This window comes from Molothrus ater, chromosome Z (assembly GCF_012460135.2).
Source record: "Molothrus ater isolate BHLD 08-10-18 breed brown headed cowbird chromosome Z, BPBGC_Mater_1.1, whole genome shotgun sequence".
In the NCBI taxonomy this organism is placed as follows: domain Eukaryota; kingdom Metazoa; phylum Chordata; class Aves; order Passeriformes; family Icteridae; genus Molothrus; species Molothrus ater.
In genome coordinates, this window is record NC_050511.2 from 30,876,104 (window position 1) to 31,020,282 (window position 144,179).

At 37.7% G+C, this 144,179-nt stretch overlaps 1 protein-coding gene across 18 annotated transcripts; it reads right to left on the reverse strand.

Moving 5' to 3' along the window:
* Positions 1 to 9,238: 9,238 nt before the first annotated feature.
* MPDZ (multiple PDZ domain crumbs cell polarity complex component) lies at positions 9,239 to 103,795 on the reverse strand. 18 transcript variants are annotated; one of them, XM_036402906.2, is made up of 51 exons: positions 103,599 to 103,794; positions 97,358 to 97,390; positions 95,555 to 95,625; positions 94,931 to 95,097; positions 86,470 to 86,691; positions 85,344 to 85,483; positions 83,333 to 83,546; positions 81,092 to 81,220; positions 79,638 to 79,841; positions 76,857 to 76,971; positions 74,463 to 74,551; positions 72,620 to 72,815; positions 71,216 to 71,314; positions 69,233 to 69,312; positions 68,388 to 68,534; positions 66,999 to 67,166; positions 65,850 to 66,035; positions 62,897 to 63,106; positions 60,352 to 60,468; positions 57,675 to 57,833; positions 54,592 to 54,879; positions 53,557 to 53,680; positions 50,351 to 50,549; positions 47,442 to 47,483; positions 42,771 to 42,875; positions 41,887 to 41,979; positions 41,219 to 41,396; positions 38,990 to 39,100; positions 38,382 to 38,465; positions 35,746 to 35,847; positions 34,477 to 34,548; positions 31,649 to 31,811; positions 30,900 to 31,096; positions 26,000 to 26,091; positions 25,645 to 25,735; positions 25,223 to 25,303; positions 24,587 to 24,679; positions 24,421 to 24,495; positions 22,898 to 23,075; positions 22,080 to 22,225; positions 21,688 to 21,771; positions 21,388 to 21,581; positions 20,985 to 21,132; positions 17,608 to 17,694; positions 16,143 to 16,239; positions 15,689 to 15,732; positions 14,519 to 14,641; positions 13,625 to 13,729; positions 13,394 to 13,506; positions 12,254 to 12,377; positions 9,239 to 11,490 (listed from the first exon to the last, which is right to left on the reverse strand). In XM_036402906.2, exons 3-51 carry the CDS (start codon positions 95,568 to 95,570, stop codon positions 11,344 to 11,346), a joined length of 6,438 nt encoding a protein of 2,145 aa, XP_036258799.1. In that variant the 5' UTR covers positions 95,571 to 95,625; positions 97,358 to 97,390; positions 103,599 to 103,794; the 3' UTR covers positions 9,239 to 11,343. The 18 variants fall into 18 exon arrangements, with proteins under 18 accessions (XP_036258799.1, XP_036258800.1, XP_036258801.1 ...); XM_036402907.1 differs by lacking the exon at positions 97,358 to 97,390 and having other exon boundaries at positions 15,689 to 15,729; positions 103,599 to 103,795; XM_036402908.1 differs by lacking the exon at positions 97,358 to 97,390 and having other exon boundaries at positions 71,225 to 71,314.
* Positions 103,796 to 144,179: the final 40,384 nt, after the last annotated feature.

Below are 144,179 nucleotides of genomic sequence, written 5' to 3' on the forward strand. Positions count from 1 at the left end.
GTTTGTAAGACATGCAGAAGATGGTCTGCTGTTTAATGAAAACCAAATGGAGATGGTTTAGCAGATGTCATAGAGCATGATTTTCCCAAGCTACTTGTTATCAGCAGAAACACCTAGGCAGGAATGTTCTCACCCTTTCTTGAGCTGGGCCTTTTAATCAGATGTAATGTAAGCACTAGACCAGGGTCTACAGAGCACCAGAAAGGCAAAGCCTGCCTGCACCTCTCCTGAGACAGGATAGCATAGTGATATGTGGCTCCTAAAGTTTTCAGTCAGATACCTTTGCTAATGCTTGCTTTTGTGATTGTCAGCAACCACACACAGCACTGCTTATGTCTTGCACACACCATCTCTCTTGCCATCCCACACGTTCACTCTGCTTTTTTGGGAACCACATGTGTTGACACAAATTCTGTCTTTTCCAGCTTCCAAATCCCCCTGCCAAGCACATTTTTTTAAAATTAAATAATGCTTGGTGGTGTATACAAGCAAACAATTACCCACACAAATTTGGTGCAAGCAAGTGTAAGACCACAGCAACAGAGCAGAGGAAGTTTGGTTTAATCATTAAAATGTGTCAAGTGCAGGTTCAGCAATTGTTTTTGTTCAACAAACCATGCTATTTTATTGTGTGGTTAGCTTTTCTGGGCTATGGATTGAGCCTAAATCAAGCTTTAATAAAACACCCAGCTTCTGTGACAAAATGGAGGACCATCTCAGTATCACTACTCTCCCCCCTGCTCTGACCTTTTCTCACAGATGAAGGCTGAATGACCTACCATTTTGAGACTTCAGTGCATTGCAGACACAGATAACACTGTATTAAGGACCAAATACAGTTATCAAGGAGGTTTTGTGTCTTCCCAAATACAGCAGCAAATAGGTTAAGGAAATTAAGTTTGGCCCTCCAGCTCTTGAGGTTGTTTTGTATTCTGTCACTTCAGATGCTTCTGCATGTACCATTCTCACCTGGTCCTACTACTTCACCCAGCAGCTGGCCATTGCAATCCGCTTGATTAACTTTTAGCTACAGCAGTGTTCCTGGGATTTTGATTATGACTTAATTCCCATGCAAAAAGTAAAACAAGGAAAAATTTACCCATGGTTATTTGAGAAGCAGTCCTGCATCTAAATGAAGTCATACCCAATGCTGATGAAAGAGCACTTGAAACCAAAGGGTAACCAAATGCCTCAGGCCATTTCATCATCTGAGCTACACAGGAGTAAATATGAAAGACCTCTGATGTAGATTAATAGGCATCACAGGTATGTAAATGATATCTCAATTTGGCATGCTATAACTTACTTGCTCTTAGATCTTAAAATACCCTAAAGTGTAACTTTATAACACAAGAAAACTGTTCTTAATTCCCTACAAATACTCCATGTAATTTTAAAATTAAGTTAATTGGAAATGAAACCTTTTATAAAGAAAATAAATACTTTAAACTATATATTAAAGATCAGAGATTACTTGGGAAAAAAAATCTTGCTTCAGGTTTCACTACAGATTAGAAATACTATCAGAAAAAAACCCCAAAAAACTAAAACATCAGTTTCTGTTCTCATTTTTCCTACTCTGCACTAATGCCAGCCTACAGCTCCCAGGCATCATAGTCTGGTTTACAAAGCATGTGTGCCTTCACTTACTAGTTCCTAGTGGTAACTCCAGTTCCTTCAAAAAGAATGGCAAACAAGGCTCCAAACTTTCAAAAATAACTGGCTAGAATTGTATGTTGGCAATTCAACTTATTTTTACAGCCTCTAATATGCTGAATGCAGGTTGTCTTATGCTCAAGTGTTTCATCCCTTTGTCTTTACTAGGGAAATCTTCCCCACTCTGGCCACACACAAGCTTATGGGCACAGCCTTGACAGGCCTCTAAACTCACATGAAAAAGATTCTCAGTGTTTTGACAGCAGGTTTCCAAAACAAGGACTCTCCCCCCTAAAAGAGTTATTGAATTACACAACTCATAATCTGCAAGGCACTGTCCCCACAACCCACATGGGAAAAAAAAACCAAACTGCAATAAGCAGGATGCTGCAGATAGGTTTCTGAGATTGTACTCTACCATACCTAGAAGTTGCTTATACACATATGCACAGATGGATTCACACTGAGATTTTACACGTCTCTTGGCCTTCTCACTGTCTGGCTGTAAGTTAATGGGTGTGAGAACAATGCCAGTATGTGCCACTTTAAGAACAGCCTTTTATGTAACCCAGATTAAAATTTAACTGGCCTGTTTCACTATTCAGTATGTGCAGCCTTTTCAATGGGATCTGATAAAGATCAGTTTTGCTGGAACTTGTTTTCATAGCACTTAAAAAAACAGCTTCCCTGCCACTGGCACTTGGAGCAAAACAAGCTGCTTTTGAGAATGAAGTAACAAGCTTAGTATGGTTTTACATGTGCTATAAGGCCAAAAAGGGGTTGGAAGGATTTTTAGTACAGTGTCAGTTGCCAGTCTTGCTTTAGTTGCACTGTCACACTAGTTCACCTCCTAGTCCTGTAGGCTTTACTGGCCTGGCAACTGCAAATAGCTGTCAACTACTAAAGGATGCCCGAAGCAGCCTGAAAGTGTGACTGAAAACCTTACTCAGCTCCATCCTCGCGTAATGGACTCTTATCACTAAGGAAGTTCAGCTCTCCAAGCTGAAGTTGAGGAACTGGCGTGGGAGGAAACAGGAGAGCTGCAAAATCTTCATTTAAATTGTGGAGAAACAGATGATCAACCTTCAGTTCCGTTAAATTTCTTATCTTGTTTAAACATGTGCCTCTCACATACTGTCAAGAAAAGGTGAATTTATAGAAACTGGTAGGTAATGATATTCTGGGTGTGCTGCAAGTGCAAGCAAGCCTCAAAGACAGCCCATGCATCTCCTGATAACAGGCTGTCATTTCTGCAAGAAACAGTTCACTGGCTGAATGAGTTCACATATGCATCAGCCCAGTCCACTGGGAACTCGTGTGAGCCCCTATCAATGACAGCCAAGACTGAGGTGTTTGAAGTCCCCATACCTAAGATGAAGCATACCTATAGCAAACAAGCCCCAATACAGTTGCACAGTTTGATATCAGTCTGTTTAATGTACTTCAGAAACAATCCACAAGCGCTAGATGCCCTGAGCTGATTATGAATCTCTCCTTCAAGACAAGCATTTAGGCCACATTACTCTAGGAGTTCAAGACCATCAAACTTCAGATTTTAGATCCTTGTGAAAAACTCTTAAGACATTATCAAGGGAGGATTTGGCATTCGGTATAAAACCTCTGTTAATAAATAACAGAAGAATTTGTGATTACTTTGAAGTTACTTTGAAACTGAATTGAGGAATGCAGTTTTCAGAGGAGACACAAAGTTCTTACCTCGAACAGCACCTACAGCACCATGCATACCTGTGGATATTCCTCAAGACTGCCACAAAAAACTTTATGAATGTGCAAAACAAAATTACCTGCGTGCATTAAGTACATGGTTTGCAAAGAGGACTGCAAAACCTATGAAACTGCACTGTAGATGCAGGCAGAAACCCATGTATTTCTCCGAAAACCTTTATGCCTTTCCTAACCCAAGTTCATACGGGACTTCTTGAAAGGTTATCAGTAAGGAAGTCAAAGCAGTACCTTTATAACTTTCATAGCAGAGATTAAAAAGATCAGTCCCTGCATTCTCATAGAGGTCATCAGTAAAGATTTCTTCAAGATCCTAAACTATACTTGAAAAACTAAAAATGATGAATTATTTTGCAAGGGACAAACTTAGAGACAGTGACAGACTTTTTATTCTCTCTACAAATAAACTGAGGATTTTTTTGAGCCATGTTTTTGGAAAGCATATTATCCCTATGGATATTTTTAGAGGTGTTTTTATTTTAAAGCATTCATTTTGTGATGCCCAGTGTTAAAACATTTTGGATTTAATGCATATTTTGTTGAAGCTTGTGGTTTTCAATAAAGTTCAAAAGCATTAAAACCAGGGTCAGAATAGGGCAACAGTTCAAGCAACTACTATGTGGTTTTCTGCTTGGAAATATATCAGTGTAGACATTTTAAATACATCAGAAGGTAAAATAACATTCTCCTGACTGAATAATTTCCATTAGGCTGCTGATATGAGCTGAACACCAACAACAAGCTCCAGTGGTTTTTTGTTTTGGAGTGCTTGTGTTCGTTTAAATCTCTGCAACCCATGCAGTTTGAGATTTACCTTGATTCTCTAGTGCTATCTAGTGGCTATTATTGAAAATTATTAATGTGTATAAATGTAGCAAAATACAAGTCAGCTTTTATCAACCAATCTAGGTCCTCCTTACGGGGCTAGTCTGACTTCAAAGTACACCTATGGGGCTGTGCAGTAGAGCCAAATAGCCTCTCCCACAAAGCTTCAGCACCTGGAGCTCCCAGGCTAAGTGCACAAGCTGAAACCAGCCACTGACTGCATGAACACTTTGCTTATTGGTTTTGTAATACAAGAGGAACACTCATGGAGCCATCTCCATGCCTATTTGTCCTTAAATAAGTGAGCACTTCCCCTCTCCTGCTACCCCTTAATTTAACTTACCCCTCTCCTGTTAAGTCACTTTTGAATTGGATGTTTGTACTATGGCAGTTGCAGCCCTCTTTCAAAACAGAGAGACTACACAGGCTGCCAGATGTCAGTAAATACCTTTGTCTCCTTGCTGCTGGCTGCCCAGCATTTCTGTTTGGTTCACCTCCTCCTTGACATTTAGAATGAAACCAACACAATTCAGGTTGCCACTTCTGGCTCGATCAGAGATTTGTTAGCTTGGCCAACAGATTCAAGGTTTACACTCAAGTGAAAGTCCATAATATATGTACATTGAGTTCAAGCTATCAGTAAAGTAAAACTGAGTATAATTCCTGTATATAAAAGGAACAATCCTATGAATGTGAGGTCTTCAACATGGGCCTAAACAGAGGGCTTCTATGAGTGAGGAACTGTGAAGTGTATTCATACTTCATGAGGTGATTTTTGCCCCAGAAACACAGCATCCATATCCCAGACCCAAACATTTCTCAGCTTCAAATAGGACTTGATTGTCCTGAAAGCAGAACCTGGAATGTGTTCCATTGTTAAATTTACCAGACTAACAGAAAGATGTACATTCACATTAGAAAAAGGTTCACTGGGAATCACAAAGAAAAAACAGATAATGCCTCTGCTGCAGTTTCTTTCTGACATTAAAATAGATATTTATTCTCTTTCTAAAAATCCTTTGAGAACATATATATATTAAATAGGATTAGAGTACCAATTTAAATTTCTTCTGTAAGAAAAAAACCCTAACATATCTGGCAGGAAATATCTGCAGGCCAATAGTTAGCACTTACACAGTACTATTCCCAGATATACACATGCACACACGTGCATGAGCACACACAGAGCCTTTGACATCCTCCCCTCACACATAATTTCCTCCCCCCCGCCACCCCAGCCCAATGCACACACTTCAATGGGAATGGGAGCAGGAGAAGTGCAGACAAGAATGGTTTGGCTGCTGGCATAATAGCATGCTTTGAAGAGACTCTGACTTAAGAGTGGAAAGTAGAGAACATCTTGCAGCAAACAAACTGTTAATGAGCTATTTCTACTAAATGTTAATATTCCATAAATCTGCACTCAAAGCAAAGGTCCAATTGTATTCTTTTTCTTCCTGCTCTAGCAACTACAATAGAAAAAAAGCTTTTTTTCAGAGGGAGACTGTATACATAGAATTCTGATGGTCAGCTTCAATTTGAAACAAACAAAAGCCCAATTGTTCCTAGGAAGATAAGGCACAGATTAAAGAGAGCATGCTCAGTCACAGTAGGAAAAGCAGCTCAGACCAGGCGGTTCCTACCTTGTCTTAAGCAATTCTCCTTCCTGCCCAGATTTGTCCTTATTGCAAAGGTTCTGTTAATTTTGCAAAAAGGCAATCACTGCTGTCATTCAGTGTTGTGAAAGAGGCTGTAAAAGTCTCATCATGAGATTGTGTCCATAAACATTTTTGTGAAATAATCAACATGCATACTTAGAACAATCTCTAGGTCTACATTAACAATAAATTCAAGTGCAGTACTTTTCCTTATGTATTTGCTTAAAAAGGGTACGAAGTAAATATATTATGAGGTAAATATGAATACTAGCATTTTTATGCTTCTTCTGGTGTTGGTGACAGTAACAAAGGTTAATGCTTTTCCCATATGACAATCTTTTACTATCACCTATCTTCAGTGGTCTGTCACAAACAGGAATTCCAGTGAACATCTGCTGTCTTAACAGTTATGACTGTATTGAGGGCTATCTATCTATCTATCTATCTATCTATCTATCTATCTATCTATCTATCTATCTATCTATCTATAGCTCTTTCTCTCTCCCTCTCTCTCTCATTTGCAATACTGGTCTTTCTGCTTCCAACAGACATATTCACATTTAACAACAAGTAATGAATACATTTTTTTTTAGTCAAAACAAACTGCATATGTTTTTGACAGTTTTTGATAAATATTCCCCTAAAAAGAGAGTACAGCTTATTACCTATTAACTACCCAAGGTGCTGCTCCCAATGCTTTTGTAAAATCCCCAACAATGTGAAACCTTGAACTGTTGGACACAGTGGCTTTGGCATCCCTGTGATGACAAGGCATTTCGAAGTTACAGCCTGAAAAGACCTTTCATGTGCCTCAGTCTAAGTGCTTGTGTGAGGTGCCCAAAGAAGAAACTTCTTTATCTCTAACTGGTGTACAGTAGTGGCAATCCGATAATGCATCATTTAAATGTACCCCATGCCCTCAGTTCTGAGTCCCGGCATCATTCTGTGGCTGTGGACAGTGAGGAGCATGAAGAAAACGCTATGACAACACACCAAACTGACACTCTGTTGTTGAACAGTGCTGCACAGAACTCAAAAAGTCAACCGACATCACACAGAAATACTCGAGAAGAGCCTCACTCTCTTTTAGGTATAACATCTACCTTGGTCAGTCAAAGCATAGTTTTAATTAAACTGAATTCACTTAATGAAGTGCAATCATAACTAATAAAATACCAAACGCTGAAATACCAGAAAATACTAACAACTGTTAACAAATTCAAAGCCTCCCCTCTTAAATAAAAAGCTTTCTCTTGTCTGCCTATGGACAAACCGGACATCTAATTGCAAGCACTTAAAAACCCACATAGTACTGGCAATCACAAAAACAACTTACCTGTTTTTATATGTGATTCCAACACTCCTTTGATGTAATAAAAAAATATTTATTAGGTAATTTATGCATTTAAGCCACCTATATGAAGATCAAAAACAATGGACTGAACAGAAAGTAGTCTGAAGTGAAATAGTAAGTGAAAACCTGCTTGGCTCACTTTCACAAACCAACTTGCTGCTGTAACTAAAGAAAAAAATCTTCGGCTGCAAACTAATAATTTAGTTTGGAAAACTGTTGTTTTCAGCTCAGGCATATGCAGCTTTTAGAATTAATATCTTACCAGAATTTAATCTCCTTTCTACTGAGACATGAGAAGAAGTATCTACATTTTTTCCACCCATTTCAAACAATCATTTTCACAGAGAGCAGAAAGCTTAGGAAGATTTTATGTCAGGAGAATAAGAACACAGGAACCTCAATCTACTTGGGCATCATTTTCTACTAGGTGTATTCTTCTCAAGTGTTTGAATTGGATCTTCTTACCTGTCATGGTTGCCACTTCCATGAATACAGGTGGCCAAACTTCCCAAGTAAATGCATTACCCTGCAACACCAGCTATGGACTAAAACACATTATATTAAAGATCTACATGTCTGTTGAGAAGCATGCATGATGACCAGTTACAAAAGAAAAATCCACACTGCAGGTATTGAATATCTTCCTGTATTCAAAACAGGAAAATACTGTTTATTATTAAAAATATTTACCATTTTAATAAAATTTGTAAAGAATGTGAAAACTTTATTCTAAGTAGCTTCAGTTGGAGCTTAAAAGAGAAGTGCCCTCTTCACAGGAATATTTTAGATGCTTCAAACTATTTGTTTTTAAAAAGCAAGAAAAAGTGTGTGTAGAAATCTAACAAATGCCCCTTTCCAGTGTCACTCCCATTCTGAGGTAAGGCTTTCTTTGCAAATCGCTATTAAATGACCTAAGTACTTCCACATTACTTGCAAGTCTCTGTCACCAAAACAAAACATCCTGACGCTTAACAACAAGGATGACACTCTCTTCTTCTTCTAGGTCTATAGAATATACAGTGTCTTTTTTTTTTCCTTATAAAAAATGACTGAATAGACTGAAGGAAAGGGGATCAGCTATTAAATTCCAACCCTTCTCTCAGCTGAGAATTAACAATACTACTGCTACCATAAAGCTAACCCAGAAATAAAATCTAACAGAAGAATGAACAGAAAAGCAGCCATGCCAACAATACCTGGTCACTGTCAAGAAATGAAATATGTGCATTCCTATGAATCAGCTGTCCTTTGTTCAGACTCATGCTTTCAAAAAGTGACAGTCCCTTTCATTAATACCACTCTAAAATTAAAGAGCTTTTCATTAATACCATTCTGATTACCCCTCAGCAATACATAGTTGAGAGTTTAAAAAAAGGGCTGGATATCTGCCCAGACAATGGGATGGGGCCTTTAAGGTGCCAGACCCTTCCAAACCTGTAACATGGTAACATGGAAAAAATGTAACCAAAACCATAAAACTTGGCAGAACTGGCCCACAGTATCTAGCACCTTAGAGGACTAACTCCTGTGACTGGAAAGTTGCATTGAATATGAAATGATAAAGAAAACCAAACATCCTAAGCCTGAAAAGTCTATTACTACATGGTCCGATGCATGGCAGCCACTAAGCAGTTGTTATGCAACAATTTCATGGCAAGGGGCCTGGGGGAGAGCCCGTTCTCTGAGCCCCAATCTCCATGGCCCACTATTTTTGTCCCTCATGGCACATCCCATGCCTGAAGGAATGGTTTTTTTAACAATGATTAACGGTCTGTTACAAAAAAACAAGACAGCTTCACAGTTTCATGAATTTGCTAAGAGTTTGCAAGTGAAGATAACTTCTTTAAAAAAACAAATCAATTTTTAGAAGATGCTTTAAGGTTTACATCAAGAGTAATGCCTTTTTTCAACTATTAAATTGATTTGAATTAATCTTTTGCAACAGAATGAATAATAAAAACATGCTACTGTAAAGCAACTAGTAACAAAGCCAGAACTTCACTTCATCGTGACAGTTTGAAATTTATTAATTTAAATCCCCCATTGTGACACAAGAGCAGTAACAAAATAGCTGTACACTACTTCTGTTACAAATATAGATACTATTTAAAGTGACTTTACATACTCTAACGTAGGCATTTCTCACTCTATGCAAGGAATAAGTACAAAAGCAATTCAATAACAGCAGCATCCAGCAATGGCACCATCTAGTTTATTGCATCTTAGCCTACCACAATGTAACTTCTAGAATAGTTAAAAAGACAAAGAGCGGGTTTTTTTTGTTAATTCACTTACACATAGCTATCAATTTGTTAACACTATTTGACAGACACTCCTAATACTGCTTTTGTGACCCACTAAAATGAATGCTATTCTTTTGTATTATCCCCTAATAATGGCCTGACCATTGCCTGCATTTTCAGTTCATATTTCTCGTAAGTGATAGTTGAAATAATGGCCTTCTTGCTAAAATTCCATTTTTGTTAATTAACACAAAGCATCCTCCTGCTAAATAGCATACTAGTTTGACTGGTATCTTCCTCTCTCAAAAGACTCAGCTAAATTTTTCTGCAGGAAAATAAATCATGGGAGAAGCATGCTTTATCTGCCAGATTCCTAAGAGCATGGCAGGCAAGGGCAGGCAGGTTACAATCAGCTAAGTGTTTCATTGAGTGCAGTTTTTAGATAAAGTTTAAGTAATGAGAAAGTGATGCATTTATTGACCATGCTGCTGATCAAAGAAAGCTCCACAGTTGCACTGTACTTACTAGATGCTTTTATCTGTGCCTCTAAAATTAATATCCCCAAAATAATAGTTGTAGCTGTCAAAGCTCCTCTTCTGCTTATTACTGATGCAAACCCTCACTACTGTCTTACAACTCACCTCCACTGTGAGGCATTTTCAGGTCTTTACCCAACCTCAACCCATCACTCCTGGCTGTATGCCTCCTCAGTTCAAGGAGGACTCTACCTTTGCTGCTAGTGATAATGGCAGCAACACCATTAATGTCAACTCCTTCCACACTGGCAATATCCAGACATCTGCTGGCAGCTAAGCAGAGCTGCTCTGAGAGGTTTGTTCAAGGCTCTGAAGCAAACAGCTTGCAGAAATGTCTGCACTGACCCTGTACGTGGTGTTGCATGTTGGAAGAGGACAACCTTTGCTTACAGACAAAAAACTTCATATTAGAAAATTTGTTTTCACCCATAAGGACTATAAAATATTCCTACTTTAAAAATATAGTTCTTCTAATACTGCAGTTGCTGGGCATTCTCAATCACCAGGAAGTTTCCACTAGTAATGGATTTTTCAGCCCTGAGCACAAGTCCCACAAACAAAACAAAGAAACAAAAAACAAAACCATCACCACCACCACCAACACACCCCCCTGACACCAAATTAATGAAACCCTCAAACCTAAGCCAAGTGAAACACAGTGTTCTTTTTTTTTTTTTTTCAGATACACCACGACTTAGAAAAATTTAAACACACAAAAAGGCAAGCAAAAAAATCCACCCAGGTCACCAAACTAGTTTCTCCTATTGAGCATTGTGAAATAATATGGTCATTGGACAGTCTGGGTTAAAAGGAACCTCAAAAATTGTCTAGTTCCAAAGAACCATCTAGTCTATTAACCATCTGTCTCCAGATTACATACTTTTCCCCTTATCTCCCAAATCTCTGATTTAGTAATATTTTCTTTCTTCAATAACCTTGTTCCTGTTTTCTGGCTACTGGTACACCTGCAACCTCCATGCTGACTTGGTGAATTTATCATTTTTCCAACATTATTCAAATATACAGCCTCTGCTTTTCAACTTTCTTGTGTGGTTATTAATGGCAGCATTTTTTTCGTGGTGAATTACTAATAGGAAAAATATCCATGTGTTTCCATTGTGAACATAATTTCATTCCAGTGGTTTGACAGGAAGAGAAGTACTTCTAATGTATACAAAAATATGGTTAAATGTTATTTTTCTTCAGCATTGTAACACAGTCCTGTGAAGCTGAAAGAGTAAGAAGACTACTCAAACATTTCCATTCTCTTTACTATGTGGAAAGTAAACAATATTGTCTCATTGACCCTAGCCTGTCAGGCAGCCAGTTCATGACAACACAGTCAAAGTGACTGTTCCTTTTGTTCTTTTCAGAATAGCAACTGCTTCCTCATGGGTCACCCCTTCTAAACTCTGCCCATTCACAGCAATGATTTGATCCCCCCTCTTGAGGCGTCCATCTTCTGCTGCTGCACCCTGGAATGATAAAACAAGTAACTGCAGACTCACACATTTCTTTTTCTCCCTGACACACAGTCCTGAAAACAGTCCGCCAATATTTTTCATTTTCAGGGATACAGACAGAACCAATTGCTGAGAAGACTGACAATTTTGCAATACTCCCTGCCCAGTCTAAGTTCCACATCTAAAAATTGGAACTACATGATTGTTTGGTTCCCTCAACCCTGTTTTTCCAGCTAGTGTAAGATTTAAACCCTAGTATTATAAAAGTAACATTTTCAAGACCTGCAGAACTTTTCACCAAGTGCAGGTGAAAAAGACAGCTTTATAGTTTGATATACCTTAAAAATTTAGCATTCATGATTCCAATTTTCTCTGACTCTCTGTTGTTTCCTAGAGCCATCCAAATTATCAAATCCAGGTCAGCATCTGAACTTCTATGAACATCCAGTCTGAGTTCAATAAAACACTTTCGTCTACCACCTGAAGTAAACACACTCTAAATATAAGGCAAGGGAGCTTTTCTTCCTAAGTATTACACAATTCAAGTCTTGACAGGTGGACAAGACTCTGCTGATAGGGCTGAATCATGTCTATTTGGAAAATCTCAATCTTTTGAAGACTACAGCCATCAAATGCTGCAAGCACATTTTCATCAGCCTTTGCACTAAAGAGGGAAAGCTGTGAGAAACTGTAACAATCTTTTGACTGCAAACCCAGGCCAAAATTTAGAACAATAACTGCAGTGAATGGATTGATTGGACAAATTTCCACCTACCTTTGCAAACACTGTCTTCACATAAATGGGTAAGTCTCCATGGGGACTGCCATAGCCACCCACAATACTGAAGCCAAGGCCATCTGGTCCTCTGTCCAGAGTAATGGTCTTGTACTGAGGAGGTCTAAGAAAAGGGAAAAGAGTATTTTGTCTGAACTTCAGATTTAACACATGTAATATTCAACAAAAAACATTACTCCTTTTAAGCTAACCAATATATTTTTCTTTCCACTATAACTACAAATACTTTTGTTATAAAGAATGGGCTATTGCAGTTAATGTAAAACTCTGTAAACTACCTAATGCCCATATTATTATAAGAAAGTAGCTATTTCAAATACACAGCTCAGGGCATAGTTATGGCTGCTATGTGCCACCAATAGTGCTTACTAGTGAACTAGAGTTATTACCAGTATCTCCAGATTCCCTAACATCTACTTTAAAAAGCCTGTAAAGCCTAAAATAAGCTCAAATACTTTACGCTATTAAGGTTGAATTGCTTCTCTCCTAATAGACGACTGTGTATTTGTATATATGTGTTTATTATATAGATCATTTATAGGTGTATTTCCCCACATATATTTTGATAGTAAGAAATTTTGGAATTCTACTTTTCAAAGTAGGTACGTGTGGCTAAAGAATACTTCTCTTTCCCCTTTCCTAAAAGAAAAAAATGCCTCAGATTTATGATAGAGTTTGACATAAAACTTGTTTACATAATGCACCTTGCAGAATACCAGAAGCAGTATACCTTGTATACCAGAAACATCTGACACTCCTGATTGCCCAGCACTAGAGAGCACAATACAGAAACACAGATACAACAGTGGAAAGAGAATTTCTGGGCATATCAATTAATCCTAGCTACCCAGCCTCAGTGAAACAATAGAGGCTGTAGAAGAAATCAGATCACATCAGATCACAAGTCTACAGAGAGTCAAAAAATTTGCAGCACAGCAAATTGCATAATGAAAAACACAGAAGAGGACCTATGGCCCACAGGTCTTAGGTATACCAAATATGTTAATCATGATTAAGCCAAAAATGCCACCCACTATTAGGTAGAATTTGTAAGGTTTATAGGTTGATTATTATCTAAAGTAACAGGCTACAGAGGCTGTACATTCTATAGTTACTGACCCTAAATCATCCTGAAAAATGCCAGTTGAAGTTAGTCCTGAAAACGAAAGACTGGGAGTAGGTGGATCCTGCTGCTGACCAGTTATGACACTCACTTCTCCTCCAGCTACAACCTAGGAATAGAGGTTGGAAATCAGTGGCATAAGAATGCTGACACTAAAATAGTTCAATGTAGCAGCTGGCAAAACAGTACTCAGAAAATATTCAAAATGTCACTGAGGATTTTTTTACCTGCAACTCAATAGTGCCTGAAGCATTTTTTAAGATATTAACAGCTTGGGAATGAGTCATGCCCTCAGTAGATGTTCCACAGATGCTAACAATCCTGTCCCCAACCTACAGAAGAAAATGTAGAAAATCTAACTTAGTTACATAGATTTGTCACTTTCAACAACAGCAGAGCTACGAATGGCCCAGTATGAAGGCAGGTAATTCAACATTAGAATTAGCAAATTACACTGGTTTAGTGTAATCAGGGTAAAAGGTACTGATGCTTTACAGAACTGATCCTAAAACTCTAGAAATACATGTTAAAAAACAGAGACGCATTTTGCATGTCACCTAAAGACAGGCAGACTGATGTACCAAATTATCATCAGAGATTTTGTCTGACTTCATCTTGAAATAACATTTTCTAAGAAACTTGAGCCAAATTCAACCACTTTTGATGCAGATTGGATACAGCATGCATTTAAATACAGCTTAAAAATCTCTCACTCTAACTCAGAGCCTAAAATGTACTCTTTCTATCCTAAGTATAGGAAACACAAGAGATAAAGCAAACTGCACACCTACATTTGCAGGAACGATCACTACACTCAGCAATGGCACTTGTTTATAGAATGCATCCTTCTGTACCACTTTCTATGCTTTTAATTTTCACAAGCTGACTAACTCTAAGATCCAAGACTGCTTTAGGACCTCCTTTCTTAAGTTAGCACATGTCAGCAATTACATTTTCCCATGCTACCAATCCGAGTTCCTTTTCCATCAATCCAAACAGCAAGAATTCTTTCCACAGCCAGAAGCACTTATGACTGTATCACTGAACTGCTAGTTTACTGCCTGTCTAGAGTAATCACATTACCCATGCAATCTTTACAGCCTTCTTAATAATTAACTTACTCTTAATTTCTGAGTCTGAGCTGCAACTCCATTCGGGTGCATCATGGCAATAAATATAGGAACATCTCCAAGAGGACTTCCTACACCTCCAGCAATGCTCACGCCTAGTGAATCTGTAGGGTTCTGTTACAGTAGTGAAAAAAAGATTAGATTTTTCTGGAAAGAAAAACACAGAATGGCAGGCTTACCTCAGAAGATGGCTAAACTCCCTATTTTATGAAGACTAGAATTCCTGTGTCAAACCAGTTTTTAAGCTTACACACTTTGCATTACCTCAAGAAAGCAGAGAGACCAGAATTGATGTTTCTCTCAGTGGTAGGAGGAAATTTGCTGATTTAGTTGTGTTTTTTATCGTAACCAAACAAAATAATTACAGAATTCAGCACCTGACTCTTAATGTCAGCACAGAGGTCTGAGCAAGGAAAACCAATGAGATGGGATTGCTGTCCTTAGTACTGTCTATATGTATATCCTGTTATGAATCTCCTGAAGACTAGAATTAATCTTTATGCTCCCCCTAGTGCCCAAATGTTGAAGGGCGAAACCAGCTGTGAAACCCTGTACCACACCCAAATACTTCATGGGAAAAATTGCTATTGCAAACTGCTATTTGCAGATTCTACTATTAAAAGAATGACTGAATACAATCCGTGTAATCAAGTGAACTAGATGCCAAGCAAAAACATATAAATATTTTGGAAAATTAGATGCAGTTTGTGACTAAGCACACATGCATAATGAAGGTGACTGAAGTTCACACTTGAAAACCTGGCAGCTGTCATGCAAGAGCCTACTAATTAAAAATATGTGTGAAGAAAAATATCAAATATCAAAAAACAGCCTTCCAACTTTGGTACAATTCCTCTGACTTTACCACAACAGAATCTGCATTTAACTCAATCTGGTAACAATAAAACTAGGTCCCAGTATCTCTTCCTTCTTTTACTTTCAACACAACTCACAAAACATGATACCATAAGTCACACTACTTTACATAAAAATATAGGCAGTGCAGATTGTACAGTCCGAAACTGAAAAGACAGACAAATTAATGTCCTGTTCCTTTCCTAAAACAATGAATAGGCCTAGACTTACTTCATTCTGTAAAGACACCTACTGAAAACATCTACAACCTATTCCTGATATATGCCACTGCAAGCTACAACTTACCTTTTTTATTTCAACTGTTCTTAGTCCCTGTATTTCAGAAGCTGCTGTCAAATGAATTAAGATAGATTAAAAAAAAGTTAAACAAGCATTCCTAGAGAACTTTTTCAATAAAGTCATCCAAATCACTATGATGATTCTACCTTTTTGCTTGTTTGTTATATACATTTTAATCCGATTTTGATAGTGACCATCATTGCAATAATTGGATTGAAATACTTCTAGAGTAGGTGAAAGAATCAATCATTTTCTCCATTTAAATAATTTTTGGAATAAGACTGCTAAGCTCAAATGGAATAGAAAAAAACCATTATTTTCTAGCAATACTATGATCAGAAATAACTTTGTTCTAAATTTAAGCATCACATCACATAGTTATAGCATTTTAACAGAAAGATCTCAGCTACCAGTTCACATATATAAAATACTGAAAGCACCAAAAAAGTCTACAACTTACTGGTATGCCTCTTTAGGCCACTTTCAAAGACCTCAGGTGCACCAGACCCAGACACTGGGAAACTGAATGATGAGAGACTTCCACTTCCTTCACTGACCTACACACAATGTTAGAGTGGGATTAGAGATGAGATTCACTGACCCAGGTACTAAAAGTAAAACTCTAACTCACTGTATTAATTTTATTTTCTGCAGTATTTTATTTTTTCTGTGCCCAGTTAAAACTGAGTCAGAGAACAACACAAATTTTTTGGTCACTGTAGATAGCTCTTTTTTGAAGCATCATCAGACCAAGAGAGATTGTACTTCTACAACCCCATGCAAATCTTTGAAAAGCTTCTTCTGAGGGCCAACAAGGTCCTGGTATTTGCACCTTCTATCACCTTATAGAGATCTTCTACTGCAAGTTAGCTACAAGTACCACAGTAAGGACAGAATATAAAAGACAGATATCAGTACGTCCTCATGAGGGCTTTCAAATGTTCAGCTACTGCACCAGCTGCAACCAAGATCAGGCTCTCCACTCCACTTGACCTGCACAATTTCCAGGATGATTTTCACTACACTTGAAGGGCAAGTAAAGGAACAACATGGTTCCTAGTAAGAATAGTCCACTGACTGTGACACACTTTTCAAAACATTCAACATTGTGAACTTCATCTTAGAATAAGATCAGCCAGAGTCTGCATGTTTTCATACTACTTAACAATACTAATTCTGAAGATAGTCTAAAATGTCAGTCCTATCTAAACTGCTCACTTGAATTTTAATTATGTCTTAAAACTATTTATATTTAATACTTGATAATTTTCATCCCCAGTTCACAATCAAGGGAAGTTATTAAGGTAATTTGTGAGCTTTCAGAATCATAGCTCCTACTGGATAGAATCACAGTGCAAGCTGTTATGCCATGGAAGATGCTTTCAAATACAGAAATTGATTTGAGATTGTAACAATTCACCATCAGACCAACAATAAAATAAGTAAGAGAAGTCTGATGGAAAGAGCACATGTTTCCTGCTTCTGGCAGGCAAGATTACAGTAAGGACATGCAAGGAATGGAGAAATACTCCACTGCAGCAATACTGAAGCAATACTCCACTGCATGCCAACTACTCAGACAGGTTTAAAGTTGATTCTAACTTCTTCTGGTATTGATTAGAACTGGAGTTCTCTATGCTTCCAAGCTGGAGTCTGGAGCAAAGTCATTTCTGGATTATATTTTTGGCTGGATCTTGTCTATAACAGATACAATTTGCTAAACTGAACATAAAATGGCTACGGAAGAGCTGCAAAATTTTTCCATCTCGGATCAGGCATGTAAAAAATAACTGTCATCATAAAACCGATCTTTCTATTTAACATTATTCTTTATTTTATTCTTTATTTTTTCATTATTTATTATCTTTATTCTTTCTTTATTTAACATTATTTCTCCTAAATTAACCAGTTTTATAGTTACATACCTGGCTGCTCTGGGATGTTCTCCTTTCAGAGTGAAATGGCCCAGCTTTTATTCTTCCAACCTCTAGTCTTACTGTACCTAAGGAACACTAAAGAAACAGTTACTTGTAACATATCTCTCCTCTCTACAAGAGTAAAAACTACAATATTTAAGTGACTTTCTAGAAAGTGGAGGAAGAAAAAAAACCACATGGACAGATGGAAAAAAACCCCCATGGACTAGCAATCCTGAAATGAGCGCTTTGCAGATAGAGTTCATGGCAGGACCAGTGACACACACAAAGCACAACAAGGTACTCAATACTAAGGGTACTTTTTTAATACTGGATTAATCAGTATTACAATGCAGACATGAAAATCACACAAGAGGAATAATTCTATAGCATTGCACTTAATAAGGAATAGCTTCTGAACTGAAATGTCAACATATCATTTTTACAATAGAAAGTAAAACCATTGCAACACATCAAAGTCTTAATCATTATTTATCTCTAATATGACTGAGAACATGGTAATTGAACTGGAAGTTACTCATCTCTCTCTAACTTTTGAAATTATTTGTTACTCTGGATAGACACCAATGTAACAAAGAAATTTTGGGCAGAAAATTTCCTAAACATCTATCATTTAAGTGAATTTTCTGCATCTGACTCCCAGCAATAAGCTGGGTGATATGGATTGACTATACATTGGAAAGTCCTTTCACTAGCCTTTAAGATTTTAACTACTCTATTGAGTATTCACGCATCTACATAAAATGCATGTCTCAGAAGAAAATTCATCCTACAATTAAATATTTCAAAATAAAAACATTATTTTGAAAAAACAGAAAAGTTATTACCACAAGGGTAAGAAAATTAGACTTTCAACATAATACAAGTAGTGTCAAGAGAAGACGTCGATCTGCAATGTATTAATACAGAAATTTCAGTTTTGCTGTTATTTTGATTTTTTTCTTTCACTGGCAAGTTGTAAGAGGAAACTTCTGCATTCAAATAATTTAATAATACATGAGGTTGCCTGTATTTGCCATGTTTTAACTTTATTATCCTAAAAGAGATTCATGCATTTGTCAGAAAAATCCATAGTACTAGGCCAATATATCAAAACCAACCAGACATATCCATTCAAACAAAGCTTCAATACCTCATATCCTGTTGCTATTCTCTTAGGAATGACACTAAAAAAATTTATTACTAAATTGCTTTTTATTTTATAAATAATGTTGATTTCTCAATGTCCTGGAAAAGACTTGATCAAAGCTCAGGCAAAACCATTCTTCTCTGCTTGTATGAATTTAGTCACATTAAACCATACAGACAACTCTTATTCAAAGTGGAAAATGGAGGAAATATGTATCTAAAATTACCACATCCTCACGAATACACAAACTCACAAATGAGATTTTAGAATTGTGTAAAAGTAGGAGGTAATACTTTCCAATGGGACTCCTGAATAAATCAATTTGCATTTAGTTTTACTACGCCTTTCTCCCTCTTCCTAAATCCTCCCATTTGATAGATCCAGTAAGTTTAGTGAGGGGAAAAGCTGATAGTTTTTTTATATACTTTAGGGGATACTTCAAAAGAAACACTGCAAGAGAGACAGAATTCTCAGACTGATGACACATTCTATTTGTATCATTGTACTTAAAATACACAGGAATTTTCCAAAGATTATGAAATAATTTTCTAGCAAAATACATTTTAGGTAGTTCACAACAATTCACTCTAGATCCTGCTCTCACGAATGAGAACCTAATGGACACCTGAATAGGAAATAGTGACTACATGGGAGTGACCATGTTTTATTCCACTTACACTACGTAAACAAAACAATTATTAACAATAATATGCCTAAGGTATTTTAAAAGCCCATTCCTCAGGGCTATGACAATTAACTACAAGTACTACTACTGAGCAATGATGAAGTACTTAAAACTTGAATATATGAATGGTAAGTGGAATCAGTTAGATACTTCAAAATGCTTGTCAAAATGAAAAAAATTTCCCACATGTAAAGGCATTTTTATTCAGAGGAGAGGTACAGCATGTGAAGAAGAAATGCTGTGTTCTTAAATACAAAACTATCATGTAAGAAGGGAAAAGCACTATAACCAAATAAGAGTATACTAACAAGTTCAGTGTCACAACATAGATCCTGTTCCGGCATTCTCACTAATGGGCGCAGACTGAAAATACAGAAGTCCTCATATCTCCCTTTCTGACCACTGCTCTCCCCTAGGACCCCTGCTCCCCAATAAATCCAAAATCTCAAGGACCTGCTCAAGATCTGAAAAAATATACCTTTGAATCTGAGTGTTAAGAAGCATGACCATGTGCCTATGTATGCAAGAGACAGCTACAACTAACATCTGTTAATTTTTTTCCAGTGAAACAGTTTTCCATTGAAAATGCTGACTCAGTGGAATCCTTACCATGCAGCATGTCTCAAAACTCTGGACTGACAAACAGACAAGGTGGTTAACCAGCTGGATTTCTTGGCAGACTACAGGAAATATTGTGTATCTGACTTCATTCTGATTTGCAAATAGGGGAAGGACATCAGAAAAAAAAATTATCAAGAATAGGTTGTCTCCAAGAGCTGCAGGTAGTTACCTCAGCAAACTCTGAGAAAGCAGTTTCTTATACTGAATACTTGAATACTGAAAAATGCATTGTACAATTTAATGGATGTAAGGTGGTACAAAACATACCAATAAAAAAAAAAGATTAATGTCTCCTAGTAGACCAGATTACTCAGAGCCCCATCCAACCTGGCCTTGTACACTTCCAGGGTCAGGGCATCCACACTCCTCTGGACATTCTATTCCAGTGCCTCACCATCCTCATTTCATCTCCCTCCTCATTTCTTTCATTAAAGAATTTATGCCTAACAACTAATTAAACTTACTCTTCTGGTTTAAAACCATATCCTCTTGTCCTGTCACTACAGGGCCTTGTAAATAAACTATGAAAGTAGTCATTTCTAGCGCAACTACTCTGCTGAATTCTCCATCATTCGAAGTCAGTTCTGCATATCTTTCTGAAAATGCAAAACAGTTAACCAGCTATCAGTGTGTTCGACAGAATACAGTGCTAAGTTTTCAGCTGTTCTAGGTAATGATATTCTATAAAGGTCATCTATCAGCCCCACGTTCATTAATATATGGCTTTCTGCACCACCACTACTCTCAGTTTTATCAGGCAAAGTTTCAAAATCTGAGTGCTCTAGATTTCAGGAAACTTAAAGCTGGATCCCCAAGTCATCTCACTGACATCTCAGTAACAGTCTCATCTCAGTCTGAATAAAGTTAAAGCTTTCAAAAAACCTGGATCTCAGTTTTTCACTATTATCCACCTTCTCTTTTCCCCAATACCTTTAGCAAAGCTGCAACAGCCTCCTGGTTAGCATTTCGGACATCTTCTCCATTCACTGTCAATATCTGGTCTCCTTGCATCAATCTCCCATCTGTATCTGCTATTCCTCCTTTGACGATGTCTGACACAAACACACCTGTGTCATTTCTGCAAATACACACATGAATTTTACATTAAAGTACTGTTTGATGGCAATGTTTATGGATTTCTATTGGGAACGCAGATAAACATTGTCTCATTTTTCTGTTGAATAACACTGGCTTAGTCCCTCCAGGGAAGACTGGTTAGCTTAAGCACAAAAATAAGATGTATGGCCTTCAAGCCCACAGGATCTGAGCACCAAACCACAAAGAAACATGATAAGCAAGTTCCAGACACTGAATCTCCAGGTACATTACATACCTTTTCCCAACAATACTCAGCCCAAGGCCTTTACCAGGCTTCTTCTGGAGCTCTATGTTCAGCACATCATACATGTCTTCCTCCTTGTACTGGGCTTCATCTCTGTACACAGTCAGGCGAACTTTTTGGGGTGTCTGACGGAGGACATTAATGGCCTCATCATGTGTGGCATTCCTGAGGTCAATTCCATTCACCTGCAATGAAAGTGTACAATGGCAAATTGTGCAGCATCTTCCAGCAGACAAATACAAAAGGCTTAGCCAGCAATGAAAACAAAAACAACCAAAGAAATCACCATGCCTCTAGTATCTGATCACCAGCCCACAGTCGTCCATCTTTAGATGCTGCTCCTTCTTCATATACCTCATGGATAATGATTGCTCCCTGACAACAAAAACAACATCAAAATTTCATGTTGAAAGAAAAGCCACCATTTTGAACCAAAAGTAACTGAAAATTGCTACTATAATTCATCAGTGAAAAGTCAGATGGAATGAAAGTCAGATGCATGATGAAAAATTACCAAAATATTTACGAAGCTCATTTTTACTTTTAATTTTAGAAAGGGTTTTTTTCTTGTTTTTGTTTCTTTTGTGTCTATACTTTAAAACAAATGACAAAAAATCTCTTCTATCAGACTTTATTTTCATTACTGTTATTTCACATGACTGACACATATTTTTCCAACGAACCAGCAAAGTGTCCGCTCCTCCAACAATGCTCAGCCCAAGACCAGTCCTTCCTTTGGAGATATCAATGGTTGTTTCACATCCAGGAATGATGGGACAAGTAGCTGGGTCAGAGATTAACATGGCTGGAGTTGAAGACCTGCTTGTGTCTAAAACAACAATGAAACATCCTGGTTACAGTAACAGTGTATAGCAGTGTATACAGTGACAGCTGTATAGCAGTAACTGAACATCTGATCCACAGAGTATGATGGTCCCAATTCTCCCTCCTCCTCAGAGAAATACTATCCTGTAGTTTTATTTGCCATGCCTCCTGTAGCTTTTATGCCATCAAGTACCTGGATTATAGTCCTGACAGCCAAAGCAGACATTCTACACAACATACTCTATTTAGGATAGAACTTAGGTTAAAAATCTATATGATGTGTGCATTACTTGAATTATTATTAACTTTGAAGTGTCTTGCTTAACCAATGACTATGATCCATCAGAAACATCTTGACACTCCACTCTGAAGGAGAAGAGCCAAATGTGGCTAGTCATAAATGGCAAGACATTCTCAACCATCCTTTTTTTCCACAAAAATTGACATGACATTTCTCTCTCACCTAAAGGAATGCCTTTCACTTAGTTCTAGACAACCACAGCAGAGGCACCTGCTGCATATCTGCTGCTGTAATCTGGAAATACTAGAAAATGCAGAAGACAACTCAGTGCACACAAAAGGGGAAAACTTACAAGCTGGGTCTCTGTTTTTATGTTACAACCCCAGTTGTAATACAGACACACATAGGAATACAGACACACAAGGAAAACAATACTTTTGACTGCTTCTGGTTCCGGTGAGCTGGAAGTTGGGACAGCTGCTGGTGGTTGCATATTCCTCTTCTCTGCTGGGACAGTGCTGGGAAGGGCTGGTGCTGTAGTCAGGTTATCTGTCTCTGTTGGGTTGATTGTAAGCCTCACCACAGATCTGGATGTCTTCAGGAGACTAATAAACTGAATTATAAAGAGAAAAGCCTATGAAAACTGTAACTGGATCGTTCAAAAATAAAGTAGAGTAACAGCTCTGCAAACTGGAGCTACTTGTCACAATCTTGCAGGTTTTCTCATAATGAACAAACACAAATATTGATGTTTTTTCTAAGAAAATTTTTTCCATGAAACTCTGCCAAACTATAGTAGATGACAATATGGCAGTCTTTCAATGGTTTCTCTAGACAAAATACTATATTGTATAGCAATTATTGGAGAAACAGAAGTATTGCCTTTTAATGCTGGGTGGAGCCCAATTCTGATCTCACAGAAGTCAATGCCAAAATATCTAGTGAACCAAAGAAATGTGCAACTGTCATTCTGGAAGAAAAGCCTGAAAATACTACCTGAACTATGGAAAGGAGAGATAGACACCAAGGTGTAATGCAAAATCTAGTTCAAAGAGATACTGAAGACCCTCCAAAATCAATTGCCATCTTACAGAACAGACACCAAATCCTCTTGAGACTTTACATTTCAGTAGAGATAGTTTCAGAAATTACTTACTCAATCTCTGTTCTTACAAAGCTTATCTACCCCTACCTCCTTACAGGCAACTTCACTATTTCTTACTTATTTACTGCCTCAGAGATAGCAGCACATCAAAGAATAAGATTGATGCTCTGCTAATTGCCCTTTAACAAACAGAAAGTAATCTACTCATGCCTAAAGAATCACTTTTCTTGGTAGCAAGGTAGGTGCTAGAAAAACAGCCTCCTTGATTTACTACAGAACCCAAATTGAGTTTGCAGAGCTAGAAGCTAGAAATAAATCTTGTTATTTAGGAATGGAGGTATTTTTCTCCAAAGGTTTGAAATACTAGGCTTGGAATATAATGAGACTGTTACTACAGACAGTTCCCATGGATAAGCACAGTTTATGACTTGATTTACCACTGAAACAACTCACTCATGCTAATTTACACTTATTAGTTTTACTGGTTCTAACACCTTTAAAGTGGACTAGCTATGCAGAGTCATTACTGAGCAATAGTTCATGGCTTTTATCACACTATTAAGTCTCTCAATCATCAGGTCTGAACCACAGGGAAAATAAAACCACATTTGAAGCAGAGATAGGAGGATTCATGGAGTGCATTAATGTAAAATAACAGTTGAGCTATAAATTTATTAGGCTTTAGCTTATTTCGCAGTAGTTTTCTTTTCCAGACAGTGCCTGCAGATCTTTGATTTTTTTAGTCAGGTTTGAAAATTAAGTATAGTCATGAGAACTTCACTAGTTTAAGACACGATCACCTCCTACATTAAGAAGTGTGCTTTCTGTAACATTCCTGACACTTCAGAAGCACCTTTTCTACAGGATATCCCACAACAATTTCATCATCAACTGCCAGAATCACATCTCCAACTTTGATACGTCCATCCTGGAAAAACATAAAATAAAAAATATAAACTATGGGTGCTACTCCAAAAAACATTCTTCATTCCCTTATTAGATTTTAAATGTTCTCACACCTTTGCAGCCGCACCATGATCTGTTAAGCTTTTAATAACTACTCCATTAGTTGTGTCTTCTTCACTAATGGCAATTCCAAAGCCTCCTTGATCCTGGGGCAAACAGAAAATGCAAATGGTTAAAATACTGTGACATCAAAATGTTAGAATACAATCACTAAAGACTAGTGAAGCTTGCTGATATATCAAGTCTGAGGTTTCACAATGCACCAATATTTTTGTTTTATACTATTTCTGGAATAGATTCTGCCAAACAAACAGTATACTGACTACCAAGATAAATCTGAAACACTTTTAAATTCAAATCCCTTCCTTTGAAATCTACAAGGTAAATTGTTATTCACTTTTTACTTTGAACAATTAGGGCATTGATTTCACCTGAGGAACCATCAGTAGCGATGGTTATAAGAAGTTGGGCAAATAGAACAAGAGAATACTTCTTCCAGAGACACAAAGCAATTAGCAAATCAAAAACAGTCTTTCTGTGAGGAAAACTTTGAGATCCATTCCCAAACAGGAAGAGTAGATCTCTAGAAATCTCTTTTCCAACTTCTAGTAACTGAGGGTCTGTCTGCTGTAAGAGGGACAGCATTACAAAACTGAATGGCTATTGACTGATGTAAATTCAGTACACACCTTAGGAAGTTCCACATACTGAATGTTTTTACATGAACTTAAGTCAGAAAATGCACTCGGATTTGCAACACTGATGTCAATCTAAGAGAAAAATAAAATGCAACTGTAAGTGACTATATCCAACATTTTGCACCAAAACAAAGTAGTGCGCAAATATTTAAAGCAAGTCTGCTCATTTTCTAGTTTCGCCTAAGCTTCTAAAACTTGATGGGAATATTAGACTTACTTCATAGTATAGAAGAATATAAAACGAAACAAAATTGATGACAGCTGTACTAAATTTAACAACTTTATGAAAATCTCACTTGTTTTTCTATGAGTTTCCTTTTCTTTTACTGTATTTACTAAGCAGACAGGATCCTCCTCTATCCAGAACAATGTTAGTATTTTGGTCAAATAAGGAAAACAAATATTTACTTTACCTCTTCATGTTGAAGTGTTCCTGAAGTACACTGTGAAGCCTCTACTGACTTTGCAGGGCAAACAGCCATCTGATTTACTGCATCCTTGTTTCTGCAATATATTCAGTTAAAGGATGTAATAAGAAGGCAATAGTACCGCCCCATATTTCTTAGGACAAGTTTAAGTCTGGTTCTTAATTTCTGGCACTCACAATACAAATATCAAAACAGAAAACTACAAGATATATTTAACAAGTAGTAAGATTGTCTTCAAAAGTACATCTATGTTACCAAAATTAAAAATAACAAACGCTATGGGAAACTTGAGCACATTAAAAATTAAACCTTTCCAGCCAAATCTTAAATCAGAACTTACCTGATAAAGATTACTTTAACTTTAGATGGTGCGCATTTGATTATTGAAGAAGCGTTCTGATGAGTCCTTCCATAAAGGATTTGGCCATTTATCTAGATAAGGAAAAGCAGTAATTATTTATCAAAATATTTTAATTCCTTATACTTAAACTAATTTTTTAGCCTTAAAACAATCCATATCACTGACTAAACAGAAACTGTATAAAAATAAGTGTTATGTTATGTCTTAATTTCACTCCCTTTTTTCAGTAAAAATATTCTCCATGGTTTTACTTCAGACTAACACTTTCACAGTGCTAAAAATGTCATTCTCTGAGTTATATTGGGTTGACTTGGCACATAATCTATTTTCACTTGCCATTGATCACTTCATGACTGATGAGGTGATTAAGCAGGGCCATGGGAAATTCTAACCATAACAAATAAATGAATTGCTTACATCCTGCAATGAGATTGCTATTCTTTATTGAATCTCAGGCACCTCAAATCCCTGAGCCAGGCACTTTTTACATAGAAGTCTGAACACTGGTACATTTAGCAGAGTTTTAAACTAGATTTGATGAGGAAGAGAGAAGGGGATGTACTAAGGAGGCTTCTTCTCAGAAGGTGAAGAGGTTGACAATCCAGCTTAAGTGCTTCTACGCCAGTATGGGCAGCATGGGTAACAAGCAAGAGGAACTGAAACCAGTTCCTCGATTGCACCAGAATCATGCGATTCAAAGTCTATAACCTAGCTATACTCATAGAAACCTGGTGGGATGAATCACACAACTGGAACATTTCAATCAAGGGCTACAACCTTCTCAGAAGAAAGAGGCTGGCAAGAACGGGCAGCTCAGGAGCTTGTGGGTAAAAATTAAGGACAGCATCAGTGAGGGACACTTTGTGGCTGGGGTCTACCACAGGGTGCCTGATATCTGCAAGTCTGTTGACTTCTTACTTGAGATACAGAAATCATCATGCTTGCATGCTTTCATCCTGATGGGGGATTTCAACTACCTGCATGTCTGCTGGGAAAGTGGTACAGCTGACTGCAAGCAATCCAGAAGACTCCTGGAGTGCACTGAGGACAACTTCCTGGTCCTGGTATTGGACAAACCAACCAGAGAGGCAGTGTTACTGGACCTGGTGCTCACCAGTGCAGATAAGCTTGTTGGTAAGATTGAGATGGAGGCAGCCTTGGCTATAGTGACCATGCCCTGCTCAAATTACTGATCTCAAGGAACATGGGCTTGGAAAAAAGGCAGACTCAGAACTGACCCTTATCTTAAGAATAAGGGACTTCCATCTGTTAAAAGAATTAGTGGATGAGATTCCCTCAGAAACTGTCCTTAGGGACAGAGGACCTCACCAGCACTAGGTGCTTTTTCAGGATTCTCCATCCCCGTGTGTAAGAAATCAACTTAGGCAAGCTGGAAACCAACATGGCTGAACAAGGACCTGCTCCTCAAATTGAGGAGTAAGAAAGAAATGCATAGCCAGTGGAACTAGGGACAGATGATCTGGGAAGAGTACATAGATATGGTTTGGATGGGTGTAGAGATGGGTTTAGGAATATTAAGGCACAGAAGAAAGAGGCTTTGGCAAGGGATGAGAAGAGAAATCAGAAAGGGTTCTATAAGTAGAAGTCAGAAAAGAAAGACCAAGGAGAGTGTACCTCCCTAACAATTAAGAATGGACAGTTGATGACAATGGATATGGAGAAGGGTGAGGAACTCCTAAAGTTCTTCACCTCAGTCTTCAATGACAGTCTGGCTTCTCACATCTCTCAAGTTACTGAACCTCTAGGTGGAGGTTGGGAGAAGCAAAGTCTCTCCCACTGTAAGCAAAAAGCAAGTTTGAGACCACTTGATGAAACTGAATAGGCACAAGTCAATGGGGTATGATGATCTGCAATCCAAGTTCCTGAGGGAACTGGCTGATGGAGTTGCCAAGGCACTCTCCATCCTACTTAAGAAGTCAGAGAGGTCAGGTAAAGTCGCCAGTGACTAGAAAAAAGAAAATATCACTCATTTCTTGAAAGTGGAGAAAGGAACCTCCAGGAAACCACAGACCATTGAGCCCCATCTCTGTACCTGGAAACATCCTGAAGCAGATCCTCATGGAAGCAATGTTAACGCACATAGAAGACAAGAAGATGATCTCAGCCAGCACAGCCAGCAACACCTACTAAATCCTCTAGAAGGCCTTTGACAAAGGTCCACACAATGTCCCTATCTTCAAACTAGATAGAGATATTTGAAGGGTGGACTGTTTGGTGGATAATGAACTGGCTGGATGGAGGCAGCCATAGAGCTGTGATCAATGGCTGTGTGTCCAGGTGGAGGCTTGTGACAAGTCAGGGCTCTGTCCTGGGACGGGCTCTTTAATATCTTTATCAATGAAACAGATGAAGAGATCAAGTACACCCTCATCAGATTTGCAGATGACATGAAGATGAATGGTGTAGCTGACACAACATAAAGATGGGGTGCCATCTGGAGAGACCTAGACACACTTGTCAAATGGACCTGCGGGAATCTCATGAGGTGCAACAAGTCCAATTACAAGGTCCTGCCCCTGGGTTGGGACAATCTAAGATAAGAGTACGGACTGGGAAGGCTAATGTCATCCTGGGCTGCATCCAAAGAGTTGTGACTAGAAGGTCAAGGAAGCTGTACTCTGCCCACGTGAGACCCTACCTCAAGTACTGCATCTGGTTATGGAGTTCTTAGCACAAGAAAGATGTGAATCTGTCAGCGCAGTTCCACAGGAGGGCCAGGAATATGATCAGAGGGCTGGAGCACCTGTCCTGTCAAGATAGGCTGAGAGAGTTGAGGTTGTTTAGCCTGGAGAAGAGAAAACTCTGGAGATACATTACTGCAGCCTTTCAGAACTTAAAAGGAGCTTACAAAAAAGAGGAAGAGTAACTTTTTATGCGGGGTGATAGGGTTATGACAAAGGTTTTAATGGTTTGGTTTTGGCAATGGTTTTAAACTGAAAGAAGGAAGTTTTAGATTAGATGGCAGGGAAAAACTCTACCCAGACAATAGTGAGGTCCTGGAACAGGTTGCCCAGAGAAGCTGTGGATGCTCCACCCCTGGAAGTGTTCAAGGCCAGACTGAATGGGACTAGAGCAACTTGATCTCATGGTTGGCAACCCAGGCCATTGAGGAAGACTTGCAAGTAGACGACCCTTAAGGTCCCTTCCAACCCTAGCCATTCTATACTCCACACTTATCTGAAGATGTGACCTGGCAATCTTTTTTCCATTTGGTAGAGCAGACTAGTCACTGTAACACCTTGAAATGCCTACAATTCAGACAGGAGAGGAGCTATTAGTGTGAATTTGCAGACTAAGCCCATTATTTGTTTGCATTTTATTAGTTGCATTTTTTCTTGAAAAAATGAAAAAAAACTTCTCAGTGCTGAAGTGAACTGAAGAAAAGAGAAACGACTGAAAAAGGACAGTCTGGACCTACACAAAGGGAAAGCAATAAAATGCACATAGGTAGGACTAACAGAAGCAAAGACACAGCAAAGCAACAGATGCAAGACACTGTACTGAGGGATGAGCATAACACCAACCACCTCCTGTGCAGGGTGTGTGCATCAGGCATGGTTGCAGGGATTCCAAGCTCTGTCCTTTACACCGGAATTCACAATCCAAATGCAGCACTCCTTCCAGTGTTTGCCACAGCCTTATGAAAAATACATGGTCAGGCTGCCAAGTGGGGGGATGGGACATGGCCCTCAATGTTGGCCCAGACATCTCCTCTCAGAAGAGGTTGAGGCAATTTCTTAGCAGTAGTCTGCAAGTTTATAGTGTGGACAGTAACCAAGAAATCACAAGATGATAGCTTCAGACAGACATGTACCAACATGTTTTCAGAATATTCCACCTCTTCCACTTCGGGATTTTAAAAACGGATGCTTAAAGTGAACTGTCTCACAATACTGGAATCTGCAACAAAGTTCCTTCCATTAGTCTTGGTCCACAGTGCCAAAAACCCCTTAATTTTTTTTCCTAGTCTGCAAATTCCAGCCAATGTAATTTACTTTCTCAATGTCTCCCTCAAGTTTTATTTGGATTCACCATTCCCACTCTGTACCACTTTGCCAGTACATCCCCAATACTTCCACATAGAGCTTTGAAGTTACACAAAGTAATTCTGTGAGGGTAATGTTACCTACTGCTATCAGAAAGAATGGGAAAAGCTCTAGTAGAGAATACATCTCCAAGTACCATCAACTGGGCTGTGGGAATATAGAAACATAAATTATGCTCACACATGTACTTGGAATGTTAGTTGCATGTTTAGTGGTTGAGTCACACCACTCCACTAGAAAACAGCACCCAAACATATAATGAGTTAGAAGTCTATAATAAAAATAGATCCGTTCCTGTTTCCCCAATTTAATTTCCACATTCTGTGTTACGCAGTATAAAAATATTCTGCTATTATCACACTTCTAGTAAACAGGGAAGTAATTAGAAAGTCTAGAATACTGCACAGATGGATGGATTGGAGGACTTCGATATTTTTCATGCCTGCAATTCACTGCCATTCCACACATCTCAGTAACTCAGAAACAGCTGTTGTCCCATATTTCTATTCAACACACCTTCATTCATAATTGCAGAATCTTCTGAGTTGAAAGGGACCCACAAGGATCATTGAGTCCCACTCTTAAGTGAATGCTGCATACAGGGATCTAACCCATAACTTGGTGTAATTATAACCAGGAAAAAATCCACTACACCTATTTGGCATAGATCAAAAGGAAAATCTTATAGCATAGTGATATGAACTTGGATAAACTTGGGATTTCAAAGTCTACTGAAAAACATACACAATTTAGCAAGAATCTGGTATTGAAGTCAGTACATTTGGGCTTCAGTATAAATTGCAAAAACTCACCTCTAGCAACTCATCTGCAATCTGCAACCTCCCATCTTTTCCAGCTGCTCCATTTGGATCAATTCCCACTATAAAGACACTCATCCTGGATCGGTCTTTGTTACCAGCAAGACTAATTCCCAGACCTGTCTTTCCTTTTTCCAGCTCAATCATGTGTAGCTCCCCTGGTAGTTTTCCATAGCGCTGCATGATCTTTTCTAAATGTAAAAGTAAAGGTAGCAGAGGTTGGATTTACATTAGAAAGTTTCACAAGTCACCTAGAGTCAAGATCAGTGTGCAGTATCTGACAGAAGAAGCCCAAAATGGATGATTAAATTTTCAGTGTAAACCACACCCTCTTTTAAACTAAGCCTTAGGTGATTTATAATAATATTTCTAGCTTCTTGTTTTCCTTATACCTTCAGAAAATATTATAAATTTTCTTTAAAAAAAATTCATACACAAAAGAAGCAATCTTCTCTCCAGTAACACTTTCAGGTAATAGATACTATCATATTGATCACTGCCAACAGTTACCTGGAGTATACTGAAATTCTTCAAGTTGTCCTACATTGAACTGGAAGCATGGACAAAATCTTTTTTTTTTACTATCTGCATCTGACCAAGCACAACTAAAATAGCAACCTTAGCACCCAAACCATGATGCACATGAGAAAGAAACAGTTCAAACTGGATGCCTCCACACCTATGTCTTTTACAGTGCTATTTTAATACTAAGCATTTCAAATATTATCACAGGAAAAACTTACTCCAGCTGTAACCGTACTCATCCTCCTTCTCCACATCTTCTGGGACTCTGATAGAAGATGACTGTGCAACATCAGAGCTCATTCCTGAAAATGGTGAAGGAGGGGGCAGAGGCAAGTTACAAAGCGAAGTCTTTTCTGGCTCCATATCAGACTGACCAAATGCCTGGGGAGAATAAGAAAAATGAAGTGACTAAGAAGATGCAGGCTCTCTGTAGGGCAAACTAGTACACAAAAATGTCAAAATGGCAATGACTATAGCTTCAAAGTTTCAATACCAAGCAGCTGAAACTCTAAATTAATAACAGCACACAGAAAGGCAGAGAGATCAAAGACAGAAACAAACACCAGGCAAGGTAAGAAAAAAACATCACTCCAAAATGTATCTGGAAGCAAACAACTCACAGTAAAAGCCCAATTCAGTAAAGTTTTATGTGCCACTTTATGTTTCAGAAAAAGCCTCTAACAAAGACTCAAGTGCTTTTGTTTTAATGCCAGATTTGTGAAAGATTTATAACCAATTTTAAGAGTCATCACATATAATTCCCTCCAATCATATGCTTAGGAAGCCAAATATGAGGAAAGAGAAAGCAAAAAAAACCAAACTGGGAATTTTCAAAAATACCTACAGGGGAAAAAAAAAGCAATTGGCATATTAACTGAAAGGAGAGTTAAAAACCAAAATTAAACAGAAGAAATCCATAGTGACTGGATCTTTTCAGTCTCATTTACTAGTTTCTTACCAGCTGCACAGAGAAGATCAAATAAATGAGGATACAGGTTAAATCACAAGAGACAGATACTTGATGTGTTCTATTCATATTCACACAAAGTTAAGAGGTATAAACGCACTACTACTGCAATATAATGGTTAAATGCCCAAATCCACAGCCTTGAAAGCTTTCATTCCAGACAGCTTCCTTGAGGAATATGGAGTCTGATAAGGAATTTTGCTACGTGAAATTTGTATCATTTTTCCTTGCTTGAAGTAAACATGCAAGCAAGAAACCTCTCACTGAATATCATCATTCTTTACTTATGTACGCCCAAGAGACCTTGATACTTGGCAGATTGGCTACTGAAGTAAACAAAATTTTAAATAAAAACCAAGTTTTTACAACACTCAAGTTTTCAGGTGTGTTGCCCTCACTTCATAACCCTATTCTCATCATTTCAGTTCTCACTACTTTCATCATAAAATTTGAACACAGTACCTCCGATCATGCCTTTAGGTGCCAAAATCACTTAGGTAATAATCTCTTCATTCACAGGCAACAGTGAAATGAATAACAACATACACCTTGGAAAAATTCATCAGTTTTCAAACTGAAGGTGTTGAGAAACCTGGGAAGTTACCAGTTTAGTTCATTTTGAAATTTAAGAAAGGTCCCATGTCTAAACAAAAATTACTTATCTTCACTATTAACTCCAAAGATAAAGATATTGAAAATGCCCTATTTCAGTTCTCTCATTCTGCTTCTGCTCGAGGAAGAGGAAAGAAGCTCCTTTCATTTAGGAACTTCTTAGAGGAACTTAACTAAGAAGTCACTAAACCTCAAAAGTGTGGGAAGTGACACCAAAGCAAATTATTTATCTAAGAAAATGTCATCCACCTAAGATGATACCTAACATTCCTAAGCTGAAGCAACAAAATTCTAGCACAGACATTGTCACCTACCAAAATCAGAGAACAGTAGAAACACTGCCTAGTAACATTAAACGTTATTTTTCACAATCAAAAATTCATGTGTGCACAAAAAGAAAAGTTGGTAATACCTCCACATTGAGAAAGGGCAAAAGGGAGAGACGTTCTAGAAAAACTCTTTTTTCAGAGGTCTTCTCAGAGTTTTACTAAAGCTAAATAATATCCTGGAAAAATGAGGAAATATGGCATCATGGTGAGTTGACCCTGTCTGAAGGCTAGGTGCCCACCAAAGGTGCTCTATCATTTCCTTCTTCGGCTGGACAAAGGAGAAAAAATATCACAAAAGTCACCCCCATAGCCTCCCCTACTACCATTATCTTGCAACACAAATCCAGTACAAGTGTGAGATCAAACCAGATCAGCGAACTTTAGTTTTCATGTTTTAAAACCAAAATTAATATATTACTTTAGAGGTACTGTTTGTAAATGACAGTGTCCAAGAACAGCAAAACTTAATGAAACCAAAAAAAGGAACAATATATTGGTGTAAAGGATCTCTGGAAGATTTGCAAGGTGTGGATGTTGGGCTACATCCTGACAGATTAGCACTTATTAACTGCTGCCACCATAATAGGACTGACAAAAAAAAGCATCTTTTTGTACCATTGTGAATGTATAACAACATAACGTAATCTGAACATTTTTGAGGTTTAGGAAAATGCTGAAATGAAAGTAAAAGCAAGTGTCCTTTGTAGGAGGGTAAAAACTGTGCTACAATGCCATTTGGGGGGAGTGGAACATGTCCTGCCTGCAGAACTGAGCCTGACACATTTGAACAGCCAGAAGCAGAAGCCAGTTCCCACAGTTTACACACACATAAGACTTTTGCTCCCTGAATCGGGCAACACACAGAAACCTAAAAGGCTTTAACTCATGAAATACTTTCAGTGTGCCACACCACAGTATTTCATTTAAAATGCAAAGCATCCAACAGTTGCTGAACCCATTTAGCTACCAGGGTCACTCTGGTCACAGCCAAGCAAATACTGAAAATTGCAGCAAGTCTCGAACTTGAAAAGTTGAAGGAACAGGCAGAAAAGAAGCAGTACTCCAGAAGTTATCACGGTCCATGTACAAATGTACAGCACACATACAGTAGGACCAACTGACGGGAATTAAGACAAACCTTGAATGGTGTGGGAGCAAAAGGGTTAGTTGGGGAACAACGGAAGGTAACCCTAATTGGATTCGATACCTCCTACAGTAACAGAAAACAGCAATCCACATGTTATAGCATCTTTGGCAATACACAGTAATATTAACCAATATCTCATTTTCAATTACAGATTCATTTTGCTAACTTCAACAACTTTATTAACTTGATTTATAAACGGACAAAAGTATTTGAGGGGTTACTAAGGACCCTGATTCATCAAAGTTTCTCACTATACACGAACCTGAGTTCAGAAAAGGAGAGATGACAAAAGGCCATTCTTACATAAACGCTAAGAAAGGAATTATGCATAAACTACAGGATCATCAGGTTTTCTCTTAAAATGCATGCAATGTTTTTTCAGAAATACTTTTAAAAAAATAGAAAACATAAGTCATCATTTATGTCACATGTCTACTCCCTTTCCTCAGAACTGTAACAAACACAAAAAGAGATTTCAAAACACACATGCAATTACACACCACATATCATAAGTGTTTGTTGCACATTCAATATTTTCAACAACATGGGAAAATAGACAAAGGGCACAATCAGTTGCAAGATGTAAAACCAGCTATAAATTATTTTATTAAATCAAAAATGCATGCATATTAGGATGAAGTATTTTTATTAGAGATTAGCGCTGTTTCTATTGTGAATAACATGCAGTAAGTATGCACTAGCCACAAAAAAAAAGAGTCTAACTTTTTTTTTATTTCCAAAGACTTCAGCATCCTAATCATGGTGCATGAAAAGAATTTTCAAGAAGCAGAGGGAAAATATTTCCATGAAGCATCATAAAAAAAAAAGCTGCAAGTTTGGGGTTTTTTTAATGCAAAAATAAAAGAAAAATATCAAAGCTGGAATGTCAGAACCACAAAAAACCAAAAAGAAGTACATAGCAGCAAAAGACCTTACACTGATGAGAGAGTTACACTTAGGTATTTTAAAATATACATCAGGGACTGATCTTATAATTGAAAACCTATTCCTTTGGTAGCTCTGAATAGATCAGCTTTAGTGGTTATGATTAATGGAGCTGGCATTTTTTAACTTCTCCATAACTTTTCTATGTATATGCATGTCTCTGTCTTTAAATTCACTACATAGAGTTCTCAAGTTCATCAGCACAGCACATAACTCGAACTAGTATAAAAGAATTTAAATGCAGAGAGACACCAATGGGAAAAAAGCACACATAGGATGTTTGGTGAGTGAAAAGATAGTGTGTCATCATCCAACCTTAGCAGTGTTGAACTGAGAAGAATCAGCAAATGGGTTAGTGCTGCTGAAGACAGCTGGCCTACTGAAAACACTGTTCTGCAGAAAAGGCAGGGAAGGGTTCTAAAAGGAAAGCATAATAGAAACTAAGCAAAAAAAAGTTTTAAACGTACCCTTTTTAATCATGAACCAAAACATATTCATTTTGTTGTCTGGGCTAACTGAACAAGGTCCAAGTTCTGCACGTGCCACAGATACGTGAAATTGGGCAAAAGTGTATTTGCCCTGCGTTTCTGATGCTCTGTCAGCAGAGAGGAAAAGCACCAATCCTCACACCTGTTCTAGACCACGAAGTACATCAAGTGCAGAATTACACTGCATTTATGTGCTGTTGCTGTGATATTTGAAAAATTTTTTCCAAACATATGGGACACTCTTAGACATTAATTAATTGTGGATTTCTGGGTTAGGATGAACACAAATATCTGTAATAATGCAATAGCTTTAGTCTTATTTTGAAAACCACAGATTCTCATAATTTGATTTAACTTCTGTGGTAATACATTCACTGTTTATTTTGTAAAAAGTGAGGGCATAATAATATTAGGCATCACTAAGCAGATTTCATATCTAATAATACATTTCACAGAACACTTTGTATATGCATATATGCATGTGTAACTGCCTGAATTTATAGTTTCTTGAAACAAAATACTCTGGTCTTCCCCTGAAGCAAGGTACTCTCTCATTACCATTTACCAGAAAAAAAGTTTACACATTTAGACCAGATAAAAGGATATAATTTGACCATTTATATTCCTTAAGCAGTATTTGTACTGTATTCTATTTTGAGATCAGAATCTGCTTAATAAGGAGGAAACAGCTTTTACTTCAAATAGTATGTTGGAAATATACTGTGTATACTTAGAAGTAATTTCTACACTGGTTGTATCCATCTGGCAATTACCTGTAAGTCTAAGGGCTGTAAATTTAACACTGCTGGAAAATAGTATGGACAGAAATGTGAAAACCTTCCAGGATCATTCGTACCAAGAGTAATTTAATCAAAAGTTACAGTGCTATTTAAAAAATTTCTTAAAGCATTTGTTTTTTTAAAAGCTCCTGAAAATAGTAAACACATCTCTAAACATTTATTTTCAAATACCATGTTGCAAAAAAGTAATTCTATTTGGTAAGACAGCAAATGTCTTGGCTCTACTGTATCTTCAGCAGTGACAAAGTAATGCCATGAATGACAAAGGTTTCTTCACTGTCAAGTCATTCAAAGTCAACAGGCTGTTTCCCTAGGGTACAATATTTTCTGTATTTGTGATTCCCATTTGATTTTTAATATTATGAAGAAAGGTTTATGAAAAGTAAATTGTTACTGTAATCACCCTATTACACTTTAAAATTTACATGTTCTCTGCATAGAAATTTAAAATATATCTTGTTGAAGTTTTAGGCAATTAAAATAAGTATCACAAACACTTCATAAATCAACAGTACAATCCTAGTAAAACAACAAAAGTTCAGCTACAGTCATTCAAAATCGTGCCTTTTTCATTATGTCATGATGTCCTAAAATACTAACCCTAATACTAATCCATGCAACAGTATTGTATTAATATGAACTGACTATTATGACAAAATATGGGGCATTTGAATTTGCCTGAACAGTTCAGTAGCATACTTTTTGTGCAGTCTAGGACAAGAGGAGTAAATGCTAAATAAAGGGAGTTCTCTCTTTATCTTTTAAAATTCAAAACACAGCCTAAAGTAACAGGATTTTTTCTTTCTGTTATTTCCTTTTTTCAACTAACTTCCATTCAGAATTTTATCCATGTGTCCAAGATGCTAAGTAATCAGAAACTAGCTAGCATTTCATACAGTATAATGCTGTAACACTACTATGGGACCATAATCACAGTGATATATTGTTTCTTACTCAGAAATACACGGAGGGGTATAGGTATGAAACACAGACTTGATGGGTAACTCCTCATTAACAAAACTACCACTGTCTTTTCACAGGCCACTTGCATTATTTAGGCTGTTCTGGAGTACACACAGGCTCTCTCTTAACTGCTAAACCTTGCATGAAACAAAACAGAAGAAATGGACTCATTAGCTACATGTCACTTACAACCAACTGCCTGGTTAAATACATAGTGGTACCATAATAATTATAGCTCATGTGTGCAGGTAGCTAGCTATGGGGGTGACTGGACACAAATGAAAGCAGGAAATTCGTATTATGTAGTAGGATCTTGATCTTATTAAGTACAAATGCAAGCTTCAAAAGATGAAAATAAAAACATAATGCCATTTATGACGATCACAACATAATGTATGAGTACAGGAAGAGCATTTGCAATGTTTCTGCTTACAGAGAAACAAGAGTTTGTTAGTACAGTCAAGAAATAACCAAAAAGCTTAATTTGAAAATAGAGAATAAAGAACTACAATCAAAAATAACAAAGGAGCATTCTCTAAATAAAAGTAGTGATATAGTAATGGCATCATTTCCATCCCAAATTGGCATAAACATTCAGTAGCAGCAATTCTGTTCACATGACAGCAAATACAAAAGCATTACTTTAGTAGTTTGAGTGTCAATAATCAACATTCAACAGAGCTTTTTCATGCAACTTTACCTTAGATGACTGACGATAAAATGGGTTAGTAGTTTTCTGCCCACAGGGAGCAGAAGCTGAAGAAGGGCTATAAAGAGACTCTGGCTGGGGAACAAGAGTTATGAGACAACTAGTAAATAAACATGCAGCTTACACAGACTCTACAAAGAGGAAGTTTAGTTTCTAGTGATGCAAGGAATTTATATTAAAGCACTGTAGCTTTTGTCTGCAACGTCCATGCAGCTTAGTGACGGAAAACTTCCGTGTACTTCTAGGTCTTTTCATTAATGTCCACAGAATTTAACAGGTGCTGTATTTCTGCATGCGCTCCTCAGACATGCTGTCAATCTCTAACAGATGGTTTTAGTTAGACTCCTACTCTGCCCCCCAATAAATTATCTTTCTTGAGGCTTTTCAAAATAGTTTGAGGACGGCGTGCTGGAGGGTATTTCCAAATCCAAATCGATTTCATTCTAAATGGAAATAATACTTAAATCAAATCTTTGTTCCTAAAATAGTTGAGATGGCACTTTCAGGATTAAATATCCCATTCCCAAATACCACCATCTTGAACATTTGCTTCATCTATTACTATGTATTACATCTCTTTTCACATTCTTTATGCTTACCCTTGGTCTGCTTATAATGCTCTGTACCATAAAGACTACAGGATTGCCTGCCTTCCGTATGGCTTCCACAGCTTGTTCATGGCTGGCATCTCTGAGGTCAATTCCATCCACCTGTAATTGGAAGGCCTCATCTTAACATTGCAAGAAGCTACAAGAGTCATGAGTCGGTTCTGAGTTTTGGTTAGGAAACTTTGACTAAAACCTAAGCCCAACCCTCTGTATTTAGTGGACCTTTCTACAGATTTGGCCTGAGGTTCTTCAAACACAGGTTTAGGATTTCCAAGAGCACTAACAGAACATCAAATAAATATTCTCTTATTCCTCTGTTTTAAAAATGTTTTCCAACATTTTTAGTTCAGACTCCCTAAGTTTTCCCACAAGCAATGTAACAGAAGAGAGATGATAATCTGAAGAGAGTAGGAGTGTTTACCAAATACTGCATCCTGCAAATCCCACCTTAAGAAAAAACTATTACCCAGGACTTTATGAGACTTTAAAACTGAAACTTGTTACGTGCTGGAAAGTCTTTCCTCATGGGGTATTAAGCCAGTACAGTGCACTTTTTTCTTTTATCTTGTTGTTTTGTTTTGTTTTTTCCTAAAGCAAAATAAGATTAATTTTAGCTATTAGACACTTCAGAAGTTAAATTTTTAGAGCTGAAAATCTTTCTATCTTCTGGAAAAATGCATGTACACAGGATGGCTAAGGACAAATTTGCACCTGGTTGGTATTATTTTTCATGTCTGTATATGTATGGGTGTGTAAAACATTTTGTCCTGTTATCCAGGTAAGAACAATGTTAAGGTGAGGTTAGCATCAGTAAAGTATTGTCACAATGACCACAATAAAAGCTAGAAGCTAACACAAAAAGGTTATTTGTTAGTGACAATTATAAGCACACAAACTTATATGATGAAGATTACCCCTACAACTTTTTAATAGTCTAACTCTACCTTAAACTTTATCACACAATGCAAATAAGATAGCACAAAAACAATCTGAGAGAAATTCTAAACCTATGAGCAACTGAGCAAGAACAATAATACTCTCCAACTTCCCATGTCTGAAAAACTGTATGCACTGCAGAGATGGAAGTTTACATACGCCAGAACTTGAGAAACTGAAACCGTTCATTCAGAAACAGTCACATTAACATAACATTTTGTTTTCACTCACCCATTCAAGTTTCCGCAAGCATCACTGTCAGAGACAATTGCACTCACAAAAATCCAGTTATTCAGGTGAAATGAATGTTTTTAACTTTGTGGCCTTCAAGCAAAATTCCACCTCCCAACTTCTTATACACTGCAAATTGTTCCATCCTGTTATAGAAAGTGCCACCTATACTAAGGTATTATTTCAAGATCCTCAATATCGGTATTGTAGCAAACAGCAAACTGCAGTTTTAGTACCACCATGTAAGTCAAGCCCAGTGTGAGCCAGAATTACCAACTCCATCACTCTGCTTGTTGGGCTTCTTACTGATGGACAGTCAGCTAAGGACATCCAGTAGGGTTACATGGAGGCAGTTTCTATTAGCCTGACACTGGAGATAGGGCAATGTCTGACAGGAAAGATCTATTCCCTTCAGTATGTTCATTCTGCAATATCTTTAAGTGACAAAAGCACAAGTGGCTGCATGAGCACTGGACTAGCTATGTAGAAGAGAAATGAAGATAAATCCTACCCTGCAATACCACTGGCTACATTATACTGAGGAATGGGCAAAATGTTCTTCATGTCTGAAGTATCAAACACAGATTTCTTCATGTCAGGAGAAAAAAAAAATGTGCCTCCCTTTACTCCTGCACAAGACGCATAAGAACTATTTGAATCAGTTAAGATTTCTGATGGAAATAACCTTGGCATTCATTTTACATGGTTTGCACTGGCTGTTTCTATTGCTACCCAGTGAAAAAGTACAAAAGGTGAAAAATCTTTTTGTTTCACCAAACTTAAGCTTTTTCCTACACATTCTGGTTTTCAAATAGGCAAGTCAAACTGCTGGCTTTGTAGACCCCTGCTCACACAGTCAGTCATATGTTTCACATTGAATATTCAACTTAACAGGCAGCTGTCTGCACACAAACATCAGCAGATGGTACTACAGTCTGTGTGGTTCAAGTGGTATCAGCTGTGGCAATTGCACAGCTGTCAGCCCACCATACATTCATCTCAGTGACTCCTGAGATGCTGGGGGAATTGCAGCAAAAGGCATTCAGATGGTACCTCTACAATCCGATCTCCAGTTTTCAGTGTTCCATTTTTGCCAGCTGGGCTGTCTTCCAGGATGTGTTTGATAAAAATCCCTCTCATCACTTCTCCATTGCTCAGGCGGCTTCCCATCCCTCGTCCTCCAACAATGCTGATGCCCAGTGATTTGCTAGGCTCTCTCCAGAGTTCAACCCTTTTGTGATAAGAAAAGGACCAAACTAAATTAAAATCTGTTGTGATTATGACAAAGACGCACACTGAAGACACCTGGATTTGCACAATTATTTTGAAAAAATCTTTTGAAAAATTGTTTGAAAATAACTCCTTGCAAAGTTTTGTCTTTCAGTGGAAGTTATTTACTGGATTGATCAGAAACTCTGAGTTTAGTATTGGTCAGCTTGTTTTGAGTTCTAATAGAAACTTTGAATCTTTCTCTTCTTCTTTTTTGACTTGATCCCTGCAAGTCAGCTTGGAATAAGCAGAGATAAATTACTATAACAATCAAGACACTTCTAGACTGCAGGGATTTAGCTCAATGGCAGTAAAAGTCAATCATTAATTACTGCAGCAATGCACAACATACATAAGTGCAAGAATTCTGTTGTTTTTTCCTCTTCTAAAAATATGTTTTGGAATTTTTGAATTTCAGATGACATTTTATAATGTTCAAGATCTGCACTTACTTTCTGGGCTGGTTCCAGTTACTTAAAGCTGCATTTTGAAGTTCGCTTTCTTCTCCCTCCCCCTCTTCACGTTCTGGAAGCTCTGGAAGTTCCCTGATGATAAACACGAGCATGCAATTAATTTCTAAAGAATCCAAATCACTAATAATAATCACTAGATTTTTCTGAAAAATTTCATATATTGAGTAACCCTGACAGTTTCAGAATTTGTACATCGGATTCAGGTAAGGAACTTCTTTTTCTCATGTCTTTTAGAATACATATGGTGTTCAGGGATTCCCTATCCACTTCTTATCTGCAATGAAGTTTCTATCCGCAACACAGAACAAGAAAGTGCAATTTGGAACTACAACCAAATCAAAGCTAGAGGTAATTTACTGTTTTCAAAATGGAAGAAATTACAATAGCAGCACTCAACTAAATTTACTGCTTTTGGAGATAAATTGCAAAAATCCGAGTATTAATCACTTTGAAATTGTGGACAGTAACTGCGATGAATTTTTGAAACTGAAGGAAAAGAATGACACAATTTATTCTTTCCAGTTATGTTCTGGAATAACCATTGATACCAAAGTCTTATGTTGGAAGCACTTCAGTATTTGTGGCAATCCGTAAGTCCAATTGCATAGTATTTAAGAGAAATTTAGGATAAGAAAGAATTCAAACTTCTTTTTGGACAGATCAAAGAGACTTGTAAAAACGCTTAACAATTTGCTAGTCAAAGCAAAAACTCTATTTTTAACAGCTTTTTACTGTTTTTGCTGCCAGTCTGAAGAAAATCATCCATCTTTCACCTCTTCTAAAATAAAACTTTTATTTCCAAAATGTGCAAGGTGTATGCAAAGCAAGCTAGTTGGGAGAAAGCTGTATGCCTTTCGACTCACCTCACAATATGTGAAGGAAAAAGTTCAAGTGGCACTGTTCCCTCTGTCTGTTGTCCCAGACTGGCCCTGTACTCGTCTAAATTTTCTGCTGGCACATATGTAATACTGCAATAAAATGGGACATGATTAAACTAGCATAGGGAATGCCAGTCCTCCCTTTAGTGGGTGTGAGTTATGGATATGAGGAAGCCACTCAAGACTACTTTGTTTGACTTCAAAGCAACAGCGCTGGTATGCTGGGAATAAGCACTCACACAAATCCTTTGCGACTTTGCAACAAGTATACATCTATAGTCAAATTAGGTAGCTGAAGAGCACATAATTTTTTGTAATTAAAGTAAATGGTGCTTGAACAGTGACAGTAACAAGAGACAATCCAGCTTCATTCAAAGCATAGATTCATCATGCAAAGAGAAACATTGAAGGATCTGTGAGGTTTGAGGCACCATTACCACCCTTAATGACTGCTGAAAATGTTTCTGAAAGTTGGCCTGTAGGAGGTTTTGTGCTTTTATGGGTGGTTTTGTATTTATTTTAGATTTCTATGCTTTTAGTGAAGAATACTTCATAGGTTTGGACATAAAAATGTGTTAAGGCACACCACCTATGCCACAGGGACCAATCCCCTGCTCAACTCCTTCCCCCAGATCTTCATACACTTCTAACCAGTTTAGAACAGTCAGAGAGTCGTGTTTCATCAGAAAAATGATGTACAGACTCCACTTGATGTTTGAATGCCAGAAACAGTCCAATAGACTGGGGAAGAGTGAAACAAAGAGGGGAAAAAAGATTAAGACATGGAGAATATTTCTTGAAAAGCTTCCATCTGGGAGGCAAAAGGATACGACAGTATCTTCCATGATATAAGCAGGGCTACTTAGGTAGCCTTCCTTTGAGTTCTAAAAAACTACAGCTTAGCTATCATACTAAAGTATATCAAGAAGTAAGGCTGATGGAAAAATGGCAGGAAAAAGTCTCTTTTGCCATACATCACATTGTTCAAAGAAAAAAATATATGTCTCAGACATCTTTTATGAAAAATCCTTTCCTTAGGATTTTTCCTCCTGAGAAGCTGAGAGGCCTCAGGAACAAAATGTAAACATTGATTATTTGCTGCTGTGGAATGCAACAGGTGAATCTTTGATTGGCTCATGTTGGATGTTTGTAATTAATGGCCAATCACAGCCCAGTTGGCTCGGACAGAGAGCCAAGCCACAAACTTTTGTTATCATTCCTTCCTATTCTATTCTTAGCTAGCTTTCTGATGAAATCCTTTCTTCTATTCTTTTAGTATAGTTTTAATGTAATATATATCATAAAATAATAAATCAAGCCTTCTGAAACATGGAGTCAGATCCTCGTCTCTTCCCTCATCCAAGAACCCCTGTGAACACTGTCACACATATTTCCCCACAGAAGAGACAGGGCTAAATCAAAAATAAAAGGCCTTGGCCACTTCACAAGGATATGTAAGCTGCTGGGAAGAGACCCTTTCAAGTCTGAGGCTTTCACATGGAGCTGCCTCCTGTCCATCATTCCTGACTGATGCCATCTTTGTCATACCCTGATTACCACTGATTCCACTGTCTCAGTAGTTTTCTGCTGAATACATCAAGCATCAGAACAAACGCAAATAAAATTTTATATGACTAATGCTATCAGTCTAAAACACTACCAAAAACTATTATAAGGGTCACCTTAATTTGTCCATCTGTGTATGTGTCCAAGCATGTTCCCTACCTTCTCTCACACCTACCATATCTAGAAAAGTGAAAAGAAGTGCCTAGGGTGCTGAACAGAAGGAACTTCCTAGTTCTTTTAATGGAAATTTCTAAAACCATATAACCATTTCTAAATCCATATAAATCTCCCTGTTCTGCATTGGCCTTTTTTCAAACATGTAAGTCTTACTCCACTTGACACAACATATTTTCATTTTGGAGTGCTGAGAAGTTAATATACACTTGGAACCAAACTCTCAGCACTATCTGCCTTTCCTGAGGGCATTCTAGCACTGCAAAATGCTAAAGACATGCAGCATCTATTCTGCAAAGACCCAGCAGTAAAACAGGAAGAAGTAAGAGAGAAAAGAATTTTGGAGAATAATGACTAATATTTCTCAGCCATCTCCAACTCCAAGTGTACTGAGCTACAGCAAAATACTAGTATTATGCTCACAAAACTCTCATGGGTCAAATGCTGATGCAGCAGCTTCACCCAACAGGTTCACAAGAATACCTTGCCTCTACAAAAACTGTTAAGACCTGTAAGTTACATTTCAATGTAGGAAAATGTAACATTCATTCAGTTATATTCATCACTTATTAAAATAAGTAGGAAATAATGTAGTTTTCCCTTGACAGAAAGATACAGTTAAGAAACCAAAACTTCTGGCTAGAAGGCCTGGACAATTTCCTTTATGCTAAACTGAAGCTGGAAGCTGTAAGTATGAAAAGGAGAATGGGACAGTCCTACCAAGGAAATAGGTTATCCCAGATTCAGCCTGAATATATATAGCAGAGTGTGACCTCTGATATAGAGGTGGCACATATATATGTGCCATTATATACCAACTCTTGTCTAGTCCTTTTCTGCAAGGAGCACAAGGCAAGCAATTATGCAGAGTGCCAAGGTCCAATGACAGTTGCCCTTACCCTATGCATGAGCACTTGAGATCAGCTGATCTCAAGGGGAGGCAAACCATATGCACTCCAACTTCTGGGATACCCTACTGTGTTTTGTTATATGATTAAATAACTGACATTGTGCTGAATCATTAAAAAGGTATGACTCAAAGGATGCTCTCCAAGAGTTTTAAATGCTACTTAGAAATGTCTCTGAAAAGCTGCCCTAGCTTCCTTTTCTGTGTACAGCACTGGAATTATAAAGAAAATAGGTTTGTTTTACCAGTTTTAAAAAATGGATCTAAAACTGAACATCTGAATTATCCTAATTGATTTCCACAGATGGAATAAAATTTAGATAATCTCACTGGCACCTGTTACATTTTAGTTCTTTGGAAAAAACACATTAATTGTATTCTAGTGCTTAACTACAGTTCTAATAGCCTAGTATAAAGCACTCAAATGAACATTCATTATGGTTTTAACAGCTCATTCTTATCTACATGTTCATTCTTACCTAGGTCCCTGTAACACTTCAGTTATTTTACAAACTTAAACCAGAACACTTGCATTTTGCACAAAAACAACATACAAAAGAAAAACAAATTACATGGATCAATTACATGAAAAGTTATATTCTGTGTGGAGTCCATCTTTGTATCTTGCTCATGATTTCTATAGTCCAGTTAACAGCAAAGGTTTCACTAACTGCTCTTATTACTTGTATTACTGATGTGACTGTCCTCCTACTCTCTCTGTTCTGCCTGTTATTATTGAAATGAAAGAGTATTGCCCTGCTTAGTGCTCATGGGCAGACACCTCACAGTTATCAAATCCATCACTTGCTGGATTGCTGCTGGAGCTCACTTGGAGGTCAAAGTGAGGTCTGAAGACATTCAGCATCATCCTGAACAGCTCAGCCAGTGGCTGGGATGATGAGGGGCACAGAACAAGAAGTGTTTTTGGCTCCTCTGGCTAACTCTGTTGAACTTTGTGCTGTAAAGCAGAAATAAAACCCCACCAAGGCACCAGTTCATCTGCAAAACAGACTGGTAATTGTCTTAATACAGCTACAGGGAAGAACGTAAGAGAAACAAGGGCCAGAAAACAGACATGAAGGCAGAGAAAACAAAATAAATAAATGTATGCTCCACTTCTGTGTCATATTTCTTTGCTGCAAGAGAAATAAAAGTTCAACAATTTCAAAGGGAAGTATATGCATGGTTTAACCATCTTCTTCTCTTTTGTAGCTGTACAGCTTGAAAGAAAAGTGTTCTGGTCTTCTTTCTTAAGAGCTATCACCACTTCTCCTACCCCCAGAAATATGCACTAGCAACTAAAGCAGTGACAATGGAAACACCAATGGTTTTACTTATGAAAGTATCTTGTAAACACGACACTGCATGCAGTACAGAGGAACATTTATCACATGCTTGACTGAACAGCCACACAAAACCTTGAAACACCAACAAATAAATTACAAGTATGGAAAATGCTTAGGACAAATTACTGTAATTAACATTTAAGGTTCAATTTGAACCTTTGCATATATGAAGGAAGAAAATGTAAGTGCCACAGAAAATATGACACTGAGATTAATCCAGATATCAGTACATTGTACTCATGCCAATTCTAGAAGTGAACCATGTACACATACACACAATATGCACACCTGCTCTGAGCACATCTTGCGTGGCTGTCATAGATGAAATTTAAATATATTAGCAATATTTTTTTTTAGAATACAGGTATTTTCATTCCAGACTTAGAAAGCATGCTCCAATCTTCAAATTTAAAGCCACATATAAATATATAATACAATTATACACACACAGTTGTATCTTTCTTAATAAAAAAATATATATACACATCCGCATGTGCAGCCACATGTGCATGCACAGACAAATATACATGAGAAGAAAGAGAATATGTACCTATATCTGGATATATCCCTGACATTACTATTGATATCATAAAAGCATGGAATGATTTTACAGACAACTTGCAACACAGAGCCATAATGAGTTTCTGAATTGCCAATACTCACACATAACACAGGGCCTGATCATCAGCAGGTGCTGGAGAAGATCTAGAACGTGAAGCATACGATGCAGCATCTTTTTACAATGGTGTTAATTAATATCAATGTCTCATGCTGAATGTGAGAGGCATACTTATGTACATAGAAGTGTAAGCTGTTGTTTTTTTTTTCTTCCTTTCCTTTTTTTTTCTCCTGTTCCACCTCCACTTCATCTACATCTAACCCAGAAAACATCTGCTCTTTATTATTGTCTATAGCACTGATTATTAAGAGGCATGAAAAATGGAATTGCAATCTCTCACATTTCTTGATCAGGAATTCATCCCCCCCATTCAGTCAGGTGAATTCTAATTCAGCTTTATAATTATCTGACAGATGTTTCAAGCCTCTGCTGCTGAGCATAAAACACTGACTTTATTACAGAAATACAAGAGGTTCTGGCAAGGTAAAGTGAGAAGTGAAACAGAAAGCATTCAGTAAGGCATTTTTCTATACACAGAGGGGAAAAAAATTAAATACACAACTCTAAAACTCAGGCTGCTTGTTCTTGAACTATTGAAAATCAAATATCCTTTAACAGAATTAAAGAATGCCTTTACATGGCCTGTAAGAATAGCTTTGTGTTCTATCTGCAAATACTATTTGCTACTATTTGAAATACAGCTTTGGAAGCAAAATACTTCTGCTTAATCACTTTTCTGGACCACCCAGCTACCCAAAAAATGCTCAATCTACAAAGGCCAAATTTTGAAGTAAGGACTAAGAGGAATGATATCTAGATGGTCACGTCTGAGTGCTAGCATACCCTTGTTTTCCAAGGAAGACAGCAGAGATTCAACTTAAATCTTTGAAATGATGACCCTTAAATCAAAAATGCTGCAAGGTGATGCACCACATCAGCTCTGAATTGACAAATATGGGAGGGGAATGGGGGAGGGGTGAAGCTTAACATGAAGCTCCTCATCTCCAAATTTCTGATTTGGGGTGTTAGCCTCATGTTTGTATCATAATATTTTTCTGGGATCCTGTACTGCTCGTTCAAGCTAAAAATTAAACAAAAGTTTGATTATGCTGAATAGTACTACAGCAAAACTATGTAGTCACAAAAATACTGTCATTTTTCTTGCAAGACTCCTTTAGAAACTACCAATGGATTTAGTCTTTCTGTTTCTAAAGTGGAGAAAAATACTTTCTAAAGTGGAGGGAAAAAACTCTAAAACTTGTCACAGGAATGCAAAAAAGAACATAAATACAAAGCAAAAGACAAAAGTATTGAGCAAGAATATGAATAGCAATCACTCCTTTTCTGCAGTATCTTTCAGAAATGGGACGCATTTTTCTCTGGAAAATCTGAATATCCACACCTAAGGCAAGATTTTAGTATTTCAACATAACTGCAAAAGAATAAGACTACAAAACAAAATTTGTAGTCACCCAGCATAAAATAGAGCAGCTATAAAAGCATAAGCACAAATAGTGAACATACTATGTAGTACTATGATTATGAACTATAGCATGAAGAAAGACTCCTCATAGAAGAATAGTGCTGCAGCATTTGTGTCTCTGAGCAGATACACACACACACATGCATGTGCACATACAACTGACTTCAATCATGACATAGGGAGTCACAGTTTGGAACCCTACAGTAATAATCAGACTTTATCAATGTCAGACTTTATCAACACTGACTCGCTTATATTCCTGAGAGCATTAACAATAATGTAATTCATTTTATGAGCATATCCCTTTATTTAAACAGGCTTACATTAAATCATAATCTTAAATGTATGACAGCTATGGGGCAGGCAAGTAACCCCAGTAGCCATTGTGAAGGTACTTTGCCCACCTGTTCCCAAAACACTAGATCTCTTCCAAGCTAGAATACTTTGGGCGAGTATGGAATACCCTGCTGTCCATTCTGAACCCAGTTTTAACCTCAGTTACACCCATAACCACACTGGGACTGGACTGATTCTTTCAAGGACACCCTTACCAATAAGTAGAGGCGTCTATTACGAACAACTCCATTAATCCCTTTCCATATCTGACCCAATAAATGTTACCACAGGCTAAACAGAGAAAACAGTCATTAGGTTTTGAAGCTGTAAACTCAGCATTGGTGTTCCTACAGTTCCACCCACATCTTCAGGAACAGCCTCATTCCCAGATGCTTCTTGTAGGCAAAGTTAATTCCACAACCACAGCAATTAGAAAGAATTGTATTTTAAAGCAGTTAAAATTTTGCAATTTTGTGAACCTGAGGAAGAGAAACTTTCTCCTCAAAAGGGGTTCTCAAAACTTGTATTAACTATTGGAAATTTGAAACTACCACTACCAAGAGCAGACAGTTGTGCACAAGAGCACCAGCTCATTCATGTGTACTAATAAAAAATTGCAAGTGCCTACAGAAAACAGTGTTTCTAATGTTTGTCATAGACATACTGAAATGTTTTAAGCATTAATTTTCTGCACTGACATCATATTTCACACTTTCTGTCTGGCACCCAAAACCAAAAGCCATGAAAAAAACTAGATGAAATTACTTGTGCAACGGCTGGGAGAGTTCACCTTCAAGAACCACAAACATCTTGAGAAAATTGTAACTTTCCTCAGAAGAGTCATACTATGAATGCAAAATTCTGTCTAATCCTATTTTTTCCATAAAACTAGGCAGGACAGTAATAATGATGATACTCATGACAGTGATTTCTAAGAATATCTGAAGCCTCTCACTTAAGTGATCTCATCTTTGAAATCCATGGAAATGTAATCTGAAGGTGAATTATCCATCTGATGCTGCAACTTAAATTGATGTGTAATAACGAAATTTTCATTTAAAGACTTGCACAAATTTAAAAAATAACTGATTATCAGCTTTTTCCTACCATAACTCATCATCTAGTTTTACCTACTTTATGTCTGGTCCAATGAGTGAATGTCGTCTCAGCATAGCCCGGGCTTGTGCATTGGTTAAGTTAGTGGTTGACTCTTCATTAATGGACAGGATGCAGTCCCCAACACCAATCCGTCCATCACGACTTATTGAGCCTCCATGGATGATACTGCGAACTATCATTCCCAAACCATCTTTATTGGAACTTACTGTCATCCCTATAGTAAAAACACATGAAACAGTTATTGTCTTTGAGTCACAGCTCTGGGTGCCAAGATAAAGAAATGGGGCACAGGGAAAGGAAAAGTCAGCCAGCCAACCTGCCAATATCACCAAGCCTATAAACATTGCTCTTACTCTCGTCCTTTGAGACAGCAACTACAAATCACAGTTACAGTAACTTTACCTTCTTATCAGTTTACATACTCAGTTCAATACAAGAAAAATTAAGACAGCGGAATATTTAAGCAAAAAATAAGAAAGATAATGAAATTGCTTAAAAATCATTTAAAATCACCACTCTTTTAATGGTTCACTGAGTTTATACACATTTACTTTTGTTTATGACAACTCTATTTGGAAAGGTGGAATGATTAAACAGGTAATTATTAGCCAAAAGCAAATACACACTTATTTTCACAGAAAGCATGAATCAGATCCCACTGAGATGCTGGTTGTCTTCCCGCTCTCTTAGGTAGGCCGTAGCTTAGACCCAGAAGAGCATTCTGACTTCTGAGAAAGTCTGTACATTGCTAATTGATACAGCCCAATATTTTACTTTAAACAGAAGGATACTGCTTCTCAATATTTATACCCTTTAACTCCACTTTCTTTCCAGTAATGGGAATAAGACAGATATCCTCTTGGCATCTCCTCTCCCATGGGGAACCTATAGGGACTGACTTATGATGGCCTTCATGCATCACTGTGACTGTTCTTACACACATGAGTTGTCACTGTTATCTTCAGGGCAGTTAGTGTTCATGAAACAGACCCTAATATCAGTTACAGGAAAAACTTAGTTCTTCACTAAGGCAGTGGGAAAGCAGGGCTGGAACCCTGAAGTCCACTCAGTGGACTTCCACTATCTTAATACTGCTTAATAAAAACTTTTTATTTTTTCAAAATGTGGTTTGAAATTCTGAACCTAACCTTGCTGTTTGGTTAAAATAGTAACAGACATTACTGAGGGTAGTATAACAGCACTTTAGGAAAACATCACACATACAACAGACACTCTTTCCCTTTTCCTATGCTGACACCATCATTACAGATCTGAAAGCCTGATGTCACACTTTGGAAACCTACAGTTTCAGATTAAAAATGCAAATTCCACTGTAAAGTTGCCAAACTTTTTGCAGGACAATGGCATTTCAGCCCTTCTGCATTTGGGTGCTTCTCATCTTTTAAAAAATCACAGTCAAAATGATAGAGCTCCAGCAGCGGCTGGCATTAAAGAGTTGCTGCAAAATATGGGTGACACCATTTGAAAGGAAAAAAGAAGTGCCAGTTCCTAACCCTCAATTATTTAATCCATGCAGCTGCAGCTTGCAACATCATTCATAGCTCTTGACTTAGCTGCTTTTTTAAAAATGAAGGGTAAAAGCAGTGCAGCCATGTGCATAAACTGGTCATTGTGCTGAAGCTGCTTCCCAGGCCAGAGCACACTCAGACTGGAAGAAAAACGCTTCAGTCAAAAGCCAGAAGAAAGCAATATTCACATTCATATTTTGTACATATCAAGACCAGTCTTATTTTTTATGCATAAAATGTCTGCCAATATGGACCCTGCTGAAGTTTGTATTTTCATGCCGTATCAAGCCTGAGATGAAATTTGCTTTGATGTTCACTGCAGTTAAAATATTCATCCATAAATGAAAACCTACTCCACTGAATGAAGAGTTTATTGCAAAGGAAACGTTTTTTTACAAAATCCAGATGCTTTGAAATGCATTGTGACGTACACTTCATACAGCCTGGCAATGAAGCCAGTAAAGGTAGTAGTTAACCAAGCCTCTCACACCAATGAAAGATAAACCTTATACCCATATCAGCCTTTCCTACATCTTTTAATTTTTCAGATCCTGATTTTAAACCAGATCCATTTTGAAGGATGGCTGTTCCATGAAGGTAGTATGTGGCAGACTGAGCATCCAGCCATCAGAAAGCAGTTTATTCTAGGTCAAGATGCCCACTGAAATACAGCATCACAGCTGTAAAAAACTGACATCCACCTCTGCACAGCAAGGAAGTCCTGACTTGGGACTGTTTATAAACATCCAGTTCTGTGGACAGCCCATTTTAAAGCATCTGCAGAGTTATTAGCCAGCACCCACACAAAGTCCTGCTCTACCAATCCCAAAGAGTCTTCAATATTATGCTGTTGGCTGGAAGAAACAGTACTAGGAACCCAAATGAAACCAAATAAACAAACAAGCCACAAACACGAGGCATACATCACTGCCTTTCAACACAAAGCCTTCCCTGTCAACACAAAGCATGGGCTCTCAGAGGGTTCTATTCCTGTTCTCCTCCTCACACTGCCCAGGGCCACACCTGAGAGTAGGATAGGACAATTAAAAACATTATCATCTGTTGTGTGTGTTCACTCCAAAATATGTTTCTAGTCAGTATGCTCAGGAAGTTGCAGATTGCAGATATTGAAAAACTTAGAACTTCACTACAAAACGATAATATTATTAAGCCAAAAATACTGCCTATTAAATTTATCAATGGCATGATTTTTAGAAACATTGAGGCACTTTGGATTCAAACTTGAGGCAAGGAAGCAAGCAGCTTCTTTAGTCCGACCTGACCATCCTCAGGAAGCAAGATCATTTTGTGTTTACAAATATTTGAAAGTCTCATCTTCAGCTCTTTGACCACAGTGTTCCTCTACAGCATTCCTTGGCTATATCTTGGTTTTCCACTAAATTAATACATTGAACAATGATGCATTAAAATTGTTCTGTAAACACTTAGGAAACACTAAACTCCTTTATGGGAGAACAGATTGTCAGTTGGACTGCACATTTCACTTTTGTGTTCACAACGACAGTGTGATCCAGTGCCATCACTGTCAAACAGGGAAAGAGCAGCAAAGAATGAATGTCCTGTTCCCACTAAATGGAAAATACTTATTTTTTACGAATTAAACAGGGAATGTACAAGGGAAACCAATAGCCCTATTCCTGAAGAGTTTACAAAAAAAGTTCACTAACTTACCTAGGCTTGAATTGCCTTTTGCAATAGTGATAGTCTTCTCATACATGTTTTTGACTGAATTTTGGGGTGTGGAATTTCCCTCCAAAGACACTGGGCATCTCTTTTCCATTAAAAGCAATTGATCCTAACATAAGGGAAAATAACACCAGCTCAGTTTACCAAGATAAAAATGATTGGTCACACGGATCTCAACTACTTTCGCCTTACACAAAACCCATGCACATAAATAAGTCAGATTCCTTATACAGACAGAAAAGTCAGTTCGCCAAAGATCAATATTTTCATTAAATATCATAAATTGTGTTTTCATTCAGGCAATGTATCACATCTATCACAAAGCACGCTTTTAATTTAGAGATATCAAAATTAGTACAATGAATTCAAGAGCTTCATATTCATTCACCACAGATGTCTAACAATTTGCCAGTACAAAGTAACAAATCCTGTAAGAAATTGCAACTCTTTTAAGCATTTCTTAATAAATCACTGAATGGAATAAATAAGAAATACATGTCACAGTGACTGTCATATAAAGGAAAATTATGTTTGCACACTGCACTATCACAGATCAGTTTGTGAGCTGAACTGCACAGGCTTACAAGAACAGCATGATGCAAGACATTCACACCACCCCCCCTCGGCTTCCTAGGCCCAATTCCAGCTGTGCACCTCCTACGTGCACTCATGTCCCTGTGAAGGTTAACAGAGGCTAAGCAAACTCCCATCCCTCCCAGGAGGTGCCTAGCAGTGTCAATTATGCAGGGTCTGAGAAGACTTGTATATACCCCTGTACCGCCAGCCTCTGAGAAAATACTGTCTTGATGACAGTAAAATAAATTCTGTCTTGTTTTGGAAAGGTCTATGTCCCAAAGTTTTGATGTGAGCTAACATATTCAAAGGAAATTAATAATCCAAGAAATATACATGGCTATTGGCTTGTGACAATTCCTGCAAGAAATTCTTTGGTCTAATTACAGCCTTTCTGTATGTTTTTTAAATGATTGTAAAAAAAAAAAAAAAGGCAAACAAATTTACTTTTTCATTGGGATCAAGCTGTGTGGTAGTAGCAAGGCTTGTATTTAGTACAACTTCTGATGCTGTCTGAGATGTTGCCCATGTTGCTGTATTTTCACTTTCATTCTGGTTGATATCTGAAACTTCCAGAGTCAGAAGATCTATTTTAGTAAAATCACTTGCAGTTTCCAGGCTACTGTCCACTACAGATTTTTCATCTTTCAGTCTCTGATTCAGATTCATGTTGTACAGATTCTTCTCAGATACATGGAAATCACCTGCAGCATTTGGGCATTCCTCTCCAACAGACTGTTCAACACAGGAGACAATAAACAATCACCATTCATTTGTAGTATTATTCAAAACCACATTTCATGATAAAACCTTAAACAAAAACTAATCTCATAGAATTTAAACATATTGCTGTGAGATCAGCAAGACCAACGTCATCTGCAGTTCCCTACAGGCATTCATTCTACTATAAAGTGAACTTGATTTCTTAGACCATTTCTTCTGCTTTATAACACCAGAAATCAGTACAAGTTACTAACTCTAACTTGAATAACTCCATTAAGTTTTTAAAATTCAAGCATACAGCTGTTTTTCTCAGGTGAAAGAATTCTGCAATTCTTTCAGCACACTTAGCAAGTAAAGAGGAATTTCAAGCAGCTCAGACAATAAGAATGTAATGCTATCTTCCATTTAACTGAGCAGAAACTTTCAGACTTCTCTTCCTTAGAGAGTGACAAGTAAAAACTAGGTCAAACCTCAGCAAAAGGTGAATATGGGGGATTTGAAATGTGACAACAATGAAATACAATAATGCAATTGCAGAAGCTTACTAGTTAATAACTATTGCAAATCTACCAATTATGGCTGCACTACTAGGACTAAGTTCCCTACACAAAATTCTGAGGCCATGACTAAAATGTTTCAAGGGATTTCAATAATCACAACATTCTGGAAAAAAGAAAAACCACTTCAAATATTCTCTAGCTGACCTTTTAAAGTAAGTTATTTTAAAAATAGTTAGGCCATTAGATTTTAAAAAGGTATCTCAAGGACTCAGAAGTTAGACTTAGAGGATCTGTATCAATATTAGAGATTTTTTCTGAAATGCAATAAGAGAGCTCAAAATCAACTACCTCTATCTGTCTTGTTATCCACTGGTCCTATTAATTCTCCTATTGCTTTTCCAAAAAGCTGGGGAGATGTGCTTCCCAGGATTTGGGGATATTTTGCAACATTTTGTCTCAAGAGCCCTAGAATTCATTTTTGTCAACTTTCATGAAGTACATACAGGCTTGCTCTGTCCCCAGACAAGAATCAAAAAAGGCTTACCAGTAAATAAGTGGTTTAAGTAATAGCTGAGAAGATAATTGAGTAGAGCCTAAATACAACTAATCTGCATGATACAATCAATGACATAATTTCCTACCTTTTTGAGAACAGAACACAATACTACAATCTATTTAAATTATTTTACAAGGTTTCAAATGCAGCTGGGACATCTACTCTTAACCTTGTTTCATATCCATTTCCAAATCAGTGAAAACAAGCATCAAATCATACTCAACATTTATTTTGTATGCCATATATTAAGAGTTGCATCATATGCTCATTTTTATTTTTGTTTCACTTAAAGAAAAGCCAATGATGCAATTTTTTAGGACAAACACAATCCCAGGATTTCATAACTACAGTAACATATGGCCTTACTAGAGCATCTGCATTATTTAAAATAGGTTTTTCAACACCTATTTTAATGTGACACCAAAGTGACCTGGCAGAATCTGCCAACTGCCCTGTAGCCAGAAATAACTGAAAAAATAACTGAAATATCTTTGAATTCCTCACAGCATCAAACAGTGCTGTTTTAATTTTTACTGCATTTTCCTTGCTTCAAAAGTCTTCATCAGACAGATCTTCCCACTATTTTGTTTTTTCAATCATGAATAGGCTACTTGATGAGAACTTAGTACTCACTTCATACTAGTGTACAGAGACGGACACTGAAAAGTCAGGACCATGGTATTTTAATAGAGTATGTAAACCAAAGCTATCTTTAAGTCAATGGTGAAAATAACTAAAGACTTTCTAGAGCCTCAATGCAATATATAATGTAAATCCAGTCTCTATCTCACAAAATGCTCCTAAGCATGTAAAATGCATAATCCATTTAAGTAACAATTACGGAGTTAAACAATGCAAGCTGTCCCACTGGCAGAGCAGAAATGTGCTCTTCTGTGGATTAGGAGAAACCATTAGAAGATTAATCTTGCTTTCTAACCAGCACCTCATAAGAGCTAAACATATTCCAGAAAGGTTAATGGGAGTTACTGCAGCTCAGGTGTGACAGAAAAAGCAGCAGCTACTCTATTCAAGACCACAGACTGCAAACCCAGTGGTTTTCAATGAAGACTGCTAGGAGAATGGAATTGGAAAGCTCTAGGTTAGTGATATTAAAATCTAAAGATTTAAAAAAATATGAAAAACCATGGAAAGAAAGATAACACAATCAGGTGATTATAGGTATGTGACTAAGAACCAAAAAAGCTATTATCTTCTTAATACTCTGAAATAAATCTTCATTTATTGCTTTACATAAAAACTATTACCAGAGTTTTGACATACAAGGATTTGCTTTTCATGACAGCATCATTATGAAAATTTCATTCAAAACCACAGAAACAAACAAATTATGAAGCATAAAAGTAAAAATAAGGATGAAAATTTACTCTTGCTTTTCATACTAAAATATGAGCAACAGAGTAATTTTGTGTTACCACTCTTTACTATACTTTGAATGACAATTATATTTTTCTAGCAGACTGCTCACCACACCTTTAATACTATAAACAGTTCACCATACTCTGGCTAAATCATGCTTTATCTAGCAAAAATCCAAGCTTTGTGCCTTCTATGTGCCTCTCTCTTCAACAAAGACATCTGCAAGATATCAGCACTACTCTAAACAAAATTTTACCCTGCTAGCAAATAGAGCATTTTGAAGCAGCATGACACAAAATATTTCTATCTGATAATACAGCCTGCTCACACTTAAAATCAAAGTTTGCCATCAATAAAACCATCCTCAATTTTACCTTGGGAGTTGATAATGGAAGAGAGAAGCTGTCGTTCACCTCACTGCTACAGGCACTGTCATGCAGAGCTGCCACTGAGTCCTGGAAGACGTCTCTCTCCAGAGAATACTGTGATTCTAAGGTGGACTCATCCGCTAGATCTGCCTCGCCAGAGTCCACCTAACAACAAAAGCAATTCAATCAGCCAGGCTGTTGCCATCACATCACATAAGCCTCAAACACATGCACACCAGCCACTACATACTGAGACTTTTCATCTTTTTCTTTTTCATTCCATGTTTTAGATTGAAATTACATTTGCACAGTGCAGAAGAAAAACTTTCTGCTTCCAGTAAATCTGTGTTACTACTTCTTCAAAGGTTGCAAAGAATATCTGAAGTAATGCAAGAGTCTGAACCAGAGTAAGTTGCGGGGCTGAGGCACGCTCATGCCTATTACTAGAAGTACAAAGTGTTGGGAGAATTCCACTGTACTTTTTAGTGTCTATATTTTGATTTCTTTAGAGTTTTTTTCTTTTTTCTTTTTAATATTTTTTTGGCATGGAAAAAATAGTGAACTTCACTTGGTGCCACATGTCAGGAATGTTCTCTTCACTCAACTTCTTAGGATCAGTTATTTTTAAACTCTCTTAAAACAATTTCGAAAACTACAGAGCTTTAAAGTGCATTTATAAGAAAAAAATCTTTATGTGATTTTTTTAACAGATTTTAAATTATTTTGCTTTTGACAACAAAATTACAATAAGGATTTGTACATTTCTATTATGCTTACATGAGAAATAAAATTTTTAAAAGTTTCAGACATTGACATGGGTAGTATTTTTGCCTTTTTTTAAAAATGAAACATTTTTTTCAAAGACTCATATTCTTTTAAATACGAGAATAAAATTAAGCCCTAAAACCCCTAATTTATGGTGCTTCATACACTAGACTTTGATTATTATTTCATCTCCCTGGCAGAGCTCAAGAACATATTGTAGGCCAACAAAATGATCACTGGATTAAAAGCCATCCTCATATGATAAACTTGTATGAAGCAGATGAGTGCACCCATCTACTGAGATGGGATCTAACTTGTTTTTCAGCCCCTGTGGTTAATCATATTATGAATCCATTATAGCAGTAGCAACAATCTGCAGTAATTCAACACATTGATTCCTTTTCAGGGTAAAAAGAATTATTTTTTTTTTATTATTTCAAGCCCACAGACTTAACTGCTAATCCAAACTGCTTCTTTGCTGTAACTTACTCTCAGTTCATCTTCTTGAAAATGCATATTCATTTTACCAAAGCTATGGCCTAAAAATATTGTGAAAATTCAGAACATATCTGTAAAATCTGAGTACCGATTTGTCTATGAAAAACAGTATCTCATATGTGCACTCTCAAAACATATCTTCAGCTGGGTGACTACACATTTAATTTCCCATTTTGCACATTTAATTAAGACAACTGACAAACTTGACTGACAATTTTATTAAGCCATGCATTTTCATTGCTTTTTTCACAAGTCTTTTTTTATTCGAAGCACAGATAGAAGTCAAATTTTTTAGACAGTTTGAATTTGATCATTTCAACATATCTTCAATTAAAGGCTATTTAGAATACAAAACTCGTGCTTTTTCTAAATGAATGGAGCAAGAAAAATACTGTTACCTAACTGCTAAAGGTAACAAACTGAAGAATTAAAAACAGGCAGTCTTGTTTAAAAGCAAGCTATTAATCAGCTTGTCATATACAAATGTGAAAAAACAGCAAAACTGCTGGAAGCAGTAATGCAGAGATTTTCTCCTTGACAGGATACATTTCAGGTTCTTGTTCAATTTTGAGTTTTTCTCTAATGAACTAAGTTCTCATGTTTAGAAGCTGCTTCCCTGCTCAGGTGCCCAGAAAATGAGGGCCTAATAATTTCAACATCAGACCCAGAACAGGACAAACAACCATGAGAATACACACTTAGAATACATACATATACATGTGTATTCTGGGTTGTCGCTTCATTGTTTTTTTTTATTTTATTCTGTGGGAGGAGAGGTTGGGGGATTTTTTGCTGTGCCCTAGGTCCTGTGTCTTTTTAATCTGAGTTCTTATTGGCAACTTCTGGGCTATGTAAGGCACTGAATGCTCAGGTAAGCCGCATTGTTCGTACAAGTGAAGACCTTTTGACCTTGTAAATCTCATAATCACTGATTGATGTTGAAGGCTGAAGAATATTATTAGGAGGAAGTATTTGCAGCTTTTGAAGATAGAGTATTCCTTGTAACGCTGGATTACATGCAAAAAGGGAATATCAAAAACCTTCCACAGTAGAAAAGTGATGTATTACGATACATAGAAAAATAGGCACATGAAAAGGTGCACATCTGAAAAGGTGAGATTTCCAAAGGGCTGTTCAGTGCATGCAAGGACAAGGGGATAGCCATGCACTTTTGAAAACATCAGCAAAATACTTTTTTTTTCCCCAGCAGTGAACATATCAGAGGCCAGATTCACAGCTCATGCAAAAAGACGAAGTCTCTAGACACCAGTTTCTACAAAGTCAGAATCCATCCCACCGATGGTGGATGAGTAATGTGGAGACAGTGCACACTAAAAATAAGCATGGACAGTGACAAGGCAACTCCTTTCACTACAAAATGCAAAGACTGAAGAAATCTGTGGTAAGTTGGGCCACTAACCAGAGCCAGCTCAGCATGGAAGAGGGCTGCATCAACTGGCCCCTCTTCCTCAAGTGACTGGGCAGTGTAGAAAAAGCAATCTTCCTTAGCAGAGACATAGCCCTCCTCAGGTGAAAGCTGCAGAAAGAACGAAGCTCTGAGTCGGATGAGTGGCCTGGACACAGCAGGTGCAGTGTGCATTCTGTGAGAGGGGCAGGGGGCTGTTCAGAAAAGCAAATGGATTCCAAATGCAGCAAAGAGATCATTTTAATCACAGTCACAGTATCCAGTGGGTAAAGAGACTTTTTTTTTTTTTAATTTACCTGAATTGATTCAGCTTCACACCTCATTCTAAAACCCCAAATAATGAAAAAGGTTTGTCCAGGTATACCAGAGAGCCCACAAGTTAAGTCTAGGCTCATTTTCAATTTCTGGTCTTAATAAAGATAAATTAAAACTGCCATCACAGCTGCCAACAGAGAAAGAACCTAACAGCAGAGGTCTTTATAATCTTGCTAGCCACAGAGCAATCCTGCTTGCAGGCAGGAAGACTTCATCTACTCTCTGTGTTTCACAATTGTATCTGTCAGCCTCTAGAGGACAAAATGTAATCTGACTACAAACCAAGTCCTTTTTCCAACATAATTTGATAGTAGGTGCATTTGTCCAGTACTGCAAAAGAAGCAGGGATTATTTGCAACATTTAATTACTTGGCAAACTTAGTACATGAAATATCGAAGTGCAAATGCCATATGTTTACAACTTTAGGGAAACAAAACCACATGCATTTTCTCTTTTAGAGTGGCATCTTCTAGAGTATGAAATTTCAATTGCAATTAATATGGAGTCTCCAATTAAAAAAAAATTAATTTAGCAGAGCAAGTTAAAATGTACTCTCTTACTATAAAAAGCAAGGTTTCGGGGAACTTAAACAATAGACATTCCCTCCCACTCTCTCCACAAAGATCTACTAAGAATGAAAATTTGGTATCTACATCCACAAGGGTTACAAGATTATAAATTTATGAAAGGCAAAAATGAACCTCTTAAACTATACTTGCACTTACTAATATAGAGAAAGGTATCTTCCTTGTATGTATGAACTAATGCCATTCTCCTGATTTGAACTTAACCCACCAGGGATGCTCGTTCACTAGCATTCTTACTGCGATACTATCTCAGTGACCATAGGTAACCTTTAACCTCCTTTTTCAAATTTTTCCAGACTGCCTTATAAAACCAAACCTGAAATAACCAGTTAGATGTATACAAAGTGAAGACCACACAATATAACATAAACAAAGTGTGCTATTTAAATACAAAGATTGCATAGAAACTTGTGAGGGGCTGGCATGTTAATCGTCAACGCATCAAACATTTGCAGAAGCAGCAGGCACTTTGCTGACCAAGCACAAAGTAACCACTCAGCTACAGAGGGGGGGCACACCCACCACCCAAGGCTACAAGGTGGGTTTTGAGCCAGATAAGGGAAGAGGCTGGTAAAAAGCAAATCCTGCAAGGTGCCATGGTGCTTTCTATCATATCCATGTCCTTACACAAGTGGCTCAGGTGTGAAACTCCCCTCTAGAGACCTACCAGGACACTCACATAAAGCCTGAAGGTATTCATGCCTTTTCATGGGCTGTAATTCGCTCCATTATGGTAACCTGAGAGGAAGCTGTAACATCTTAGGTGTCATAAGCCATCAAAGGGAGAAATGCCCCGTGATCTATGGTGTTACATGAGACAGTGTAAAACTCTCCACCTCATGGGAGGTAGTTGGGCATTCTCACCTAGCCTGAGCGTGTATTAACTCTTTGAACTTTGTGTTTCAAGGGTTTCCCCCATCCCCAGTGGATCAAGACTGTGACCAGCACTTTGAAGGGGCACTGAAATTGCAATAATCAAGTCTTGTCACTGGATCCATGGGTGGTGACTACATACCTTTCTACCCTTATCCCTTCTTTTTCTCTCTTTTCCCATATACATTTTCTGAAGTGTTATTTTTTTGCTTTTATATGGTTGCATTTCTAACTAAAATACCTACATTTTAAAATTTGCCAAGTATTATTCTACCTTAAGGTTCTTAAGCTTGCAAGTAGAAATTTGTTATTGAACCTCTGGAATGTTTTCTTGTTTCTCCCACACAACACCCAGAATAAATAAAACAACCTCCCCAAGCAGAATAGCAGCTGTAACAATACTATACCTTGTAAAGCAAAGAATCAGTAAATTCCACACAAATCAAAACCAACTTTTATGTCACCATCTCACACATTCAGAGAACCATGTAAAGTGTACAGTGTACAATATTATGGCAACTTTCATCCCTGAAAGACTCCGCTGTTTGCAAGGTGTTTTGCTGTTTTTTCATCTGCAGGACAGGTGTGCTAGGTCCTGCAATCACTACACCAGCAATATACTACCCAGGCTACTCCTACATGTGAGGTAATATTTGGGCCACCCAACTGTACCTCAAAACACACAAATGTATGGAGAAGTCAGGATCAGCGTGTACCAGCTTCAATTATATGAACAATACACACTGAATTCCCAAATCCTTACAGGCAATGGTTTGGCAACTCCTATTTTAACTGTTCCTGTTGGGGCTCCTTTCAGTGCTTGCACCGCTTCTTCCAGGCTGCCATTTTCCAAGTTGATATCGTTGACAAACATAAGCCGATCTCCAGGAAGAAGTCTGCCATCTTGCTCAGCCACACCTCCAGGAACTAATGAGCGAATTACAATTACAGTGTTTGCTGGATCAACAGGATCCTAATTAAATAAAAGGGAAGAAAAATATTTAATTATTTTACTCTTTTATATCTTGAGAGGACAATTTTTATTCATGACCTTTTATTGACTAGAGTTGTGTTATTAAGAAGTGTTGCTCTCCTCTAGATGAACCCTCAGTAGGAGCAAACCATGCTGTCTGTACTGTCCATACATTTAGACCTCCATTAATTTCAATTCTTAAATGTAAAAATTATTACTCCTGTCTAAGTGATGTTCCATCATGTATCTCCAATTTAAAATACTACTATATGTGCACAGTGTCATTCATGCACATCAGAAATTCATAGACTTCCTACTGTAACAACAGTGTTGCAAACTCCATCCTCCCTCGCACTCAGAGGACGCAGGTGGGGAATGTAGATGGGGGCAAATGTAACACATACACTCTAGTGGAACGAATTACTTATTTTCAATAACTGACTTGTACTTCATGATATTGCTCAAATGAGAAAGTAGTTTTCAAGAAGCAAGGTCTTGTGCATGCCTAATTAAACACTTACATGAGAGAAGAACATACCAATATATAGGACTAATCAACAAGACAAAACAAAGTGATGTTTGCTTTTAAGGAAGAAAACTGCTTTTAAGTGACCATCCTCCAATATACTGATTTTTATTAAAAAAAACTAGCATCAAATACTATTAAAAGGGATATATAATTCTTCTATAACAATTATCACATACGCAAAAAATTTCTGCAATTCTTACAGAACTACATTCACAAGGAACATCATGTTAATACTTCCAACATGCAGTTCACTTAAGAGCATGAACAGAAAAAAACCCCAAAAAATGTAACCCTGTAACAGTTTTACTGAAAGCAAAAGTAGAGAACAGACCAGCATGCAGCTGTAACAAGTTTTTATGTCAAGATGTACATCTGAAAGGACAGACACCATCAAAGCAACATGAAAATGCCACAGGAATACGGAGACTGCTGAAAGCTGGTGTGAGAGAGAAGTGTTGATGGAGGGAGGGAGGGAGGGAGGGAGAGAGAGAGGGACGGAGGGAGTGAGGGAAAGAAGGAAGGACATCAAGAAGACCCTTAGCACTTGATGACAGTAAAAAAAAAATGCCATGGAGCAATAAAACACTTCCCAAGTCAAAATGTAACTAGCAGTGCTGCTGAGCATTGACATTTTCCTTACTATTTTAACAGTAAATACTTACACTGTCCCTTTAGATGGCACTGCATGACATATTTTTGGGGAAAAAAAAAGAAACAAGCCTCTCTGGTCTATGTGACAGTCCTCTTTAGGGTTAGAAATTATGCAGACCTTTCTACAGGCCTGCCATTGTATAAAACATAAGGAATGCATTAGTACGAGCACAAATCTCCTTAAGTTTAGTTCACCCTTCACTGAAAATGAATTGAGAATTTGATGGAAACAGAAAAATAGAAATGTAAATCTCCCTGTAAATTTACTGTTCACAGTCTTATAAGAAAAAAAAACTTCAGTGACAAAGTGGAATTTTTTTACTGCACATCAAAGGAGAGAACACATGACAGTACCCAAATATTGCAACATCAAAAAAAAGCTAAGTGTTAGAAAGCTGAGTAAAGCTGGAAGACTAACTTCTATTTGAAAAATATAAGTTATACTACCTTATATTTGAAAAATACATTAACCAGCTTAAGGCACTTCCCACAAGCCTATAGTACTATTATCCATAAACAAACTTCAGTCACTAACCACATACGCACCCACCATTTGTGTTAATGCTCAAAAGAGGCTGAAGCAAAAAGATCTTCTATGAGTGCTGACATGGACTTAAACACTCAGGCTCATCTGTGATGTCTCACTGCAGAGCATCATGAGCAACACTTTAAAAAGTAGTCAGTGCTCAGCATTCATAAAAGACACTTTACTATGCCTTTATCCTTCACATTATTACACTACACTGCTCTTCATTTTATCAGTGTGCAAATGCAAAATCTAAGCCATAGCTTAATTGTAAGGAGTGCCCTGGGGCCATAATTTCCCCCTGGAAGTTATCTCCAGAAGCAGATGCATTTCTATGGACAAGATCGAGCAGAAACCTGGAAAGAGATGTGACCCCCACAAAAGCCTACATTGACCTCAGGGAGAAATTACTTGATATTCAATTAAAAATTATCCACTGGAAAACTGGGAACAGGAGGAAGATTTGTTCTGGCATCCTTACCAAGTGAAGGCAAGAGACAGGCAGTAAGCTGTTGACTGGGACACACCAAGAAACGTATTTTAGATATCCAGGAATTCTGAAGTCAAACACAAAATGAATGGGGATGTTTAAGCATGTCCCCGACAGACAGCAGCTAAGCAAGGGATTTCAGAATTACAGTTCTGGATTTTAGTAAATCCTGCTTTAAGCATTTAAGTCCTTTATTGGATCTTGCCCTAAACACCTCACTGCAGGTGCAAAATACATGGCTAAATGCCTAAATATGCTGTCTACATAACTTCTTGTCCTTGGATCACTAGGAGACAGGTTTTTGAAAACCCTAGCATATAATGGATCATCTGTTTTTCTGAACCGGTATTACTATCATTCAAAACTGTAGTCTTAATCCAATGAGACAAATATGTAATATAATTACTGGAATGCCTACCAGTTGTGATTAGTTCTACTTTATTGCTTGGTTTCAATTAATGTTGACCCTTAAAATGCATAGAACATACTGCAAGATCCAAACAATATGAAGTATTTTGTCCTCCATCCAAAGAAGTGCAGAAATTACCTGATAGTCCAATATGCTAAATCCAAGCCCCATACTCCCTTTCTCCAGCTCAATGTGCTGTATTTCTGTTTCCCACATTGCCAGAGATGAGCTTTGCACCTCTTCCATACTCTGACCGTTATCAGCTGTTTCCAAAGTTGTTCCCTCTGTGTTTGAGGAGCCGACAAATCCAAGCTCTATATGACCCTGAGAAAAACAGTAAATGTTCATCAATAAAATGTAAACACTTGAGAATCTTTAGAGACAAAAACCTGCTTACAAAAAAATGATAAAACCTAAGTGATATCTCTAAACACAGAAGAAGTGCAAGCACTCAGGAGATTTAACAAACACTGATAAACCTCGCGTAAAATTCATATCCTTCATAGCCAAGCTGCAAGTATATTAAACTACTCACGACAAAAATATTTAGAAAATTCTGTCGAATGAAAATCTTCAAAAAACCTTTTTAGTATATGCATTCAAATATATGGGAAATATATGTTATTAAATATTATGTCTAAAATATGCCTTCATTAAATGTAATCATACTGATAGTAGCCAGAATATTTAATAAAAGTAAAAACAAACAAATATGTACATACACAGACTTTTCTTCATTTGGTTTCATAGAGAAGTTTAGAAACTATAAGCTGAATTTGGTGCCTTGCTCAGAACTCAGAGTTAACTGTTTCTCTTTTCATACAAATGGTATTGCTTTGTATACTACACCCTAGGCTATTCCTACATGTTTAGTTCACCAGGCTGCCCAGAGCTGTGCACTTACAAGTGACAGAAGCGTAAGTCAAGGAAAGCAAACACAGCTATGTGCAATGAAACCCAGGTAGCAATGTTCAAACCTAGATTAAATACATTCAGATTCTAAAGAACCCAAGTTCAATTTGCTATACTCCTATATCTTGCCTACAGGACAAGAAGTACAGTACTTAGAGAGAAAGCCCCACATCCTAGAATATTTTGCCTGTGACCAGCCAGAATTCATATCTTCTGGGGGCCTAAAAATAGCATATAAACATTATTTGCTGTTTCCTATTAGACTGGCTCCAATTCCAAAAATATTAAAATATATTTCTAATCATATAAAAGAACTTAATCTTCTTTTTTCTCAAGGAAACTGTCATTTTCAGTGATTGTTTAAAGACAAAATACCTTTTCTGTGAGCTGAACTTCAGATAGGCTTAGACTCTCTAGTATTTCTGGTTGAGTAACAGGTGGAGCTACTGGACGACAGCACACCATTGTCACCTTAATAGGCAGCTCTTTCAAGATACTGACCACATCCTTGTGGTTTTCTCCAAGCAGAGAGATGTCATTCACCTCAAAAAATAAAGAATACACACTGATTAGAACTACAGTGTTCATTTGAAGCACAATAACAAAAATGAGTAAAAAAAAACCCAAGCCAACCCCAACTCACTAATCACCTCATTAAAAAAAAAGTAAAATAAAAGCAACAAAAATCCCCATGCTAATAGACACTTCCAACCCTTAATTTCTACTCAATTTGGTTCTCAGTACCAAGATACGTATTGAACTAAATGTATGTACGGTCTTTTAAATTGCATGACACTGCCCTACAAACACCATATACAATGTACCTTCATGTTTCTTGCATTAATATAAACCAAATTCGCATCTTAATTCTAAAAGAATAATTTAGAAAAGTAATTAGATGTATAGTCCATTCACTGAGTTGGGATAAGCCTATTAAATCTTAATACTTTTGCTACATATTCTTTTTTGGTGACTGTCTTGGTTTCAGCTGGGATAGGGTTAATTTATTCTCACTAGTTGTGCAGTGCTGTGTTTTGGATTCAGTTTTGGATTAGATAACACACCAGTGTTTTGGCTGCTGCTAAGCTGAATCAAGGAGTTTTTGATGTTTCATGCTCTGCCAGTGAGGAGGTACAAAAAAAGGAAAAAAAAAAGCTATGAAGGAACACAGCAGGGATAAGTGATCTAAATTGGCCAAAGGGATATTCCACACCCAAGAGCGTCATGTCCCCAGTATATAACTGGGGAATTAACGGGAAAGTGCACTGATCAGAGCTCAGGGACAGGTTCTGGCATTGATCAGCAGGTGGTGAACACTTCCATTGTGCATCACTTGAAGGTTTTTCTCCTTTCTACTAATATTTCTAATATTATTATTATACTTTACTTTGTTTGAATTATTAAACTGCCGTTATCTCAACTTACAAGGTCTTACTTTTGATTCTCCTCCTCATCCCAGCGGACTGGGGGTGAGTAGGGTAGGTAAGCAAGTTGCTTACTGGCCAGCTGCATGGCGCTTACTGGCCAGCTGAGCTTAGACTATGCGAGAGACCTTGGACTATCGAAAAGTCAGCTAAGAAATGTATGTATGTAAGCACATGTACTCACATAAATATATGTAAGTATATATGAAGTGACTACTCAACCACTAACTGGCATGCCGTTAGGCATACATCACTCCCATGGTCATAGCCTATGAGAAGAAACTTACTGCTCAAAAACTTTACTGAATGCAGACTAAGAAAAAGCAGTACTTATTCTTACTTCTAGCAGTTCATCTCCACTGAACAGCTTGCCACTTCGTCCGACTGGCCCTTCAGGTAAGATAGATCTGATAAAATGGTGACCCACTGTAGCTTCAAGGCTTATCCCTAACCCACTGCTTTCACTAAATTTATTAACCACAGCCACCTAAAATAAGATGAAGAAATGGTTACATTTGTCATATTTACAGCCAGATCTATTACTTTCCACTTCAATTAACATGCAATTAGGTCAAAATTCCAGAAGTGAGAAACCAGAAGTACTATCACGTAAAATAGGGAGTCAGGTAAAAACTGACTCGTTGACCACTTTGCAATACACAAGTGGGAACTGCTTATGACAACAATGTATCTAATAATATCTAGTTCTGCAGACACTACATTTGTGACGTGATCTCCTAAAATCAGATACTACTTTTCTTCTGTATCTACAGTATATGTTCTATGCATTATTTAGATCATTACGTGAAATCATTTACTCAGTATGCAGAATGAGAATGAAGGTTCAAGTCCTAGCTAATGAAGTGAGCTTTGAAGTTCACATCAAATATTTTTTCTCTAAAAACATTTATTCTCCTGAAGCTAGAAAATAAGTGAAACAATAGTCATGGGCACAGTAATCATACAAGTCTGCTATGGTTTTGATAAAATACAGAAAAATACATATCTATATTCAAAGTCTATAATTAGAATAATCTTCTCAAGATACTAAGGAGCATATGTGTAATTTTCATACATGAAGGAACAAATGCAATACAAGCATATTTCTATCCATATGTTGTCAAGATAATAGATGCACAGATGAAAGAGATGCATATTTAACAAGAGTAAACAAAATTTACCTACCACTATTTCATAATTCGAACCCATAATCCTCTGCCATTTTATCTTTGCAGCTGCTTCTTCTGTACTAGTTAGCTGGAAATCTAAAATTTATATTTAAGATTATTGTGACAAAAAATTAAAAAACCTAGTAAACTCCTACAACTGATAAAGTATATGGAACATGCACAATGACACAATCATTCCCATGATGTCAGAACTCCCCTAAATATGACTAAAAATTTGGCATGTTTAGTCTCACCAAGCTTGGGGTTACCACAGCAAAAACTCGCAAAGCAGTATAAAGATTCCAATCATGAAAAACTGTGTATTTTGAAAGACATGAACAGTCAAATAGTTTGGTGGCTGGGAAAAAAGATACATACTAGCCTCAGAGTTAAGTCAAGTATTTGCAATTTTTCAAGATAATAGACACAAAGGAAATGAAAAGGTTGTATTCAAGCCCTATGTTAAATCAGACTACATGTGTGCTGGTCAGATTAATTCAGGGGGACGGCTAAAATACGGCTTAAAAATGCACACTGATCCTTTTGGACAGACCCTGTATTTTACAGAGAATGTCCAAAAAACACAATCTGGAGATCTTTTTTTTTTTTTATTTTTAAAACCATGAGAACAACTGTGAAAGACCTTTCTGAAACTGTAAGCCCTAAAGGTCAGTAACAGAATGCAAGAAGTCCAAGTTCTTTGCTTTTTTTTAAAAAATTATTTTAATAGCTAAAGAATAGTAACAAACTTGGAAAGGAAGGAAGTGGGAGAAGTACAGTGATACAGTGACAGACTAGGTAGCAAACTGTGGCAAATCTTAATTTGACTGAAAGTTTATTTGCAGGTTTTAAAAACAGAGAAATGCTTTCTTTCTGCTCATTTCCCCCTCATTCACATTGTCTAGGCTCTATGGCAGAAACCAATAAAAAGCAGTATTTAGATACAGCTGCCAGCAAACACAGCAAGTTTAGCAGGATCCTACATACTCAAGGTCCATGGTCTAGGCTGTGTCTACAGTAAGTATCAAAATAAACTCTTCAGATCTGAATGCTTATCACAAGCAAGGAGAAGAATCTTCATTACAAAGTTCTCAAAATCTCAAAGTAATTATAGTAAGAAAAGAAAATGACTAGGAGCCTCAGACAGTGTTTTAAGTCTAGTCATTGCCCAGAGACATTACTAAATATAAAGTCAGATGTTGCATTGTATTCAAGGAGGACAATACTTTCCCCAAAGCCAAGACACAGCAGTATCTGAAGGGAGGAAGTTAAAAAGAAATTCCATCAGCTATCCAAGAAGATCAGAAAGCATGAGTTATGAAAAGATATATATCGCAGAACTTTTCAGTTCCTCCTTTTACTTCAGAAGCACAAAAATGTTACCCATCAAGTTGACACATCAAGTTATGTCTAAATCTGAAAAGCATATCATCACACAGGACTTCTGAAACTGCTGAACAGTGCTCTAGAAGATCAAGCAGGAAAAACATAGAAAATAGGAATTTTGACAAAAAGTATGGGAAAATTTGGAGAGTATCAGTAAACCAGAACTGACTGAATTTCAGACATTACCAGAGAATACTAAATGAAATGTAAGCTCAAGAATTTGGGAAAAGGAAATTCATCAGAAGATGCAGAAGTGCTGGAATGCAGCTGCACAGCTGCAGACAATTGTAAAGATAACAGGGAATGGGAAAGAAACATTTTTTTTCCTAGGCTAGACTAAGAGATATGCAAAATTAGACTAGGAGAGGGTTGAGCAAGTAGCCAAAGCAGACTGCTTCATGTGATATCTTCAGCATATAATTATTTTCAGTCACATACAGTAGTCCTGTTCCGACAAAACTTACAATTGAGAGCCCATGATTAAATGTATGACTACTCTGACTTTCTAGTTCTACCTCAGCTACAGAGATTGCAGAAGATGGAAAGACACACAAAACACCTGATCTTTGTGTAAGCACATAGAAGGGCATTTTCACAGAATAAAATATTAAACCTTGAGAACCTGTTTCCTGTTGTTTCTCGTCAGTTCCCATATTTACCACACTGGCACTGCATGGCAGTGATGGGGATCTCTGTTCTGTTTCATTGTTATCTGAAAAAAAGAAGAAATCTTTTCAGCTATTTAGCTATTTTATATGTCATAATACTTATCAAGCTCACAGGTATGCTCTGGGATACCAACTCTCTCCTTCACTGGACTTCAGAGTACTCATATTTTGCAAATGGAATCTGGCATGTGTGGCCCAGAAGAAACATCACATTTCAAAGACACTGTCTTCTGTTAATGCATTGCCTTCTCCAGTGAGTTCAACGAAAAAATCCAACAAACAAATCCACCACAACCATCAGTACCTGCATTTCTATGACTAACTAAAAATACATCTAAATATAACATTCTTTAACATTCTTGTATTTGTTTCTTTTTTTTTTCCTTTGTGCAATTTAGAAAGCTGACACTGGAAACAAAAATGCTTCAGCCTTGGAGAGCTGTATAGCCGGCACACTTTTCATATGTAGAAAACCTCTCCTTCCACCAAATTCTGTTATGTCTGTTGTGACCTGTCAGATGTCTCGAACACCTGTTGGCTGGAGAAACAGCATCCTGAACACTGGCCTATACCTCTTGTTAATGGTGGGAGTGGGAGGATGAAATACATGTAAGATGCTACTGGCTCTTTGCAAATCTTGTGCAAGATGGAGATTAAGCCTCTGTTGACTACTTGTGACATACTTTCACTGACATCAAACTATAACACAAGCAGCTATTTTGTGCTTCCAGCCCCTGTGCAGATACATAACTTTCATTCAAACAGTGACTTTCAAGACATGGCACATATACTTAAGTATGTGCAGAATATGTAAGATAAAGCTGCACTAGTCTCAAGTCATCAGCAGCAAAATTACTACTGGTCTTTGGCATCTGAACATTTTACACATGCATTGTCAATACCCTATCAGCCCTTAAATACAGGCTACTCCTCTCATTCCTCTACCTTGTAACAAGCAAAAGTAAAAGGGGATGAGACTGATTATGCTCATCAAGGAGGGTCTTTCTCTGATTGCTTTTGAATGCAGCTCTCACTCCTGAGTATGAATAAAACATTTGCTGCCTTCTTACCATTCAAAGATTTGCAGGATCAAAGGCTTGAAGCAATTCAGACAGAAGTGCAATGCAGGAAAGAACTTTCAACACTCACTTTGAAAATGCAGCAAATAATACCACTGTATCTAAAAGATTAATCAAACCATTGCAGACAAAACTCCACCCTTATGTACAGCAGCTACCATTACCATCTGTAATGGCTAACCAGAATGAATCTGGCCCATTTACTTACAGTTTGCAATTGAAAAGAAAAATGTTTCAAGCCAACTTAACAGCAAAGCCAGTTTTAATTACCTTTGGCTGTGGTACTATCCCTTGTTTGGAATAATAAGTCCTGCTCAACAGGAGCACTGAAGTCTTCCTGGGGTGGAATACGATTTTCCTGTTTAAGACCTCTTCTGATCAAAGTAAGCCGAACCGTTTGTCCCGTGTGCCGCAAAACATCAACTGCTTGCTGGTTAGTAAAACCCTGAAGATTTGTTCCATCCACCTGCAGGATCAAGCAGCTTTTCAGCTCACCCACAGAGAAAAAGTTCAGGGCAAAACAATGCAGTGAGCTCTAAGCATTTGTTAGCCTAAGCAAAAAGCAAGTGGAGGGGCAAGAACAAAACCTATACCGTTTTATGTAATTGGATATGCTAAGCACACCCACTGGAGTAGCCCAGAGCTAGGTGACAACCAGCACCACAGCAAAGAGGGGAGGAGCACCCACCATGATGCAGCCAGGCAGATCTGCTCTGCAAGGTGGGAGAGGATATAGCATGTGCTGTGCAGGGCATATTGTACAGCCTGTCACTCAACCACTTCAGCCATCCCTACCTCTGAGGGATAATACTGGGTGAATAAACAACACAGCCATGGCTAGGAGTTCTGGAGAAACAAGGAGACACACATCGATCCACTAGGGCAGAAAGACCTACAGAGTGCAGTCATTCTGAGGTCAAATAAACTTAGATAGAGAGAAGCCTACCAATGAACACCATGAATTCCAGTTTAGAAACAGAACACTGTTGCAAACAAGTAGACATTATCGCTGGTTCATCATTATAAGAGTTTAAAGAATAAAATTCTGCCTCTTTTGTTTCAAATTATTTTATTATCTCATTAACTTGGGTTTTTTTATGAAATTCAAAACTTTGACATTTCTTAATTCTATCCCATTACCCCTACCTAGCACCCACCATGTTTTATTCTTCTTCTCCCTGCAAACTCCATTATATTCTATTATTCCTACATCTACCTCACAGTGCCTTAAATGTCTCAAATACTTCTTACAATAATATGTTCTCTGACTCCTGTATTTGTTTCTGCCTATCTACACAAAACACATCCTTCATTATTTTAAGTCCTCCTAAATGAAGAATGAATCTCCTGGACCCTTAGTCATTTGTTGTCCTTCTCTGAAATTCTTCTAAAGTAACTAAAAATAAGGTGTGACTATTTAATTTTTCCTCCACACTAAAACCATATTTAAAAAACATTTTTCATTCTTCAGTGTCTGAGATCACTCAAATAGTTTTCTCCTTCTGCAGCTGGAGTAGAAGAAGAAAACAAACTTTGGAATAATCCATTTTAGCCATTTGTATTCAGCATGTAAATCATTACAAAAAATATATGTACTTCCACAAATAAACATGCAGGCACTTCTGGAGAGAGACCATAACCTGTTCTTAGAGCTGTTTTCACACAAATGCAAGGACAGATATATGAGAGACACAAAAATGCACTCCCTGCACTCAGGACCTGATTTCCACCACAAAACCAAGAGTTTATAGATGAAAATATGTTCTTATTTCTCTGAACACCTAAAACTTTTGAACATAACTTCTTAAAATAATTTTGAAAACAGTTGCTCAATTTGAATCAGATTTTGAAATTTCACACTTACCAACCTCCTACTGATAAGGACGATCTATAATGATATAGCCTCACATACAAGATTTTTTTTAAGAATTATAAGTTACATGCAGGTAGCATAATCAGAAAACTTGTGGTGAGATACTCTGTCAGGAAAGGACTCAGAACTGCAACACTGATCCTGAGTATTTTAAACAAGTACTTCATGAGCTTTTCTTTGCAACATCAGGAAGCAGAGTCTTGTAGACAAGCGATCTCAGTTCATCCTGCGTTTACTTACAGCTATAATTTGATCTCCAACATGGATTCTGCCATCATGTTCAACAGCACTGCCTTTTGTAATGCTTTTCACAAAGATACCAGAAGGTTCTGGGATGAAAAAAACAGGGAAAATTAAATTAACTGATTTATTAAGAAACAATTTAAATAATGCAACTAAAGGCACCAATCAATAAAGGAGATAAAGAAAAAACAATCCCAAAATAAGATAATAAAAGAATCATAAAGAAGGCAATGATTTAAGAAAAACATATATATTATTATCTTAAACAATGAGCCAGATTGTCTGTCTGCATTGGATCAGATTTAATTCAAAACCTTACAATGCCAAATACACAATTCCTGATGCAAAACAAGAAATATTCTTGATGCAAAACAAGAAATATTCTAACTTCCTTTAACCTAAATGTTGAAACCAGCATAGACAAAAAACATATTTCTGACTTTTGCCAGATTTGGACAGAAAATTCAGCTTGAGTACACTAATCCGGCAATTTCTGAATTTTCTATGCACCTAATAACAGCTTAAAAAAAATGCATGTTTGGATTGCCATATTGATAAAATTATAAATGAACAGGAACACAACTTTACGTTTGAACCAATTTTTAACTGCCGTTATCACTATTTAATAAAAAGGTCACAAAGTTTTAAAAACTCAAACAGAACAACAAAATTAAACAAAAAAACATCCATCAAAAACATTTTAGTTACTAACTAGTTACTACTTTTGAATCAAAAGGAAAATAATACATAGAAAACACCTACAGATGGGACATTTTACTAAAAGAAAACATTTCAAGAAAAACACACTTGCTTTGAAATAACTTCAACAGCTCAATAAAATACAAATATATGGAGTTCCTACATGAACATTTTGCACAGCTTACATTAAATCAGGAAAAATAACAGCATAAACAGGCATGAAATCACTCTGATGGTCTCAGGCCTGTAACACTGGTATCAGAAATCTTAACAGCATCTACTTTTTCTTAATAAATGTTCTCACTCTATTAAATGAATATACTTGATGTGAACATAATACACTAAAAAATATATTTTGAAAGCTGTCACACCTTTTGCAGACCTCAAGCTATCTTTTTAATGGCCCTCAATATGACAAAAGTTATAAGGAAGGAGGGTTAATGACTCAACTCAGCTTAGGAAAAATAAGATTACATATATATTCAAGTCATCTCATTGAGAAGTCTCTCTATTTCTGTCAGGTTTTGGGGTTATTTTGGGGGGGGCAGGGGGTTGGGGTGGGTTTTTGTTTGCCCAGGCTTTGTGCATAATTACAAAGCTGGTCCTCCTAACTTCCAAGCATTCTTATATCCTGTAACAGCTGTAAGATAACATGACAACTCCTTCTCTGACAGCCAAGTTGTTCCGTAACTGTTATGCCACAAAATTGAGTTACCTAACTAGTTCCTGAGACACGGATATTCTCTAACATAGCTACATGCAACACAGTAAATTCAAACTGAAGACCAATGACACCCAAATACTAAATAAGTCAAAATGTGCCCTCAGATCTATACATGTTCTACATCTAAATTTGTCTTTTGAAATTCAACTGGAAGCTGCTAAAGAGTGGACTTTCATGAACTCTGACTGTCTGGTCCCGTGGAAGTCCAGTTATCTCTGATCCAAAAAATTATAGCTAGAACTGTCAAAAATATGGAATGTACCATAATCCATACATTTTTCAAACAATATACAAATCAAAGCAACAGCTCTTTGAGAAGCTTTATGACACGTTCAAAAGACATCCCTTCCTAGCATCACTGAATTTGCCAAATTTCCCCTAAAGAAGCCTAAGAGAGATCTGAATTATTTTTGTGAAAAATGTAGTGGAAATTACGAAGTAAAAATAAGCAACTGTCCATGAACATTTCTGCATTTATTTCTTTAAATAAACTTATTTATTGTCTGCCATAGCACACAGATGAAGAAACAGTTATTACATCCAGAAGTCAGTAAAGAATTTGGGATGTGCAAGTAGCATTATGGACATTGTTTAAAAATTAATAACAATCTCTAAAAACTACTCAGAATGCTACTGTGTTGCCCTGTAAGAAGGCTACTTCTAACAGAAAGGGCTCAAACTATTTTACCATTGCTTTTCAAAAACACGCAACTATGAGTTTAGCCAAAAGTGAAGATAAAAAGAGATTTAAAAATACTGAGGTGGGATTTTTTAATAATATCAATTGCTTTTATTCTGAACATCCTTTTTAAAAAATGAAAACCATTCTTTCTCCTTTTCAAATTTCAAACAGATTTTAAATGGTTAAGGGTTCTTTTAAGATAAGTTATATCAAAATTAAGTCTTTGATGCACATATACCATAGTATGCAATAGACTGCATAATAAAGTGCAGGAATCAACAATTACCTGATGTCTTGTCTCCAATGTAACCAGCAATAGTTATTCCTAAACCCTGGTTGTTTTTAGTGAGTTCAACATTGAATTTCTCCCCATCCTCACAGCTATCAACAGAAGCATCATCCTAAAAAGAAAAGGGGGATTAGAAAGGAAGCTCTTTTTCTTTAAAGATTCACCACATTCTTTAATGTCAGTAACACATAAAATTAGATAAAACCACAAAAAAGGAAGTATGAAATTTGCTTCTGTTCTTATTTGCTGTTCATCTGTCAAACAAGAGGTAGGTAACATTCCTCACAGTCAAGCAATGCAGGTCAGGTCATGTCCTCCTTCACCCCATTACTCTGGGATATTACCTTCAACCTATCAAATCATTATTTAATTGATAAAATGATTGGGAAAATTTGCACAAATTGAACAATTCATTTCTTGTACCGCAAGTTACATATATATGTATATGAATATGTAGCTTGCTGATTTTCTGGGATCTCCTCAGAACTAGCTTTAGACTGCTGTGTTATTAAAAAGAAGAAAAAAAAACCAAATTGTATTTTCTATTCTACTTGTATAAATTTCTGTTCATTAACTATAGGTGTCTTTTTAAAACTTGCAAATTTAAAATATGCTAAAAGCTATCACTAGTCAGGCAATTGTATTTTTTACTTTTGAAAGGCTTAAAAATTTCATTTTAGCATATAACAATTATATTTCCAGCTAGCTAAATAATTACAATCTTCATTAATACCTGCTATAACTCTCTGAATTTCAGTACCAATGGATTTTGGGTCTATTTAATTACTTGTTGTTAATGAAAGTGGAATACATATTAAAATCCTATTTTAACAATGGGGATTTGTATTAGAAGTTTTTATTCTGCCCCTTCTGCATGCCAAATATTAGCTATTTTTTTTTAAGTGACAATATGGCAACCAGGCAGATATTAACTAAAGCCAGTTTGACTAGGTAAGTATGCACCAAAAAAGGTTTCAGGAGAGCTATGATGCTACTTCCCAACAGAATCTGACTTGAGCTCTTTATCCAAGCGACTCCACCAGAAACCAAATTGAATTGAACACAAGAAAAAAAAAAAATTCTAATGTATTAATCATCCCTCTCATTGATGATTAATTATTTTGGCCACAAGTAATGCCACTAAAAAAAGATCCAATTCTTATAGCCTCCTGAATTTATACAAGATAGACATCTGCAGGTAACATGACAAGAAGTGCCCATTTTGCAAAGCCATTCTGGTCCCAATAACAGTTTTAAGAGCATCATGAAGACTTCACCTACATCGCACCTGATAGGAAGAAACTAAAAATCAAGCTGTTTGAATCAACATCTTTACTCCAGATGCAAATCAATGAGTTTTGCGTGACTGCTAACACGGGGGTTCATTCCAAGAACGTGACTTTGTGTAGGCAGGAACAGCTTAAAAATAGCCTGCCTCCTGCCAGGAAAACGGTTTTGAAAAGTATGGAAATTGGGAAGGTGGCAAAAACCTCAAATTGTGCCCCTTTGCTATTTTGTCAGTACTCGAAATTGCATATATTCTGCAGCTGCAGATACATCTTCTAACACTGCATCATGTAACCTCAAAAAGGCAAATACTGCAGAATTAATGCACAGATTAAATTATCAAATTCAGCTTTTATTTTGAGAGATGCATTTCAGACAAGTAATACTAGTGTTAAATACTAATCTCTATCTAAAATGCAGAAAGATTTTATATCTCTGAGCTGTAAAGACACAAAAGTACTAGTTTCTTTCTTATCTTTAATGCTCAAAAATCTCCATGTTAAAATTAACTTTCTTTGCCTTATAGCCACAAAATAGGGGATGAATATATGTTAATTTTTCACAGATATCACTACAATGGACAGAGACAAAATGATGGTAACACCATCTAAATTGTTACATAATATCCATGCATAAATTGCAAGGACTTCTCTTCATATGTGACTTGACTCAAATCTACATTGGAACTGAAGAAAATGTCCAGAAAAACAACAGGAAAAAGTAAAACAAAAAATTCTATATAAGGATACGCTCAAAAACAACAAACCTTTTCTTCTCTCATTAATTTACTTGATATATTTACATTTTAATGTATCTGGCCATAGCAGTATGTGGCAAAACAGTACTGTTTCTAAATCCCATGAAACCAGACTTTGTTACAAACATGCAAATTACCAGTTTTGTAGAGGTTTTGAGCTGACAAGTCATGATAATATTTACAGCATTTTTTAAGTGGCTGACACTTGTAGAGGAGTAAAGATACGAAGTAGAATCATCAGCAGGGGAGTAAGAGGAGCAGCTGGCTTACTTTTTTTAGAAAATATCTAGCAAATGAGCAGTGACAGGTGATGTAGGAAAGGATTAGCATCTGTGTGCTGCTTGGCACAGGGAGAAAAGTTCTGATGAACAGATGAAATTATACAGAAAAAAGGCAGACAGAGAAATGCTAAAGACTCAACTAGCTCAGTCCTGAAGAAAAGACTGCGTTGCTTCAGTTGTCCCAATGTAATAACATACCCTTACAAGCAACTCAGAACAAGTTGTTAATCAGATTATACTTATTGAAGTCCTAAACCTTAATCCCAAAAGTCTTCAAGAATACAGTTCCTTGCACTGTGGACTCATTACATTTAAATTCTCCCAGAATTGCGCTACTGGGGAAGAAAATCCTAGCTTCTGAGAACAGATACAAAATTAATACAAAAGATATTCAAAGAGCAGTTAAAAAGAAAGGAAGTTTGCAATGTGTTACATATGTTCACTGTTGCTTACCTGTTTCTCTGGTGTAGAGGTGGGTACTGGTGTTCCTGGAGGGACTGCAGGTAGAAGGGGTTCCTCAACAGGACCTCTTGCAATTACCAATTTCACTCTATTTCCACACTGCCTTAGAACTTGTGCCACCTGCTCACTGCTCATTCCAGCTAGGTCTGTATCACCAATTTTCAAGATGTGATCTCCACTACACAGTCTTCCATGCTGAAGGAAAAATAATACGAAAAAATGCCATTTCTCCCATGTACTACTCAACTAGAAAAATAGCACATAGCTTTAGTCACTTATGACATATGAATCAGGTGACTTTTTTTGGATGCCAAGTCAATATCCTGATAACATGGAGAAGAAAAGAAGGCTGCCTAATGGCAGCCTAAGTTTTATTAGGAATTTTCCCAGAGATATCCAGGAGATCCTTTTTCAAGACATCACCCAAGCACAGAGAAAAAAATGTGCTTAGCTACAAAAAATGTGCTACAGCTACCAGCTCCTGGTTTTAAAACTGGTATTTAACAACTGCATGTAGATTGCAGAACTTTGGGTTCCATTTTCAAGCACACGTCCAAAAAACAGAATAGAAATGCATATTAAGGTTTGCACTGATACTAAAAAGTTACTACTAGTAGTAACAGGATTAACCATGACTTCAAAATAAAATTCATTTCTCTCTTCCTGTGATCCAGCTATCTAAACTGATTTACACTGGTTTAGTCTCTTACTGATTAACCTTTAATTAATAAAAAAGCTTCATATGAATTTAGGACATATGATGAGTGTTAAAAAGACAGGTTTGTAAAAGGAACCTATCTACCTGTTCAGGGGAAAGAGGACAGCAGTAAATGCTGTCCATGCCTCTCCAGGCCCTGTTATCAGGCCACTACTACTATTGTTGGAAGACTGACCAGTCTCTGTGCCCACCCAATCCTTGACCATCATAAATGCAGCCCAAGGTACCTGTCCAATGAACAAGCTTGAAATGAGGTGTGAAAACCAAATTCAATTCACATGACCCCTTCAGGCAAGAGCAGAGCCCATGTCTTGAAGAAGACACATGAAGCCACATACCTGCTCCAAATTTCAGTAAGCTCAGCAGAGAAAAGCAGATGCTCTTAGCTATTAGGACACAGAAAGTCAATCTTTGGAATCCTCACCACCCCTGATTACAACCTCATACACTCGTGAAAGTACACTCGTGAAAGAATTAAGACTGTAAATCCACACAACATGTATAATGTTACTAGATTTGAAAATGTAATTTAGAACCTAATTCACCTTTAACATTCAAATGCAGACTCCTGCATTAAAGACACCTTTACAGAGGAAAATTTTCCATAATTACTGTTTCTTTTTTTTCATTTATTTGGATAAAAGCTACTACTATTTGGTCTGATCATAAAAGTAATGAGTAATTTCACACCTTACTGAACAGTAACAGAGAGGTAGGTTGAACTTACCTGATCGGCCACCCCTCCCGGAAGGATGGTTTTAACAATCACGCCAGTTGACTTTCCTCCCACTATCCCAAATCCCAGACCTGAGCCATCATTGACCAGCTCTATGGTCTCCACATGCTGCCAGTGAACCTAAAAGGAATAAATAAAAGCTTGCAAATGATTAAAAACATAGCATCATAGAATTGTTCAGGTGTAAAAAGGCCTTTAAGATTATCAAGTCAAACTATTCGTATGCATATAGGAATTTGCAGCATATTTTCTTGTATTCCTTGAGTATGTTTTTAATAATGGAAAGTTGGAGGAAGATTTACATATAATACCTTTTCAAAAATTACTATTAGGTGTGATATTACATAATATTTAATCAGTAAATTACTAATTCTATAACAGGTGGAGCTTTTCTGATACAAACCAGAGTTGAATAATGAGTCAGAACTTCCAAGAACTCATTGAATGAATACAGGCAGCAGCCTAGCGCTGCCCACCTTCATGCCCCTTTGCAGCCAGTAAATACTGCTTCTAGAAAACCACACAGGACTGGAAATTAAAATTTTCAGGTCTGTTCTTCAGGTATGTTCACATCAGCCATTACAACAAAGCAAAAGAGAAACCAAAATCCCAATTCAGTACTTCTAAGTCTGAAAGCAGAACCAAATATTGTGAGGCAGGTAGTAACAGAAATACCCCATGTAGTATTCTTCTGGGTTGTCTGATGGCAACAGCATGAGAATGAAGTCATTCTGATGGCAGACTGTACTCTGAAAGGGGCAAAACTGCTCTGAAAGAAAGGCAAATCCTATCTCACTCACATGGGGCACTCCTTGAAGGGACAGCTGGAAGCTCATGGTACTCTTTCTTCTGAACAAGAACTTCCACAGTAAACTCGTCTGAAATTTAAAACCACAGCTGGTGCTACACCAGGTATAATCTTAAAATAAGTTTTTTTTGAATAATCAAGGTATCGCAAACTCAAAGCCCTGTGGTACCTGTTTGGAAATCCAGTGTTAACATAAAGCCAGTATAATAAAGCAAAGCCAGAAGGAAAAAGAATGGCTCCTAGTATGTTGCATTTGAAAGCAAAGAGAACAAGAAAACTGGGAAAGGGATGCTAAACAAACCAGAAGCAGCTATGGAATGTTTGTAAGGAACATCTTTTCATTCAAGGGAAGCTGTTCAGCGAATACAGAGGCAATCACATAGATAACAATTTTGTCACAGCAATACTGGAAAAGAGCAGGCTTCCCCTACGTTCTGGCAGGAAACGTTAGGTCAGTCAGCTGCCCTCCTGTACACAGATATAAAGAACATTTCTGACATTCCTCCACTAAAGGAATAATATAATGATATATATAATGATTATATAAATAATCATATTATTATTATTATTATTATTATTATTATTATTAATAATAATAATAATAATAATAATAATAATAATAATAATAATAATAATAATAATAATAATAATAATAATAATAATAATTTTAATCGTTATACTAATGATTAAAAAAACAGTTCCTTTTTCCAGAATGATTGCTCTTTACACTTCTGGTAATTGACTCCCTTAAAGAAGGGCCACAGAAGACTGAACTTGAATATAAAAAAATTGAATATAGGCTGTTTCATCCCAGGACAATCCATTACATGAGTGAGGTAAGAGGAAGAGAAAGTACAGTTAATATCAGCCTGATATCACCATGTTTCTGAACTGTGCTGTCTACACGTAGATGTGCAAAAGCTCTCATAAGAAAGGAATTGTAGTAGAGCTGCTTTTTAGGGAGTCCTTAAGCACATCTTGTAATTTCACTGGAGCTCCCATGCTAACAGACAACAGAGAAGCAAACACAAAAGCACCCATCCAGCTGGTGGTGCAGATCAGATTACAAAGCCTCAAAAAATTGTTTGCTTAAGCAGAATGCAAAGAAAAAAATATCCTGTTTAGTGCAACCTCAAAATAAAGCTTCATCAAGTAAGGTAAACATGCTGCATTTGCACTGGTGGATACAGATAATTTGGCAGATGGGAGCAGGGAATACATCCAAGATGAAGATTTTTCCCCCAGCAAGCCAGAATATTTTCTAGTCTTTAAAGGGAAAAGGTATAATAAAGATAAATAGAAGAAAAACCTCAAGAATTGTGAAGAAATGTACATTCAAGTTACAAAAAATTACTCAAAAGACTATATGCAGTAAGTACATGCACATCCAGAACTGAATACACAGATATTTGACCTGTACTCACCGGGTTGGAATGGGCTGAAACTGTGCTAGCAGCAGATGGAGACCGGGAAACTACAGGACTGATGATCTGAGGAAAAGTGCCTCTAGCCACAACTAGCTGGACATTATCTTTTGCCTTCTGCAAAATGCTGATAGCCTGTTGATGTGTAATTGTCTGATCAAGAGCTTGTCCGTTAATAGCAAGGATTTGATCTGCTTCCTTCAGCTTTCCATCTCTGTCACACAGGTGTAAACAGATGACAAAATAAACAAAAAAGAAAAATCAAGGAAGCATTGCCACAGAATTTGCAGTATTTTGACAACTTTACAGGATTTTTAATAACCTGGTCTCAATTCCCCTGACTTTTTTAATCCCCCCCTGCAGTGCTGCTGAAAGGAGCTGATGTGGCATCCTGGTGATGGCTCCCTTTGAAGCTAATCCCACTGCTACTTTCCCCTGGTGACTACCCCCTAGCCAGCTTTCTCTCCCTGAACTCCCATGCGAGACTAAGTATATTAATCTCAGTTGCTCCCAACCACAGCCTGGGAACTTATGTTTATCCTAGACTTTGAGCATCTTGCTTTACAGACCAAGTGCTCCACTTTGTTCAGTGCACCCATTCTAAATATTCATCAAACCATGGAGCGGAACACACTTTCATCACTATGTTACAGAAACAAATTTTGTTTTGCTGAAAAACAAGGGGGGGAGGGGGAGGGGAAGGGGAAAAAAAAGGACAAAGAAAGAAACCAAACAAAAGTCCTGAACAAATTAAAAAAAACCTCATCACTTTCTGACAAAGAAAGCATCACTGTAAAATCACATACTGAGTCCTTCCTCATATCTACTCTAAAGGAAATGAATGAAGCCTACATAGTTGGATTACCCTCTCTTTCTTCCACTACTTCTTTGCATCCCAAAGTGGCAATGCTTTGATAAAAAAGGGCAGCAAGGAAAACACGAATCTCTATTACAACACCCTTTGTGAGCACCCACACTCAAGAAACCCAGGTAGAGCACCAAGGTAGGGAAAAACTAGCTTCAACTTGCAAGAAACAAGCAAACAGAAAAAAACCCCAAAAAACAAACAAAAAAAAAGCCACCTCGCCTAAACCAAAAGAAACGAAAACAAAAAGAGAAAGTGGAAATTAGGGAGACTAAAACATATTGTAGGGTCTAAAGCAAGCCACATTTTGTACCTGATTAACTACAATTAAGTCTGTATACCATGTTCTTGTCTCTCTTGCCCATGTTCTTTTTAGACTTACAGTGAATATTCAGATCACAAATAATCCAAAAATATCTCCCTAAAGCACAGTGAGAAACAGCACCAACATGACTCAGGCTCTCCACACAACGTACAGAGTACACCACAAAGCAGCTTGGACCAGTGACACACTTTACTAGTCCACAGTGAACCACTGCTGCTGCCATTTACCTTTGAGTTTGTGTGCTGCCTCGGCAGCTCTCTCAACATTAGCTGTGGAATCTGAGTTTAAGTCTGAAGCATAATTCAGCAAGCCATTATTGCTGAGCTTCTGTAATATCAGCTGAGTATCTCTGTGAATATCCCTGACTTTAGGGCAAGACTTGCCTGACCTCAAATCTGGGTTTCACACCGGCTCTACGGGACTCTACCTAACAAATAACACTGCCAGATACAGCTGACTTTTTTGCATCAAATTGTTCTTCAGTGCATTCAACAATGGCAAAATATGTATTTCTACTTTAAAAGGCATGACACAGAACAGTAGCTTCCTCTTTTTCCCTATTTAAAACCACAGAGAAAGTCATCTGTAATTTCTGTAAATTAAGAACAGTTCATACGATGACTGTTTCAACATCACATCAATTGTGGCAAGTAATTTTACATTTGTGATGATGCTCAGAATATGAAGAGAGAAACATGTAAACATCTCCTTGTACCAGAAGGTAAAAAATAACAAAATAATAAAAAAAACAGTAGTAACACAACTGAACTGCAGTGTCATATGCACACTTGGTATAGTAAAATATTCAGTAGTAATATTACCTATGTGCCACACTTCCCTCCTGGATTTCTTGCACAAATATTCCTAGTTCTCCCCTGTTTTCACTCTTGAGTCCCACAACACTGAAGCCCAGACCACCACTTAGAGGTTTAATAAGGTCAATTATCTCAACAAGACGACCCTGTTTAGCAGAAGTTAAAAAAAGGGTACAAATGTTAAAAGGTTAAAAATGAACAAAGGTTAAAAATGTTGAAAAGCAGCAATAATAAACGTGGCAAACAACTTGGAAATTAATTTTTGAAACAAATAAGTTGTCACTAATTAATGACACCTACAGCTGGGCAAAACCGTACAAGCTAATGACTGAAACACAGTTGTTCCTTTCCAATTTCTTGCTATCATACAGAAAATGTTTGAGAAATAAATATTGTTACAGCCCAGAAGAGGAAATCAGGGAAAAAAGATAAATATACTAAGTTTTGGTTTAGTAGTGACTGAATAATATATACATATATATATATATATGTATATCTATTTTAGAGGATACAGGACAACTTTCAAGCAAAACTAGAAACAGATGAATTTCAGAAAGATGAAAAAAAACTTGGACTATGCAAAAAGGCTCTCCTGAACACCATTAGACTTCTCCTATCCTGCTCTCTTACAGATTAAATAGAGAAATCCTAGAAAATATGCTTGGGCTTTCCCAGCTCCAGCCACTGAAGGGACTCGTGCACCATTTCTGCCTACTACAGGAAAGTAGTAAGATTAGAGAACAGCACACAGCAAGGTCAAAATTTTCCATTTTATTTCCAAGAAACAGATAGATTTCATTAATTATGCATACAAGAGCATGCTCTGACAAAGTACCTCTCTCATGCACAGAGCAGCAGCTCTACAATGAGCATGAAAAAATAATGGCATGCTGATCTGTAATACACACACTGCTCAGCTAAGGACAGCGTAGGAATGACTATGTTAGGGCTAGTTTTTCAACTGCTTTCTCATTTACTAATTGTTTTTCAAACTAAAAGGTTACTTTTATTTATACATAAATGGTATTGTGGTTTGTACAGTAACTCAATTGCTTTTAAATAAATACACAAGTATCTTAATCTTCATATAATCAGTAATTCATATTTTGTAGTTATTATATGATAGGGTTACCTGGGACATGTTTCTGATCAGCTGCTCGAAGTCATCACTAGAGAATTTGCCATTAATCTGAGGAGTAATGGATCTCATTGATGTTTCTAACACATTAGCTGGGTTGCCATTCTGCTGAGCCAACAAATATGACTCATTAAGTGGCAAGGACCCCATGTTTACACCATGATGGAGAAGCTGAGGGAATTCACCACTGGAATGTATGGAAGGAGTAATATTTACCTGTAAAAGATTGAAGGCAACACAGATTTATAGACACAGCAGAAACCTCCTTAGGTAAGGACATTATCATAAGCCAACTGCCCATCAGAAGTACTTGAAATTCCAATTTGCAATTTTAAACAGACACCTTAAGGAGAAAAATTACCTTCAATATTTATACCCAACTGAGTATAACTGAGTTGCACACTACAAGTACAAAACAAATTGATTAGAGTAACTTAAAATTATTTTCCGTACTCTGTCTAAAATTCATTTCTTCCCATCACCATAGCATCTTGAAGTACTCCATCACTATGCTAGAGGTAAACAAGAACAAAGGTTTTCTACAACATCAGTATTTAAGGAAAAAAACCCCAAAAAACAAAACAAAAAATGTTATCAGTTGTTTTACAATTTTAAAAAGAAGCATGCACAAATTGATGAAAAAATAAGTAAATCACACAGCTACATAGAGAACAAATTTCACTGGTCAGGGTTTCTGCATCACTATGTACTACACCTACCAATGTTACTATCTGCATGAGCTAGGATTAAATACAAGATTAGTGAACAAGTCTGAAACCACCAGGCTGATCTGTAAGTCACAATCATACACTTACACAGACTTTACAGCCACTTTTCTCAGAACAGAAAAGAAAAAAAACTGTTTTGCACAGCCATAGTAAATCACCTCTTCCCAGCAGATATGTGCCAACTAATCTAATAGCTGCTGGTGATATAAAGCTCAGGTAAAGCAGAAACCCTCATTTGTCTTTTGTCCCACGTGCCTGTTGACTTTCAATTGGTACTGCTTTACTCCAGATAAATTTGCTTCCTACTGGCCTGGCATACTAACTATTATGGCAACTTCAAATGCTTTTCACAGTTTGACAACGCACACTTTCTAGCATTCTGCATCACAGTACAGAAACCTAAGGTTCTCCTTCCTTAAAGTCATATTTTATACTTCAAGTACCATAAAAATTTCAAAACAGTAAATTTATTCTGAAATATCTACTGCACCAGTCTCAATTGTTCAAGCATGTTACATCCATTGGGTTTATCATATCAGTTCTCCAACAGTCCAGTTATTAAAAGGTCAATATTGTTCTTCATCATACAATTCCATCTCATCTGAGTGTTTTAGGAAAATGCAATAAAACAAACATAATTTGTTGAACAACTTATATGGCTGGGAAGGCCCTCAAGTTAAAGAAAAAATACTACAAGTCAGCATTAAAAAGAAGAGTTTTCATTAGCATTTCTAAGTCTGCTCTGACCTAAAAAAACTGTAAAGAAGAAAATTTGATGTTTGGAATGCAGTGATTTTTATATCCCAACAATTATGTTCTTTATCCATACTTGTGAGGAATCATTTGGGTTATGTTTCAAACAAATTATAACACCTAAAATGTACACATATGCACTTTCTTTGACCGCATACATTCGTGTTGGAAAGCTTGTAATGCACAGATAGATAAGCCTTGTTTCACAGTTCATTACACATAACAAAACACAGAGACATAATCAAATTCTACCCTTTTGAGAATACAAGACTTCCCCTTACATTATATGAATGGATTTGAAACTAGTAAAGTCTACGACATACTTGTGTTTCTTATCCACATAAGGCCATATAATAGGTTAATTCACTTCCACCTTCACAATGTTGTTCATTTCAATGTGTAAAACTGTATAGCTGAACTTGGTCAATTATGTGCTTTATTTCTTATTCTCCTCCATCTTCAAATCTTCTTATAGAGGCTGTTGCTATGCTTCTTCCCACAAAAAATGGTCATTGGTGAAATCATTAACCCTAGGAGTATCTAAAATTATGGCAATTAACCATTCATATGAAACAGCCTAAGAGTATATTAGATACACACCTAAACTACCTTTCATGTGCACCTAAAGGCCATAGTATACAGGGTCTGGTATCACAAATGTTAGTAAGTCTTAGATTCAAGTTCTCTTTCTAAATCGCAGTGGTCATTGCAGAAAATAGCACAGAGTTACCCATTCTGCTGTAAGTTACCATCCTCAGAGCACTCCTGGTTAAAGCAGTCCCTAGAGAACTAATCACCTGCTCTGGCAAAGCCAGCAAAGTTAGCCTAAACAAAGAACAGAACAGTACAAGTAAAAACTACCAATTTTATCCAATGTCCATTAGTGAGGGCTCACTAAACTATTTTGGCGCAGCTTTTGGAGTGGTAACTTCAAACTAAGTGAGCCAGGCTCAGCAGCTGAGCATGGTATTGACTTCAATCAGTATGATTACACCTAGAGAAAAATACATTAAATGGCTGCAATTTCATTTAGCACCATTCTAACTGCATTATTCTGTCCTGGGGACTCCTTCATCCAGGAGTTTCTGGATGTTTCACATTTCAGGGTGGCAAAAGTAGAAAGTCATTGGTATTACTGATAGTCTTATAAAACCCAACTGTGTGCGAATTCCCCACTTTGAGTAGAGTGTGTAGTCAGTTTCTCAGACAAAAGAGGGAAAATTCTGTAATAATGATAAAAGCAAAATTTGAAATGTACAGAAAGCTAGAGCACCTTCTACTTTACAAAGCACAAGCCACACTGGCCAAAAAGGAGAGAAACAGAATTTTATGTCACAGAAATTGACTGTAGCTGAGAGCCCCCTGCTTTGAATTTATTCCACGACACCACACAATGTTTCAGACTGCTAATGCAGAGACAGTCCCAGTTTGCGAAACCTCTCTTGGCATAAAAAGCCTATGTTCCTTATGAATCTAAAGTACTTCTTTACACAAAAATGTGTAGGGAGCAAGTTGTACTAGAAAAATCATGCATAAAAATCTACATCAAACCACAGTAAACAAAATTATGTCAGTTTTAAAATAGTATGGATGTTATAAATGGTGTTTGCGTTATGATACTGTTTTTCTCTAGTATACCATAAAACACTCTCTGTATCTATAATCACCAAAGAACAAATGGAACTACACATCAAAAATAAAAGGTTTTAGAGTATGACATATTGCCGTTATGACTAGTATTACATGCTTAATCTGAAACCAAAATACTACTTGTACCACTCAAACTTGTACTATGATTTAAGTATGTTCTCCTAGTACTACTGAACAGTGGATTGATTGCTTTAGGCAGCTCATTGCACTGTTTGCAGTGTTCTAAGAGCAGAGTAGTCATGATGGGCACTTCAACTTCCACCTGAACATCTGTCCAGTATCACCGTGCTTTTCTCTATTCAAGTTTGAAGGACTTTTTCAAAAAAGGTAAGGCAATGTCCTTAGGGAATTCTGGATTTCCCCCTGGTAGAGAATTTGCACATTCTCATGCTGAAACAGAAGTAGCTACAGGCCAATTAATTTTTTTAGTTTCTACATTGTATTTTTTCACTAAGTCCTGTTCAAACTGGCAAATACAGTGGTTATTTCCTCCATTTGAAAGTTCATCCTTTCTCCATACTTTTCTGAGTATATAGACATACAGGAATAGACTGACTTTTCCCATTGTTTTTCAAAGCAAAAGATGGAAGCTGTTCTTGTTTTTCTAATACACATAATGAAGTAACAACTGCACTATTCTGAAAAAAACTGGATTATATTTATTTGCACAATGGTTAAAATACCACTGAAAGGAAGTCTTGCATACTATATATATTGCAGGAAAAGGAAAAAATAACCTTCCAGTTCAGACTAGGTTAACTAGAACTTTAAAACCTTCTCCTCAAAATTTCAGTACAACAGCACAGTTACAACACAGTATTGAACACAGTCACATCAACAGCAACTGACAGCAACATCTCATTTTCATTACACCCTTTTTAAACAAACACAGCTCATATTTAATGGAGAATGTGCTTAGTGCATGAAGCCAACCTCACATAAAATTTCATCTGACCTCAAAAACTCCAAGAAACAATTAAACTAAAAAAAAGTTAAACTGTTAACAGAATAAAGTTTTCTGTATGTCTGTGCAAAAACCTCACATTTCACATCTCCTCTTCTGAAACAGACATGGTTACACCTTAAAAACTATAAAAACATTTATAGTGATATTTACGGTAGTTCTTAATGTAGAAGTTCAGAATTCCAAGACATATTTATAAGCAGAAATGTGATGACCACTCTCTTCCACATGCCTCACGAAATCCAGGCTTATAGCACAAAAAACTAGAGAGCAACTGCTATGTATTCTTGCTAACCACAGCAGTATAGGTCATTCCAGGGGGAGCAATAAACCTCAAGCGCAAATCTTAAAATGAAATATTTTTCTTAACTTACAAATTGCACTACTTTTGCAAACTACCATAATTCCATTAAAAAGTAGCTTTATAGCCCCTTGATTGTATAATTACGGAATGAGACATTACTCCTTTTTTTATAAGCTTGCTTATGCTGTTTTTCCTTGATTGGCTTTCTCTGCTGGTATAAACATTTCCATCACGGACAAAAATTGCATAAGATAAAAAGAAAAAATCATAAATACCACTTATTATGACAAAATATATGTTTTAGTCACACAGACAGAGAATACAAACAAGTAGTGCTTACAGGCAGTAGCTCAAAATACTTTAACAAAAAAGCAACACAAGCCATGTCTGTACTGTATCAAAACTTAAAGCAGTGTCCTCAACATCTCTAGGTCTCAACTTATTCAACAAAAAGAAATTTTCAGTATTTCTGCACTGCAGCCACTGAGCAGCAACCCTGGACACCCCAAGAAGCACGAGACTGATTTCAAGATTCCTGAGTAGCAAGAAGGCCAGCTGCAACTGCAATCACACTGGAAGGGAGGAAGCACAAGCCAGAGAACATGCACAACAGCAGGAAAGGGCCCTGAGCTGCCAGGAACAGGAATTGGCACCAGCACCACTCTGCTGGCTGCACCTGTATGGCTCCATCCGCAGAGTAGATGAAGTAGATCCCAAATTAGCATTTCTTGTTATCACTTCATTTAAAAGCACAAACAGTATTGTTGCCAAGAGGGGCTCAAAACATGAACTAAAAATCTCTAGTTGTCCAAAATACAGAGTTGAGTTAACAATGTTAAGTGTTCACCAGCAATAGGAAAAGACAGTTTCCCACTTCTTCCCTAAATCCTCTCTTGTACAGACACCCAGCTGCAACCCACTACCTTTTTCTTCACTACATTGTGAAGAAAAAACTATGGTCAAACTCACAAGTAAAACCAAAAAAACGAAACCAAAAAACACAACAGAAAAACAAACAAACAAAAACAAACAAACAAAAACAAAACCCAAAACAAACAAAAAACCAACCAAACAAAACAAACTATCAAACAAAAACAACCCCAAAACTGAGAAATGCAGCCCTGCCATCTGAGCCAACCACTAGATATTTTGTTCTGGCACAGCTATGCGGCTGTGGAGTGGAAAAGAGATAGGAGAAGGTGTGGAGGAGGAGGTGAACAACTGAGAGACAAAAAGGAATAGAAAAGAAGGGGGACAGGGATGCTAACATAGTCCAACCATTTTCTTTAAAATATTTCATAAAGAAAATAAAATATTATTAAAATATTTTAAACACCACAATCTCTATTTTTCTTCTCTGTCTCTGTCTTATCTTCAAACAACAAGACTGCTCTTCAACATCAGAAAACAAGCATTAACTGAAGAACAAGGACAGAAAGAGACAAGAAAAAAATGGTTTTTTCCTTCAGTGCTCCCCAGTTCAAGAGACTTCTGAAGTCAAAACAGTAATTCACAAAAAAAATCCCTTTGTTGTGCTTAGACTTTTTCACTTCAGCTAACTTCACAATGACAGTTTAGCAGTACAAACAAATCCTGCTTGCTCATTTAGGGAAAAAAAATGCTCCTCAACATTAAAGCCGACTAGTAAGAATCAAGGCATCATATTTGCTGACTTTAGACCACGCCTCAAGGTAAAGCAACATACCACCCAGTCCACACACTGCCCAAATAGAGGGCAGGACTTCCACTGTCATCTCTGTGCTTTCAAGACACAATGCCTCAAGCCAGGAATACATTTTTACCTTGAAATTTACTGATGACCCTAGAGGTCCACAATGAAGTCTCACTGGTTGACCTACTTCTGCTGGGATACTTGCAAAGAATCTGTTTGACTTGTAAAGTAAACTGCCATTCTGTCTTCCCTGCTCCCATTCCCTCTTTTAAACTACACTGTCCTAAAAGATGACCTCCTCAAGAATTTTGCAGTAGTCTTGTAGCTCTTTAAAAACTCATTGAAAAGAGAGGGGCAGTTAAACAGACTGTCACACTTCACCTCGAAAAGAATCAAATGGCCATTAAACTGTCACTGCAGCTCATCATTATACATAAAAAAATTAGCCATCCTTATCTCCAGTGGGTAGAAGCTGCAACATCTTGTCATTGCACAAGTCAGCACCCTTTGTCATCCTGTCTCGAACATGGCTCTGACTGCAACTGTAGGGATACAACTTCTCTCCTTAGTCTGACACAGCTTGGCCAAAAAAAACTGGTCACTACTCACATGCCTTGCAGCTTTCATCAACCTGTTGCTTAAGAGCTTCAAGAGCACAGTACCCTGACAGTTGTAAAAAGGGTGTCCTTGAATGGTGTCCTCAAAAGTGCATCTATGAAAACACAGGTTTTCTTAACATAACTACCTATTTTATGCTTTTATTCTTTGTCCTGTTTCAGTATGCCTTGTAAATATTTACCACAAAATAAAAACAAATAATCTCATGTCATATTGTAGGGAAGAAATTCTACAGAAAAAATATAAGATAAAGAACTGACACAAATCTAAAAATGCTGGAAACATATATTTACAGGTGTAAGTGTTCATATAAGCACACATAAAAAAGAAAGGAATTCACATCCAAATAGCTCCCCTGTCAAATAGACCAGGGTACATACCATGCAACATGCACAGATCACTAAAGTTACTTCACAGACAAACCTGCAGAGTCAGGACAGAAAGTGAAGTTATTCTTTGCTTTTTAAAAAATACATGACTTAAATTACGTATCCTAGTATCTTCTGCTTCATTTTCTAATTTAGGAAAGTGTATTTAAAAAGATAGCCATCCTTTAACTTCACAGCTAATGTCCAAAAGTGAAAATTTAATTTGCCATTTAAAAAATATTTATTAATGTTTCAGGCATACTTTTACTTCTCACTACATGTTCCTAGGGTCTTCTCCATGTAACTCACACAATTTCTGGATGTCACTGTTAAATTCTCATTTCCAAATGGCAGTGCAAGCAAACCCTCAGGACAGTTTTTTTTTTTTCCTGAGATTTTTTAAATTACTCCAATGTCATTAAGTCTCTAAATACTAAACAGACAAAATTTGAAAACCATTGTGATGAATACAACATAGACACCATTCTAATTTATTTCTTGTCTTGCAAAATAGCATCAAGATGTTCCACAAGAAGCAATAAAGGGCTACAGTACATTCTTCTGCTGCACAGCTGAAGTACTGTGAGGATTGTGAGGAATCCGTCTCATCATAGTCTGGTCAGAGACCAGATGAGGCTCCACACTGATGATAAGGTCCATGTGCAGAGTCTGCTCCCTCCCACCAGCAATTCTGCATACCAGACAGAGCTGGCCATCTTGGAGGAGTCAACAGGAATGACAATTTGCAAAGCCAGATACATAGTTTAGTCCTAATTCAGTTACTGAACTACTTTCTATATTATTCAAATTCTTATTCTGCTGACAAGAAAATTATAGCCACAAATAAAGTCAATCTAGCCAAGTTGCTGACCCTTTTCTCAAGCTCATTGAAAACATGTAGAAAATTAATACTTAATACCCTGAGCAAGCAAAAAGGAGGCAAGAGCTCTGGCTTCTCTTTGATCTTTTATTCCTATACAAAGTACAAAATAGATCTTCGTTTCCTTCTGAAGTCAACCATCCTACAGCTTCCCTCTACATCCTTATTTTAGCAGGGTAAGACACAAAGGAGCAATAAAAGGCTCCTAGGAAACAAGTTCTAGACCTCATAGAAAGCATGCTCCTTTTGAAGGTCAGAGAAAAAAAGCTTTATGTTACCCCCCCACCCATATCACCATTTCCCTACACTGCACATTTTAAGTAATGAGCATACACATAAAAATCACATACACAAAATATAGCTTCAACAAAGCCCCAAAAAGTCCATGTGGTATGTCCCCAGACCTTTGGATCAGATGTTTAGTTTAAGCTATTTCACTGTTCAAAAAGCAGAAACACAAACATATTTGCATTACCTTAGCAAGTTTCCCCTTGCACTTGCAAGACTACTTTTCCTACCTGATCTCTCAGTTGTTGAACAGAAGTCTGAAGGCTCAAAATTTGATTAAAAAGGGGACTCTGCAGCACTGATTTTAATAGGCTCAGTTTCTCCTCATTTGCAATGTCACCTCGATCCCGAAGTTTTGTCTGTAAGCGGTCCATGGCCTGGAGGGCCCGATGAGTATCTGTAGCAATAATCATTCCTAGTCAGCAGCAGTTTCTAGACTGCATAAATCAGAAGCCAATGAAAATTGTATTTTTGTCCATCAAGAAGTGGGTTACAAAATGAAAGAGCCTTCATTGAAATTCAGTTACAGGAACTGTGGCTACAGTCCACTGCAAATAAATAGGGGCATAGATAGTCATAATAGAAAACATCTTTATTTTCTATGCAAATTTTTAATTCAAGAAAAGAATAAAACAATGAAATCAAGACAACAGGCTCAAATTCAAATACACTAAACATATGGTTGTACAAATTTTGTTTTCAAATACAAAAACCCAAACACAACAGCACTTCTAAGCACAGTATATAATTTTTTTTTCAAAACCTCTTTCAGCAGTATACACCCTTATCCCAAATCTATCACACCCACTCAATGTGGCCACAAAAATATTGTAATACAAATGAAAAAAAATTACCAATTGTTTCCAACATGTTTTCTGTTTCTCAGCTTCAATTTCAACACTGGAAAGAGACTGTAAATATTTCCCTGAAAAGTAACAGAAAGAAAAAAAGGTCACATTTACAGAAGTACTAAGCTCTGAAGGGAAAGAAAAGAGGTTGACTTTTGAAAGCAATAAACTGCAAAATAATGATCCACAAAAAAAAACCATCTTCACAGATAATTAAAATAACCTCAAAGTCAAAGTCTGACTCACTTTGGTGTTCAAAATCTTCCTGAAAATTGCTTTAGGAATATACTTTGTAATTTATTTGCATTTCCATATCAAAGTAGCTGTCTGCATACTGTTGCACAACATGTCCTGCACTGCTTTAATCAGACACTATGAATCATAGCTGCCACTGAAATTTTACAGTTTCATTGCTTTCCTTTTCAGTGATTCACAAAAAGACATTCCCTGCGGGATCAGTTTTCAAGCTCAATTGTCAATTGTGTTGACAATTTCAGGCGCATGAGCCACAGCACACTTTTTACAGTCACCTTTGAAAGAGAGGTCATATAAACCACAAGGCTACAAGCTTGTAGGATTCTCACACTAGAGCCTCTACTGTTAACATCTAATGGAATTGACACTCAGATAGCTGAGTTTTTATCAGTGTGGGTTTCCAGGAAGGAAATTCCACATTGGGAGGAAGAAATTCTGAAATTGCTTTGCTTATTCTTTTTTGCTGCTCTTAATGGTTGTTTGGGGCTTTTTAAAAATGTACATCTGCAATTGCTCAGAAATTTGCAGTGACAGAACACGTTTGATGGAGATGGATAGATGAGAAGTGAGGTGTTCAAATATCATTGCAGGTGTATGAACTGTTGATCTTATCTTTCATAGTTTGTTTTCTTTATAGTAGGAAAAAACCAGTACAGCATTCCCTCTTGAATCTGGAGAACCTAAAAACATGCAGAACTGTGACCTCAAAGCACTCAAGAAAAGTAATTCTTTCTTGAGACATTGGATAAAAAGAGGAAAAGGAATGATGTTGAGAGATCACTAGATAAGACAGCCTAACAGGATCATTAGTTATAGAATCTGATCATTTTGTAAAGCCTATACTGTTTGCAGTTTGTGCAGAAAAAGCAAACCAAATGGATTTAAAATGGTTTCAAGTTCCATCAATATGACTTCCCTAGCTTCAATATGCCTGAAGCTTCCTAGTTCCAAACTTGCCGTGGGCAGAGAACTTTCCACTAGATCTGGTTACTCAAGAGCCCAGTCCAGCCCAGTAAAAGAATGGGGAGTACATAACCTCTCTGAAGACTACATTTGAATTTGACAATACATTGATACAGAATCACTGATCATCCTTTTTAGGATTATTATTAAACCCCTTAAACCTGACTTTGTCAAAGTAATGTTACTCCATGGTCCAAATTATGCTTTTAAATAAAAATAAGCCTTTATAATTTTTTTTTTTTTCTTATTTGGCAAGGAAAATCCCAACATGTGATTACCAGATCTGAAAAACGACTCAAATATATCTTGTTTTTTTCACCTTGTCACTCTATAAAACAGGACAAAACAGTCTATTTTACATGGGAAGGGCTGGATGAGATTATTTAAATGTTATGAAAGAAGCTGACTTCCCCAAATCTTTATCAACCATAGCTTTTCTTTCTAGATTAAAAACTACTATCACTTCTATTCAGAGCCACTATTTAAAATCAGAGGTATTTATGCCATGCTTGTAGATGTTTTCCTCAGTACCAATTCAAATCAAAGCAGTTCTTTCCTGTGTTACTGTTCCAGTTCTTTCTCAATACCTACCCTTGGGGCTGTGTAGTGGATGGAACCAGAGAGCTGTGCAAAAAATAAGAAATTGAGTATTTTTTCAGTTATTTCATTTATTACAGCACTATATGCACAAGCACATAACATCTTACGTTCCACAGATGAAACTACTCAGGAAAAAATAGAGGGTCACTGTTCTGCTTTAGCTCTGCAAGAACCTCAAGAAGAGATGCAGCTCTAAAATGTCTCTACCTTTTGGGGTAGCTGGATATTGTTTTATTTTATGACTCAATTTGACTAAAATTTCATTCTTCTTGTGCCGAGAAATGTAAATTTTACAAGTGACAGTACCCACAATCATCTTTGTGTTCATGTAATTCTGAAGATATGAACACTAACAACTTACAGCAGAGAATTCTACAAGCAGACACAAGTCCTAAACTTATCTATAGGCTGAGATTATGCCATGTAATTTGCAATGAAAAGAAGTCCTTAGCTCTGCTAAGACACTCATTACTTACTTTCTATTCATCTCATGCTTTAGAGAGGAGTGAATACTGCTCTAGCACCATGCTAGTATCAGCAAATCCATTTTGAACTCTCCATTTATTCGCTTTATTTGGGTTTATATTAGTAGGGAATCCCTTCCCAGCTGGTCAGCTTAATGCTTTTGTCGACATCACCAATAAGCATGACAAAGACCAAAACTGTCATCAGAATGTTTTCCCTCAGACACCTCCTCTGAGGCAGATGCAATGCACTGAGGGACACCCATGTTTGCCTCTACAGTGCTGCAGGCCAAGATGACCCCTATTCGCTCTGCCTGCACTCTGAAAGGACATATAGACACACGACTGCTCCTGCTGTGCCACATCCATGCTAACAAGTGGGATCTGCCAGCACCAGCTTAGTGGCACATTAACATAGTGAAGTACTTGGAGAAGCAACCACCTATCTCTCCAAAATACACTGCAGAGACGTATCCAGAAACACCCCCACCCACTACAGGACACACTGGCCTTTAAACCAGCTTGCTTCTAAGTATTTTAGCAACAACATGCTAGTGAGAAGTAGAATGGAATGCATGATCACTTGTTGAATGGCCTAATTCTGTTATACTGGATATTTTTATAATGGCATTTCTAGATGCAGAGTGGGGAGTTTAGTTCTGATTTCCGCATTTTGCAATCTCCTAGCAGGAGGATACAGGTTCCTGTATCACAGGAACCTGAAGCCAAAACCACCCCTTCTATACAGGATACAACAATCTTCACACCTCAAAGAGCTTAGGAGCTTAGCTCAAAGTAGATTTAACTATTTTTGTATTTCAGTGCTAAATTCATTAATCTCTTCACAGTAATAAGAACACCGGCTGTCTGAGTCAAGACTTTATAAGCAAATCGAAGAAAGACAGTTAAGCAAACAGCAAGTTAAATCTATGTTCAAGTTCTAAACACACAGGTAAAAGCTGTGATGTAAACAAAAAACAAACAGCCAAACAAACCAAAAAAGAAAAAAAAAGGAAAAAAATCAAACCTCATCATCTCTTGCTTTTCTGCTGTTTTAGAACATTAGAATAGAAAACACAAGGAATAAGGTATAAGGTGACAAACACACCATATTCACTCTAAGAACAAACCAAAGTTAAAGATGATCCCTTTCAAGCTTGCACTTTCAAAATTTGATTCTTCCAATGCTAATGAACAAAAATGGGGGTTTTTACCACTCTCCATGCTACCCTTCTTTGATAACACTGGTTGCCAAAAAACAGGTGGCATGTTGCAACTCTGGTTTCTATCTGTCCACTTCTGAAACACTAAAATGCACAGGTGGCAGATTTTTTTTTAACTTCTGAAATTTATTTGATCACCTCCTTTCCACTACAATTGCAGAACGTATTTAGCTAAACAGACAAAAGATCTGTGAAAATGGTAAGGCAACCCATTTCCATTGATCATTCTTTCACATTTATCGCTTAGTTTCTACAAGGAAACCTACTCTGTTTCATTGACGGATACTCCATCTACTGTTTCACAAAGCCATTTTAGGTAATACCTTGGAAACTAATGCTCATAGCATGGATTAGGAAACATGCAATGCCAAAGATAGAAAACATAGTAATAGGCTTTGCCCCATAGCTCCTGCATTACTTGAAATACTCTGAGTATACAGAAGAAATGCCTATCTTAAGAGTGATCTCTAGGCCCAAACTCTGGCTTGGAGTTGCATGAGATTAAAATTAAATCTATTTCAATTAAGCAGCAAAGTAACTACAACATGCATTTTACAACTGCTAAAGAGAGTATTTTGGAACTTCTAATCCAACACTTTGGCCTGTGTTTGTCTGGGCTGGAGATATCCTTTAGTACATGATTTTTATCCCATGTCATCTTCCTCCCCAGTTTTCTGGCTATCACTCAAATAGGCATATCATGTTAGCACCCATGCGGTGCAGGAACAGAAACCAAACCACACAGGAAGTGAAAGATGCTCATTACTGCTTAACTTTCTGCCTTCCCTGCAGATTCTAGGAGCTCTTCCATTTTTCCCACTTACCTCCTTAAAGATGTCTACTAACCCCAGGAGGAAAACTAAGGTGGATCCCCAGACACTGAGCAGTCTTGTGAAAATTCAGGCAGTGAAAACTATTCACAGTAAATTCAAAGATCTCATGCTTTTCAATGTTTTTTTCCCTAGCTACTTTTCTACAAATGCAATTTTGCTGTTGCATACAGTACTTTTTAAGCACACAAAGGGTGTGAAAATAAATGCAAGACAGCAATGACCAACAGGGAAAAAGAGAACAAAAAGAAAAAGCAAAATTAATGTGCACTGTTCCACAAGGAACAAAGCAGATTTCCATCAACTACCTGGAATGTAACAAGCAAACAAGAGATGCCTGACATCTACATTTGATAAGAATGCTAATGAAAATTGCTCTGAAACATTCAAAGCAGAAATAAAAAGGCAGTATTGCACAGCCTATATTAAGACTCTAAGTACTTTGAAAAAACATTACTTGCCTCTTTGAATTTAGCAAAATGCTGAATGCATCAAAAATACATATAGAGGTAGTGGTTCATATGTTGAAGGAAAGTTCTGCGATAGAGCTGATGAACAGCACCATGTGCTTTGAATCAATTACGAAAACAGAATTTTGAACATTCAACTACTTTTAACCTTCTGTATGCATCACTCTAATGTATTAAAGAAACTTAAAATCCTTCTCCATGAACTGGCAATCTGTTCCTTGTGTATAATTAATAATTTTCTGTAACATGTAAGAAGCCCTACATCAGCATAAGATATAATATCCATGGTAACTGACATGCTAATAATTGCAACTGGGAAATGGGACTAAACTATCCATAATGATTGCACCTACTGACAAATGTGTGTGATATAGTGTATTTGAAATTGATTTGCAAAGAGCATTTCAAAAACAACAGCATAGAAGGTAGGGTGTTTCTGGTGGGGTTTGTTGGGGGTTTTTTTGTTAATGAAACAAACGGATCATCTTTAAAAATTTTTTTTTTTCAGTAAATATCTTAAATTAAGATCAATTGGCATCCTTTCACATTAGCTTCAGGGACTGAAAAGCAACTTTTAGCATATACAGAATATAGGGGATGCTACTGAATATACTGAATTGATGAAATACAGGCATGGTTAATATTGGCTCTTTATGTTTTCAAGCATAGGCAAATGATAACCATATTCATTAAATTCAATTAAACCTGATGAAGCATAGATTTTACAGCAGTTGCACCTCAATGTGTATTGGATTCTTCACAGAGGTGACAACTGCATACATAAATGAATAAATACAAAGCCTCTCCAAACTGATGCTAGTAAGCATCAACAAAGAGTCATCATTTTCCCTACAAACTGAAAACAGAACTTTCTCTTTGTGTATTGTGACAATAACAAGTGACTTATACAGAAAATCATAACACTGTTTAACAAGACCACTGGGCAAGGGGTTTCAGATATAAGGACAGGGTCTGAAAAGCCTACAAAAGAAATATGTTATTATTGCCAAGGCAAAAATAGCGCATTTTCCTATCAACTTGTCAGGAACACCAGCAGTGAAACAAGACTGTCCTTATCAATGATAATATAGTATCCTGCCAGCATGGCATTATATTAGCCAAAACTGCTTCAACAGGATGCTCAAATATAAAGCCAATTAGAAAATGTACTGGATGCACTTCACAAAATTTTAATTTTTTTTGTGTTTGAAACATGGAGCAGAGATTAAAAAGGTCTTTACAATAGTTCTCAATATGCTGAATTAAGTGCTACTTGTTAAAACAAAACCATCTACAGCTATCTGCATGACTGAGAAGATGTAAGGCATTCTTGCCTGAAGAATTCACAGACCAGGGCCCCATCAGGGCCAGGTGGAATAAAAAGATCCATTAGTATCTACGTAGTGCAGCTCTCTTTCCCTAGTGCTGACAGCTATCTAACTTCCGTAGTGCACTTCCCGCACGAAGGGGGGAGAATGTACCCATTTCCTAGTGAAAAGCCTCTTCAAAGCACTAAGGAAACCATTAGAAACACCACAGCTAATCAGTAAATGTTACATGCATGTTACTGTTAACAAGATACGACACATAAAAATATGCAACTAAAAATTGATATTGTTTTTAATTATGTTCTCTGTCTAATAATGCTGCTTGTTAAGGTGGGTATGTCCTTAGTTATTTTCCACTTGCATTCTTCTCTTTTAGTGCGACAATTACTTTCAATTTCCACAGAAGCATCAAGTGACACTCCCAAAAAGCATTTTACCACTTTCCCCTTTTCCAGTTTAGATTCCTCCCTACCAAGGAGTTGCTGTTTCCTAAGGAAACGCACAAGTGATACGAAAACCACAGGGCATCACACAATAGAACTTCCGCAACTGCAGAATTCAGACCCTTCCTCTTTATCTCAGTAAATCTCTGCTCTCCTACTGCGACAGACTCCCAACACCCTTTCAGGGACCAAAGCCAGTAAGGACCTTTCCTATCCAACAGTTGGTAATTAAAAAAAAAAAAAATCTTCTACACGTATTATGACAGAAAAATATAGCTGGACGATACAGTGTTTATAAAAGCAAAAGGCAAGGAAAAGGAAAAAAATTATAACCAACGTTTTTCAGCCAAACGGCAAATCAAACCTCTTAAATGCTGTACCCGGAGTTCAAAAGGTCGGTTTTGTGAGTTTTTCTTTTTCTTTCCTTCCTCCTAATACTCTTTCCAGTAACACAGGGAGGTGCTGGCAGCAAGGGGGGACACGAGAAACGAACCATCCCTTTCCTTAGCGCACCCAGGCTCATCCAAGAGCACATCTCCGTTTCCACCCAGCCAAAGCTGTTACCGGGGAGCTGCTGGCGGGGTCGGACCTGCGGGCAGCGCCGACACCAGCACGGCAACAGGTCCCGAAGAACCGCGGCCACCGCCCCGCCTGGAGCCCGAGGACACGGCCAGTGTCGCAGGGGCCTCCGGTCCGGCTGTGGCTCCGAGCGAGAGTCAACGCCGCCGCCCACAAGCGCCGGCCGCGGGCCGCGGCCGCTATTAAGGTCGGTGGCAGCGGGGGCAGATAAGGAGACCGCCTCCCGTCATGAAATGCCCGCGGGAGATATATAAGGAATGCGTGAACGGGCAGCGGGGCTCCCTGCAGATGGTAGGGGAGGTTTGGCTTTTGTTTACGTGAGGACGACGCCCCGCCAGGCCGCCCGAGCCCGCGAACCGCCCGCCCGCCGCAGGCCAGAGTCCCGGCCCAGCCCGGCCCCCACACCCGCTCCCGCCGCCCGCGGTCGGCTGAGGCGGAGGAAGAGGGGATGTGCCGGGACACAGCAACAGGCTCATCCCCCCGGCCCGCGGCTCCGCGGCCTCTCTCCTCCTCCAGCCCCCCCCCCCCCCGCACCCCCCCCCGCCGGCAAAACCCTTCGGATCAAATGAACAATAATAAATAAAACTTCGAGAGGCAAACGCATTTTAGATGGTCACTCAAACTCCAGCGACGCGGCGGACCCTCCCCGCCCTTCCCGGCCCGCATCCCCGCGGGACGACTCGGGAGGGCTCTCCCCGCTCCCCGCTCCCCGCCACCCGGCCCAGCAGCACCCTGCTTACCCCAGCGGTTTGGCGGGCCCCGCCACCGGCCCGGCTTTCCGCCCTCCCCGCCCCCGAGTAGCGGCGCCGAGCGAGCCTCGCCGCGGGGGCAGCGCGCTCGGGCACGCCCCGGCGGCCTGAAACCTAATCCGGCACCCTCCGCCCGCGGGTCTCACCGGGGCGGGCTGGGCGGCCGCCCGCAGCGACGGTGGGCGGGGGTATCCGGGGGATAGCGGGGTACGCTCGGAGTGCCCGGTCCCGTCCCTGCTGGCCTGTAGCCTCGCGGCCCTTGCCGCCGAGTTTGTCTCCCCCCGGCTGCCGGAGCACACGCCGTGCCGGGATGACACCGAGGGGCCGGGCTGGTCCGGCTTAGCTCTCCGGTTCGCCTGCGAAGTGAAGGCGGCGGCAGGCTGGCCCCCGCCTCTCTCCAGCGGTGCGGTGCCGCCTGCGGCCGGGCCTGGCCCCGCTTGCTGCCAGCCCAGCCCAGCCACCGCCGTGCCCCTTCTGGTGCAACAAGATGAGCCTGGCCTGGAACGGGAGAAAATGGGAAATGTTTGGAAATGTTAAAAAAAAAAAAACAAAAACAAAACAAGTTCACCAAACAACACGTCATGAAGTTAGACAAAATGATTTAAAAAGTCTTAGAATTTATAAAGGGATGACTTTTCCCTCAATGCAGCAGCTGGTTGTTGTGTTAACTAGAAGTAAGGAAGATGCTGTGTGTTTCACAGATACATGTCTAAGACTGAAGGACATAATGCAGAGATGTTTGCAGCAACCACAAAATACCCAAAAACATAAGTTCAGCTAAAGGTTATTTTGCTATTTGTTGACATTGCTTCTACTAATATTATCAGGGTCATGGTTTCCCCTATTCCTTTACATAAGATAATTTTTTGGTGTCAGTGCTCTCAGGCAGCTCAGCTGAGGTAAAGCCCCTGCAGATGGACCACGGCTGCTCCACTAGGCATATTGGCTGCTCCTCTGGCTCTGCAGAGACTCCATGAGCTTTTTATCTGCTTGCCTTCTGGCATGGCTTGGTTCTTTTTCCAAACAGAGGTTAACCTTAAGTGTCATCAAAAGTTCTGGTAGTTGTGGCTGAGGGGTGGTGGTGTTGTTTGGTTGATGAGCTTCTTTGAGTGTTTGGTGGTTTGGTGTTTTTTTTCTTTGCTCACACAAAAATTTTAAAGAAACCTAATGTTATGAAGCTAGAATGGAGTACTGCCCTATCTATTTTCAATAGTATCAATAAATGCAATCCCAGTACCAACACTTTCTTAAGCAGACCACTTTACATGTTAACTTTAAGAAACACAGGTCTTTGTACATTGCATGCTTTGTTTTTTTTTTTTTTTTTTTTTTTTTTTTTTTTTTTTTTAATTATTATTTTATTTATTTTATTTGGAAAACTAAATCCTGAAAAAAGGTTGAATCACTCGGCTGAATATTCAAATATACACATTTATATTATACATATTTGTATTATATAATATATATTTTTAACAATAATTCTTCCACTTTTTAACTAGGAAAAGTAATTTTCAAGATTTTATTCACAGGTTCCATTGTTCAGTCTGGCATGTGCTAAAAGCATATTGCTTTTTTAATCAAACACAGAGGCTCTGCTATAGCTAGGACATTGAATGCTCTATAACTGTCCCGCCAACTTTGTGTATTACATGAGCCTTTATTAAATCCAGAATAAAATTTAAAAAATAAGTTACAGTTTGTTTCCATATATCATTGTTCAATGAATAAGCCACAGTTGATTAGATAAGTACAAGATGAGAATGTTATTGTTATTTTTCCTGTTGCTCAGGATTTAACTATGGGTTATGACTAAAACAAAATGCAGTGATTCTATTAATTTTTTGGACAAAAAAAATGGTCAAAAGTGCCGCAGTACTCACGATGTACAACAGCATCACTTGTGTAATAACTCTTCCCAGTGCAATTTGTCTTTGTATGGGATATACCTTTCAGAAAGTTTTTTAACATACAGACTGCTTTTCTAAAGTAGACATACATTTTAAATTCTATTCAGATTTTGTCAAATCCTTGGAGTATATATTAAGTAGATGATAGTTAGTGAAGTTCAGAGCGTTGTGCTCCATTAGGCCTTGCCTGTATTAAAAATATTTGCATGAGTATATTTATGCCAACATAGCTGTACAGAGAAACTGAGCCCTTTCAGTAAACATACAACTGTACATACAATAAACATGAAATTGTAATGGGAATTGGCATCACAGTAATCTAATGGCCTCTTGCAGACAGTAGCTGATGACACTGATGAAGAGCCATGCAGGCACAGTTCTAGCAAATAGCAAAGCAAATTCTTAGGGTTCAGAGTACACAACTGGTCTCATGGATATATTTGGTACTAGCTTTAGAAAGTTAATTTGAAAGACATCCAACATTCATATTTAATTATTTCTTCTTTTTGTTATAAAATAGGACCTCTCCAGCCCCTCCCTAGAAAAAGAGGGTCACAATGTATCAATGATTTTGTTAGTGTGGGTTACGTCATGTACAGTGACACACAATGTTTTAAGTTATGTCACAGCTTTGTTAGTGGAAAGAGTGTGGCCATTGGTGTTTTATAATCTTGTGGGATCCTTCAAATGTGAGAAAAGAGAATCTACTTTGTGTTTCAAGGCTAAATATTTTAACAAGCTACAAATGGTTGATGTGTCTACGCATGTTATTCAAGTGATTGTAAATAAAAATTGCAAGCAACTTTTTAAATCATAAACCTTCCTCAAAAGACTACTATGACGACAAAAATATTCTGTCAGAAAGGACTCTTAAGGAGAAGATGAAGGGGATCTAAAGAGACCCTCATTTTATGTTCTCTAGTATTAACATTCTGATATATTTCATTTCTCTGGTCAATTTATAATATAGTCATGGTCAAAGTATCAATATTGGATGAGATGCCTGCCTTGCTGATTTACTTAAATACATAAAATGTTAATATTAATGATTCACTGCTTAGATTTATTGAAAAACATGAAGGAGAAGTAAACTGAGAAAAAAAGTCTTTACAGATATAACAGGGTCACCAGAAACAAGGCTGTGTGTCCATTAAATCATTCATTAGGCTGCTGTTGGGGATGCAGCCTTTTAAAATAGTAATGGGAACAGGATCTAGCCAATGAAATAAGAGTCTGATTCTGCTCTGAGTCACAAGTACTAACTTCACTTTGAGAAGATTTTGACTATGAAACACATTTGATTACATTTATGACACAGAACTATTTATTCCCTAAAAAAAAAGTGTTCATAACAATAATTGTTTCGTTTCATCACTGTGTGTATCATATTTGGCATGGTCATTGTTATTGCATGCTCCACTGAAGAATGGGTAGAATATATATTTTAGGGACCTAGAAGTACCCTGTGAGGAAGGACTCAGGAATATTTATAAATTTTTTATTTATGCTTGAAGTATTCCATCCCTGAACTTAGAAAAGAACCTGAAAAGGGACCAATAAACACTTTTCATAAGTACCACCTTGATTAAAAATTGTATGTACTTCTCTTTTATAGCCTTACTCTTCAATATTACAGCATAATTTTCTTAATGTATATTCATATGTGTATATATACATACATAGACACAATATTATACTTTTCATTACAGCATTTGCTCAAATTTCAAGTTAAAAACCACGAATTACCATTTTCCTTTTTAGAGAATGGTAATAATTTACTATAGATCAAATTTTAGTCCTGGTTCTATAATGCAAGAGTAATCCATTGCATTAAGTGGAATTAAGCTGTAGAAAACCAATCTGAGATCAAAGGTAACTATGATCCTAACTGTTATAGCTGCTAATCTAAATATATTAAGTATGTGGTTATGCATTTTGTCTTTATCCAAACGAGGATGGATCACCATCTTTTTTCATGGAGCTCTCAAGAGTAGAATAAGTTATACTAGCAGAAGCATTCAGTATTAAATATAACACTCTTCTTCATTTCAACATAAAAGTTACACTTCAAAAGTCAGATGGTATAACTACACAGTTACTTCTGTTACTGGAGGTAGCACCATGTATGTTGTTATACAGAGCTAAAATCAGAAACTTTCTCATAACTTTTATGTTTGAAATTTACGGGTTTTGGATTATTATGCTGCAAGTAGTGAATATTAGTTTCACATACCGAAGCATACATGTTGGCAAGAATGGTGCATAGATTTACATTTTAAAGATTCTTTGGGAAATGGTCTTCCCTGCGGACATACTTCGTAACTGTTATTATTTCTATTGGAGGTTGCACATACAAATAGAAGGGGAAGTATGCCCTGTAAGGTAAAACAGAGTAAAAAAATCATAGAAGGTATATTAATTATTTATAACTACAAAACAAAATACTAGCAATTATGACAAATTAAAAGGGCATTTATTTACACACAAACAGGATTGTTTAAAGCTACAGGCCTTGCCTGTAGAAGAGAAGTGAAGCCAAATAAGTGACAAAGCATATTAACCTTATCATAATTCTTCAGACACATAATACCTACAAGGAGTGTCTGGTTTTGTCAGATTATAGTGGTTTTGGTTTTTTAAAATGTTGTATTTTGCTAAAGATTGCCACATATTTGACAGACCCCACTCTCAGACAATCTAATTTTAAAAGCTTTCCTCAGAAGTCCTTCAAGGGATGTTGTCCAGAGCAACACGTGCTCTGGTATACTTGTCAATGCAACAGTTGTTCCAATATTTGAAAAGATAGGGCAATATCTTATTAGCAATTCTTGTGTTAGCAATATTGGGAGGTCCTGCATGACATATTCTTTAGAGTTAAAAAATTTAGAATGGAAGGAACCTGACCTGTCTAGTTCAGGAGTTTATGGACAGATGAATTGGTAAAACTAAAGTAAAGCACAGCAATATGTACAGAATGATTTGTTGTATGCCTCTGCAGTTTATCATTGTCCAAATAGTATTTACCTCTGTATGCACTATTTAACCAATCAAAGTATCTGGTATCTTGCCTTGTGCAGTGTACAATGCAGATTGCATTCAAGTCTCTGCTTCTGATCCAAATGTGAAATTGGAGAAATGTTTTGCTTTCAGTGGTGTTCAGAGTTGAAATCTTAGGAAAAATTACATCTCTGAATTTGCAGTCTTAGGTCTTTTGTTCCCAGAAAGAGTCATGATATTACCCATTTTGGATAAGTAGTTCTCTACATATTGGACCATGTCTTAGGTTGAAAGATTTAGCTGGGTTATGTATTTGCCATCTGTTAGAAGCGGGCCGGTTATCCTCTGTCATTAGGCAGTTTTCTTTATCTCTTCCACCAACAACCCTACCTCCAAGAAATATCTTCTGTTAATGGGCCATTGAGTCTCACTGCATGACTGATAAAATTGCATCATCCCACTGTGATACTCCACCCAGGGGGAGGAGCCAAGCATTCCGACCTGGATATAACCTGATATTTAGAACAGTCTTTTCCCACTAGATTTGCAGAAGAACAGCTGTCTTCTCCACTAGATTCCCAGAAGAAAACCAGACCCATCTACACCACCACCAGACCTTCAAAAGAAAACTACACCCTTCTACAAAATCAGTGCTTCAACAAAACCACATCTATCACTCCAAAAAGACTACAATCACCATTTAATCAAAACTACTACCAACACCCTGACCAACAGGGTGTCAGGCCATATTCAGACTCTGTCAGTAGTTTGTTTTGTTTGGTTTTTTTTGTACTATTACATTTGTATTTTTAGTTTTCCTAGTAAAGAACTGTTATTCCTATTCCCATATCTTTTCCTAAGAGCCCCTTAATTTAAAAATAATAATAATTCAGAGGGAAGGGGTTTAAATTTTCCATTTCAAGGAATGCTCCTGCCTTCCTTAGCAGACACCTGTCTTTTCAAACCAAGACAGACCATCAAAGTGGTATCAATGTGGTATCACTACACTGTCCCAGTCATGGACTAGTATTGGAGCTGTAGTCTGTTTGAGAAGGCAGTAAAGTTCTGCAGTTAGCTTTGCCAAGTCATTGTGTGTAACAGAGAGACCAAGCAAACAATCCTGCTCCATTGCTTTTCTGAAGGAGTTGATTCCTCATGGCTCTGCATGTTCTTAGTTTTAATTTACATGTAGAGAAGAGGCAGAAATGTACATTTGTGTCCTTTCATCTTGTTTATGGAACAGGTGAGCTTTGGGTCAGAAGTAAAGCTATTAGTATTTACCACTATTATTAACCACCATTCATACAATTACAGAGTTGCATTGAAAATGTAATTACTACAGTCTACAAATTATCAGCATTAAACAAACACCAGTGTTTTGGTGTTTTGGACTCTAAGTACAGAGAGTCCAAAATCCAAACATTCAAAGAATGTATCCATCTGCCTGTGAACTTGAAAACTAAATATTGCTCATTCACATCAGCCAAGTCATTTATGGATGGCAGATGATATGTCCAAAGAAGGCCACTCTGCTTTTTTGAAGAACTTCCCAGGAAAAAGGCTTTATTAGCTATTATACCTGTCCTTCTATACCAAAGCTATTTTGTCTAGCAAGATTGGCACCTGTAAAAAGAAGAAGAGTGGGGAGAACATTTCTGTCATTGAGGATATCTCCTATTTAGCCGGATGGATGTAAGGAGGAAACTTCTGATGCATTGTGCTACAGACTATGGGCCCAGATATGAGCATGTCTGTAACTGGCCAAAGCTTTTGGAGCCTCAATAATGTTCACTGATATAAATTCATTACAGTTTGCTTCGATACGTGGAAGGTCTTTCCTTCCTCTGTGGATACTCAAGTGCTGCAATGGAGTTCACCATTCCTACAAGCCACCAGAAAGTACTAACACTATGAAAAAACACAGAGAGAAAAGAGTTTTCAGCAGACCAGAAGATGTAAAAATGGTTGGTGTTTCTGAAATAAGCTCATTTATACAAATATCTGACAAACAGAAGTTTCATTTTAGTTTGTTCTTAAATAGGAATTTAACACTAAGTGAAAATCATTTTAGCAAATGAAACAAATTTAGATTTAGTCCAACTGCAACATTTAAAAGCTCTGTTAGAGAAGGAAACTATTTCAGTAAATGCCTTTTTTCTGTTAAAATACACTTTGGTTTAGGTCAGCTGCTTCTCCTACAGATAAAGGTTCCTTCTCATAGTGATATTGTCATAAGGAGGTCTTAAAAACTTTGAAATTCAATGAGCAAATTTGCCCTCATCTGGTCATTAAGTGCCAGAAACTGGCAATATAAGTAAAAATAAGAATCAATACTTCATCCAACCCACCCAATCCCTCATTTTCAGGAGTTAATCAGTTACCTATCAGTACTCAAAACCTTGTATGCAAAATAGAGTTTGTTTTCTAGCTAGATGGTCTAGCTGTTCTTATTGGCTAAGTATCACTTTTTTTGTTGTTTTCTCTAGCCTTTGAAGTATTCATACAATGTGCAGAGCACAGGGTGAGATCTCAAGCTATAATAGACTTCCTTCAGTTTTATGACTTGAGACAACATTTGCCTACATCCAGTCAGAATCTCAAAATGCGTTATGCAAAGACTGGCTCAGATGAGTGCAATTTGTTTTTTTCATTATATGGTTGTCCTTTAATTTTTGTTGCCAAGGGGACAAGCCAAGAGGAAATGGATTAAACAACTGCAGAGTGATGAATTTTAAGTCTCCTCTTAATAATATTTGAACTCTGAATCTAATTTGTATGTAGGAGGAATGAATAATAATAATGTCATTTCCAAAAATAAAGAGCTAAGCAAAAAATCACTCTTTTCCTCTCATGCTTTTCTTTTTCATGCCCCTATTATTTGAGTACTAGAGCTTCGAAAAACAAACTATAAATGCCCAGGCAACTACAGAAACATACAAAGGTAAAGAAAACAGAAACATTAAACCTATTTTGACTCATAATCCAGTACTGCCTTAGCATACCTTCTTGAACATGAAGAATGCACAATGCATGATAAACACTGTAAATGCTACTCAAACAGCTGAAAGGAGCTGCTTCTGACAAGAGAAATGTTTCTACACCTCCCTATCCATCTTGTAAGCTGGATGTAAGGAGAAAACATCAGGAGAAAAATGCTCATAGTTTTTAAGCCTGTTCTCTGCATAAAATAGCTGTACACAAACTTAGACCCACTAGTTTGTATATAACCCCCTGCCCTGCAACACAGAGGTCATCATTACACTCATTACACTCTGCCTTTCTCCTTCCCTCTTCCAGGTCATTGTATGTGTCCTCCTTTTCTAGAATCTTAATGCATGACAACTCAGGTTGTCTTCAGGTTGACTTCACTGCAAGAACATTTCTGGGGCTCTTCAGACATCCATGCCTGCAAGGTCACCCTTACTGCAGATGACTTCTGCTGGTGATTTTACTTATAATGTCACTCTCCATTCCACTGTAATGAAATAAATGATGGACTTGCATATTGAAACTATCCTCAGAAAAGTTAGAAAGAAAGAGTTCTTATAGAATTAATTCAAGCTGGAGAGATTCAAAAGTCTTTCTTCAGATCTGTGTGGGTACTGAGAGAAGCCTACCAGTATTGCTACACCCAATACCCAGCCCCATCCAAGTCTGGTGCCTGAGTTTTCACATATTAAGAGCCACTAGCGTTGTATTTGGGATATTGAATTTACCTAGATGAATCCATTTTTATTTCCTCATATATTTTTTGTCTACCCTCAGGTAAATCCTGCCGAATTCATAAACTAGATGTTTTTCTATCTGATTTTGGAGACTGTACCCAGACTTCTCTGGGTAGAAGATATCTTCCTGTACAGGTACCACAAGGACCAAATGGAATCCTATGTGTTCCTTTTTGAGAAAGAATTTAGCACAGGCAAATTAATGGACATCCCTCTTTGAAGGGGCTAAAACTTAAATTTCTTGAAAAAATAACCTACATTATCCTATTGGTATGCTGAGTTGGGCGCATTTGATACCAAGACTGTTTGATATCATACTCCTCATACATGGCATTATGGACATCTAAATCAAAAAGTCTTTTCCCTAACTCCTTCTAGGAACATCACAGTAGAGTCCTTGATCAACAGATCTTTCAGTCATAGCAAGAGGAGGAAATAAAATTGATCAAATCTGCTACACTCCAGCTGGAGAGTCTGCCCATGAAGCTATTCTGTGTATATGTGGATGCCTTCTCCACACAAAAAGGAACAAGCCTTCATTTCAGGGATTAAATAACCAGAGAATTTTGTAATATATAAATCTGAAGTAAAAGGAAATGCCTCGGTCTAGCAAGTGAGAAAGATCTGAGTAATCTTGTCTATGTTCTTCCTTGCTAAGGCTGCTTTAGGGCCCCCACTATTTTCTAAGAAAACAAATGACCTCTGCCTATACCTCAGTACTTCCATGAAGACCTTGAAAGCCATAGCAAGGTCATAGACATCTAGCTCAGTTGGTATGATGTTAATATGTATGATGGTAACAACACCAAGATCCTGGATTTGATCCCTGTATGGGCCATTCAATTTTGAGTTGGACTTGATGATCCTGGTCAGTCCCATCCAACTCAGAATATTCTGTTATTAGCTAGAAAATAGCATCTTTAACTTGTTTGTTTGATTTTTTTGTGTGAATTGTAAAGAAAATCCTTGAAATTATTTAACAGGAAAAGCAATCTTCTGAATAATGTAATAAGACATATTTTGCCTCTCCAATTTTATTCAAAAACTGTATTTTTATATCTAGTTATAATCAGCTTTGAGAAAAAATGCCAGTTTTGTCTTTTGACTGTCAGCTGCCTCAGGCTTTCATTAAGCCATAAGCATGAGCAGTCTGATTTTAGCTTGTGTACCAAGTGCAGCAATGACAGGCATTCCTTGCTTGTAAGTGCACTTTTCTTACATGAGTGGCAAAACATAAGTGATTTTTCAGCCTTGATGAGAGATTTGAGAAATCCAATTTCCTGTGGGAACAAAAGTGCCTTGTAATCCAGAAGTACTGAAGACACTTGCTAAAACTGGGGCATGGGGGGGAAATGCAAACTCTTAGGAATTTGAACACCTCTTAAAACTCAGTAAGCATTTCCCCAAGGAGTGAAATAATAAATCTGATAGACTTTTGGCATACAAACTTGAAAGAATTGTAAAAAATAGATTTATGCTACAAATTAATTTGGCAGATGGCTTAAATAAGGGTTTCTTAATTTCTAGTCAAACTTTAAAAAAAATGAGATGGACACCCAAGAGAAACTAAGAGTCAAGGAATACATTTAACAGGTGTCAGATAAAGAGTGGCATTAAACATTATTGTATCCATCACAGCAGCTTGGTGAGCCAATTAAAAGTCTGTAGAGCAGGAGGGAATTCAGGTCCCTAGTAGTTTCTCTGCAGAGCTTGACTCCATGGTGGCTCAAGCTGCTGCTGTGATCAGTCCTGACTCCTTGCTGCTACCTAGCATTCAGATAGGCCCACATGCCATGATGCACTGCCCTGCAGAGACAGAGATCCCATCTTCAGGTATTCAGAGATGGCTGAGATACCATGTGGAATTTGCAGGCAACCCCAACAAGGGAAGAGGTGAGAATCTTGACTCCATGTTTCAGAAGGCTGATTTATTATTTTATGGTATAGATTATATTAAAAGAAAATTATATACTAAAATTATACTAAAGAAAGAGAAAGGAGACATCAGAAGGCTAGCAAAGAAAGGAATGAAAAAAAAAAAATCTTGTGACTGCTCACAGCCTCGACACCGCTGGCTGTCATTGGTCATCAAGTAAAAACAATTCACATGCTGGGTAAACAATTCTCTAAATCACATTCCAAAGTAGCAAAACATGGAGAAGATGAAATTTCCCAGCTTCTCAGGAGAAAAGATCCTAGCAAAAGGATTTTTCAGAAAACATGTCTGTGACAATACCAGAGACATTAGTTGCACAGTAGTGCAGCATCAAGCATGCCAGCGTTCAAGAATCATCTGGACAACATTTTCAGAGATATGTTTTGGCTCTTGGGAATGTCTTCTATAGGGCTAAAAGTTGGAGTGGGTCCCTCCCAACCCAAGATATTCTATGATTCTATAATTCTATGACTCAGCTAGTTAGCTCTGGGCAATGGAGCATTTTAGCCCAGGCAGACATTGTGCTAATGTAATTATCCTGCTCCTGATACCCATGTGGTTGCATAACGTAAACACACATAACTATGAAATATGCGCTGCAAGGAATGAAAAATTCAAATCACTGTTTTACAATACTGTAAATTACATTGTCATGTTTGTAATGAAAATTCTTGAAATTGTAAATGTACAAATTAGTTGACTGGTGCAATGTTTTCTGCAATAGGTGCTGTAATAGTGGCTTCAGTTTTTGCATACAGGGAGCCAACACTGATTGAGGAACACTATAGAGCAGAAGAGGATAAAAAGGGAAAGTGGAAAACAAAAGATCATGGCCTCTTTGATTGCAAGTACTAGGACACATGAAATGAAACTGAAAGTCATGACTTCCCTAGACAGCTTGTTCTAGTGTCCTATTATCCTTATTAATAATTTATTCCTCATGCCTAAGCAAAACATAACCTCTTTCAGTTTTAAACTGTTGAACCTTGTCTTTTCACTACAGGCCCGATTAAAAAATCCCTTTCTATCTTGCCAAGCAACTCTACTTTTAGTACTAGAAGGCTGCACTAAGAGCCCTTTCTTCTCCAGGATGAACAATCACAATTCACTCAGGCTTTCTTCAGAGAAAACATGTTCCAGCTCTTTGATCAATTTTGTGGCCCTCCTCTGCACCCATTCTAAAAGATCTAGAATCTGACACCCCAGATTACAGAAAAAGTTGGGCTATCTTCCTAAGGATTACCTTCACAACATCAGTGATTTGACAAGGGTTCATGCTGGAACCCTTGTTTTGATTACTGAAAGTCCATCAAATGGGGTTATCAAGTCTACTGTCATAACGTCATGGTAGGCTTGGCCACAGGGGGCAAAGTTTTCCAATACCTAAAGCATGTGATGGAAAAGCTATTAATTTAAATATTTGAATGCTGTATCTAATGGTAAGAAGTTTCTAAAAGCATTTGTATCAACTTACCACTATTCTCACTTTAGTCTCTTTGTGAAAAGAGCATGCTCTGTCTCTGTACAATTACGGCTGGAAAATAAAAGATCTCTAAGTCTGTTTAGACTAGACTAAACTCTAAATCTAAGTCTAAATTAATAAAGTCTCATTTTCAAATATTTAGGCTTTCTATTTACAGCAGCATTTCCATAATACCTTGTGGAGGGATAGAATGTAGGAAAATAAAGATAGTGCAGAAAATAGACTCACACATGAGGAGGTGCAGCTGTACTAATCACCAAAGATTGGGCAGGCCTGCCCTTAATAGGCCACAGCTGTGTCCAATGGGAAGGCAAGTGTTACAAAAGTGTGGGTTAGCTGGGTGAGGAGAGAGGTGGAGTTTGTTGGCTGTACTGTGAAGAAGAAGGAGTCAGTGCTGTGAGGAGATGCCCATGAGAAATCGCCAAGAAGGTATAGAGCTTTTGCAATAAGATGGCAACAGTTGGTAAGCCTGATGTGATCCCATGGTGCTTTGGGTAGGGAACTGTAGAGAGAGCAGTAAGGACATGATTCTGACATGGTCCTATGGTGGTTTGGGAAAAAGGACTTAAATATTAAGTGATATGATCCTAAGGTGATTCAGGAAGATGACTGCAGACCTAAGAGAAATAAGATGGTGGAGTCAGGCAGCCCAAGAGCCTGAGAGCCTAAAAATCCAAGCAGATTATAGCCAAGCAAGCCAAGCAGACCTGAGCAGTCTGGACAATGTATGAGGCACCACCCCCAAGAAGAAGAGTGCTTGATATGAGGAGCGGGTGCTACGCACTTTGCTTATTCGGTGCATTGGAGCAAGCCCTGTGTCCCCTGCCAAGGTATGGTCACAGTCCAGAGGGGACCCAGGACAGTGCCGGGTTCCCCCTGAATAGCAGAGTGTGCAGCAGGACACAAGTGGCGTGATAGAAGTGGCAAATGGCGTGGCCACAGCAGCAGCTGGTGCTTCAGCAATAGCATGGCCCCTGAGGAGTAGAGGGGGAGGTTTGCTAAGTTGCTGCTGCATGAGCGCTTGAACAAAAGCAACATGGAGCTCTGAGAGGCAGAGTCAGAGCTGCACAGGCAATATGTAAGAGAAGTCCTCTAAAACTGTACAGTGGCTATCTCACAGTAACCCAATGTGATTTGGGATTGGGCTCTAGGGCAAAGTGCAGCCAGAGATGGATGCAAAGCATTGAGAGCAGCAGGGGATGCTGCCTGGTCTGGACCTGACAGATTTTGACGCCTGGAGCATAGGTGAGCCACTGGGGATACAATGGGAAATAACATATCAAGTGAAGAACAGATTGTTTCATCTACATGGAAAACAGAGCAGGGCAAGAGAGGCTTGCAGTGGCCAATTAATACAACAGAGAACTTTAAGAGGAAGAAGAGAATTATTAAAGTAGCAGTTGGAGCTGGGGACAGAGTAGCTCTATCATTCAGTATGGTGTATTCGTCTGCTGATGAAACGTGCGTTTTGTTTGTGAATTGCAGCTATTAATCTTTGATTAGGCAAAAGTGTAAAAGTTTATATTCCATAGCATAAGTACACTCAAGAGATACTGGATTGATGTTGTTCAAGTTGTATAGCTATTGATAAAATGATGTAACTGTTAATTTGTTAGTAGCCTAAAATATAGCCTTTAACTTATTCTTGTGAGTTGCCTTATAAAATTATACATGTATTGATGTTGTCAATATTTTAGAAGTATAAGGGTTTCTGATGATATGTAATGTAAGTTTGGGTAATGAATCAAGGTCAGCCACATAGATGCATTTTGAAGTTAAATGGAAATTACGCAAAAGATGTTTGTACTGGGTTTACTGTCTTTTGCAAAGGGCCCTGCAAAAGATAGTAAAGACAACATTAGTTTATGAAAAGCCTTAGGTTGATGTTCTAGACTGTGAAAAGCAAAACTAAATCAGAATTTAGGAACATATGTTTTTGCTGTGACCTGTTGCCTGAACATTTGCATACTGTTAGTCCTAAGTGAGATATGCGAATATGTCATAATATCAATTTACTCAAACATATCTTTCCAGAGATGTTGCAACTTTGTGACTAAAAGAAAAGAGGGAATTGGGGAGGGATAGAATGTAGGAAAATAAAGATAGTGCAGAAGGTAGTCTCACACCTGAGGAGTTGCAGCTGTACTAATCCCCAAAGATTAGGAACAGGCCTGCCCTTAATCAGCCACAGCTGTGTCCATTGGGAAGACAAGTGCTACAAAAGAGTGGGTTAGCTGGGTGAGGAGAGAGTTGGAGTTTGTTGGCTGTACTGTGAAGGAGTCAGTGCTGCGAGGAGCTGCCCATGAGAAATCACCAAGAAGGTATGGGAGATTTACAATAAGATGACAACAATACCTTAAATAAATTCACTATTTGCACCCCTGAATATCAGTTTGTTTTTCCATTACCACAACCTTTGGGATTATGAAATTGTGTGTAAGGATTATTTTGCATTGAAAATTATAAAAATAATGTAATTCTCACAAATTAACACTGCAAAAGATCTATATTTTTAACTAATATTTGTGAATTACTTAGCTGGATGGCTCCAACTAAAAGCCGGCTTTCATACTGTTACCATCTATAAGAAGAACAAATTAGTGTTTTACACACTTTTCCAATTATTTTTAAGTACTTTAAAAATAATAGTTATTTAGTATAAATTAATTTACACTCCTAATGCCTTATTCTAATGCTGCAATGGGAGCATATGATGTCAAGATGTTTAGATTCAGCCAGATTGCTTGTACATTTTTGTAGTTTTAGAAAGCTGCACGTGATAGAGGGAAAACATTTAACATGGCTATTGGTCAGCAGTTTCTCTGGGCAAACTCAGTGAGTTTTGTGTTCTTGTAATTACTGAAACATAAAGAATTTATTGAATCTGGTTATGATATTTAAATTAAAAGAATATGATATCTTCACACATTCAAAATAACCTCACATTTAAAGCTATTGATAATCAACTTTCCAACTTAGGAAGGATGCTGAGACAGTCAAATGCATCTGAAGATGGGCAGAAAGACTGATGAAGAGTGTAGAATACAGGTGCTATGAGGCATGGCTGAGGGCACTGGGGTTGTTTAACATGGAGAGGAGGAGGCTCAGGGGTGACCTTATTACTCTATGATTGCCTGAAAGGAGGCTGTAGCCAGGTGAGGGTCAGTCTTTTTCCCCAGGTAACCACTGGCTGAATGAGAGGACACAGTCTTAAGCTGCACCAGGGGAAGTTTAGACATGGCATTATGAAAAAATTCTTCACAGAAAGAGTGATTGGGCATTAGAATGGGCTGCCCAGGGAGGTGGTGGAGTCACTGTCCCTGGAGGTGCTTAAGAAAAGACTGGATGTGGCACTTAGTGCTGTGGTTTAGTTGACAAGGTGGTGGTTGGCCATAGGTTGGACTTGATGATCTCAAAGTCTTTTTCAGTGTAGTTAATTCTATGATTCTGTGATATCTGTCAGCATTTTCACCTCCCAAAATAAGCATCTAATCACTTATCAAGATTACTGCACCTTCATCACTGACTTCTTATGCTTTTGATAAAGTCCAAAACACAAGATAAAAACTTTAAGTATGTTTAAGAAGTGTATAAAATTCTAGTTCCTGTGTGACTGCAGGTAAACCATAACTCAGCACTTTTAAGTGTTGCTCTATCCAACTTAGCGTAGTCCTCTATTCTGTTATGTTGGTATTTTGTGCATGTAGATTTAATGATGACCATAGACATCAAGAAACAGCTGCTCTACAAACCTGCAACTTCACTATTAAGGGGGCTATTCCACTAGTTGTTCCAAAGAATAGTAGAAAGACAAAGCATATAAATTTCCTATTAAAATCTCAGAGGAATTTATTTCTTAGTCTTTTTCCCCCATCCTGAACTGGCAGAGTACCCAATGTGTCTTCCTCATCCAATCAAGATAAAAAACTTTGGTATGCAATCAGAGGGCTCAACCAAAATCAAAGACAACATTCCCTACACTGGACATTCTTAGAAATACAGCTGGAAATATTATTTAAAATGTATCCTTTCCCAGATTTTGAGGAAGAAAACATCTAAAATATAGTAAATAAATCTGTTTTGAGGTTACAGATTGATGTTTAAAAGATATAAAAGACAGTATGTCAGTCTGTCTTAAATAGCTTAGGACACGTTCCCTTGGAAATTTTATTACATTTTAAAGTTCTGTCTTGTTTTTCTTTCTGTGCTTTAAGGACATGACTTGTGAACATTCATGTATACTGTTCCCTGACTATCAGCTTTTTAGCACGTTCATTTTTAATGGCATTCCATTCCATTTCATGGTGTGCTTGGGCAGCTGTAGATTAAAAACTCATCCAAGAAGTGTCAAAACAACTTCAGTCAGATGTGATGGCAGGAGAGAGTTTGTTTTTCTGTGCTCATGCAGACACTGTGGTGCAGGATGTTTCTACTGTCAGAGTCATAATACAGCAGTTCTGATGCCTTAACTAGGGCTATTTAAACCTGACTTGGAAAAACCATGCCTGATGTTAAATTCGCGTTGTATAGCTGTTATGTCATTGCAATGACATTTGTGTAGTACCGAATTATTCTGTGTCATCCCCATTTCCTTTCAGTGCATCAGGATGGAGTGTTAAAAAACCAGCCAAATTGCTCAGTATATCAACCTACTAAAAATACTAGTCCAAACAGTCAAATTGTGTGGTATATTTAACTATAAATCCATAACAGATATCCATATACATCCATAACAGACATATATACGTTTTACATTTAATTACAATCAAAATATAAATTCTTAAAACCTATTCCATTATTATTAGCAAGACGTGAGGACAGCAACATAGTTGTCTTAAAAGAAAAAAAAGGGCAAAGGAAATTAAGTACCTGCACAAAATGATGTTCTCTTACACCACAAGTAGTATTTAATTTTTTTATGTGACTTGTAATTTTATACCTTAAACATTACCCTTAATAGTTAAAAATATTTTACCAGTAGATGTCAGTGTAACCATTGAACTCAACTATAAGAGAGTATATTCTTCATATTCACTACTGCAGACAAATGAAAGTATACTAATAAAAATTACATCATGAAACAGTATGATGGTTTGGGAAAATACTGAGTCTGTTTTTCTTACAATGTTTCATTTATAGCTTCAGAAGCTCGAAGGGATCTTCTGTTCAAAAAATGTCAGATGCATCTTTACTTTCTGAACAGCAACCCTAATTCTCTAATTTTCCTTTTTTTTCCTCCAAAAACCTATTGAATGTACATTAATATGTAGCATTAACAGAAATAGATATTGGGACTTGGCTTTTTCCAAACACAACCTAGGATTATCCATCCAAAGGCACAGCTACAATTTATTAAAGATAAGTGTGGTTTTCTCTGATCTTTCTAGATAGAGTCCAGAGCTGAGTGAACTGCATGGTGGCGTATATCGTAAGTTAATTTGGCAGGTAAGTTTAGAATATCATTAAAAAATAAAATAGCTTACCATGCTGTTCTTCCTTGTTTTAAGTTTTCAAATACCAAGACTGTGATTCTTTATTTTTTCCTGCAATAGCTGATGCTAGTCATGATACTTCTAGCAGAAAATTCGATTCTTCATGATCATTTAGATGTTCGTGACGTCATTAACTGTTGACAGAGAAACACAAAACTCACTCCAAAAAACAAAGCCCATGGCAGAATGAAATCCGTGGAGATGTTTACCTGAAACCAAAGAAGGAGAAGCAGAGAGAAGAAAAAATATTAACAGTTAAATAGTTAGACCTTTAAAGTATCTTGTCGTGGTTTGAGAAAGGTTTTCTGGGATATGCTGTGGTCACCAATAGGTCTTCAGATTTCAATATTGGTACCTGGTGTGGCCACTGGGGACAATAGATACACCTCTGAGAACACAGGGGTTAAAAAGCAGAGCACTCCCGTGGGAAGTTCTCTTGGGTTCCGGTGAGGAAAGAGTTCGGATCTCTCCCCCATCCAGCAGCTGCTCCTGGGTGGGGCAGGGGAGCCATGCGGCCGGGTGAGGTAGGCCGAGGCTTGGACAGAGAGGGGAGGTGAAGAGGCCCCGGCATGGAAGGGTGGGAGAAGCACCAAGAGGCACCGGGCAGCCCCCCCTCAGGGGAGAGAGAGAGAGAGAGAGCACAGCCTGTGCCTGAGACTGCTACCTTGAAACTTGATAACTTGTGCCGGCAGCACAGCCGAGAACAAGGGGGGGAGCTGCAGCGAGAAGGTGTCCGGCCACTGTGGGAGTCTCCATGGCGGTCAGAGCCCGAGCTTTTAACCCTTTTTTGGACAATGAAAACTTTGCAGAACATTAACCTTTCCTAGAAGAGAGATAGAGATGAAATGGAAGAAGGAAATGTGCAAGTGGGAAGGTCTGGGCAAGTGAAAGATGTCAGAAGAGTAGAGAAGAATCTTAAGTGGGAAGAGATGATGGAGTGGTTTTAACTGGACTCTTCTTGTTATAGCCATGGACAGAACCATGTTCCTTGTGACACAGAGACTGCATCCAGGGGGAGGCAATGGCTCAGAGCCAAGAGGGTTCAGTGTTGAGACCCCTCGGCACCAGTGGGTGAAATCTGTGGGGGACAGGTGTGTCCCACAAGTGAGACTGTGCTCTTTTTGGAACGAGACAAAGCATCCTTAAAAGGACAACCCTAGAAGCAGCTCTGGTCTTTGTGCAGTGGTGAGAGCACTGGACATGGAAGGAAGAGGTCACGATGGCAAATGTTCTCCTGGTGGTGCCATGCGTGACAGGAGACACAAGAGGTTTCAACTGTGTTTCCAGGGGAAGCCTATGGCACAAGGACTCCTCTCCTCTTGATGAACTGAGAATTGAATGTCTGAAAGGTGGTAATGGACTGAGAGTTGGTGATTTGGGGGATAGATGTATTGGAAATTTGGTGGGGAGAAGAGGAAATATTTTTGGAAAGTTTTCATTTTTCCAGTGTGTTTCTTGTTACTTAGAGTTGTAGTTTAGTTAATAAAGTTTTGTTTTCTTTATTTCTGAGTGGGGGCCTGCTTTGCTTATTCCTGGTCGCATCTCACAGCAGACACCAGGGAGCATATATTTTCATGGGGGCGCTGGCATTGTGCCAGCATCAAACCATGACATAACTAGTACAAGCTACTATCAAGTTAAATAAATTCATTATGGGCAAATTGTTCTACTTATTTGGGTTTTTAGAAACTTGTGTTAGAACTCCCACAATGGGATACAAAACAGAGTAAGTTGAAATCTAGATGTTTCACCAAGCTACATGCTCCCATCTCCTCCCTGACTCCTGTTCTCTGTGTCTTGTCTGTACACAAATATCAGTTTCTTGTAATGAGGTGGAATATTTTGTGAATCATTTGAGAAATGCACAATGTTTAATAAAGAAGCTAGGATAATCAGGAAGAGGTGTGTTATTGACTAACATCCTTCTTGGCTTCATGAATCATAGATAGCTTAACATCTCTTCATCAAACTCACCAGACTGTATTGTTTACCATCTCCCCAGTTCTCCTGAAGGCCAATAGTCAGTCCCACATTGCTGATCGCTACCAGACAGCTGACATTACGATGCATAAAGTACATAATATGCAGAGCAGGAGAATGGTTACAGAGCTTGGGATGAATATGCCTCAGTGACACTAAGTTCTCTGATCAGATATGTGAACAAGAAAGAAGAGAGATGAGGAGTGGCTGAGGTCACTTGGTCTCTTCAGCTTGGAGGAGACTGAAGGGAGGCCTCACTACAGTCTAAAAATTCCTTGTGAGGTGAAGAGGAGGGATAGGCAATGATCTTTTCTCTGTGGTGACCAGTGACAGAACCTGAGGGAATGGCCTGCAGTTGTGTCAGGGGAGGTTTATGTTGAATATCAGGAAAAGGTTCTTCATCCAGAGGGTGGTTGAATACTGGAATGGGCTCCCCAGGGAGCTCCCCTCTTTCATGGGGGAAAGAGTGCAAGAAGAGTTTGGACATCATTTTCAGACTCACTGTGAGATTCTGATGGTTGTCCTGTGCAGGGCCAGTAGTTGGACTTTAACAACCTTTGTAAGTCCCTTCCAACTCAGGATAATTTATGATTCTATTATTCTAACAGTTTGATGAATTAAACACTAGTCTTCATTCAGGGCAACAGAAAAAAAGCCATGTCCTCTGACAGAACCATAAGGACAAACAAATTGGTAGTAAATACAATGTGGAACTTGTCCTGTTGCAGCCTCCTGGTTTTGTTTCTTTTCTAGCCAGTACCAGGTGCTGAACTAATAAAGATTGGCACATGCAAGAGTGAGCAAGTTTAGCTTGGTCAAAGTGCAATGTTCACGGTTTTCTCTCATTCTCCATAGTGGTGCCCTCAGGACTGCAGTTCTATGGTCGCAACAGCTTGGCATCAACCAAAGGTATAAACAGTTTAAAATACTTAGAATTATACATACTGAAAGTATGCATCATGAAAGTAATAGAATTGCATATGAGTTTGCATCGATGGAAGTAATAAGATGAGTTTGGCTGCTCATGTTGGCCAGACCCATTAAGCAAATACATAAAAAGAAAAAAATACACATCATCTGACTTGACACGCAGATTATGTAGTTCATATCCATGGTAGAGCCAGTTCAATATTTTAATTCACAAAAACATGAATAAAACATAGTTTTAAAAGACAGAAAGTAGAGTCTTCGTATAATTTTGATGAAAAGGGGTTTTTAAAAGAGAGAGTTACTGACTGATAAGTACAGATATAAGCAAATATTGAAGGCATTTGGAAACCTAGCCCAGATGCAAATTTTGTCTTTGTGTCTGTAACGATCTAACTCAAAAGTGAGAAATGAACCTCACAGAGCATGGAGGTAAGGTAGTAATAGAAATCTGGATGTGAATTCTGGGATTCTGATATGTGTCTTCACACACATACTACTTTTGAGAGCACGCCCATCTTAATGTAAATGATGAATTCCTAAAATGTGTACCACATGATTTGCAGAACAACAATGTCCTAGTTTTGCATAAATTAAACAGCAGATCCTGATAACTAAGCTTTCCCATTTACATTATGCCTCAGTTCCAAATCCATGGGATATAAATGAGAGCAGCATATGGTCCAGAATGGGAAAGCTGTGGGACTTTCATGTATGCACCATGGGAGCAAATGGCTGTCCCACAGATGGTGCAGTATTCAGCTGCATCTCCTGTATGATGGATGCCAGCGCACAGGAGGATGAGGCCATGAGTAGCCTCTAGAGGTCCCCAATGGCAGGCATGCCTAGAACAGATGCTAGAGCTACACAAAGGGTTTGCAAGGGTAGATCTTTTTATATCTCAGCTTTCTGTTTCAGCGCTTGTCTGTATGTGGACATTTATGGCATAGCTGAATGACCTTACCATAAATCTCTACTATAGTTAGAATTTCTCTGTGACAGCAATAATAATAAAAATAATTTTATTTCAGATTAATCACTTCAGTTTTTACACAAGCAGTGCAGGGAACAGACACACTTTTTGTGGTTTTTTTAAACCCTCTTGGCCTGGGGCTGTGAAAAGAAATTCACAAAGCAGAACAGATGATAAAGAAAGGTCCAAGATGCTACTTCCATATTCCACAGACTTCCATAGGCTCAAATTATATACAATGCCATAAACATTGACAAGGTGAATATTGAGACACAGCCAACAGGGACAATATCACTGATAGGAAAATCAGAATAATTTTTATGTGAAAAGTAATTCAGTCCACTGTTATATATTTAAATATCAAATAAATATCAATGTTATGTTAACTGAATATTTTTAAATATTCAGTTATGTGGAGAAGAGTTTCTGGAGTCAGGTTCAGTTACGTGGAGAAGATACTGAAAAGAAAAAGAAATTTCATTTCAAAAACTGCTCTGTATTTATCTGTGAATCCATAGCCAGCCGTAAACAATAAACAAGTTAGTCCACAGGGATCCTAGCAGACTGGTGTGTGTCCCATCAGCTATAACCAAAACACACATATAAAGCTGCAGAAAATTGTCACAACAAACAAATCAGAAAATACTTGTGCAAAATGACACTGAACTTAGTAAAGCAAGGCACTGTGAACATACATAACTCCTCTCCCTGGTCTTCTTCCCACAGCTAACCATATCTCCCACACCCTGCCTGCCCTGCATGCACTTTCCTCCTGACCCCTCTCCCATTTCCTCCTCCTACAGCCATGCTTCTTTGCCCTCCAGATGCTTTCATGAATACTTTATAGTGTTGCTGGCATCAGGATTCTTACCACAGACTGGGAACTTGATATCCTTTTGAAATTGCCTAGCTGGGCAACAAGGGACAGACTTCCATATGAGTTTTGGAGAAAGCAAGTGGTGGGAGCTAGGCCAGTAACAGAAAGGATTGATCCTTCTCTATTATCAGGATGAGGATTTATGGATCAGAGCCTGGCAAGCAGAAAAGAGAGCAGACACGTGCTTAAGTAGGCATGGGTGCAGAGATGTGGCAGCAGCAGACTCTGTGGTTAACTCCATATGGTGGGCATGATACTGTTGGGGAATGCTCCCTGCTGACTCTGCTTCAGACCCCAAAATCTTCTCCCACATGCTTCACATGAAATATGTCTCCTCATAGTTTTGTCTCCTTACCCTTTTTTCCCCTCATTCTATGAAACAGTTTTCTTTCATAACAGAATTAGAATTAGCAAACTTCCTTATAAGAATTCACGTCAGCCCTTCAAAAAGCTGTGCTAGCATTTTCTAAGGACAAGGGTCAAGAAAGAGCAGGGATAGATCAGGATTTTTTTTGCCCTTGTCCAGGTGTAGCTAAAATCCCAGTTCATCCATTCAACAAATAAGAAGAATATGATGGATAGATAGAAAATTTTATAAAATCTTGCTATGTTTGAGATCACAGAACAGATGTGGATCTCAGATCTCTAGCAGGTTCACTGCACTGTGGGAATCTAAAGAAAAGAGGTTTTTCTGTGTGGTCATTCTGTAAATCAAGGGCAGACTGTATATAAGTTATAAAAACTTAATCCCTGAATTCCACCCCCCCACTCCCTCCCTCCCCTCCTTGTCTTTCCTTTATCTATTTCTTTGATATATTTCTTTTTCCAATTTGTGTTTAGAGTTAGTTTTATTAAGGACATTTGGCTTCATCCTACTTTTCTGTTCCAGACATCTGGCAGATTTTTTTATTCTCTTTTGCTTTTTTCCCTCTTAAATAGTGGTGAATCATTTTTCTCAGCCTTTCACTAATCTTTTCTTCAAAGTGTTTTGAGATTTTTCAGAATTCTTCTTTTCTGTGAAGACCTTTTCCCCATTTCAATTCCATTTTTGAGAGGGGATTAGTTCAATCTCTCTCCTTCTACCTTTCACTTTTTTGTCCTGAAAGTCTCACTACATTTGGAATTAAAAAGCCTTTCTTTCACAGATTGCCATTATTGAAAACAATGCATCTACACAGACTGAAAATTGCAGTCATTTGCTGGGTACAGAACTGTCATTGAGAAGCCATTTGGTCTTCAGCAGATCCATAAACACCCATACATACTATCTAAATAAACACATGACATGTATAATGTGATTTAGTGTTCCATATTTAAAAATTTCACAGCTAAATGTGCATGACTATATAAAGTCAACTGCCCTCTCCACTTCCAAAGGTGTCCCATAGGGGACTAAATGTATTCCTGAGTATTTTTGTAAGAGTCAGTGAAGTAGCACAAAAGCAAAATCTGGCACAGAGTGTTCTGGTAGACACCAAAGACCCATAAGAGATCTAAATTTTTGAAGTACAGTGAGAGTTAAAAATAAAAAATTATTGCGTGCATAACTGGTTACTATTTTTTTTCCTAATTATGTAATTTGAATTTATATTCTTATTTTTTATTGTTACATTTACTCAGTAGAATCTTCCACTCCCAAAGTTATACACACAATGCCTGACAAGTTGTATTTGATACAGGCAGTGTCATGAGTCAATTTACTTAAACACTTAATCATTAGACCAACCTTCACTTTTTAAAAAAAAAAGGATGAAAGGCTAACTAGATTTCTAGGCACTCACAATAAATTTCCAAATGAAAAATCCATCATCTTCTCAGTTACAATAGTATAGATCAAAATTATGACCCTTTTCTTCCACCAGTTTAATTGAGAAGGCAATTAATCTTAGTAATTTTTTTCCAGTTCTTTTTTTTTCAATGTAAGATCACCTAAAGTTTGATAACTTCAGTAAAGCCAGGACAAGCAACTTATTTCTTAATATAGAAAATGTCCTCTAGTAGCTAAAACACAATAGAAAAAAAAATCATTCATCATGAAAATGTAACAAATCAGCTCACTGCATTTAAAGCCCCAAAGTTTCAATTTGACCTGCTTGTTGACATCCAAGTAAGTAATGGAGGAGTTTTATTTGGAAATACATTTGGAAAGCATTCAACCCAGTTTTGGCAGCAATAATTTCACTGAGTTTGGGGAGAATTTCACCTTCTCGGGATGTGCAATTTTCTGGCATTAACACAGAAGTAATCTACCAGAATCCTGTGATCTTGTTCTTAAACACATTCAGTGAGTATTTTGGGAAGAGTCACTAAAAGGACACACAGTATCTCTTCTGTTTTGCACTTAGTTTATTATCTTTGGTCTCAAATGCAGAATGTCAAAGTCTTAAGAAGGACTTCTCAACCAAGGAAGTATTTTTTCACAATTATAATACAGAGACAACAGCATTTGGAGTTGAATTTACAATTTACTCACTGCTGCTTCTCTCACTGGAATTAACATGGTCAGAAACAACTTCCAAAAATAATTCTGTCTCTTGTGTAATTTTTTTTTCCACACAGTTACACCCGCTCTTAAACTTCATTTTCTTTTATTTACTAGAAACTTAAAGAAAAACTATTTTTGATTGTATTTAATTGTCTCAGTCACAGAATCATAAGATCACAGAAAGCTTTGGGTTAGAAGGGGCCTTAAAGGTCACCTAGTTCCAACATCTGTGCTGTGGTCAGAGGCATCTTCCAGTAGAAGTATCATAGAAGCAAATTGTGGCTGAGGCTAGCCAGCACCCCTAGAGAGAGCCCAGTCCCACCTCTTCTTATTAGAGGCAGAGCAAAGCACCAAGGGCAGAGACAGCTGCAGCATGTTGCTCAGGCGTATGTCCAGTAGGGTTTGATTATCTCCAAAGACAGAGCCTCCACAGCCTTTGTGGGCTCTTCATCAGTGTTCAACTGTGATTGTCATAAGAAAAAAAAAAAAAAAGTTTTTTTTAAAACTTATATTTAAGCAGTATTTACTGCATTTCAGTTCAGTTTGTAGCCATCACTTCTCATCCTGTCACTGATCAAAACTGAGAAGAATCTGTCTCCATCTTCTTTAGTGCCCCATCACACATTATAGATTAGTGTCCCCTGAGTCTTCTTAGGGCAGAGAGTTTCAGAAGTCTCAGCCTGTTTTCACATGACAGATGCATCAGTACAGCAAATTTTTAGTGACCTTTCACTGTAATTTCCATAGTATGTCTATTTTTTTTCTTGTACAGGAAAGCCCAGCACTGGATCTAGCATTCCAGGGAGGGTCTCACATTGCTGAGTGGAGAGAAAGGATTGGTCTGTTTGTAACACTTTTTCTAATGAAGTTCCAGACACTGTCAGATTTCCACATGGGAAGGGCACACTGCTGACTCATGGTCAGAGTAGTGTCTACCAGGAGCCCCTTCTGCAAAGCTGCTTTCCAGCTAGTTGGCTCCCAGTCTTTATTGCTGAATGGAATTGTTCCTTACCAGATAAAGACTTTGCTTTTCACTCATTTAAATTCGTAGAGTTCCTTGAATCCCACTTCTGCAGTGAAGTTTCCTGTAGGAAACCTGTAATGATTATCCTCCAGCTGGAGGTCCTGCTGCCTTTACATCTCTTTGTCTAGTAAAGAGATTTTGACAGCTTTCAATTCACCTCACTGTGCATTTATCTAGCTCCTACCTCCTCAGCTTTGTCAGCATTTTCTGTGCTAGTGGCAAAACCCTTGTTAAATCAAGCTAAATAGCATCTACTTCTTCCCCCACCCCAGCCCTCGTCCATAAAGCACTTTTTATCATTGTAGAGGACTACAAAATGGTCAGACGTGATCTCACTTTATATATCCAAATGGATTTCTTCAAATACCCTGCTTGTCCTCAATATGCTTTGAAAAAAATTTCAGAGTTTTTAGTACACAATCTTCTCGGGGATTAAGGGTGAGTCTGAGCAGTGCTTCCCCAGATACTCCTTCTTGCCCTTCTTGAAGACAGGAATGATATTTAATTTCTTCCTATCATCAGGGATCTTTCCTGATCACCATGATCTTGGAGAGACAACCAAGAGTCATTTCACAGTGACCTGGGCCAGCTCTCTCAGCACTCATAGGTACATTTTGTGGGGTCCCAGAACCTGTGTATGCCCAATTCACTTAAATTATCCTATCCAGATCCCCCTCCAGCAAGAGTAAGTTTTCTTTGCTCTAGATTTATGTTTGTTGGTTTAAACTGTTGCATAAACTTTATGACTGTTGCATAAACTTTAAAATATTTTTCAGAAGGGATTTGATCAAATGCCTCAGGAATTTCAATAATCACCTAGACACAGCACCCCTGCATCACTACTTGAAAAATTGTCACTAAAACTTAGTAGTACTACTTTGGCAATTTTTGGACAGAAAAGTTAAGAAAACTATTTTTTTGGGAGGAGTAGGAAGAGCCAAGTTGGCTGAATGTTAAAAGTTTTGAGAAAACTAATAGCCTAAAAAGTCCTTCATGTGGAGTTTAAATCAATTAAATCAGAATGCAGTACTGAACAAATTTGCATCAGTGACCTTTATGAAATGGGCTTTTCTCAGATCTCCAAGATAGGCAAAAAACTGTTAAACATCCAAGCTGGATCCACAACAAGACTGTCCAAGTGAAATGAAATGCAAATGAAATTCTTTTTGAAAGCTGTACCTCCAGGAGCAGGTCAATACAGAGTCATGAATGTTGATCTGGCTCCCATCCACACAAGAAGAGCTTACTTAGGAAAAAGAAGACAGTGGATACTATCATCAAAATATTATCTTCTGCCAATACTAAGTTTTTTTCTACAGAAACAAGGGCTTATTTTGAAAAAAACAATTGTCTTTTAAATATAAGAACTTGCCGAAGACAAGATAAAAGAGTGCCCCAAGCTTGAAGAGTATGAAAAAACCTATCCCAAAAAAGAACAAAACATAATATGCAGAGCTTATAACAATAAAGTTTCCAATAAAACAAAACTTCTTCGCATCTGTTAGTACCATAGGCATTATCCAATGTGCAATGAAGAACCATCACATTTATGCCAGACATGAAATAAAACTAGATGAATCTCTGAAAGTACAGTGCATAGGCAAAGATGAAGGATTAGATGTAACTTCACTGTCTGGGTCAGTCTCTGCTCTTTCTTTGCATTTAAGCACACCACTAGCTGCCATATGATATGTAGCTCAAAGTAAAATGAACAGTAAAAAACTTTGATCCATACCAGCTGCCAATGAGTTGGTTTTATGCCAACATTAGTAGGATGTGCAGGAGCAGTGTTGGGATTTAGTGGCTCTGCAAAAATATCTGCATGCTGAAAACATCAGCTCTATGGAGTTATCTGTTTCTGCTGGGTGTTACCTGTCCGGAAACAAATGCTCACCACCCAGAAATGTACTTTACTTTGAAACAATTCAGGAAGGAATGTTCTTTGGGGAGAAGGAAAGACGGAAATGATCTGGGAAACAATGATAAATGTTGAAATCAACCATCAAATCTACACACTTATAAATATACTCAGTGTGAGATCAGGAAACAGGAAATGTGCATAGTGTTTATTACCCACACACAGCAGTGAGACCAGCTGCCTACATGTCCTGGAGTGGTCAGGATAATCCTGTAATTAACAGTGCACTTCAATAGGGGGGGAAAAAAAATCTAGTCATCTCATACTTGATGATGGATGTGTGGAGGAAGAGGGCAGCAAAGAGCATTTGAAGATCACTGTTAGGAATTTCTGAGGAGCTGATTCCATGCCGTGTTCACAGTGCAGTTTTCCTGCGCACAAGCACATCCTCGAGCTGTCCAGATACCTTCTAGAGGTCCTGTGTCAGGACATCCTGTTTCTTAACAGCAGATATACAAGCTATATTTCTCTTAGAAGCCAAGATATGCTACTGTAGAATGTAACACTAGACCTAATTCTACTAGTACCTGGTGCCAACAGAGATATACAAGTATGATAGAGATATAAAATTATGATTAACTCTTTAAAATATTATTTTTATGCTTCCACTCCTCACCATGAATAGAAAAGGATTTCTGAGATCTCAATAGCCAAAATGATGGAGATCACTATAAGGGGAGATCCCTTTTGCAGGGATGGCAAATGCAGAATTCCACTCTGGAAGACACAAAATTGCAAAACCATTTCAATTTTTTTTTAAAGTGTATAATGGATACCCTATTCATCCTCTATGCATTGCAACTTCTAGGAGGTATACTTTCTTCAACTTTAAAATTCAATATAATGAGACAAGCCTTTTTAGAGAACAGGATTAAATCTGTAGAACCACTAGCAGGTTATATCCTTTACTCCTTCATTCACACAGACAAAAACGTTGCCACTGAGCAACAGAACATCTTGGGGTTGACTGAGGACAAATTACTTCCACTGATTTTGCTAGATACGAGAGAGAGAGAGTGGTTTGATGGCAGGACTGCATAAGGGAAGGTACAGGGTTCAATGATTCATGACAAATGAGCCATACCTGCAGTATTTTAAAGTGAAAAAAATCAGTTAATGTAAAAACTGTCATAACCATGCCTGTTTTTGTAAGGCTTTTTTTGAGTTAGCCATCTCAAAACTCACATTATGTAAAACATACAGTAGTAATGGTTATTGATCTATCAGAGAGCAGCACTACAAAACAGCCTCACTGACTAAGCCAAGCTGTGAAAATGAGCAGGAGGGATAACACTTCTGATTTTAGGCAGAGATAGCCTTAATTCTCTCTCTACTTGGTTTTCACTTAACCCAAGATGTTACCTCAGAAGAAGCGCAGCCCAGCTCTTCTGATGCTGAACAGCAGAAGAGCTAGTGTAAAGATATAACCTCCAAAAAAGTACAAATCCTACCTTTTTTGGGGTAAGACTGTCAAATATTGCATTTTCCAGATACATTCCATGCATACACTTAAAATCACTAAATGATATTTCACTTTGCCCTGACTGATGGTGGAAAACACAGAGGGCAACTTAAGTCTTTTGGGGCTCCCCTCTACTTCCTACACCCACAGAAGACATTAATTTTGCTGTTTATTCATTTGCCTTGATGCTGTATTTTGTTCCAGACTTGTGTTCATGATGTGAATGTCAAAATCATGTCATTATGACCAAAAGCAAATGAACAGTGCACAAATTCTCAGTGAAGTTTCACTTATGTACTGTAATGGAGACATGAGCATTTAAAAATACTATGCTGTACTCTGCTCCAAGTGCCTGCTAGTGTAGCAAGAGATGAAGGGTTAAAAATTTCTTCTTGTCCTTTCAAAAGTTCTGCTTTGTTTTTAAGCTTAAAACAGCCTCCAGTTCATCTATGTCTCCCAAAAGGGAGCTGTTTGCAAACAGCTCTTTTCTTTTGTCCCTGTCTATAGCCCTGCCTGCACAGACCAGAGCCTTCATTCTCCCAGCCAAGGCAAATGGGTTGCAATTCCCCTTGGACTTCATCCACAAATCCCCTTAATTGGCAGGAGAGATTGCCATTGAGTGGTGTGAAGGACTCTTTCCTCCACAGGGGTTGATTGTGCTGCCTCCACAGGACTACCCGCACCTGCCAGCCGGCAGAGTAAGGAGCCAGCATTGGTCATCATCAGATATGAGCCTCCTGCCTAGTTTGAATACAATGCTTTAAAGAGCATGTAGAAGACTACATGGAGTGCACTTGAATATAGCATTATTTTTTTGTGACAAGCACTATTGCGCTTGGCACTCAAAATGAGTCAACCATTGCAATACAATGTCCTTGGATGGACTGTCTGCACTAAATAGTGAGTATTTAATGGTACCTAAGCAGTGGTGTCATCAAGGGATTACAGCCAGAGTAAAAGCAAGGAGTAAATGGCTGTGTATCAGAGGTCAGCACTTTGTCTTCCACGTGTATCACCCATGAGAGCATCCTTTGCAGTTCTCCCAGCTCCAGGATGGTAACTGCAGGAGAAAAGGTTTGTCCATAGAGGTATATAACCATGGGGAAAAGCAAGCCAGAGAAAAATGCTCGGTAGAATCAGTTTCTCAACTGGAGGGTACTTACCAGCAGTGAATGTGAAGAGCCATGTGGGTTGGCAGCAGTCAGTTCTTGCTTTCAGGACCATAATGTTCAATGCACAATAGTAACTCTTTTCAAGCTGGTGCAGCTGTTCAGCTCCATCAAGCACCTACTGAGTTGAAGGGTAAGTGCTCTATTTGAACACTGAAGTTTCCATTTCGAAAGGCAAATGAATTTCCTGAAACCTGCAAAAGCCTTAGCAAGTCATGCAAATACCATACACGAGTTGGTCATGGTAATTTGAACACTTAATTTGGATACCCGTTTCTCAATTAAAAAAAAAAAAAAGAGGAACAAAAAAAATCCCTGTATTCCATCTGTCTCTAACTAGCTAGGCATTTTCAGTCTGTTTGTAGTCCACAATACAATGTGAGCTTGGAAGGCAAGTGGACTAACCAGCTTATAAGACTAAATAGAAACAAGCAAATACTTTGTAGAAAAACATTCATTTGTCAAATTTCTTACTTTAGCCATTTACAAAAGTCCTGCAATCATATGCATTCCGGGAAAGTTTTTCCCAAATTGTTCCTGTGTGTAATTCTTTCTTTGTGCTTCACCTGACAGAAAGTAGTTGGACCTCTATAACTTTAGCAATGTGAAATTCAAATTGTCCTGTTCAGGTTTTGTCAGATGTGCAGGAATGACACTGAAGAATATTGGCTAGCTCAACTCATCCTCCAAATTCTCCATTTAAACATATTACTGGATGGTGGAAGACTAGGGTTAGCCAGGTATCACCGTCTTGAGTCTATGTGTTTGAATGGTTTCTAGCAAGACCATAGATCCTATTCAAAAGTGCAATGGTCATGACCTGCTTTCAGCTGCCTTGCAATTCATGCAGTAATTGTGCTAATGTCTAGCTCGGCTGTGGATGGAAAATGGAAAGGCACATCTCACCTGGCAGTCAGTACCCCTGCCAGCGGCCATCAAACATCACTGCCTTAGGTAAATCTCCCGTAGCAGTGGGGTTGAACTACATGATCTCCAGAGGTCTCTTCCAACACTAACTATTCTATGATATTGTGATGCTGCTCAAACCAATTCTTGCACTTTGATGAAGGAAGAGTTACATATTTTAAGAGTCATATCTACTGTTCATTCTTGCATCTTGCATGTTATGCCACATAGTCACTGATGAATATGTTAAGTCCATCTGTGTTCAACCATCACAGAAAAGATTTCACATTTGCAAGTTCAGTCTTTTTTGGTTACCTGGAGATACTCACTTAAAATGTGTAACTTCCAGCAGTAATCTGAGGCAAAAATGAGCAAGGAGTGCAAATGCAAAGCAAGGTAAAGTTGAAAACAAATTTATGTGTAATGCCCATGGATACAGGAGAGGAATGTTGGCCTTATCCCTTGTGATGACACACCACTCATTCTTGAAGCAGGAGTTAAAGCTCTCAGTTCTTAAATGATGAATATTGAAGCTTCTCTTCCATGTGTGAGCAATGCTGCTGAAGACTGTTGTGCTGTTTGACCACTCACCCCAGAAATATTACATCAATATAAGGTAATGTAAGGTTCCAAACAGGCTCATTGCACAAGAGAAAATTTTATCCAAAGACAATAGAAGCTATGAATGCTTGGAAAAAAGTGCTGCTGCATAGTTTGTTCCCTGGACTGGATGCAATTCTATAGAAATGTAGCAGTCTTGCCAAGAGAAAACTAAGGAAATCAGTTTTAGTGGGGCATTTGTTTTGTTTAGTTTTAAATCAGAGGACTGTTTATGATTCTAGGATTCTATGAACATTATGTCTTAGCAAATAAAGCTTTCAGAAAAAAAAATTAAGTTGGTGAAATAGGTAACTTGAAAGATGAGTGGTTCATAGTTAACTAGGATTTTAGCTATTGAAAGAATTAGTTTCTAAATCTGGTTTTACCAATGAGACATGATTTTATTTTTCTTTTACCATAATGCCTTGTAGGAAAAAAAAAAGGTGGAAAGGAGGATGTGGCCACAAAATCTTCCCTTGACAATTCTCAGTGGTACTACTTACAGTTCCACTTCTGCAAAAACAGTCTCCCTCCATCTGCACAGTTTCAGTGATGCCAGTCACAGCTTATACAATTCATTCTCATATCCTCTGTATCCACATTATATATGTCCTCACTGAGAATTAGCTGTTAAGGAATTAAAAAGGAATGCAGAAACCTAGGAAGTAGAAAGGAGGGAACAGATTTAGAAATGCATCGCTATTACTGCAAAGGGAGGAAACTCCTTGTAAATTGACCAAGCTCCTAGCTAGGGATTTCTGTTGTGCTTAAAACTCAAAAGAAGTTCACCTTTTTACACGTTGGTAAGAAATTATGTATGACAACACAATTTGGTTGAAAGTCATGGATAATACAATAAAAACAAGAATCGTAAATCTCTCTCAAACTTCTGTTTTAATCATCCCATTATTTCCATCTTGTCCCAGTGTTGTGTTACTGCTAGCCTATACTTACACATCCATGCAGTCTCTGATGAGGTCTTCAATCACATTTCAGGAGGCAATGCCCTCATCAGTGCTTTCTTCTGAAGATGAGAAGATTAAGATAAACAGTCCATTCACTAACACAGAGTAGTGCCATGGTTTCCTTGCAGTTTGGGGGAAATAATATACTGCACTTGTCTCCAAGGTAAAATTCATCTTTATTAAAAACAATTGGGATTTTATTGAATATAAATCAAATATCACTTAAATAAAGCAGTTTGTCAGACCATTTCATATCATTTTCAGGCTATAATATTTTGCAGCTACAGCACTACTGTAGCTACAAACTCTACTGAAGATATTTGTATATATGAGAAATTACCTTTATAATCTAATTATTAATATTTTATGAGCAGATACCCTGATTAACCTGGCTAAATTCCTTCTGAATAATAACAGCAATTTTATGTAGTTATATTTAATGTTGTAGTTGTGTTTAATGTTGACTGAAATATGCAAGTTTCAGCCATCCATTGACACATTAACATCTGAAACTTTGGCTGGACTAAAACCCACTATTCAGTGCATTAAATTCTGTGTTTGATAATTCAGACTTTAATATTTTCTTTATTCCTTTGCTACAACCATTCAAAATACCATTCAAAAAAAAGAAGGAAAAGGTTCTCTTAAATGTGAAGACAAACATTGTAAACATCTGTGAATATTTGTTGTCTTTGTCCAATTTTAACAGTTTTGACTGGATGATTAAAGGTGAAAGATTGAGAGATGAGAAATTACTTCTTTTTCTCTCCCAGTACTAGACTCCAGTTCAGCAAATCAAACTAATTTATTCGTCCTGCTGTGTCACTTCTCCATTTGTTATCAGTATGTCTGTTACTCACTATTTAAAATATTTATTGAATAAAGATCACCCTGGGCTACAGCAGTGTGTGAAAACTTCAGTCATTGAGAAGAAAGTGAAAAAAAAGCAGGTAGTCAAGAATTAAAAATCATATTTTTGTAACCTAAGTAAACCTCTTTAACCTAAATTCCGTCTGCTAATAACATGTAGGAAAAAAGTAGTGACTACTTCTATTGTCGTGCCAGACTCAATAGGTGGTTAATCCTAATTTGAATTTTAATTCAGTTTGAAATGAGTGTAAGGAGTGTGAAATATTGGAATAGAGCAATTTATAGTGAAATAGAAACTCCGGGGCAGCCTTCATCTACATATGCTTTTATCTGGATGCAAAAAACATTTACTCTTTATAGAACATTTTTTTAAACTTAATTTTTTGTCACAATATACAGTGATTATTCTAGAATATCACAGAAGCCTTAATACACTACTACTTAAAAGAAACATGCCTGTTTCAGAAGCAGTTGAACACAAAAGTGTTTGGAGTTATTAAGCACATTTTTATTTCTGTCTTACTTTTCTGTACTTTGTGTGTGTAATATAAAAACCAGGCACTTTGTCAGAATTGCAATTTCATGTTTAAAAAAAAGGGAAAAGAAAATAAAATAAATGGCTTTGAGTACCATGCCTTAATATTGTAACTGTGTGAAGGAACAGCATTCATCAGCGTGGTATCCTAATTTCTTACCTGCTGAGTTTTGACGCATGTAAAATCATATCTGATTCTCCAAGACACAGAAGGCATAACAGTACAGTTTACAAGTTGCTTGAGAATTAAGTACTCTTTCCTAGACAGTGTCCAAAGACAGCAAACAACTATGCTCATAGCCAGTGTACTTTAATTTGGTTAAACAATCTAGAGACGTTAATGACCATCTTATTCTTTGGCCACATTATTTTCAAGCAATGTGGTTGTAACACAGTAAAAAAGAATAAAGTAAAAAAAATAATATGAAGATGAAAAATTAATTTAAATTTTGCAGGTCTCTTTAAAAGGTAAAGGTTTGGAACAGTACCCTCATCTATTTTTTTTTGTGCTATGGTCAATCAGACTGTAAAAGTAAGTCAACCAACCAAACAATAAATTTAATCTACAAATTGTATGTCTGCTTGTAAAGTATATAAACACATAGACAAAGCCTTGCTGTTTGACACTGTGAGAGAAGACAATATATACTTGTGCATTCAGCCTAGTTTTCAGAGCCAGTGAACATCCCATTGAAACCTGCTGCAATCCACATGAAGGAAAGTTGTCCACCCCCAATAGTCATCTGTGCTGGTAGCATGCTTCTGTTGTACAGGAGTTACTGGAAAGCATCATCAAGGTAGACCATTGGGATTATAGGTAGCTCAGCTTTACAGTGAAGATGTCATTTCCCTGGGAGGATTCTATACCAGCAGCTCATTGCATTGCATATGCACTCATTAGGCTAAATTTTTATGGTAGACAGCACAAAACTAAAGGTGAATCTCAAGAGATCAAGAGATCCTCATAAAGAGCATGGTGTTGGGGAGCAAATGGCCTGAAAGGAAATGAAGTTGCTACTTCCTTTTTTTCTTTTTTCCCTTTTTCTCTTTAAAACCAAAACCAAACCAAAACCAAAACCAACCCACAAACAAACAAACAAAACCAACCCCTCCCCACCAAAAAAGGCCTCACCTCATCAGGACAAAAATATGCAAGTTTGTTTATTATCCAGCTTCTGGCACAATGTGGCCCTTGGGAGCAGGACACAGCTGTGTTGCACAAGACCTTGAATGAAAGCACAGTCCACCAAGTGTTGTTACTTTCCAGGAGCTTTGGCAGCACAGCCATTTATAAATCTACCCCACAGCAACAGGTGTGTGTAAGGCAGGAGCATCCTGTCAGGGACATATGGGCCTCCACAGGCTGGTGATGAAACCTGGGGATGCAATGATCCCACACACAAACTGCCAAAGGGATCTGCAGGGAAACTCACCTGCACCCTGGCTTGAGCTGGATCCCACACATATCCCACTCCTGACCTGCCTGTCCGGCCCCAGCATTTGTGCACAGGGGTCTTTCTTCCCATAATTGACTTTGCTGACCTCTGCTCTTCCTTGCAGCACGAAGACTGCCTTTGTCTCAGCTCTTATCTTGGCAGTCCCTCGTCCCTTATCCTCACAGTGTAACCCACCGACTGGAGTTTCCTGTTTTCCACCCCTGCACACAGCAATCTCTGCCTTATCTCCCTGCTGATTTCATTCTCAGCTCCATCTGTTCATTTGACATTTATGAACCTCATCAAGCTTTTGTTTTCAGACCCATCCAAATTTAAATACCTTCCATTGTATTTGTGCTTGCTCGGTTCTCACATTTGTCACTGGGATGATAACTGTGCTGAATAACCAAAATCTGGTTCTAAATTTGGTTCTGACTTCAGCTTCTATCCTTTTCAAAAAGCCTGCTGTGCTGTCAAAACCTCACAATGAGGTCCCCATGGCTAACACAGTCCTTTTTTTGCTCAGTGCCTGTCAGGCATTCTCCAGATTCATTAAACTTCTCATTTAAGCATAGCTCCTCATCCTGCCCCTGTCTTCTCTCAGCCATAAAATATATTTATTTGTCTTAAAACATCATCTGATTTTGTCAGACTCTCTCTTAGTTTCATGCATTTAGTGATTGATATTCCTGTGAGAAGCATTTTTTATTGTCTCAGGATGATTCTGCTATCTCTAAATTCAACAGGAAACCTTCCCTTCACCTGGCTTTACTTCTCAGCAGAGGACTGGTTTGAAAAGAGAATACATTTTTTAAAAGTATATTTTTAAAAATATATATTCCCTCCTTACTTATGGTTTTATCTGTTGGATGCTTTACTCTCATCTGAAAATGTCTTATTCCTCCATAATTTTTTTTCTATAGTGAAGTGTTACATAGATAAAGGCAGGAAGGAAATATATCTAATTTAATTTATCCTTATTTTTATCTCTAAATCTGATTTAAATCCCTCAGTTATTAAATCGGCTCAATTCCAAGTATGCCACCTGCACAGGATGCTCCAAGAAATATGTTGCAATCAGAAGGCCAGCTCAGGAGCTGAAACTTAAAGAAAAAAATATCATACAATTTCTCTGCCCCAACAAACAAAACCTTGAAAGCAAGAAAAACCCATTTCAAACATGCAATGTTAGTGTAGCCTAACATTGATATCCTAACTTTCTAGATAATTTAAAACTCCACAATCCCTAGTCCCCTTACTAAGGGATCCACAGAAAATCCAGACCTCACTATTGTGGGTTTTTTTGATCCATAAACTAGCTGGGTTTTTTTAAATATTATTCTAGGTTCTTAGGTTAGAGTCTTTGGCAGCATGCAAGTATCCTTCCGACTAAAACAGCTATCAACTTTTCCTTTTATTTCCAGCCTTCAATTTTTTGGATTCCTGTGTTCCCTACAAATACCTGCTTTGTTCTTGTCCAAATGATTCTCTAAACAGACACTTTTCCTTCCCAAGTACATAGTAACGGTTCAAATAGGTTTAGTGAATATTTTTATCTTAATCCGAGGAATTTTAGTTCCATTAGCAGCTTCACTGCTCATCACTGAATTTTATTTAATGTATCTATCTTTCATTATTTTTAGGACTGTTTAATAATCTTCATCAAATAAGTCATGGCTCTTTACTTCTCTTATTTCCCAACATGCTATCAAAAGTTTTGCACTTAGAGATGTTTTTCTCCTTCTCTCATATTTTCCAGCTTATTCCACAAAGGGATCCAAAAATAGCCAAAGAATTTTCACAAACTCTCTAAAAATCAATGACACTCATTTTGCCAAGCCATAGAATGAAATTATGATCACAGCAGATACTGCTGACACTATAAAGTCAAAGGAACTCAAAGCTGTAGAAAATTAACAAGCGTATCTTTCTGAAATTAAATATGGTGAAGAACCACAAGAGTAAACAGAGACAATGGCATAGTTCTGAACTTGTTATTTCATGACCAGCACGTGATCAACTAGCAACACCTGTATTAATAGTGCAGCTATCTCAGAGTTGACTTCTGACTTTTCCGGGGTATAACATGGGGCAGCAGGATAGATTTGAGCAATTAAAATGCAAACACCTGGGCTGACTTTTAAAGACCAGATGTGCTTCAATTAAACAAGCCCTGAGGTTTGCTTAAAACTAGCACCTGCTTCCTGGTTACATGCAGTCACCTGGGTTTCTGTGTAAATTTTAAGTTTTGAATGTCTTTGGCTCTTTTTGAACGGGAAATGCCTCTATTTAGCTACTTCTTTGCAAGCAAGTCAAATTACCTTTTCTGCAAGGTATGTTCCAAATTTAATTCTCACCCTTCATCTTCCTGCAGAGGTTTGCTCCTAGATGTTGTAAAATAGCCAAGAGCTAAAAGCTGCCCACTGTGCTGTCCCACAGAACCTAGTTTTTGATACTTTTAGTTGTAGTGAACAATGGCAGAATTGAAAGCAAACCTCTAATGAGTCAGCACAGCTGGTTAAACTACAGCATCCCTTAGGCCACGGGAAATAAGGCAAAGTTAGTCAGTAGCTGTAATCTAGTTTCTCTTAGCACCTTGTTGACGTGTTCATAGGCTCTGCCTGGCAACTCCCTGGTTTATAACAACATAGATTTGACTTTGGGGATGAGCACATATGCACCCTCTGACTAGGGATTCCCTTGTGCCATCTGTTGTGTGTCAGCTGTACTGAACCAGCATGCACCAAAAAACTCACACATTTTGAGACTTGCAGGTAAGACAAAGCTGACAACTACCTCCTGGTGAGCAGATTTATAATTAGAGGAATAGGGCTTTCCACAGATCCACAAAGTGAGCTCAGTTGTTCAACTTAATAAATCTCAGGTTCTGCATCCATGCTGTACTTAAAAATATATTCCTATATTATATTTGGCAGGTAACAAATAAGCCAGATGATATCTCAGTCAGCATCTCTTTCAGATATTGGAAATATGAATTGTTATTTCTGTGTAAATCACTGTCTGCCTGCTTTCCTTTCAGCCTTATTCAATGGTAGCTGATATAGACAAGAGTTTTAAAAACATTCATTTTTAAACAAATTAGTACTCAAGAGCCTCAGCTAGATTAGGAACTGTTTGATTTTAGGGTGTTTTTAATGCCTGGTGGGATCTATGACAAAGGGGTAGGCAAGAAAACAGGTCTCAAATTTTTTTCTGAGAGTCTTTTCTATAGTTAGTGGAAAACTTCACAATTGGCAAGCATCATAAGCCAACTAGCCTAGTAAGTGGTCTAATACAACAGAACAGAAATATCTCAGTGAATGAGCATTTTACAGGGCTGTCTAGTGGCAGAGGAAAAACTGCAAAATAAAGCTGCAGCTGTATTCAGCCTGGTGAGGCAGGCTGAATTTTTGCGTGGAAGAAACTTGCTAGGGACTTCCAAGGTAAAACAAAAAGCAAAAATGTCCTTCGTTCCTCAAGGTGCTTGTCTCAACTCCCTAAAGCATTGTGTCACTAAATAGGTTGACATCGTGGTTTTCAAACTATCATAATTTTTATTCTAACTCCTCTTTTGATTGTTCTGCTCAAAAAACAAAACAAAACAAAAAAACCCCACCAAACAAACAAACAAAAAAACCCCAAAAACAACCAAACAAAACCCCTCTCTTATGTTTAAACACAGCTTAGAACAAAATCACTTCTGAATCTGCAAAAACTGTTTTATCTCCAAGGCAGCCAAACAGCAGGATCAACAAAGCAGTCCATGACTATTTTTGTCTGGCTGCCTGTGGGGAGAACAGATATTTGATGATTTGCCTGGAGCATTGGAAGGCTTAGCATCAGCTTTCAAAGTGTAAGATAGACAGAGAGGGACATGAAATATTCAGAATATGTTAGACTGGTCTTCTGCAGTGTCTGATGGAACTATGGGCAAATGCATCATTCAGTTTACCCAAAGGTGTTCATCTTGCAGAAGCCAGAGGGAGATGATATCACCTCTTAAGGTAAAGACTGAGCATAAGCATGAAGATGTTATAGTTCTCCATCTACAGCATTTTCAGAAGGCCTGACTTCATAGCTAGTAAGTCTTGACAGGTTTTACCCAGATGGTAATTTCTAGAAGGCAAATAACTTACACAGCTCAGTAGCACTTAGTCAATTACAGTTTTTTCTGCTAGTATGTAAAAGACATACACATGGTATAAGCATGCAATTTTATATTCCTAAACACACAGAAAAACATCTTTAAGAAAAAAATTGGAGCTAATAATGACTTTAATTTGGCTGTCTTTTTCCTATTTTAATGAGCATGGTAAACCTCAGAAACACAGTATCAAACATCAAAGGAACAAGAGAAAAGATTTTGTTGGTATTTTGTTAGTGTAAATCTCAGAAATATGACTGAAAGGATCCTTTATTCTATTTACATAAAAACTCCCTTTTTTGTGCTAAGGGACCTGAAGCTGTAACTGGTGAGACTGTACTATTCATCTGTATTAAGTGCCCCACATTGCTTTTTCTTGTTTGGTGATGTCTAGTTTAATTTTAGGGACATTTTAGGGAGAAGGTGCTCAGGTATTTAATGCTAGGATGCAGGTTCTCCTTTACCAAGGAAGCACCTGAAGAAGTGCACAGAAACTCACCTCTTCTGTCTCCCTCTAGCACAAAGTTTCTGGTGACCAGCCCAGGCAGCAGGCAAGCTCTGCCAAGGACCCTGCCTGCTACTTCTCCCAAGATGTTTTTCTTCAGCAGCACCCTGCTGATCCTGTAAGCATGATGCAGCCTGGGACACAGGAATAGGCCATGTGCTCTCTTGTGGGCAAGGCACTGCCAGCCACTAGCACTGTACTCTGCTCCTCTCACATCCCCATGGACTGCACAGAGGTATGCAGAGAGAAGAGGGAAAGCAGGTAGAGAAATAATTCAGAGAAGGGAATAAGCTCCGGTTCTATGCAAATGGAGAAAAAAAATGATGTGGAGCTCTTTGCTCCCAAAAGCACCAGAGATGTGAGCAAGAACTGAGTCTGCTCAGTAATTGGCATGTGCAAGCAGAAATTATC

Excerpts from the sequence above, each read along its gene's own strand:
- MPDZ (XM_036402904.2), bottom strand. Across the intron at positions 47,484-50,350 it reads CTCATTGGACCAGACATAAA|ATCTTCTCCAGCACCTGCTG; the intron begins GTAGGTAAAACT and ends TTCACGTTCTAG. Across the intron at positions 21,133-21,387 it reads CTGAGTATTGTTGGGAAAAG|AAATGACACAGGTGTGTTTG; the intron begins GTATGTAATGTA and ends GTGTATTTGCAG.